General features: G+C 40.2%; 1 protein-coding gene across 1 annotated transcript; it reads right to left on the bottom strand.

Moving 5' to 3' along the window:
* Positions 1-25,210: 25,210 nt before the first annotated feature.
* On the bottom strand, positions 25,211-143,583 carry LOC136859394 (autophagy-related protein 16-1). The gene is made up of 5 exons (XM_067138695.2): positions 143,382-143,583; positions 83,607-83,786; positions 73,112-73,196; positions 70,926-71,072; positions 25,211-25,345 (listed from the first exon to the last, which is right to left on the bottom strand). The coding sequence occupies exons 1-5, from the start codon at positions 143,581-143,583 to the stop codon at positions 25,252-25,254; spliced, it is 708 nt and encodes a 235-aa protein (XP_066994796.2). The 3' UTR covers positions 25,211-25,251.
* Between the last annotated feature and the right edge of the window lie 596 nt (positions 143,584-144,179).

Genomic DNA, 144,179 nt, shown 5'->3' with positions numbered 1-144,179 from the left:
CTTTCCGTGTTCCAACGCCGTTTCCAACGTGGGATTTACGTGGTTTCTTCAGTTATGGTACCCATCGAGGGACGTCGACGAGGGAGATTAACGTGGTATCTTCCCTGAACGCGTCGCCGTTGCTGAGTTCGAGCCTTGGTTGCACGCTGCGGAATGTTCCAAGCACCGAGCCGCAGTACAGCATAACACCAACACCTGTAAGCAGATTCCAGCTGATCTTCTCATATTCTGAGTGAGTAATCCTACTGACTGACTTTTAACAAAGCATTCAGTTAATTACAGTGCTCCAGCAAGTGCTCCGTGTGAATTTCAGCTTGTAATTTTGAATAATTCAAGAAAGGTTCATATCTTGCTTTTAAACTGTAAATTCCTTTTCAAAATCATTCATAAATTGAATTAATTTCACATAGATGAACTTTAGGATTTGCAAATGCACTACTTTAGCATATTTTTCAACTTCAATGAACTGTAGAGACTTACAGCAAGTGATCAAATATTTTCATTTAAACTATCACCTTATTCATGACAGTGTGTGTTCATTTTATGTTCAAAATATTAGAAAGACTGTAGGTCAGCACCATAAGTGATGGACGTGATGAAATTCAAGGTGCAAAGTGATATTTTTTTGTATTTGATTTCATATTAGATGAACTGTAGGGTGTATATGATATTTATAAAAGAGTGATATTTATTTTGGACATTCCGAAACAAATAGACGTCTTAGAAGATAATAGCATTGATCTTTCTTTTTGCACTTTTTGGAAAATATTGGCTGGAAATTTTAGTTTGAAATTCCAATTGCAGGGTGATTTTTCTGTTAATATTTTTAATAATACTATCAAAAAGATTTACCATCTATTATTCGCCCTGCGATACTATCCATCTCTGTGCCTGCTCCAATAAGAAACCGAACACTACCTGAGATCCTTCCCACGTTCTGACTCCACAATAATTTCCTGCTACAGTATGTATGTATGAATGTATGTATGTATGTATGTATGTATGTATGTATGTATATATATATGTATGTATGCACAGTAACGTCGATAAGTATTGTAAAATGCCGCATATCACACTAGTTACTCTTGCTCGTTCACCCGGGAAGTTTCGTTACGATTGCCGTCGGTAGGTCCCAATGCTTCCCTTGTCAGACATGTTTTTGGTGACGATTGGATAAGAATGAGGCAGGACTGGGAAGGTCTTTTTCCTGGTGTGGTGTGAAGATGGGGAAACCAATTTCAGGGCTGGCGAAGCGGGGTTCGAACCCACCAAAATCCCGAATGCAAGCTAACTGCTACATTATCCGAATTGCGCAGCCAGCTCGCTCGGTTTAACGAACAAAGCCTTCTCTACAGACCTGTGGAAATTACAGCCTTCTAAATCATTTGCTGAAGGAAATGCGGATGGCTTCAATAGACCCATGCGAAAAGTGGTAAATGTCAGAAATGTGAGAACGGGTTTCTTAACTAATGTTATACTAACTTAAATTAACTAACTAAATTAAATGTTAAATTATTTTGTTAAAATAAAATTTCAAAATAATATTTCTGACCCTCCTTAACACTAATCAAAAGAAATATTTTCAGCCCGCAGAAGAATTACTGTATCGGCAAAAGAAAGGGAAGTGCCACAGAGAGCACGAACACGAAATTCTTTCTGAAGTCAAATATCGTCGGGGTCGGAAGAGAACAGGAGTTGACAAAAGGATGTCTGATGAGTAAGATGAATTTGAGAAGCGAGGAAGAAGTGAGTGAAGACAATGCCGGAGTTAACCAGTTGTCCGGTTGTTGTCAGCTCATGCTCCCAATATGAGAACTCTTGCAGAATGACCACTTTGATTTGCCTCTTATGACAGGCAGTAGATACACTGGATGTGTTCCATGCTCCAATCAACATGGAATTATATACAAGCTATGGAGCACTTTTATGCACGAACGTTAAACTGAATACATTCTCTTTCCTCTTATTACATGAATTATGATAATTCATGAACGTTCAAGTACCCTCTATCACAGATATTTTTTACATTTCGTGATGTAGTAGAATGCTGGGTATATGTGGGTTATAAAATCAATAGGTAGGTCTCTCTGCCTGTGATTGTTGGAAAAGTACTCAATATTTAATTTTACTAAAATGCTCACCCACTTGATCAAACATTCCCGATGATTGAAAATAACAGTGCCGTCGATAATCAATGTCCTCTCATATTTGTCATGACAGCTGTACTATATTGCTACATACATTTTTCATTTGACTACTATTGACCTTTACACACACACACACACACACACACACACACACACACACACACACATATATATATATATATATATATATATATATATATATATATATATATATATATGACTCACCTCGTCGATCATCGGTCAGCTGCCATAGCAGCTCCTGTAGTAATATTCAACTGTTGGAATCTTAAAGTCGTAAAGGGACTTTTCTTGACTCTTCACCGACCGATCGACAGGGTTCAGAGGAAGGCATAACTTCTTCAAATGAAAAGCAAACTGTGCATACATTTTGAATTTTTTTTAAACTTCACTTCAAGTTAACTTTCTGTATAAAATCTGACTTTGAAAACAAAATGTACTAATCACATTTGATTAAATGGTGCTTAAAATAACTGAAAAAACAAGCACATTAAATCGTTCCAATATTCCTTAAGTTTGACAGATATAGGCCTACTGGAAAAGGCAAAACCATAAAGAAAACATAAAAACCCTGAAAATCGGGAACTAAAATTCCAAATCAAAAAATGTGGGTTAATGTAAATGATCCGTGGAAAATCTGGATTCACAGCTGGACTGCAAAATTTACATTAAAGGTTATAAATACCAGCGCAGGATGTCATAGAGTCATCGAATGGACCCTTGTCGAACAAAACTAATCTCCTGTTACTTTGGACCGGTTATAAAGTATGGTGCTTTTAAGAGTTAAGTTGGAACAATTTAGGAAATAAAAGAAAATGGCACCACCAGCTGTAGTTCAACCAATGCTCAAATACGCATTATCAAGAAATATGTTCAGAAATATCCACCTGTTGTAAGGTACGTGTTTTCTGTTACTGTGATAATTTTACGGGTTCATTCTGAGTAGCCGTAGTGGATTAATAGTGGCACTCACGATTCCTGCTGTCCTCTAGCCCGTAACCGTGCATCTCGTTATATCACCCCGGTATAGGGAGAGGGACTGTGTATTTTAGAATTGTAGTTCTCACGACGGGTTGCATACAACTAGATCCCAAGGGGCGGGATGGCCATCTGGTATATCTACTGAATGAAGTTAGTAACGTTATCCCTCCACAGTTTCTTGGATATGATATCTCACCTCGTTCTTTATACATAGGGCAAATGACTCCCTTCTCCCATGATTTTGCTACTTTCACTTCTTCGAATAGTTTACTGGATATTTCCACTATGCTTTCAAGGATAAATTTGTTCTTACCTACTTCCATGCAAAATTCATTATTGATACTTGAAATTGTTCCTGTTTTCCCTTTTTAGTCCTTTGTCTACTAAATCGTTTTCCTCACCAATTGAAATTACCTCGTCTCAAGTAGGGAGGATGACGCCAATCCGCTCGTAATCCCAGTCCTTTGTATATTAGGTTTCCAACTATCTTCCTCATTTAACAGCTGTCTAAATTGTACGATCCATTCTCCATGACTATTATTGTGTTGAGCTTTTTCTTTCTCTACAGACTTGGTTTACCATATTCCACAATTTCTTACTGCCCTTAATTTTAGAATCTCTGTTTAGTTTGTCATCTCATTTCTTCTGCCGTAAGTTCTTTGTGTTCACCAAAAATATCTATACTCTTTTCGTCTACTTCAGAATTCAACTCTTAAAGACAACCTCCATTCCAGTATGACTGTAATGCTGTGCCGCCTTGGTACCAAAAATATAGCGGACACAAGTAACAGACACCCTCAGAACAACAAAATCAAAACATAAGATGAAAATGTAAAAGGAGAGGCAACTTACCTTAAGCGGGCCAGGGTGTCCAGAATAAAAAAAATGTGGATCAAATAATCACTTCCTAGTACGGATAAATTATTAAAGGTTTAAAATAATTACTCCCTCTCAAAATTAATAAAATGTATTTAAATTAAAGAGGAAAATGAAACAAATATTTATAAGGTCGTGTCCTCTTAAGATATGAAGAAAAAATAAATAATGTAACAGTAAAAAAACTTAAATAAAAAGATCAACAACGTAGGTAATTAAAAGCTCATTTGAACGCGGTCGGATGACGCAAAAAAAGAAAATGGCAGTAAAACAATAAAACTATTACAATAAAACGGATGTAGAACAACTAGCTTAAAATTGGATATTAGTACATCATGATTTCTTCTTCTTACAGAAGGTTCACACCAAGGAGATAATTACAATTTTTTTTTAAACTTGCATGGTTCAAGGACGCTCCACCGAGCTTCCTCAAGCATCATTTCATCATCACCCACAATATTAAATGTGCCATCAGGTACATCAATATACTAAAAAAACTAGGAAGACATTAGTACGAAGGAGTGAAGGAATAATACTCAAACATATCCCAGAAGAAAATGTATCAACATAGGGTGCTCCAAAAATACGGAAGTGTCATACAGAAAAATCAGCCATGGCAGCTTGTTACATCAACAATAATCATCACCATCACTATGGCAACCCAAAAAAACCACATGAACCACGAATCCCGAAACAATACCCGATAATGAGAAAAATTACATATGTTAAGTCAATAGATAATCTACCATATCCCTTTACACGAAAAAATCACAAGGTTCATTAAAATAAGATGAAAAAGTGTATCAGAAAAAGTACATAATTAAATAGGAGAGAAATATTTAAAAGAACTGCTTGCGAAAACCCCAGTGGTAGTCAAACCGCCTCTAACATAATTTTTCAGCAAGTTATTCATTACGTAACAGTTCAACACTACATCATGATGATGATGATAATAATAATAATAATAATAATAATAATAATAATAATAATAATAATAACGTCATTAACTAAACCCCATAGACAGGGAAACGGTTTAACGAAAAGTATAGTAACAATAAGAATAACACATAATTGGTAAGAATAACTTAAACCCAATTAGAGAGATAGGAAGCCCAAAGATTTTCAATTTAAGAAAGAAAAATTACAATCGTAGAATACCGTAATGCACGTGGAAGATATTTTCAGAAGTCTTACATGAATAGTGACACTCCGGATTTTTAGTATCAGGAGACAAACCACGTGGGAGTAAAACACCCCAGGAACCCTTAGTGGGAAGGGGGGGGGGGCTGAGATATACAAATCATCGAAAGTAGTGTCGAATCCATACTTTTCGGGATCGCTGAGATGAATAGTGACACTCCGGAATTTTTTAATGTCCAAGTTCAGCCCCTTCGTGGTGGGTGCGAGGGGAGAGTGATATATAAAAATAATCGAAAATAGTGTCGAATCCATAGTTGTCGGGGTCACTGAGATGAATAGTCAGACTCCGGATATTTTATAAGTCCCTTTCTGGTGGTGGGCGAGGGGGGACTGAGATATAAGAGAATCTGAAATAGTGTCGAATCCATAGTTTTCGGGGTCGATGAGATGAATAGTAACATTCCCGATTTTTTAAAACTCAATGTTTAGCCCCCTTTAGGGTGGAGGAGGAGGAGTGCGATATAATAATAATCGAATATACTGCCGAATCCATTCCGGATTTTTAAAGTCCAAGTTCAGCCCCCTTTCGCATAGGGGGTGACAAAAGGGTGAAAAACTAAACAGTCAAAAGTGACCGAGATAATGGACGTGTGTATGTTCCAGTATGACTTACTACCTGGAAAACATACTGTGGGAGTAAGACGCCCCTAGAACCACTAGGGAAGCGGATGAAATATAATCCATATTTAATGGAAGTCAGTTTGGCGCGATCTACATATACTGTACTATATATACATATAAATTTGGGTATAAAAATGAAAACAGGCATGAATTAATGATACCATTCTAGGCATCTCAGAAACTTAAAACTTGGTACCAGACAAGCTGATGACTTCAGGATCCCAAGAAAAATCTAAAATTCTCAACATTCTCTGAAGGGGACACGCTGGGAGTTTCAAGCTTCACAGTTTTAGTTTTAGCCCTGAACTAGTCGAATTCTTTAACTCCTACTTCAGGAATAGATTTCAATTTGTTAGTTTCAAAGGGGTAGCTTCATCTATGTACAGGGTAACTTCAGGCATAAACCAAGGTTCAAAATTAGGTCCACTGTTGTTCATTCTGTTTGTTAACGATATTGGCTCTGTGTTAAAGAATTTTAAATTTCAGTTATATGCCGATGACATGAAAATTTACAGGCAGATTAGTTCAAACAAAGATAGCGAAAAATTACAACAAGACCTCACAGCACTGGTTGAATGGGGAAAACACAGTTCCTTTCAATTCAGTGTTAATAAATGTGAATCAATGATCTTTACTAGAAAACGACAACCAAAAATCCATTCTTATGAAATGAACGGTATCATCCTAAAACAATTTGAAGAAAAGACGGATTTAGGAGTGATATTTGATAGTAAACTTCAGTTCAATATACACTTAAATAACGCCGTAAATAAGACCTATAGGAACCTAGGATTTCTAATGAGAAACACAAACAAATTCAAAAATATCAAAGCGATAATACAGGTATACAATTCACTAGTTAGAACAGTAATAGAATATGCCTCTATAGTCTGGAATCCATCATGTATCAAACGTATAAAAGAAATAGAAAATGTTCAAGCTAAATTTCTAAGATATCTGTATTTCTATATCTCTAAAACTAGTGCAAAATATGTGGCACATAGTGACTTAATAACAAATTTTTGGATAGATAGGTTGCTTACGAGGAGAACATTTAACCTGTGTAAAATACCTACCTACAAAGGTAAAGCAGATAACCGAGAGTTAATCCACCAAATAAATTTACATGCACCGTTCGGAAACAATACAAATCATTTAACTTTCTTTGTTAAAAGGTCAAACACAAATCGCTATATGAATTCACCATTAAATAGAATATGCCAGTTAATTAATAAAATGCCAAACGTAGACATATTTCACGACGAGAGTATCTTGTTAAGGTCAGTCAGAAGGGAACTCGCACAGAGAGAAGACATAAAGTAAATAGAGTAGCATTATTGTGTACCATGAATAATTTAGGCCTTAGATTAATTTAGATTAATAATGTATATTTTAGGAGGAATTAAAATAATAAGTTGAAACACACACTTACCACTGTCCATAGTTCATAAGTATAATATTAGGTTCATATTTTTATTGTAAATTATTTATAAAATTAGAAATAAGAAATGGGAATGTTCTGTAAGTGGGCAGAAATGCCTGTTGAAAAATAAATCAAATAAAATTTAAAAAAAATAAGAACACAGTCGGTGATATTTATCCAGAACGATAACCTTCAGGTTTCATGGGCTTAAAAGTTTCCTGAAAGGCCTGATTTTTAACCCCCTCCCCCATATCAAGATGGCAGCACAATCTCCCAGACGAGTTAGAAAATTGAAATTAGAAAAAATTAGCCTGTAACCGATGGAAATTTTACGAGATGTTAATAATTTTATTTTTTACCCACGACAAATATCGAAATATGGAGGCAATTTTAACGACGGTGCAGTCCTTCCTTTCAACTTTGGTTCTATGACCTTTCGTCGTATCTCCATCTCTTATACGTCAAATTTGGCTCTATTTCTGGATTTACCTAAATTTTGCACTTTGTACACGTATAATTTAGGTTTGGTTCACTTATAGGAAAGATCGGATCATCAAATTCTACACGAATATTGGCCCACCCAGTAGCCATATGCGAGCCAAATTCTATGTTTGAACCTGTCTCATAAGTATCTGAAAAGTAATTCACTGTGTGAAAACCTTACACAAATTTCACCCTATTCAACGTTTCTACAACAACCTTACCTTTAAGTAGATAAGATACGAGGAAATAACATCGGGCCAGCCATTTAGATCGCTAAATGAGGCCAGAGGCGTCTTTTCGTACAATCCGTTTTTGGATATGATGCACTGTTTAGCAGCAGTTATTCTGTAAATGAAGGTGAACATGCATATACTTCCGTATGTCGATCTACGTTTATTCATTTGAGTCGATTTGTAGCGATCTAGAATGGGTGTGTCTGACATTGTAATTAAAACTTTACAAATCAATAGTGAATGTCAGCAGGAGGGCGTCTGCTGTTGTGATCAGTACTCTGCACATCGACTTTATCTGGCAGTAGGAATGGGGTCTTCCTCCAACGCCTGTGTACCATTGTAATTAATAATTATTCCCTTCTCGATTTGACCAGCAAAAGGCATGGGAGCATGCATTTTTTTCAAACCTCTTTTACCTGATTCTCTTTATCATTAGGTATAGTTGCCCCCTTGCAAGGGTGCCCCCGATTATAAACAAATTTACCCCTCAAAATGTGACTGACATTGCGTATAGTGAATTGCGGTAGACAAGTGGACCTGTCGTTATCATAACAACTCCGCAACTCGCACTTTACATTGGAAACAACGTCTGCGGACCTTCCTGTGCTTTTTCTCGGATAACGCCAAGAAACATACAATTTAAAAATTATTATTCATATCATGTACAGTAATTTACTTCGATATCCGTATACAATCTAGAATACCGTAGCGAAGCACGGGTACATTTGCAAGTTCATAATAAAATGTGACAGAAAGTCACAGAGAAGGTAATTAAAGAAGAATAACGGGAAATTAATGCCCAGGCGACACGAGTTTCCAAGACGGAATGCCATATCGAAAATGTTAATGGAAGGAGGAAAGAATAAATTCTATCACAATGCTTTCATTACTTCTGTAATTTTCTTCTTTATTGTATCGTCCACTATTCCTTGGCAGCTCTAACCCCTGTATACTCCCATCTCCTGCCCTGATATCAATATGGTATTTTATATAATCCCTATTGTCGAATCTATGTATCTATATTCAAATTTTCGAAACTTTTCACTTTAAATAGTCCTTGAAGTCTTTGCTGAGTTCTTCCCTCCATCTAATCTATTTTAAATATTTCCTTCGTAACAAGTAACACTCTGTTCTTCCATACTTATCAGATTAATAATTAGTGGTACGTGGTGAGATTCTGCCCTGCCTTTAGCTGTTATCCTTTGGTGAGTGATAATGCCCTGCTTGAACATGGTATAAGATCTACAACACTTCCTCCCGTCTCTTTTATATGTCAAGCTACCCCTTTCATCCCATGGCTACTATAGTCACTCAAAATATACAATTCTTTAATACCACACATTTCTAGTAATTTTTCACCGTACCTACTATGCCCTTCATCTTGTCCTGTTGTATTTTCAAGTACACTTACCTTCAAGATTGCTACGGCAGTTCCTAAATAGTGCAAAATTACGTGCTCCTTCTTGTTCCTTCAAGTACTGTATGTCACACTAGATACATGTCTTTATTTTCTTAATGAACTATAGATTGCCGACTTTCATGTCTACCGGTGTACAGGGTATGTCTTTGATGCGAACATAGCAGATCATTCATTTTACAGGTCCTATTCATCCATTGCACGACCCGGAAACATTTGAACTAGGCAGTCTGTACTACATATTACACTATGAGCTGAAAACATGTAATGCCGGCACCACATGCTCCTTCTCGTTGGCAGCGGAATGTTCTCTAACATAGGATGAAATTAATGTGTCAGGATAGTAATATGTTTGTTGTGTCTATGACAAAAGGTTCTAGAAGAAGATGCCCGCTATTTCACATCAAACACTTCTAACGTTCAGATTACATCGGTGTTGACATTACACTAAAGGTAATATGGGTTGATTCTGACCAATAGTGCATATTTCTAAGGTTTACTTGGCCATGATTTGAAAATGTTGCTTCCTCGTAAACACGATAGGGACAAATTTGATGTATTCTGCCAAAGGACCGCTAATCAGAATTTGTTGCGAGAAAATGTTTCATTGTTTCGTTTGGGACATGAGGATGTGCTGTTAATGTACGCACATTACCCTTGATAATATGCCTAATAACAGGTAAAAACAATCAATGTAACGACTGATATTTTGAAAATCAGACTTGTCTTAATTACTTAAGATCTAAAATTACCTCATTATTTTTAGCTTGTTTTGTCTTCCTTTGACACAATTATGTTGTAAGTTTTTATTAATTTCAGAGCTAAGTTTGGAAGCCTCCGTGAATGAACTAAGCATCTTTGTTCACAGCCATAACAGTAGTCTCTCCTTCTTCTACACTTCTTACCTTCGAATCGAGCCTACTTAGCAGAGTTACCGTGATGAAATATCACTCGCATATGCACGTCGCCCTGTCATGCTACCTGGGTGAGCATTTTAAAAAGACCATTACCATTTAGACTCGTTACCAGTCTACTTCTCTATACTAATAGTATACTAATATTTAAATATTTGGATCAAACCGTAAAATAAATCAAATATTATAATCTGGTAACAACGCGGTAAAATCGATCTCCTGTATGACTTTTAGTTATAAATACACAGTTTAAAGCAACTATTGAAAACCGAACGGGAAATCAGCATCAACCAATATCATATGGTACCTTCATTATTCTTGTTTTCAAGCGTTATTGGTGTCATTTGTTCATACATAACGCATGTATGTCCCTAACAAAGAATATCAAATCGTGCATATGAGAAGGTGAAGTACGTAGCCTCTAAAATCACCAACTAGACTGAGTGTAACTGTCATAGTCATTTATCGTAATATCAGTATATTTAACCTCTACTAAAATGGCACTTATTGGCAGAAAAATAACTGAATACAATATGAAGCAAGTGGCACGTCCATGGATTTCAATACCACACGTTAAATACATGACAATTCAGTTACAAGATTTACCTGACATGAAGCAGAATCATTCCCCAAATACTGCGAATCGAACCATCAACAAAACATTTGACTTTAATGATCAACCATGAATTAAAACAACACTCAATAACGTAGAGTATTCAGCTCTAAGTTCCAATTACCAATCCGACACCAGAGTATTAGGACCCTCAACCAATCAATAGCTATCGTCACAACTTTATGTCATCACTTTCAATTCATCCCACCTACATGTACTTGCTTTTCTATGAATTAATCAGAATAGCACACTGAAAGTTTTGTTCGGTATAAGTTACGATTACCGATACACTTAAATTGTTTTATATATCTGTGCACTTTCATTACCACTATTTCACGTTTAGCTATTCTCCAAATAGTCGAAATAAATACAATTCGCTTTATGTCGCAGCGACACAGATAGGTTTTAAGATGACGATGGGATAGGAATGGGCTAGAAGTGGGAAGGAAGTGTTTGCTGCCTTAATTTAGGTACAGTCCAGCATTTGCCTGGTGTAAACATGTGCGGAGAAAACTATATTCAAGTGTGCAACACTGGGGTTCGAGCCCACTGTCTGTCGAATGCAAGCTCACACAGCTGCGCCCCTAACCGCATGGCCAACTCGCTCGGTCGAAATAAATACTACTGAAGTTCCAAGCTCTCTCTCTATATATATAAATCCAGGAGCTGTCGTTTTATTACTGTAGATAATCCTGACAACACGGACCTAGTTACCAAGGCAACGAGCCTCTCACACTGCACATCCACTTGTTTTAGCGATCTTAGCGCATAAATACCAGAAGCCTTCTGTAATGGTTCTGCCTGTAGGTCTTCTCCTGATTCTCTTCCCCCTTATCTTTAGATTACATTTAGGGTTGGAAGTACCCCAAGCACATGGAGTAAAAAGGTAGATATCTCCATATCACATATTGGTCAGTTATGCTACCAATTTTATAAATAACTAAGTTAGCTTCTTCGATTTCTTGTAGAAAATGTTGAATCATTTTAGATTACCTCTTGTAAGAAAATAATCAAGTACATCTGCCATACCCCATTTAAAACTGTTTAAAAGTATATCACAAAAAAAGTACATAGATACATTTTGTTTTAGCATTCCATTTTATTCCTCTTCCTCAATACCACATATATTTTTCACAATCAATACCAGCATAGTTCAGCATGCAGAACCTTTAACAAATCTATTCAACCTATCAGAAATATATTTTGGTCCATTCTATTCTTAGAAATACAATGAAATAAACATAGAAAACAACGTCCCATACATGAAAATTTGTATTCCAAAAACAGTGAAGAACTATATATTTGTATAGCAAATTGGTTTACTAGGTGCTGTTCCACTGTTTTGAATATAAATATTCATGTGGAAGAGACAATTCTTATACACAGCACAGCATACCAACGAAAAAAATAACTAAAATAAAAATCATCATGTTACAACTCACTTGTGACATATAATTAGGAGGTATAAAAATATATATGCACATGCGCACTGAAGTACTTAAAATAACTTATCAACTTCTAATATCAGGCATAGTTTCCATGGCTAAATACAAAAAATCCTGCTTCGGTAAATGGCTGATGAATCGTCCACAGTGGCAATAACAGAACATCATATTATTATAAAAAAGTAACAGCTGTATCTCGGAAGGTAACAGCTGAATCTCAGAAGGTTCAAGGACAGGCCATGAAACGCTTTCTCTACGGAATAAAAACTCATTCCCATTATTATACAGGACTGAATAATACTAAAATATCCAAGTTCAAAATGTTCTTGTAGATTCAGTTGATTATACAACATAAGACTGCTTAAGACCAGAATTGCATTTTTATGGAAAACTTGATGGCGATGTGCAGTGTATTGTATCTCCTGTGATAGCTCTATGGATTAAAGTGTGAAATATGGCTGTACAATGAAGACAGAAAGGATTAGTTCAATCCAAATTCATGGACATTTTAGGCAGTAATCTTGAAAATAGTTTTCACACTTTTATTTCACAATTACATCATTAAAATAACATGAAACTCATTTCAAGTCTAGTCGCACCACAACTGAAAATAAGTGCATTCGTGTCTCACATTACTATAGTCACACAATAACACAGCTCAACGGACGAATTTTACTAATATAAAGCATACGACTGATGTCCAACATGTCCTTAATAATAACACTTAGAATTAACAACTTTAACAAAAGCAAAGATCGTGCTGGATTTGTTATTCCCTTGCGACCGCCGTAAGTCACTAGAGGATTATGCTGCAAACTACGGCGCGGCGTGTGAAGCTACTTATACATATGCAGACTGTCCACAAGTAACTTTCATTCTCCATAAGTTTAAAAGGTTAGCATATCTATATAGGGCTCGATAACATCGATGTTCTTACGGCTGTTGCGATGTACTGATGATTTGTTTACAAGGTGAGGAACCAAGAAAGAACTACAAACTGCACTGAGTAAACTCTACATGCCGAGGGAAGCAAAGTAAATGATTAAAGAAAGTAGGCCTAGGGTAATGAACAGAATTTCAGGAGAGAGTTCATAAATTGTGTGAAGAAATTGCGAAACTGGAACTCCACGACCTCAGAAAGTGAAGGATATATATTTTTAAGAAGGAATAGGGCTTGGTTTAGAAGCGAACAGTAGTGAAGGAAAAGAGAACTGAAAGAAATATGCAGCTATCACGAGTAAGTGAAAGGAATGTCACTGGTCACCCACCCACATGTTAGAAGAATTTGAACTATTGAGTAATTCAGTAATATTATCATATTAGCTAGACAACTCATCCTCCGGTAAAAGTACCACATTATAATACAGTTTCAAATTATTCTTTTCCGAGATCAACTTAATTAATCTAAAATCAATCGTTAGGCAGAAATTACACAAAATTTCACGACGGCGATAATTTCAATAACTGACAAGAGATTAGAATTGAATATAAAAAAATGGGAAAGGAAAAATAAAAGACACAAAATTATAAGCGCCTAGAATAGCATGAGGTATATTATAAAATAGGCACTGCATTTATGCGTTAACGTGATATGGGAACCCCGTAATTTGACTACTTGAATGTGGAAGTTTATCAAGGGTTACGGATTAAACGGCCAAAGTTATTAAACCTAAGTAGGCAATACTTAGAATTGTGAATTCGAAACAAACCTTTTAAAACTCGCAAGGAAGGTGAGCTGTTTTTCCCCCCACGACGAAATTTCTTTCTATCTGTGACATTTATAGTAGTAACTTCAACTGTTAGAATTTTCAAAGAAACGAGAGAGGGGTCTTTCAGCATATTTAATTCATTCGATATGAGTATGGTTGCGACTCAGCTTCAAAGCGCTCAGATTCTTAGCTCAGTTGAAGGAGACAATGTTGTAGCGCTGTAAGACAGAGTGAATGAGATTTGAGGTTGTTACTACCCAGATAAGTAATGTTCTCACAAACTAGGTGGACTGATTTTCAGCGCACAGCTGCGAGGACTTCTTATGTTACCTCGTTTCCTGAAGTTTTGAACACACCAAGTATAAGTTATAAATCACCAGCAGGAAATAATAACTTATAGTTACCTTTCAGCTGTAGATTCGCCGATAATGGCCACATCTGAGGACAGGCATAAGTATTAACACGTTATTTAATCATCATTAGTAGAAACATCACGATTATAACATAAGAGATTACTAACCTGACCGAGTGAGGTCAAAGAAGCGATGACGTATGATAAATGACAAAAGGAACATCATAGAAGGAAAATAACACTTCATCAGAGAAATTAAAATCCTTTTAAGACACAAAATCATTTTTCTTCATGTGTAGACAACGGTATGCTATAATTTTATCAGTATTGCAAATATTAATAATGTGACCGTAAGTATCTCCACCCACTGCTGTTTATAGAGTTTTATCAATTAACGCGAGAGATGGTAGGATGAAACATTGCAGTTAAATGCGATATAATTCTGAAAAAAAAAACAGTTAACTTCTCCGTTATATACCACTTCAAGTGGAGAAAACTCCATTCCTTTCAGAATTCTGTACACAAACCTTATTCAATATGACATCAGTAAAATCATATACCCATGAATCCAATATTGCACATCTCCTATATTAGACGCCTTGCAACATTTTGCAACGTACATCGTACCTCAGTAATCTAGAGCTGCCCGTATACTGGTGTAGTTTTATCTTCTAATGGAAACACATTTTCGGTTGCCTCTTGTTTCTTCATAGACCCAAACAAAACAAAACAAAAGTCTATAACTCAATCTCTCGATCTGCAGTGCTATGACCAGGAGCTCAAACTCAAACTTTTAGAAAATAAACATTTCGGCCAACGAAAGGCAATCGATATAACAAGGGCATCCGTTACTAATAAGTCAAAATTTATAATGATTGCATCGTCTTAAGTATCACCGACGAAAATGCAAGCTCTTTACTTGGCAGGATGACTGCAGTACACTCCTGAAGACATGGGATTCGGGAAAAAGAAAAAGCAAATCTTGCTTGATTAACGATCTAATATTTAAGGTAATTTAGAATGGCTTAAGGAAGTGCAGCCGTGAGCGGCTTTGACGATTAAGGACGGTACGGAATAAGTCCGGCTGTGAAGCTGGAAGTATAGTAGATAGGTTGAAGTATGCTCCAAGAACAGCAAAGATGTAATAAGCTGTGTTCAGAATATAGAAATAAAATTTTCCAATTCTACCCTGTGTTGAAATAATATCCATAATACATCACAATAGGTTAAACATTAAATCCGAAAAAAAGAAGATTATTACCCTAAATCCTGCAGTAAGACTAATTTCTGTCTCAGTGCTGACAAATACATAATAAACTTCAGTAAAACAGTAAAACAAATTAAGTCTATCCCATTGCATAGCCCATTACGTACTGACTTTGTATGGACTTTTAACGTTTGGATGGAGAACATCCTTGTTTATTATAAGAGATGAATTTATAATGCTAAATAAAGCAATACAATTATATATATAACTATTTCTGAATAGATTTTAAACATTGACAAACTATAAATATTCATCAACTACAAATTTTATATCAATGCTGAAATAATCATACTCTGCAAACGTAAGAATTACACCAAATCTTAAAGTATTATCCTAAATCCTGCAGTAAGACTAATTTCTGTCTCAGTGCTGGCACAACATAATAGACATCAATAAAACAGTAAAACAAATCAAGTCTACCATTACTGAAATAATGCCCAGGAGTAAATTTACGCTCCACAGGCAAGTACACTCAGTAATATCAAACATACATACAGGTCTTAAATGCTACCTAAGTACTCTAAGTAATTTCAGACATACGGGACCATACATGTCTTAAACGCTAGGAATTCTTGTTTTGATTTTATGCTCATTAACATTAAAGGCAATGGCAATAGATAACAAGTACTATACCATAGTACAGTACAAACAAAGAAAACCAACCATACATCAAGGATATATCTAACACAGAAATAATAACATTATTATTGAGCAAAGTGTGCAATGTACATGTCAGTGAATAAAACTGTGAAACTGAATTATCCATAAGGATTTTAACAGGAATATATTTGAACACAAACAGTGATTTGATTATAATATAAATAAGAGATGAAATAAATCTTAATTTGCCTATTATATGGAACTCAGCCATATAAACATTCACACAAAGCGAATACCTCACAAATCAATATCAACCAATACCACACTGTAGTAAAATATAAAATATTAGAAATAGAGAACCTATACAATGACCGATAATCACATATTATCATCATCAGCTATGACCTGACTCATGAAAATACTGCATAATATCTATTAGTTGTATTATGTGAGGCAGAATTCATTATAAACAATCTTTAGCAATCAATCTTCCTAGATGTTTATGAACAACTAGAAATCAATGGAAGGTAAAAGACGGAGGTATTGTTCATAGCATACAAAACAGATGAAGCAGATAAATCATAATTTAGCAGACTGCAGATTGCTAATTATATGTTAAGGAGGCATTAATATCAAGGAATATACTGACAAGTCTAAGCCTGATGAGTTTCAGTAGAAATCTAAACAGTCCTCAGGATATGAGCAATAAAAGTCATGCACTATCGAAAGTAAAAAAAAATGGACAGTAGTGAAGGCAACGATTGGGCTCGAAATTTAATATTATTATTAATCAATCAATCAATCAATCAATCAATCAATCAATCAATCATACTACTATGACGTTTATAATGCTAGATCACAGTTACGTTGTATGTACTTGCACATACGGTAGTATTGAAACTATACGACACAAATGTTGGAGGTTTTTGTTTCTCAACAAAGCAAGGCAAGAAGCTGGTGCCTACACCACATTTCATACAAACACACTTATTCCCGTAAGAGAAAATATCTTGAACATACACTATATATATCACATTATTTACAATCATAGTTACAAGGTTCGAGTAATATTTCAACAATTTTAGAATTGTGTTTTCAATTCTCAGTTTTCCATTACTGCACTCTACCTGGCAATATAAAATTTCTATGACAATAAAACAATTGATTCCCACTAAACAATAATATTCATATTAAACTGGCTTTCTATTAATGGCCATTCACCCCCCTCCATATGTCTTAATATCTAGCTTAATATTCCAAGCGTAATTCTAACCGAAATGAGTGAAACACGTAAAGTAAGGGAATGAAAGTAGAGGAAAGAAGTTTCTTGACTTGTTTTTAAACATTAACGTACAGGATACTGGATAAAGCATACTGTATTCTTAAAACAGGTTTTTAATTATCCACGCTGTTTTGTTTTTGTTTTTGTTTTTGGGACATTTATTTTGAAATTAAAATGAATAAGCGGTAGAAGGTGTCGAACTTCCTTAGTTATGAGTTTCAAACATGGTTCAAAAGATAGGAGTCTTCTATTCCTGATAAGATTCTTCAAACAAACTAGACGTTCATGGATGTCTAATTGGGACTGTGCTATCTCATGGCAAGTTTCAAACTTCAAGAATACTGACACCCAATATCTGGGGTAGTTTACCTTACCTGATGACTCTGGTTTACTAGTGCATGAATTTTTTACAAGCCTTCAAAGACTAATTTCAGTATCATATTTCACTAGGTCTGTGTGCACTGACTGTTTAAAGAAAGAACGTATGTGATAACAGTAAAATTTTAACACATTCAGAAAATATGTAGCGTAAAAACTAACGGTCTTCGATTTGAGTCAAGTGTAAAATATCTTCTTTTGAAGATGATTCCCTCTTTGTGTTTACGTTGAATTTATCACAGGTGTCTTTTCTGGCCTCATGCGCAATGACAGTCACTCAGGGTAGGCATGAACTGTATCTTCAGTGTTACTGTTTGTTTTATTAAAACCAGCTTCTAGATAAATACTCTTTCTCAGATTATGGGCATACAGATAGTAGCATTGATTGATACCGAATACAAAAGAAAGAGCCTGCCAACACGGGAGCAGCTAGCCCATTAACCGTCAGCATACGGGACTGGACAGACGGCCAGTCTGAGGCCCCTTTCTCTCTGAATCATGCAAGGAAACTTAGTATGAACACCACACTTACAGTATGCTATAGCACATAGACAATTTTTGTGATTGAAATTCACAAGGTATTTGATGGGATATTACTCATCGCAGTAGGAACCCCGAGTTTTCTTTCGTTTAATTTGAAATGGTAACTTATTATTAACGTTTCTTGTTCTTCATGATATTGATTTCCGTACATGTCACTACCGAAGAGTTGGGGTTCTAACGCACAGTAGTATTTCTCATCTAGTACTGATAACATGTGTATCTGAGATATTAATTACACTGACATCCTCGCTCGAACAATCTACGTGTGCCACTGTCATGAGTTCAGTACTAGGTTTGGCTTGCTGAAATATATTTACGACTTACGATCTCAGTAGCTCTTTTATATGAATTTACACTGTGTCTCGATGCCGCGTCCATTGTCGTGAATTCATCTTATGTAAGGGTCTTATGTTGCGCCCGTCATCACAAATTCATTGCCCATGAGGAAGGTTGTAATCACGAGGAAAAATAATTGTCTACCAACAAAACAAAAACGTGTATCAGTATGCTTGAAGAGTCATAAGACATTATTCTTCTTATTGCAACTGTACACTTATATTTCTTTCGAAATACCATATTATGTTTTACAACGAAAGTATTAAGGAATTAATAGGACTGAATAACGTTTTTCTGACATGCTATAAATGTACTATGAACTATTTTGAGTACTGCTTGTATTACCACTCATAATGCCAAGAATATGTCCTCTTCGTAAGGGTCACTATAATAAATGGCTTCCAAAGGCCTCTTTTAAAGCTCACTGCAGCACTGAACTCGATACTTCTGTAGGTCGTACAAATAGCTTACCACAACATTTTATGATATCGCCTCAAATACTTTCTCGTCAAGAATCTCAGTACGATTGAAAATGTTTCATTCAAAGAGGTGTAAATTAATTCGCGTGTTACTACCATTTCAAAGTTCTGTCTCATTATCACCGTTGGCTAATTCATATTGTGTTGGTACAAGCCTGCTAAAAATTCTAATTTTTGCGCGACGCTTCTTTACTCTACAACTCGTAACAGTGACGATGTGAAGAGCAGTCGAGCCTCGGGAAATCGTTATGAAATGCGCTGTTTCATTTACCTTCACTGACGAGTGACATGAACGTTCAATGTAGTTTTAATGTCACGCCTTCGGCGTTCAGAAGTTTTTTCGATTGTTTTATCATTCAAAATGAAAAGGAATGAATTTGTATACCTTTAAAAACCAGTATGTTGTCCCTCAGGCCATAGTATACAGAGTGAGAGTACTGATGCTGTTTTTCAAAATTCAGCAAAACTTTTCGAATTATAAACATGACTTTCGAATATCAAAGGGTTATATGTTCACCTGTATTAATTTTCATGGCGTGCAATACTGGATAGGGAATTTTACGTTTGTGAAATAAAACAAACTGCCGTATTTCTCAAAGTTTGCAAAGATCTTCCATTTTCTTTCCTTAGAGATAGAATGAAAGCTTACAATTAATGTGACTACAGCTCATGATGATAAGCCACAGAGACTTCACCTTTTACTTGGCTTAGAAACATCGCAAGCATTAGTGGTTCTTTGACTGGTTCCCACTAGGGTACTAGCCAGCAAAAATTCTATACTCCTTGCAAATAAATCGAAATATTTGAATTGTATTTCATCGGAATTTTGCTCTTGCTCCTCGTTAGATGTAAGGAAGAGAAGAGGCTCGCATTAGAGAACAGGAAGGAATAACAGAAATCCTGAAAAATTATTATTTAAAAGCCTCAAACTTTATAAATATGAAATGTGTGACAGAACAATCCAGTATTCCAAAGAACGAAGGAGTTACTCTTCAGAATACAATGAAGTAATGTAAATACTTATTAAATCTAACTCAATATAACTCTACATAAATCACTCTATCTTATTTTATGAATATTCTATTATCGATACTTACGAATAATTAGTCATAGGGTTAGAATATATTAGAATAATTAAAACATTTAGGTTATTTCTTTGTCCATTTGCCCAGCTACCTAGTTAGTTGTTAGAAACCGTAACTTGCACTTATACCACATAGTCTTGCTTTTGTGAGTGCCAATATGTTTGTTTCTTGATGTACTGAGTTTATATTACAGTAATAATTTGAAACAGGGAAATAATGCAAGATTCAAGGAATGAACCAAGTCGGAGATAAGTGTAAATCTAACTTAAAGTCAAGAATATTAACAAGGTATTTTACTTCCCGCATAGCTCATTAGAATATGAACTCACCATAAGGAACAAAAATAAGTATTAGGTTAGTTGAAATGTATGGTGCGCAAACGAAAGTATAACCAAAACAGAGGAGCATCAGCTACAGAATTTTGTAAATGAATGGATCATATTACGACCGTCAGTCACAAAATTGGAACAAGCAAGCAAAATAATGACTTCAATGAGCTGGTCACTTGCAGAGGGTGCAGAATGATAGATGTTAATATGGATCTAAAAGAACCCCCATGGAAGAAAACAACTTATGGAAGACCTCAAAACTTCTCGAAGAGTGAGCTATGTGGAAGGCTGTGTAAGTACATTTGGCCAAAATAATCCGAAGTTCAATGTAGTGATGTACATGTCTCTTGGAAACTTGCGAGTGATGTAGGATAAATGACTATAGTGTGTAATCGTTTCCTGAAAGGATTTTCATCACCTTATTTTTTCAACAACGTACATTATCCTGGGCTATTGACTTTTAACAAGAATGTGCAAGACTTAAGTTTTCGACAGCCGATTATAAACCTCTGTAGAATACTAGTGACATTTAGCATCGGTCAGGGAGTGTTGTAATTTTACTGACTCTCTCATAGGTTAGACTGTAGCGACATTCAGTTTTCTATAAAGCCCTTTAGTACAGACACTAGAGTCTGATATTCTTCATCGAGGTAATTAAAATAATCGGCAGATGGAAGTCTTTTGCATGCTAGGGGATTATAATCTAATTAATCAGCCCCAACACTGAATAAGGGAGAGCTTCCACCGAAGAATAATAACAGATAATAAATAACGTAATTCCATGAAATGAACTGCTTTATAATGTCGTCGAGGTAGAAAGACAAGACCTGTACATCAATAGAAATCGGGGGGTAAATACGAGATAGACAATTATGTTACAAGCTGAAGTGTACATTCATTAACAATGCAGTACAAGATGTATATGTAGGTAGTGGAGAGGATTCTGTGTGTTTTCGAGTGACGTAAAGGCGAAATTTTAAATTAGGTTCACCTATATCCTTACAAGTAAAACAAATACATCCCTGGAGACGACTCAATTACTTTTACATGTCAGGGGCGATTATCAGGATGTCAGTACTTAATATGTAGTTACTCAGCCACCCCTACCAGTAAGTATATACCATATGTATTTATGCATTCGTCCTTTTCATTTATTAAGTTATTCTTATGGAAACATGGCATTTGTGTATTTCTGTAAGTTTAATTTGTTACCCGATTTAAAAAGTATTATAAGCAATAGTTCATCAACTAAAACTGTATCTGTAACTCCATATAAATATTATCTTGAACATGCATAGAATTCTATTTTTCTCCAAAAAACACCGCTCCTTGCACGTCCAGCGTCATTGCTACATTGTGCTGAACTGTCCTCTATATACGCAATGATTAAGTAGTATATATGTAAGAATAGAAAAATGCTTAAACGAACTGAGGTTTTCGAGTAAATATACCATACCTAGTTTTCTTGTGTATGAGGAAAATAGAACACACTCAAACTTCTATTCTAAAATTAACAGTTAATTATAGAGCAAATCATTTCATTAACATAATTTTGATAAATTGCTAGAGACGAAGATATGTGATGATTTATTAAGTAATCAGAATATAGAATTTAAGAATTAGAATCAATATAGTTGGAATACAAGTCAATTACGATTCGCATCAAATGTATGTTGTGACTGTCATTCATGTTGTCACATCTCATAACCTATTACGTCGTTGCGCCTGCGAAACTGGCCGTGTGATTGATGTAATCAGAGAGATACCGATCCACAGCACATATATCATTAAGAACGAAAATTCTTTGGTATCTCGCAAAATACTGAAGCTGAGATAATGATACTTTACTGGCCAAAGTTCTAAGCTAAAAATATTTCACACAGCCGTTGCGCAGTCGCAACGACGAATACCAGAATGAATGGTAACTAACTTACATTTCATCTCTTGTTAGTAATTTTGGGTGCAGTTGGGTGTATTGCATTTGGCCACACTCGCAGATGAAATAACAAAGGCTATGGAGCATGTACTAGGTTTAAAATAGTTTAAATTAGAAAAGATCACTGAAAACCATAAACGAAAGTCCACAGCATATTTCAAGAAATGTATTCTGTTTATACAACAACCCATACCGACATACTCTGACCCCAAATATCACACTCACAATGCAAATTTGAAACACAGAGTGCGCTTTAAAAGGATTATATAGTATTAGCGTCAGACATGGAACAATGAAATTTAGCATAAGGTTAATACAGTAAATCCTATTAACAGAGTTCATCTTCAAATTAATCGTCAAGTTTCATATTGAACTTATTATTAGACTGTAACTAACTGTATTCATTCATCATTAATGAAACTGGCTGGTATCACTGGAGTATCATTTCATATCGTGGTTATATAATTTTTACCGAAGTGTTTTTACAATTTTGACACTAAATTGATTATTAATTTCACTTGCCCTTATATTTGTTCACGTATACATCCTTCTGACTCGTTTTCGAACCACAAACAAGTAGCCAAGTAGGCACCACGAAGTGTATTGGTGCATTATGTTTACACAATCAGAAATTCGACGCAGCTCAGGATATTTAATTTATATTAAAGTCTCACTAGAATATACTTTTAAAGAATTCTTACAGTAATACTATACATTAATTGGGCAAATTGAAGATTGTTGATACGAACAACATAGTGAGTGATGTCAACAATATAGCAGATATCATGACAGAAATCCATGACTCGTCATTAAAACAGGTATTAAAGAGTGCGGAATCGCGTACATGTACGATTTTCAACAAGAAAGATGATAGGGCACATTCATTACGATGGTGTAACTGCTTGCATGCAATGAGGGGCATTGTAACTGCAGTAACCAGATAACCGTGTCGTAACTATGCGATTCGTTGACTATTCATATTTTTGACACATGTTGCTTTTTGAAAGACGAGTTAAGAATAAATTGCCTCTATAACCTCATCTCTAAATATACCGGTAACCATAATTAGAGTTTCATACGTGCAGTAATTTAGCATATTTGCAATGTTTTACTGAAAGTACGAATCTGCTTGCTTGACTTGTATATTATGCTCATTTATGTATTATTGTTGCAGTATGTGTAGAAAAATACAACAAAGTTAACAGATTTTGCGAGTTCTTCAATGAGGACCGCAACTAATGTAATTAAATTGACAACACACTAATTACAAATGAAAATGACTTGCCTAAAAGAAGATATTAATATTAGCTATACATCGTAGTTTATGAGAACTTTAAATAATGTGCAGCAGAAAACTGACTATGCCTATATATGGTTTAGATATTGATCAAATCTCCTGAAAAAAAACTGATGAATTACAAGAGCTGAAAGGTACAAAGTGAAACAACCAGAAATACATAAATAATCTACAAAAGTTAGTTTCATGTGATGCAATATAAGATAGCCTAAAGAAAATGATTTGTATGGGAACAACAACTATATCTTCCCCACGTATTCAGTAAATTACTGGGTCATATCCTGCTGGTGGACTTCCATATTCTAATCTAACAACTATTATGAGGCGAATCAAATACAGTAGTTTCGGACGGGCATCACAAATCACAGTTAATCATAAAGTATACGGTGTCGCGGTTGTATGACTGGTATACTGTTCGACATTTGGCTTTAGAGACGTGGTTCTGATTTTCTGCCACAGAGAACTGTCTCGACTTAATTGGGATACCAACGGATTTGAAAACCGAAAAATAGTTGACACCGTAATAATTTGACACAAAATATCCATCATCATCTTCTTTATCATTATCATCAATATCATAATTATCAAAAATAGAAAGAATATCACCGTGTCCAGTGATTAAGTCGTGTATGTTTACTACAGGAGCACGTGATACTCATTCCTAGAGCACGGTCAACAATAATTTATGCCAGGATGAGTGGCTCAACTAGTTATGTAACAACGTAGAAATATACATCATAATTTAAAATATTAAAGTGATATCTCTTCCTTCTTGAATCTAAAAAGAATACCTCCTTCTGGGCTGACATAATAATATATCAAAGAAATTCCACTTTATCCAAGTGTGCATAAAACTATAAATACTTTGGCCATTTTAACCATTCTAAAAATAATAGAAATATTTTAAAAACTCCCTACCACAAGAAAACCTCAGTTCGTCCTGCTAGTGATAAATAATTAAAATAAGCACACCATTACATAGAAATATGAATTAAACAATTATACAAACATCTCACTTTTTCGAACAGCTGACAAAATAAATCGCATGCACACATACAGTACATTCTAAACTTATTCACACAGTACAAACAGGTGTGTTCACGGACATAATTTACTGTCAAATGAAGGCATTTATTTGTTGTAAAGTCCTGTGACTCGTAAGTCACAGCTACTGATACTAATTAGAGTATAAAACGAGTCCCTGAGCTCCTCAAGTCCAGGCGATCCCTGATTCACCTCCATGAGCACCAACAAGGATTGAACAACGTACGCGATGAACAAAGTCAGTCAGACATCCGACCAAAGTACAGCTTTCTTGCTTTTGTCTACACTCATCATGAAGGATCCATGAGGGTAGAATGCCACTGCAGTTACAGCGCACCTATAAAATAAACGTGGCTACATTAGTACTGTTGTTTCTATCCTGGGCAAGACATTCAGTCATACAACACTGAAGGTGGTACATTAAGAGGGAAGGAGACAGAAATGAAAGAAACAAATAAAATAGAAACAGTGAAAACCAAAATTACTTACTTATACGATAGAGTTTTTTTTATCTACAGTGCGTCACTAACACAGAGTAATAGCGAGATAAAAACCTGATGTTATCATCGGACTTCCTAAACACTGTAAGGGTAAATGACCGAATACTATACTGTGTGGGTTTTGCTGTTCTGTTTTCTATAGGGACTGAGAAGATCATCAAACGCTTATCCTTGAGTATGAAACCAGTCTTATATCCCATGTTATGAGTATAGCGAAATCTGTAATAATACGTGACAACGTAAAAAAAAACTACAATGGATGTTTTCGATAGCTAATTTGAATTCGATGTAATGGAAAAATCTATTCTTTTTCTGGAAGAATGTATTAAGTATTAGGAAAAACAAATTTAAAATAGAAGCCGAAAGTGAATAGGCTCCGAATCAAACCACTCGATCTTATTTACTTGCGTTTGTTTGAGGATCTTGAAGAGTGTGTACCAGTAGTACGGCAATGTACGTTCTAAAACAAACAACCGTCAGCATTGTTTGTGCTGAGTCAGCACTTGAGGTCATTGACCCCTGGCAAGGTCACTGACCCCATGACGTCATGGCCACGTCCTATTGTTTACAAACCAAAAACCAAACCCCATAGCACTTGGCCAACCAAGCAGCCACTGCACAGCCCCCGAAGGCCTGCAGATTACGAGGTGACGTGTGGCCAGTACGACGAAACCTCTCGCCCAATAGCACTTGGCCTACCAAGCGGCCACTGCACAGCCCCCGAAGGCCTGCAGATTACGAGGTGACGTGTGGCCAGTACGACGAAACCTCTCGCCCAATAGCACTTGGCCAACCAAGCAGCCGCTGCACAGCCCCCGAAGGCCTGCAGATTACGAGGTGACGTGTGGCCAGTACGACGAAACCTCTCGCCCAATAGCACTTGGCCTACCAAGCGGCCACTGCACAGCCCCCGAAGGCCTGATGATTACGAGGTGTCGTGTGGCCAGTACGACGAAACCTCTCGCCCAATAGCACTTGGCCTACCAAGCAGCCGCTGCACAGCCCCCGAAGGCCTGCAGATTACGAGGTGACGTGTGGCCAGTACGACGAAACCTCTCGCCCAATAGCACTTGGCCAACCAAGCAGCCGCTGCACAGCCCCCGAAGGCCTGCAGATTACGAGGTGACGTGTGGCCAGTACGACGAAACCTCTCGCCCAATAGCACTTGGCCTACCAAGCGGCCACTGCACAGCCCCCGAAGGCCTGATGATTACGAGGTGTCGTGTGGCCAGTACGACGAAACCTCTCGCCCAATAGCACTTGGCCTACCAAGCAGCCGCTGCACAGCCCCCGAAGGCCTGCAGATTACGAGGTGACGTGTGGCCAGTACGACGAAACCTCTCGCCCAATAGCACTTGGCCTACCAAGCGGCCACTGCACAGCCCCCGAAGGCCTGCAGATTACGAGGTGACGTGTGGCCAGTACGACGAAACCTCTCGCCCAATAGCACTTGGCCAACCAAGCAGCCGCTGCACAGCCCCCGAAGGCCTGCAGATTACGAGGTGACGTGTGGCCAGTACGACGAAACCTCTCGCCCAATAGCACTTGGCCTACCAAGCGGCCACTGCACAGCCCCCGAAGGCCTGATGATTACGAGGTGTCGTGTGGCCAGTACGACGAAACCTCTCGCCCAATAGCACTTGGCCTACCAAGCAGCCGCTGCACAGCCCCCGAAGGCCTGCAGATTACGAGCTGACGTGTGGCCAGTACGACGAAACCTCTCGCCCAATAGCACTTGGCCAACCAAGCAGCCGCTGCACAGCCCCCGAAGGCCTGCAGATTACGAGGTGACGTGTGGCCAGTACGACGAAACCTCTCGCCCAATAGCACTTGGCCTACCAAGCGGCCACTGCACAGCCCCCGAAGGCCTGCAGATTACGAGGTGACGTGTGGCCAGTACGACGAAACCTCTCGCCCAATAGCACTTGGCCTACCAAGCGGCCACTGCACAGCCCCCGAAGGCCTGATGATTACGAGGTGTCGTGTGGCCAGTACGACGAAACCTCTCGCCCAATAGCACTTGGGCTACCAAGCAGCCGCTGCACAGCCCCCGAAGGCCTGCAGATTACGAGGTGACGTGTGGCCAGTACGACGAAACCTCTCGCCCAATAGCACTTGGCCAACCAAGCAGCCGCTGCACAGCCCCCGAAGGCCTGCAGATTACGAGGTGACGTGTGGCCAGTACGACGAAACCTCTCGCCCAATAGCACTTGACCAACCAAGCAGCCGCTGCACAGCCCCCGAAGGCCTGCAGATTACGAGGTGACGTGTGGCCAGTACGACGAAACCTCTCGCCCAATAGCACTTGGCCTACCAAGCGGCCACTGCACAGCCCCCGAAGGCCTGATGATTACGAGGTGTCGTGTAGTCAGTACGACAGGGTGCGAAGTTTTACGGTTAGATAACCAGCCTATCGATTTACCCTTATTACGACATGCAGAACGCCAACGGGCGTCAATTCAAAAGACCTGGGCCTAACTACAATCAATTACCATTTCGTGCAGTGTTTTACGGTTAGATGTTCCTTCTAGCACTATTTTTGGAAGGTACCTACTAGGTTATTTTTATTACGGCATCCAATTGCTTCTTAATTAATTATCATGATATGACTCTAGTGAAAATAGGAAAGCACGGAGAACTATCTTCAGAGCTGGCAACAGTAGAGGTCAAACCCCGGATGCAATCTTACAGCCACACGCTACCAAGCCCACTCACAGTTATAGGGGACGTAACTACATACACAATCACCATCTTGGGGGTGCGCAGCAGTTAGATAACTAGCCTACCGAGTTATCCCTAATACGACTCGCAGAACGCCGTCAATTCAAAAGATCTGGGCCTTGGGGCACAGTTTTACGGTTAGGTAACCAGCCTACCGAGTTATTCTTATTACAACACGCAGGATGCTTACGGGGTGTTAAATCAAAGGACCTGAACCTAATTACACGCGATTAACATCTTCGGCACAGTTTTACGGTTAGATGTCCCTCCTACTATTTTTGGAAGGTATCTACTGAATCATTCATATTACGACGTGTGGAACGTCTACGGTGGCAGGGGTCCTAACTACATAATTACTATCTTTGGCTTAAGGGCCTGCATGCACGAAAGAAATAACTATACAAATTATTATTATTATTATTATTATTATTATTATTATTATTATTATTATTATTATTATTATTATTATTATTATTACTTCAGGCCGCCTGCCTTTGTTGCGTTAGTCCGTGCAGTTTGTACAACCATGAGAAGACGTCCGGCCGTATCAAGTTATTTTGCAGCGTCTGCATACTGCGAGCCTTGTGCAGGCATGAAGCTGCTGTCTGCCTGCTCTCTGAACGAACTTAAGTACGCGAGTATGTTAAAACGCAAATCTGTAAATTTATAATATAAAATACATTCCCTGCTGTACCAACTAAGTGGCTGCGCTGTTTCACGATATTTTCCGGTAAAGTAGCAGTGATCTCTAGGGGAATGTAAACGCGGTGTTCTGTTTACGATCTGTGTTCCATAATACTTAACATTCAGTTGCAGACTGAAAATGCCGGCCTTCCGCGGTGTAGGGGGTAGCATGCATACCTCTGCCCCTCCAGGTTCGATTCCCGGCTAGGTCAGGGATTTTTACCTCGATCTCTAGGCTGGTCCAAGGTCTACTCAGCCTACGCAATTTCAAATGAGGAACTATTTGACGGTAAGATACCGCCCGCCAGTCTCGAGAGCCAAGAATAACGGTCGAGAGAATTCGGCGTGCTGACCACACGACACCTCGTAATGTGCAGGCCTGCAGGGGATGTGCAGCGGCCGCTTGGTAGGCAAAGTGCTACGGGGCGAGAGGATTCGTCGTGATGACCACACGACACCCCATAATCTGCAGGCCTTCGGGGGCTGTGTAGTGGCCGTTTGGTAGGCCAAGTGCTATGGAGTTTGGTTTTTTGGTTCGAACCCGGTCACAAGTATCCGCTCGTAAGTTGGGAGCCTCCTAGCACCGTTATAAAATAGCATATTCTGCCTACAGTGAAGAATTAGAGAGTTAACAATTATTCCAGTCTTTTTTATCACGATAAGATAACTTTCTAAATAATAATAATAATAATAATAATAATAATAATAATAATAATAATGGCATGCGGCCTCGGAGAGGACTAGAGCGTCTGCCTTACTAGAGAGACTGTACATGACAGTGACTACTCAGCTATAGATTCAACCTCCGATAATAATATAACGACCACGGTCAGGTCCCGAGATTCCCTGGGCAGGTCAGGAAAACTGTAAAGATATCCGATAGAGAGGTGATGGAAATTGAACAGTGTCAGAATTAATTAACAATACAACAGATAGTCATATTGTTAATTTTTTATGGTACTGTATACACATTTTTTCAATAACACAACCCGCACACCGCGACGCAAATGTGATAGTTATTTTATTATAATTCTCAGAACTGTATGGAATCGGTATTGTAAGTAAGAGTAAAGTGTTGTACTACCATGCGTATGCTGAGTCAACATCCGGTCTTGCTCCCAGCGACGTGCAGGCAGACACGGTGTTCGCAGTATTTCGTTCATTTCTTTTCATGGCTTCGCACTAATCACACTCCCATGTACAAAAATCTTACAATATGATTTAATATTCCCCTTATTTTTTCCATTTGTAAGTATATATTGGTAATCTGAGGTAAACATAATTAAATACTAAAAAATGTGAAAGAAGAATTAAACTCGTGTGTTTGCTATATATGAGTCTTTTTTACTGCGCGCATGTGAATGAAGTGTGCAGAGAATTACACTCGTGTGTTTGCTATATCAAAGTTATTTTTTACTGCGCGCAGTGTTGGAATATATACGTGTGTACAGTCAGATCACAGTTCGAATTCATGTCTGTAATAGAGACTTTTTCTGACTATAGAATACCGATTCCATACAGTTCTGAGAATTATAATAAAATAACTATCACATTTGCGTCGCGGTGTGCGGGTTGTGTTATTGAAAAAATATGTATACAGTACCATAAAAAATTAACAATATAGAGACTATGTGTTGCATGGCATTAAACAGAGAGATCAGGGTTCTTTTTTTTTTTTTTGCTAGTTGTTTTACATCGCACCGACACAGACCGGTCTTATGGAGACGATGGGACAGGGAAGGGCTAGGACTGGGAAGGAAGCGGCCGTGGCCTTAATTAAGGTACAGCCCCAGCATTTCCCTGGTGTGAAAATGAGAAACCACGGAAAAGATCAGGGTTCGAATCCATATCTGTAATAGAGATTTTTTCTGACAAGGTGACTATGTGTTGCATGTGATAGACATTTTTTATTCTGGCATTGAACAGAAAGATCAGGATTCATATCCATGACTGTAATAGAGATTTGCTTTATTCTGTTACGGTGACTTTGTGTGTGTGTCATAAAGATGATATATAGTCCAATGCATGTGTGTATCCTATCAGTTTTATGGAGTGGTCAATGCAGGGGTTAGGGGATGGAGTTATAAGATCAGTGTATACGTAAACACCCCACATTAGCCAGTAAGTTAGGTACTCTCCTTTGTCGGAAACGGCCTGCCAGAAAAGTTCGCTATCGCTGCTTCCTGGTTTCTGGTGAAGAATTTGCAAGTGTCCGATCTTTACACATTATTTAAGAAAATGATTAAAACTGTAAAGGATAATCGATTCTTTGTGATAAGAATTGTGACGGACAGTCACAAAACAAAACAAATATCTTCATTAGAGACATTAAGGACAATCTCAAATATCCAAATGATTATGTCCCAATCAATCGAGAAACTGTAACTCAAGTCCTACTTTGCAGGTACTTGGTTCGTGTTGTTCAATAGAGGATGCGGTGTGACATTCGCGTCAACACCACCTCACTGCTTAGAGCTTCGACAAAACTTTTGGAACTGATTATGCATCAGGTCAGAAGACGGACTTCGATACCCAAAACCTTGTTTTGTGGTTCTTATTAAGCATCTGCAGAAGTTCGTTGAAGCTGCTGTGCCCAACTGTCTGAAGTCCTCCGAACTTAGGAGAACTTGCTACTTCTTCCCTTTCAGAGAGTGTTCTGTTGCAGTGTAACGTCAGACAAAAACTATTAGTGATATCGTAAATGATATTGCATTGGTGAGAATGCAGAAACTTCATTCAGGAAAATCTTTAAAGTTAGAGATAAAGAAGCCAATACCGCTTCATACAGGTAATATTACGGTTAGTTAACATTACTAATGTACGAAGGGCATACTATATTTTTACACTTTATTTTTTACCCAAATGAAGTACATTACACATCAATTGTTACGTTCACCTTCTCAACATAATCTCCTTGTAACTGTATGCACTTTTGCCATCGATGTGTCATTGCCTTCGATTACCTTGACGTCTGTGTCCAGTTCTGCAAAATCCGCAAAACGGCGACCACGCAGAGGTTTCCTTGTGTTCCCGAACAGGTGATAATCACTTGGTGCCAAGTCGGGAGAGTATGGTGGCTGTGGCAGTATCGTGAATCCTATTTGGTCAACGGCAGCGGTGGTCTCTCGGCTAGTGTGGGGCCGGGAACTGTCATATTGCAGAAGCACACCTTTAGTCCATCTCCCTGGTCGCTTAGTTTGAATAGCGCGACGTAAGTGCTTAAGGGTTGCCACACATGCTGAACTGTTAATCTTGAACCCAAATTCCAGACAGTCAATGAAGATGATGCCGTTTATGTCCCAGAACACTGTCGCCATTCGCTTGCCATCTGATGGCACTGTTCGACATTCCTTTGGCGGTGGCCTGTCCCTACGCTTCGTTTGTGGCTCATGGTAATGGAGCCATATCACATCACCAGTCACAAGCCTAGCCATGAAGTCGGCTGGCTTGATCAGGGCGTTGCAAAAGTTTCCCTCACACGTCCAGACGTCTCTGCTTTTCGTCTACAGGCAAGAGTCTAGGCACCCACGTGGATGACACCTTCCCCAAATGTAAGTGGCCGTGCACGATCCGCTGCAGGGTGTTCCGGCCAATTCACTTGGCTGCCTCCATTTCCGTAAATGCGATACATTTGTTTCCATGGATGGCCTGTTCGACCTGCTGTCTTGTGTCTGCAGTGCGTCCGATAACTGTTGACGGGCACATGACAGATGACATAGGCCGCGAACACGACGTGGTCCCACAGATGTTCAATTGGACTGAGATCGGGGCTGTTCGGGGACCAGTGAAGAACACTAAAGTATTGATCGTGCTCTTCTAGCCACGCGCAGACACTTCTACCGTGTGGCAAGGCGCATTATTGTATTGGAAGATACCATCCTCACGAGTATAGACAATCGCCATGTACAGTGGACGTGATCGCCGAGAATGCATTCATAAACAAATCGATCAAGAGTGCCTGTCATGCGGACGATCGGACAACGGGAACAGTTTTCAGACAATAATACCGCCCCCACCATAGTCTAATCTCCCAGCAATGGTTGGTTCTCCAAGGTTTCTCGCCGGACACACTGAAATCCATCCGTTCTACGCAGCTGATGACGTAACGTGACGGAGGAGGACACCCGTCGCCAATCAGGAGCGGTCAAGTCGTAATACTGTCGAGCAAATTCCAGTCTTTTTCGTCGATGCACTTGTGTTAACATGGGTGCAGTCACATTCCGTCCACTCCGGAACGTCATTCGCAGAAGGTTTCTCTGAGCTGGTATCCTTTCTGTGGCTGGAATTAATGCCCAGAAACAGCTTACGTGCCGATACCTCCTTGGCTGACTGTACGCTGTCTGATGCGGCACGCAAAAGCCCAAATACATTCTTATTGATATTTCAAAAAGTAACTGTCCAATTTTGAAAATACTTAGATATTTGAACTTGTACGCAGCTGAACTTTTAGGCGAGCTGTATTCATTCCTGCCATTCCAATTAAGAATATGGAGTTAGTATCAATATATAGGTTATTAATCACCCCATGAGAATAAGTAGCACGTTATTTTATAAGATCCTTGATACCATTTACGAATATGAAAACAGAATGCCGATATCTTAAATGGTTTAGAAGTTATTTCCGTGTAACATCTTAGGCGACTACCCCTGTATATCCGCTTCACCAGCCTACGTCACGGGATAAACGTAATGGGCTACGCGCAGATGGCACTTCCAGTATATGGCCATAATAATACAAGTCGACTAGATATAGCCCTCAATGAATCATCTTTCCTCATTGAAAATTGTATATACTTAACTGCTCTATGCCTTGGCGTCGGTAGGAGGGAAATCGCCCGGTGATAATGAAGTAACTACTTCTCTATTTGTTTTTACCGCAGATTATATTTCACTGAACGTGCCACTTGAATCGCATTCACACATTTTAATAGAAGATAACCTCCAACCTCCATGGCAGGAGGCATAGAATACACCAACGGTACTCCTTGCCTGTCGTAAAATGCGACTGATAGGAGGAACACCCCGAGGTTCTCAACTTGGAAGCAACCACCGAGCCCCTAAATGTCTGGAAAGACTCCGACTTAACTTCGTTTCCAGCCACGACGATATTAGGCTTGCGAAGACTCTGGAGTCAATCAATCACCAATGATATGCATTTAGGGCTGTCACCCACGTGGCAGGTTTCCTATCACGTGTTTGCTTAGTCTTTTCTGAAACGTTTTCACAGGACCTGGAGACTTATCGAGCATTTCCCTTGGTAAGTTATTCCAATCCCTTAAACGTCCTATAAATGAATATGTTCCTCAATTTGTCCTCTTGAATTCCAACTTCATCTTCATGTTATGATCTTTCCTACTTTTAAAAGCTCCGCTCAAGCTTATTCGTCTACTAATGTCACTCCACGCCATCTCTCCCCTGACAACTTGGAACATACCGCTTACTCGAACAGCTCGTCTCCTTATTCCCAAGTCTTCCCAGTCCAAAGTTTGTAACAATTTCGTAACACTGGTCTTTTTTCGGAAACCACGCAGAATAAATCGTGCTGTTTTCCTTTACATCTTTTCCAGTTCTCGTATCAAGTAATTCTGGTTTATTTGATCGTGTCAGAAACATATAACGTCAAAGATATTAAAAGATAACATAAAATACATCCAAAAACTGGTACTACAAGCATATTAACATTTACAGTAACAAGATAATAACACATCACATGGGCCAACCCTAAACAAATAAAATGTAGTGTGGCCAATATGTAGCCAGTTCGCAGGCTAGTAATCCTGGTACGGATCCCACACACTAAACCATACTCTAATTGGGGCCTTACCAGTGACTTACACACCCTTTCCCTTACAAACGTACTAAAACCAAACGAAACCAAACCAAACCCCATTGCTCAACAGCCCCAAATGACCCTGGCCTAACGAGCGACCGCCGCTCAACCCGAAATCCCGGAGATTACGAGGTGTCGTGTGGTCGATACGACGAATCCTCTCGACCGTAATTCTTGGCTTTCTAGACCAGGGCCGCTAACACACCGTCAGAAAGTTCTTCAATTACAATCACGTAGGCTGAGTGGACTTCGAACCAGCCCTCATATCCAGGTAATAAACCCTGATCTGGCTGCGAATCGAACCTCGGGGCTCTGGGTAATAAAAAGTAATAATACTCGTATGGCCTCAGCTACCGTGTGCAGACATTTCGATTTGACGCCATCTGGCTGTCTGCTCGTCAATTTCGACATTCTGTTTTACTCTAGGCCCACTAGATGCCAGACAGACTAAACCGAAACTTTCTTGGGCGCCCATGGCTGAGATTTAGTTTGTCGGGTAAACAACAAATGTGTCACCAGAGATCTTTTACATGCCGACACAGTACGACATGGAGTGTCGAATGGACTTTTTTCTGCCCTTCAAAAATCCGACTACCTCTGCCGGGTTTGAACCCGTTATCTTGGGATCCGGAGGCTGACACTGTACCACTGATCCACAGAGGGTAACAGGTAGACAGGCTACCCTACTTTGTGGGACCGACTTTACATCCTTACTACAACCCGCTAAATACTCGCATAACCATGTGAAGAGACATGTAACCTTTCTTAACAACATTGTAAATATAATTACCCCATTGAAGAGCATGCCTTCTCTTAACATCTATGTACTTACAGTGATTGTATCACCCCATTAATTTCGTGGGGCTATTTCTAGCTGAGTACAGGCCTTGTAAGGCAGACCCTCCGATGAGGGTGGGCGGCATCTGCCATGTGTAGGTAACTGCGTATTATTGTGGTGGAGAATAGTGTTATGTATGGTGTGTGAGTTGCATGGGTGTTGGAGACAGCACGAACACCCAGCCCCCGAGCCAACGGAATTAACCAATGAAGGTTAAAATCCCCGACCCGGCCGGGAATCAAACCCGGAACCCTCTGAGCCGAAAGCCAGTACACTGACCATTCAGCCAACGAGTCGGACGTATTACCCCATCAACACAGTAATTAAAATTGAGAGACTCTTGATCAAACAACTTGATTTTTCACCCCGCTTGCCATCATACCATTGTCCGCTGTCCATTTCACAACATTGCGTAGGTCCCCCTGCAGTCGCTCACAATCCTGCAACTCATCTACTTTCACTTTCACGTCCTTCGTAGCCCTTCCCTTTCTTTTATGGATTCCCTCATTGTTCTGTTCTAAGAGTCAGATCGTTCCCATTTTTTATGTTAAAAGGGAATGATTGTCTAGTAGTGCTTCCCTTTAAAACAATGATAACCATCAAACCACCTAGGATGTCCACCGTTCCTTTCATGTATAAAGTTTTACATACCGGTAAAACGGACACAAGTGTGACCCTGTCCAAGGCATCTAGAAGAAGCCAATGTGAAAATGACACATCGCTTTTGTTAATTGTGCGGGGCCGTGTAACTTTTCTTATAACCTGTGTGGCGATTCTGTCTGTACTAATATGTGAGTGCAGATGTGCAATCAATTTTCACAAGGCATTTTATAAAGCAGTGTATATATATATTTCGTACCATCCGGGAATTCGCTTGAAACGAAAGTTCAATAATAATAATAATAATCATGATAATAATAACAATAATAGTAATAATAATAATAATAATAACAACATGATAACATGAAGAGGGCCTCTTCCTACAGTTAGGCAATACTTTAAGCATCTGCCTGTAGGGACATCTTGTTTAGATACGCTGAACTCTATCCTAATATACAGTTCTGAAGCCTACCGATAGATATCACGTTCCTGTTTGAGGTTGTCACCTAGGAACCTCGGTTCGAACTTACATTTAACGAGAAATGTTACGGTTAGAGGTTGACACCACCTCTTAAGTCACTTCTAAGGGTTGCTCCTACTGATCTTTGCTTCAGCCAATCATAGTCTAGTCTGCCATTACGAAAGGCACTGCCAGCTGCCTGCTAAAGATTGTATTGACTGTTGGATCATCGGCTGAGATTCACACCTCACTTAAAGCAGCAGGCGTGCTGCGGCAACAAGTAAGATAGGCTCCTCCATCCTAAACAATGTGACTCTAGAAACATCCAGTGGCATCGGGAAAATAATTACGTTCTCTTATAATGTAAAGTTTAGGGTTGTGCCGTACGTGTTTCGGTGTTACTATAGGAATTTTCTTAATTTTTTGTGTAGTGCAGATTTGCTATTTCTTCAAGCCGTGAATGTAACCGCCCTGATGGGTGTACTGCCCTAAAAGGAAGCACGAGTGTGAACCCTCGTTTCCCTTTTCTCTATATTGTTTCCTGTAACTACAATTTCCAAAATGTAGCCGTATCTTTCTCTTTTCGGATGTTAATTTTATTTTCTTCTAGGCACAAGATAGTATGGGGTTATCTTGTTTCTCTGGACTTCGAACCTCATTAGGTTTTATTCTTAAGAAACGTCATAGGATCGCTTGGGTAGTTTCAACATTCCCTTTTCTTTGTAATGGCCTATTTTCTCGGATACCACTGGTGTCTGGTTGGCGATTTTTGTTCTGTACTTAACATCTCTTCAACACGTAATGCATGTTCGGAACACAACCTAATAGATTGTGAGTTAATTTCGATCATTATACCATCGTAAAAATTAAATATTCAATAATAAGAAGAATTATTTTACGTACCACTAATTGTATTTACGGCTTTTTGGCTCTTCAACGTGTCAGCATATCTACCGTCACTAGGCTGGTGTATATGAGAACTTTCAAATACCACCTGATTAAGTCAGGATCAAAACCGCCAACGTGGGCTCAGAATGCTAAAGGTCTACATTTGAGTCACTTAGCCAAGCAAGGTTGTCAAGAAGGGGATTCTAATCACCTATTTATTTTGTAAAAAAAACGGAAGGAATGAACAGCGATATGGAAAAACAAGCACTTACAAAAGCAAAAACAGCCCAGTTACAAATGAAATGTAACTCAAAGATGGAACTAATTTGCTGTCCGTCATATTACCCACTTGATAGGAAAATGAGTGATGTAAGAGGTTCCAGAAATTCTAATTCCTTTATTTCTTGAAAATGAATAATACGTGAGTAGGTGACGTTTAATATTAAATGCATCCTTCACAACCCCTCTTCCCCTGTCAACAATAATATATGAGGACTCATACCGCAAGTACAACTCACCGAGCAGCTGATTACATACTCGCCGCTAAGTCTGTTCTCCCCTCAAAATTGATGTAGCCGACAGAGAAATCAACTAAGCTTGTTCATTTGCGTGTGCACGAAAGTCTTGGAAGTGTAGTGTCTCGTGAGAAATCAAGCATTGCTAAGCTAATACTGGAGGACACGACGGCAAATTAGACGCCAGCTGGCAGGCTGAGTTATTAGCAAACCGTCCGTTCGCCCCGCAGTCGGGATAAAAGCAGCTTAGTTAACTACTCCTCTATCAGACGAACAAGGCAACAAGCACACCCTTCTTAATAATATACGCCAGAGATCAAAGAGCGTTGCAAATTCAAATCGTCCCCGCAAACTTGGAGCTGGAATGTCCCTGGGGCATCCTGTATTTGGAACAACGTAATATTGCCAAAGAAGGAATCTTTGAAAAAACTCTTAAACGTATTAGAGGGATTAATATGCCTCCTGAGCCATGCTGAATGGAGTGTATCATCGGTTTCTTGCGCAAAATAGAACTAGCATTAATGGTTCATGTTGGTGACTTATCGGGACACAGAGAAGAGGATTTTTTTTTCTTCAGATGCCCATTTGAACATTATACATGTAGCTAAATATTGGACTTCAGACAGTACTTTCAAAATAGTACCAACAATTACAGCAATTGTAGTCTATACTCTGCAAATTTTCCCATGTCTTCACACTGTGCAGAAAGGAAGATAAATTAACCTACGATTAGATGTTTCGAGTACTACAGGTGGAGACCACTACCAAGTTTGAAGTTCATTGAATTCCACGTTTTCATCAACAGATAATGAGATTGCAGTAGTAACGTGTGTCCGGCAGTCTTTCCGCGGAATACAAGTTGCATGGTGTTTCTATCATCTTGCTCTGAGTTCGTGGCGAAGAATCCAAGCTGAAGGCTTAACTGACTTACAGAAATCACAACAATAAGAAGAATTTAGAATGTGATTCCAGTCTCAGTTATCACTAGCATTTGTTCTTGTACCTGATGTTTCAGAAGTATTCGCATCGTTGCAAGAAAATTTATTGGACAGTGCACGCGGTACGAGTTTTTTCGGGTACGAAGAGTCCTATATAGATGATTACATTCATAACAATTATATACTTCGTAGAAGCAGAGATCGCGGAAGAAGTGTGCCGACCCACACATCCCCCCTACAAACATAGAATTGCTACAAAATTGAGTTCTTGGAAACTTGCCATGGACTACCACGTTTGCAAAGCATGGCATAATAGGGTTAATAAGCCAGCTGGAAAATATCATCCGTCTTTGCTTTGTCTGATTGAGCACTTACAACCGAAGATCACCGAATTTTAGTGAGATGTGTAAAAGTTACAAGAACATTAGGAAGTATGACGATACTGATAAGGTGTATTGAATGTATTGTGCCTCGCTATCGGGAATATCGTGATTAGGTTAAATCCCCCAGTAGTCAAAGGCTCTTGGCTGCGACATTGCAGGAACTTTTGTAAGTTAATTCCGTTAATCTTTGATTCTAAAACATCAAAATTATTGTAAAGAACTACGGTATTGAAATAAACGAACCTATAGTTTTAATCTAGTACAGCGTGTCATTGAACTATTTCTTATCACAAAATGTCCACTGCAAAGTATTCAGCATATAACTAAAAGTCCATTGGATGTAATGACAAAAAATGTCCAGCGGTACGTACTGAGAATATGACCAAAAGTCCGTTGTTACGAACTATTAACATGACGGAATATCGGTGAGGAAATGTCCGTGGTACTAGCTTATTTCATTGTCCACGGCCGAATCTAGAGCTTACGTCTATCCACTAATCTTAAACGTGCAATCAGAGGATCACAGATTAAGAAAAGAACCTACAAAACTTCACAATTTCGAACCATTTGAAGACAACGTTATATTAGTAGATGGATATACAGAGTTCAAAAGAATTAGAGGAACATGCTTTTGAACGTATGCCACGCTCCACAAAACAATACCTCATACCCAGGTACATTACCAACTAAACTGTTGAAGTATACAAAAGAACATCGATGGATTCGCGTTCACTTTCAGAGCACAAACGGAAATGTCCAAATAGGGGTGAAAACAAAGTGATAACAGTCTTCCAGGGTGGATTTTTATCACAAATGGAGAGTTTCGGTATGGTGTATGTCCTCCACGAGCATTTATCACAGCTTGGCACCAACCTGGCATGCTCCGTATAATTCGACGGAGGTCACATTGCGGTATCAGGTCCTATTCTTCAATGAGAGCCTGTTTGAGGTCTTGGAGAGTCTGTGGTGGAACAGGACGCCCGCGAACACTTCTGTCAAGCATATCCTACACATGCACGATGGGATTAAGGTCGGGACTCACTGCTGGCCATTCCATCTCTTGAATGTCCAGTTCTCGCAAGACAGCTCTGGTGATGCGCACTAATGAGCCCAGTCATTGTCGTGCATGAGTATGAATTCAGGGCCAACACCGTATGCAGTAACCAACACATGCTGTAGCAGTATCTGCTCGATGTACCCCGCAGAGGTACCACGGACGACGATAAGAACCATACGGCCAACAATACTGATGCCACCCCACACCATCACAGAACCTTGTCCGAATCGGTCAGCTTCCTGGACAACATTTGGCATGTACTGCTCACCACGGCATCTCAAGATACGTTGACGTCCATCATACTGTGTCAAGGGAAATCTGGACACGTCTGTGAACAACACAGGTTTCCATTGAGGAAGTTGCCATTTAACGTGGGTACGGGCAAACAGAAGGCGAGCTGCGCGATGTTACTGCGTTAAACGGGGCACTCGAACAGGACGTCTGGGTCGTAAGGACACTTTTTTTAACCTGTTCCTTACTGTCTGGTCAGACACCGTGACTCCAGTGATCCTCCTGAGGTCTTGTTGCAGTTCTCTGCAGATATAGTGATTCCGGGAGAGATGGCGCAGGGTAGGCCAGTGTGGCAATCGCCCGCTAGATCGCTCGACCACTGCTTCTCGTGTGTACAGTGTGTACGTGAGAACAAAAGGTATCTATTGGATGTCACATAGTGCAAGTGATTTCGCCTGAAAATTTGGATATATCTGGTGAGTACGTCTTCTCTACCTTCAAAGTTTTGCTACGGCATGATATAAAAGACCAGTGACTGGGTTGTTCAAGCTAAATTAACATTTCATTGCCACAGGCGGGTGACTAGGTTAGTCAACGACTATGCTGGCGTGATATACGCCATGTTGGGCCAACCATCTCTCCCCAAATGTATAGAGTAACAGATAAGTTACAAGATTGTGAGCAACTGCAACATGACCTCGATAATGTTGTGAGATGGACAGCGGTCAATAGCATGATGATAAATGGGGTTAAAAGTCAGATTGTGAGTTTCACAAATAGGAAAGGTGCTCTCAGTTTTAATTACTGCGTTGATGGGGTGAAAGTTCCTTTTGAGGATCATTGTAAGTATCTAGGTGTTAATATAAGGAAAGATCTTCATTGGGGTAATCACATAAATATGATTGTAAATAAAGGATACAGATCTCTGCACATGGTTATGGGGGTGTTTAGGGGTTGTATAGTAAGGGTGTAAAGGAGAGGGCATATAAGTCTCTGGTAAGACCCCAACTTGAGTATGGTTCCAGTGTATGGGACGCTCACCAAATGTACTTGATTCAAGAACTGGAAAAAATCACAAGGAAAAGCAGCTCGATTTGTTCTTGGTGATTTCCGACAAAAGAGTAGCGTTACAAAAATGTTGCAAAGTTTGGGCTGCGAAGAAGGAGAAAGAAGACGAGCTGCTCGACTAAGTGGTATGTTCCGAGCTGTCAGAGGAGAGATGGCGTGGAATGATATTAGTAGACGAATAAGTTTGGGTAACGTCTTTAAAAGTAGGATAGATCACAATATGAAGGTAAAGTTGGAATTCAAGAGGACAAATTGGGGCAAATATTCATTTATAAGAAGGGAAGTTAGGGATTGGAATAACTTACCAAGGGAGATGTTCAATAAATTTCCAATCTCATTGAAATCATTTAATAAACGGCTAGGAAAACAACAGGTAGGGTATCTGCCACCTGGTCGACTGCCCTAAATGCAGATTAATATTGATTGATTGATTGATTGATTGATTGATTGATTGATTGATTGATTGATTGATTGATTGATTGATTGATTGATTGATTGATTGATTGATTGATTGATTGATTGATTGATTGATTGATTGATTGATTGATTGATTGATTGATTGTTGCTGAAGGACGCCGCAATGCACAGATGGTCAGATATCGGTCATCCTGTGGGGTTGTCATGCGTCCGCGACCTTGTCCAACCCCCCTTGTGAACTGGCCTGTCTCACTGTAGCGATTCCATAAGCGGTGAATAACTGACGGAGAGACATTGAGATCCACAGCACTACGACGAAAAGTCCATCCTTCCTGGGTCAAAGTGACGGCCCTTGCAACTTGAACCTCGTTAAGATATCTCATGGGATGTGCTGGTTGACTTACAACGTGCTTAAATGACTGGAGTAGTCTGTGTACCTCACAACGACACACAGACGCACCGCTATTCACTTTGTTTTGAGCGGTCACCTGACAGTTTATTGCATGGCTACGCCTACAGATGGAGCTTAACTTCGATTTGACATACCCTGAGTAGCTAAGGTCTCAATGTATGTTGTACGACCATTGGGACCCCATCTACCAAATTAACGATCACATACCAGACGTTACGGAACATGTTCCCCAATTCTTTCGAATTGTGTATTATTAAAAACTTTGAAATGAATTTAATATATAACCTAACCAACACTAATAAATCAGGATATTATCAAAATAACCGGTTAAGATCACCAAAACTGATCAGTATATGCAATTTATAACCCAGCAATGTACATAAGGACACACACACGGACGTAGCTGCTAAACTTACAATATTACACTAAAAACCTTAAAAATCACATGAGTAACCGCCAATAACTCGGAAAGTAATGTAAAAATATTAATACAAACGCAGTTATCTCATAAAGCAGCTTAACTTACAAACAAAGAAATAACATTGCTAAATGCCAGCCCTGTGGTAGCCCTTTTGGGTACTTCCTGGAAGAGAGTAGTGAGTCACCTCACCGGCGAGCTCCCAGCCGCCTGGAGGGCATGGCCGACCGTTCCGTGCATTGTTCTCTTCGTCTGCTTCTCCCGTACGATTCTGCGATGTTCCGTGTTGGAGTCGAAATTGGACTCGGTGTGTTGTGGTTCGGTGGCTGGGCCGAAGGCGACAGCAGTGTTGGCTGTCGCTAGTGACCCACCGGAGTGGCAAGTGAGTAGCTGGGCTGAAAACGGCTGTTGGATGGAACGGAAGACGGTAGACTCTGAGAGAGAGAGAGGTGTGTGTGTGTGTGTACGCGCGCGCGCCTCCGTGGACTGGCGACCGTCGTAGAGTCAACGATTCGAGCAGTTTTCGTGAGTGTAATTGGAACACTGCTAATGGTCGTTATTGTGAGGAGTATTATTCTGTTGATTAAGCCTGTTGGGCTATTGCTGTTTAGTTGTTCACTGTGTTTTACTGTGTGAATTACACTGACTGACAGAGCAAATGCAACACCAAGAAGGAGTGGTTCGAAAGGGATGAAAGTTGGGGAAAAAACAGAGACGGCACGGACGAATAATTGATGTTTATTTCAAACCGATATGCAGGTTACACAATGCGCACGGCATCGACTCAGTAGGATGTAGGACCACCGCGAGCGGCGATGCACGCAGAAACACGTCGAGGTACAGAGTCAATAAGAGTGCGGATGGTGTCCTGAGGGATGGTTCTCCATTCTCTGTCAACCATTTGCCACAGTTGGTCGTCCGTACGAGCCTGGGGCAGAGTTTGCAAACGGCGTCCAATGAGATCCCACACGTGTTCGATTGGTGAGAGATCCGGAGAGTACGCTGGCCACGGAAGCATCTGTACACCTCGTAGAGCCTGTTGGGAGATGCGAGCAGTGTGTGGGCGGGCATCATCCTGCTGAAACAGAGCATTGGGCAGCCCCTGAAGGTACGGGAGTGCCACCGGCCGCAGCACATGCTGCACGTAGCGGTGGGCATTTAACGTGCCTTGAATACGCAGTAGAGGTGACATGGAATCATACGCAATAGCGCCCCAAACCATGATGCCGCGTTGTCTAGCGGTAGGGCGCTCCACAATTACTGCCGGATTTGACCTTTCTCCACGCCGACGCCACACTCGTCTGCGGTGACTATCACTGACAGAACACAAGCGTGACTCATCGGAGAACACGACGTTCCGCCATTCCCTCATCCAAGTCGCTCTAGCCCGGCACCATGCCAGGCGTGCACGTCTATGCTGTGGAGTCAATGGTAGTCTTCTGAGCGGACGACGGGAGTGCAGGCCTCCTTCAACCAATCGACGGGAAATTGTTCTGGTCGATATTGGAACAGCCAGGGTGTCTTGCACATGCTGAAGAATGGCGGTTGACGTGGCGTGCGGGGCTGCCACCGCTTGGCGGCGGATGCGCCGATCCTCGCGTGCTGACGTCACTCGGGCTGCGCCTGAACCCCTCGCACGTGCCACATGTCGCTGCGCCAACCATCTTCGCCACAGGCGCTGCACCGTGGACACATCCCTATGGGTATCGGCTGCGATTTGACGAAGCGACCAACCTGCCCTTCTCAGCCCGATCACCATACCCCTCGTAAAGTCGTCTGTCTGCTGGAAATGCCTCCGTTGACGGCGGCCTGGCATTCTTAGCTATACACGCGTCCTGTGGCACACGACAACACGTTCTACAATGACTGTCGGCTGAGAAATCACGGTACGAAGTGGGCCATTCGCCAACGCCGTGTCCCATTTATCGTTCGCTACGTGCGCAGCACAGCGGCGCATTTCACATCATGAGCATACCTCAGTGACGTCAGTCTACCCTGCAATTGGCATAAAGTTCTGACCATTCCTTCTTGGTGTTGCATTTGCTCTGTCAGTCAGTGTACGTGACTGTCCCTGGATTCGAACCAAGGAACATTCATCGTGTGTTGTATGACCAGTAGCCCTATATTCAAACCCAGCTGTCTGCGCACAGTTGCTGTGTGGGGTGACTGGACTTCGTGAAGTGAAAGTAAGAAGAGCTTGTGAATAAGATCATAGCCCTTTCAGGTAACATCAACGGGCCGGATCGCCAGCTGTGTGAAAACGACATACTTGTTTTTAATTTTTTTTTTTTTTTACAATTTGATTTACGTCACACCGACACAGATAGGTCTTAGGGCGACGATGGGATAGGAAAGGTCTAGGAGTGGCCTTAATTAAAGTACAGCCCCAGCATTTTCCTGGTGTGAAATGGGAAATGTCGGAAAACCATCTTCAGGACTACCGACAGTGGGGTTCGAACCCACTATCTCCCGGATGCAAGCTCAGAGATGCGCACCCCTAACCGCACGGCCAACTCGCCCGGTAAAAATCCATTAGAGCTATAAAACAAACGGTGTTTTATTCGTAACAATCACAAAATGGTTGTTATTTTGATTCAATGCTTTTGGTCTGGTACTATTCCAAAACTCCAACAATAGCAGAAACTAAAACTAGACATCCAATATGCAACGTAACAAGGAAACGGTAAATAGGAAAGATCTAAAAGCGTCGGGCGTATTGTTTCCCCATCCCCCAACTGATTCCATCACAGTACTATGCAATCAATTATAAACTGTACCAAGAGTAAATTATTCATTGAGGTAATTACGTGCCCTATTGAGGTGGAGAAATATAAGCAAGCCGTACCCTTCTTCCACTTCAGCCGACACAACCAGAGCTTCTTCCAGAGCACATAAGTAAGCTCAGTGTGCCACGGCGGAGGAGAGAACAACCGATCGGAGTGATACGGGTAAAGAAAGAAAGAAAGAAAGAAAGAAAGAAAGAAAGAAAGAAAGAAAGAAAGGAAGAAAGACCAAGGAAGACAGAGAATGGAAAAACAACAGGACCAACAAGAAGGGTGATATCTAATGTACTGTGTACTGGAAAAGCTAATCAAAATGTATACTCGCACTCTGTAGTGTCGGAACTTCTGTCGAACTAGTCCGTCCAACTATAAGGCAACGAGTAGAACACACGATCACAGAGCAGAGAACAATTACATGTATAAAAAATGAACAACAAATCTGGAAGTTCATTGTTTGAAAGTAGTAGTAGTAGTAGTAGTAGTAGTAGTAGTAGTAGTAGTAGTAGTAGTAGTAGTCCAATATGCGAAAATTATTATTTCCGGATATTCACACAATTCCAGCCTCATGGTGTGGTGGTAGAGTGCCTGCCCGGGCAGTCCAGGAAATTTAATTCTCGAATGAGTGATGGAAATGGGTGCACCCGAGAGACGAACTATGTCCAAAACAAAATGTCCAGTGCATAATAATGACCACAACAAAATTTATATTGGAATTTGAACAATGCAAAATTTCCACTACCAGGAAGTTAGCACGCTTCAAATGTCCAAAGCGTAAAAACATCCATATATTATTTTTGTTTATTCTTATTGCTGATGGTACTACTGCGGGAAACAAAAATGATATTTCAACATTTGTACTGAATTATGGCTAGAGCAATTAAGTCACAGTAAATATAAATAATTTAGTAAAGGATGGGTATACACTGACTGAGCAAATGTCATGGGATAGCGGAGCACTGATGCGCAGGTGTGTTGTCTCCGCACCACACGCCCCCTGTGCCAGCGGCAGTTGTATAGGAGACCTTGTGAGCAGTGGCTGTGCATGTGACAGGTGTAACATGGAACGTCGTCGTGAGCTGACACCGTTCGAACGGGGTATGGTGGTCGGTGCCCGACGGATGGGAAGTGCGATTTCGGAAGTGGTGCGGGAATTCGACTTCACACGATCAACCGTGTCCAGGGTGTATCGTGAATGGTTGAATGCGGGTGTCACCGTCCACAACAGACGAACGACCGGCCGTCCAGTCACCCTCGATCACCGTGACCGGCGACATCTGAGCCGGATTGTCAATAGTGACAGATGGGCAACCGTGCAACAAATTACGGCTCAATTCAACGCAGGCCGTGGAACACACGTCTCCCAGTGGAAATCCGTGGGAACATGGGTTCTACGGGGTATGGGAGCCGGCGCCGCATACGGGTGCCACTGTTAACCCAACGTCATCGGGCACAACGACGCGCATTTGTCGCCAGTCACCAGGGATGGACACTCGAACAATGGCGTAGCGTGATATGGTCAGACAAATCACGAGTTCAACTGCACCATGCCGATGGGAGGCACCGTATATGGCGCAGACCACATGAAGCGATGGATCCCGTCTGCCTCGAAGGTGTGGTCCAGGGCGCTGGTGTCTCTGTTATGGTCTGGGGTGCATTTTCCTGGTATGGAATGGGCCCTCTAGTTGTTCTGGAAGAGACTTTGAATGGTACGCGGTATGTTGAGCTACTCGGAGACCATCTCCACCCATTTTTGGCCTTGCAGGGCCCAGACGGTTCTGCGGTGTTTCAAGATGATAACGCGCCGCCACATCGCTCCCACGTCGCCCGGGAATGGTTCCAGGAACATGAAGCGGAGGTCCAACGACTGTCATGGCCACCCAGGAGCCCCAATATGAACCCTATCGAGCATATCTGGGATGTCCTGGAACGCAGGCTCCGTGCCATGGATCTGCACCCACGAACAGACCAGCATTGGCGGCCGCTCTGCAAACGATTTGGTGTCAGCTGCGTCCAGAGGACTACCAGAGACTTGTCGACTCACTTCCACGGCGTCTCACTGCAGTTCGCAGGACCAGAGGAGGCCCCACACACTATTAGGTGACTATCCCAAGACATTTGCTAAGTCAGTGTATGTACCATTATCACTCACAGAGCAGAGATACTTATACTGGAGATTTATTGATAGAGTAATATATAATGTATGGATGAGTACTAACAGTGATATCGACAACATAATTGTAATGAGAATGGAAGCAGAAGTCACAGAAATGAAGTAGATGATGCAGATGTAACAGTAAAGGAAACTCTACACGCTGTGAAACAAAGAGAAAGGGAACATTCAGAAATGATGCCCCGCAAAGAGTTCTACGTGATGTGTCAGCAAACGTGCGGAATGAAGAAGTCGTTGCAACATATCCTGACAAGAACCATTTAATCCGAACAGTTAACAGAGCAAAATATAAATCGAACACAGTACATACAAAATCTAAGAGATCTGACATATTTCCCCCTTATTATTATTATTCTCGTGTCAGATACATCAAAAAAAGAAAACAGTTACAATAATTTCAAGTAACATTTAAATAATCTTTGACCAATACAACGCTACTTCGAGTCCTCTCTTCGTAGCTCGATGTAGGTCATCTTGTGTGCACAAAGATGGACACAGCGAACACTGAAGCATATGCTGGATGGTTTGATCTTCTCCGCAGTCACACTTGGTGTTGTCGCCATTGATGAAGCCCCATCTTGCCAAATTAACTTTGGACCTTCCCACTCCTGATCTCAACCTATTGAGAGATTTCCAGGTTGTCCAGCTCTCATTGCAACCGGGTGGCAAACGTTCCTCAATCGCCATCTGCTCAGAGCCTTATAACGTTACGTGGAAAACATTTTTTAATCTATGACACAGAATATGAAGGACAATTGATGAATTTGGAGTCCACAAATATTAATGCAGTGCACAAAAATGGTCCAAACGGCATAGTGAAGGGTTGCAATTTTCATTATATCCAGTCTATATACTGGAAAATAATCCAATTAGGATTAAGAGAATTTAGAGCAACCTGTTATGAGACAGCAAATGTAAGGAATACTTGCTCTGCCATTTGCTCCACTAGATGATGTCGAATGGTTTTTGGAGATCTTACGATGAAATCCATTAATATCGTCTCCACTTTGCAAATTATCTACGTCAAGCATATGTTACTGAAGGAATTGAACAGAGACAACGAAAAGCAATCCTGCCAAAAATTTCTTCCTCCGTTTTGGAATGCGTACAAACCTACATTACATGGACATCAATCCAAATATTGCGAATAGTGAATAAAATAACATAAAATTCAATACTTGCATTACAAGCATGTATGTTAGAAATTGTGCATTTCGCACATTTTTGAACACCGGACATATGTTTATACATGCGTTAGACATAGCTTAACTGTACATATGTACTACAAAGCATTGTAATAGCTTGGACATGTTTGCATATTGGACATTTTGTAAAGGACATTCATTGGACCATGTGACTTCCTATCAGTATGCCGATAATCTATCTGTAACTAATTAGCTACAGGTGACTAGAACATTTTTAATTCATCAGACTTACTTATTAGAAATGAATTGTTAAAGTGGTCTATTTTTATAGAGGAAGGATTACTTATGAAATTGACTACTTTACACGTTCCTTTACAGTAGAAAAGGAAGAGGAGTTTTCATTAATCTTGGCACATTTAATCTGCAATTAACGAGCGCTTTAGCTCGAAAATTAGTACTAGAGAATGCGACGCAATCACTCATTTGTTTTTACATTACCATTGCAATTCCGGGACTGGGAGATATATTAAAGCACGAGGTCTGAAACATATTTCCAACGCCTTAAAGGGAAGAGAGTCTTAATTTTTGTCCATATGAAAGTTTGTTTCCGGACATGTGACCGCTCGCATAGTTTTTCTGGTATGGAACATACTTTCCGATCGTAAGTATTGAACACTGAATCGGTAAGTGTAATTTTAACAACAACTGGGTGTCGTAGGATTATGCGAAGTAGTCCCTCGTAAAGAACACCTGTAAAATTACACCGGACACAGAGCAAAACTAAATTCGTATGAATAATCAGTGAACCATATTCCAGTTGTTACTGAAACGAGGCTTCACAAAATTCATTACAGGCTATTATTATTATTATTATTATTATTATTATTATTATTATTATTATTAAAGCTGAGTTGGGAGAAGATCAATTTGGCTTCAGAAGAAATGTAGGCACACGTGAAGCAATACTGACTTTACGTCTGATCTTAGAGGATCGAATCAAGAAGGACAAGCCCACGTACATGGCATTCGTAGATCTAGAAAAGGCATTCGATAATGTTGATTGGACCGAGCTATTTATGATTCTGAAGATGATAGGGATCAGATACCGAGAATGAAGAATTATCTACAATCTGTATAAAAATCAGTCTGCAGTGATAAGAATCGAGGGATTTGAAAAAGAAGCAGCAATCCAGAAAGGAGTGAGGCAAGGCTGCAGTTTGTCCCCTCTCCTTTTCAATGTTTACATAGAACAGGCAGTAAAGGAAATCAAAGAGAAATTTGGAAATGGGATCACAGTCCAAGGAGAGGAAATCAAAACCTTGAGATTTGCCGATGATATTGTTATTTTATCTGAGACTGCAGAAGATCTCGAGAAGTTGCTGAATGGTATGGATGAAGTCTTGGGTAAGGAGTACAAGATGAAAATAAATAAGTCCAAAACAAAAGTAATGGAGTGCAGTCGAACGAAGGCAGGTGATGTAGGAAATATTAGATTAGGAAATGAAGTCTTAAAGGAAGTAGATGAATATTGTTACTTGGGTAGTAAAATAACTAACGATGGCAGAAGTAAGGAGGACATAAAATGCAGACTAGCACAAGCAAGGAAGAGTTTTCTTAAGAAAAGAAATTTGCTCACTTCAAACATTGATATCGGAATTAGAAAGATGTTTTTGAAGACTTTCGTGTGGAGCGTGGCATTATATGGAAGTGAAACATGGACGATAACTAGCTCAGAAAGAAAGAGAATAAAAGCTTTTGAAATGTGGTGTTACAGAAGAATCCTGAAGGTGAGATGGATAGATCGAATCACGAATGAAGAGATATTGAATCGAATTGGTGAGAGGAGATCGATTTGGCTAAATTTGACGAGAAGAAGAGAGAGAATAATAGGACACATCTTAAGACACCCAGGACTTGTTCAGTTGGTTTTTGAAGGAAGTGTAGGTGGTAAGAACGGTAGGGGTAGACCAAGGTATGAATATGACAAGCAGATTAGAGCAGATGTAGGATGCAATAGTTACGTAGAAATGAAAAGGTTAGCACAGGATAGGGTGGCATGGATAGCTGCATCAAACCAGTCTATGGACTGATGACTCAAGCAACAACAACAATATTATTATTATTATTATTATTATTATTATTATTATTATTATTATAACAACCTAAAGATAGTTTTCCGTGTTTTCCTTTTTCAGATAAAGCAAATGCTAGGGCTGTAAATTCAGACGAAGGCAACAAACCTTCCCAGTCCTTGCTCTACCCTACGCCATCGTCACCGGTAAATGTGTGTGGGTTAGAGTGATAAAAAATAGAAAAAGGGAAATAACAATGTTGATGGTGAGATGGGTGAGTCGATCACAAATGGTGTTGAATTCTTTAAATCATAATAGAAATATCCTCAATTATTCAGTTTAAGACCTGCGCATATTGAAATCATAAGGTACGACGTATATAATAGATGGCTTCCTACTAACATGTAATCTAATAAGATACGTTTCTTAACTAACATTGGCACGTCCCAACCATATTTGTGTACCAAATGTCTATTCAATTATATTGATACAACAGTTAGAGAAGACGCAGTCTGCGTGCGAGGAATTCCATTTATCTGAAAGGGAGCGCACAAATTTCGTTTCTAAAATAAAATGAAAGTTTGTAACTTGTCTAGTGAAGAGGACGAAGAGGAGGGAGTGAACAGTAACTGGCGTGACGTGACAGGGAGTGTGAAGCGAATACGACTTTCAGGCCACAATTGGAGACAAAATAAAAGGCAGCATGCAAAAGACAGACTGACACTCCCAGGGGATATCTTTCTTGACAAAAACGCTCTTCCTCTGGCAGAGATCCGAGCTATGTTCATCGTCAGAAGTTACTTCATACGTGCATCATTTCATTCCTAAAAATCAGCGTTTAGTGCCCTCTTCAAATTTGTTAGGTAAAAGTCACATTAGATATACAAGTGTTAGAAGAGGGGTCCTACATTCTTAGCATCATCTGATTTCCGTGATACGTTTACTAATCGGCCTACTCAGCTATCCTATCGACTTGTGATCGTTTTCTTAATAAGAATTGAAATTAGACCTTAAAACAGTCGGAACTTATTTATACACGACTTATACACTACAAAACTTGTAACATCGTAAATCAAAGCAGTAGATACATGAGATTAATATTATTAAATAGCGGAGGGTATATGGAAGTGACAATTAGATTGTAGCGTTGGTGATGACTGTTATTTTCCAGGGGACACAACTAAAAAATAAGTCGCAGAGGAGCAACGGTTCGCCGATCATGCATGTACGAGCAGAATGAAATATAATTTGGTATTCTAAGAGTTTTGGATATACAGTGAGATTTCTACGGGAAGCCATGTAGGATGCTATTACCATGACGTATATTGATTCTAAAATGTGAAGGAAAGTTTCTCAGTTCATCCAATAATTACCCCTGAAAATGTCCGTTGACTTTGAAAGTTCCCTGCATATTTATTTGCAATATTCCTTTCCATGGCATCTTAAATACACTTCATATGAGAAAAATCGACGATTTTATGGTTTAACATACTATGCCGACATTCCTAAGTCGTTTAGGTGACAAGAACTATTTAGGGATATGTATTATTTTATTTGCATAAACACGAAGAGTTCTTGACTCTGCTTTGAATTTAGACAAAAGAAGCGGATGTCTTCTTATTTATAAAAATTGTCCAATCTCTAATTAAATTTACTAAACCCTAAAGAGTGGCGCATGGGGAAAGCATTCACCTTTCGCATTGTGATACATATTTTCGGGTTACACACGTATCCTTCCAATGCAATTCCAATGTAACCTCCGATGAAATTTCCTATAGAAGGAATGAGAGTTCAAGAACGTCGAGTCTACAATACTGCAGAGTGTATGGCTTCACTTCCTGAAAAGATATACGCTTTGAAAAGAAATCCACTTGTACAAGCAGAAAGAAGACAGGATGATTGAAATTTGAAATAAAGTATATCTCTGATACTATATTCAAATTGGGAAATAACCCTATATATTTTTAGAGCTATACGATATTATATGGCCAGTTAAAGGTTCGATCTCCTTTCAGTTCAAAATTGCGCGTATTGGCATCATAAGGTACGATATATAGGTGTCTTCCTACTAGCATGAAATCTAATAATAAGCTCACCGGACAAAAGAATTGGTCACCCTAGTGCGCACGCACAGATGGATCGTTAAGCCTGTATAGATGACGTAGCGAACGAGTCCTGTACTCAACCGCACGAGCACTGCCTCAACAAGGCAGTAGCGATCAGTGAGACACTGACTGTTTCAAGCGGAAAGTGTACGTCAACGAGGATAGATGTAAACATGTGACGCAGTGGCAAAAATGGGCAATCATGTTTGCCCGTGCCCATGGCCATACGGAGTGTGAAGTTGCTGGATTTGTTGGTGTTCCGTAGCGGACGGACTGTTCAACGTGTCTAAAAGCAGTGGTGTACTACATGTGGCCAAGAAACACGACGCCACACTTGTGGTCGGGAAAAGATCCTAACTGACGCGTTTCACGACCTGTGAATCAAAACCACTTCCAAACCCGACAGGAATTGCTGCGGTCAGTGAATGAAGGTCCACCCCAACCTGTTTGCGAGAGAACAATGCGACGGGAACAGCATGCAATGAATATTTGGAGTCTGTCACCTTGCAAGAGGCCATTTGCTCACACAGGCAGATAAAGCTGTCCATCTTCAATGACCGAGCGTGGACAGTAGCTGATTGGCGGAACGTAATGTGGCCTGATGAATCACGTTTTTGCCTGTATTCCAATGACGCGCGTCGTCGAGTGCACCGAAGGCCAAATGAAGCATTTCATTCCAGATGTGTGCAAGGTCGGGTTCAAGCTGGCGGTGGGTCTGTTATGAGGTGACCACTAACATGAACCAGCATGTTCATTTAAACATTCTGAATGATTTGGTGTTGTCTTTCAGTCATTGCATGATGAGTATGCTATTGATACCCCGATTTTTCAAGATGACAACAGCTAAGTTCATCCGGCTGGACACATACGTGACTAGTTTTTATGAACATTTCCCCTCCCTATTACATATTGATTGGCCTACAAAATCACCTGACTTGAATCCCATTGAAAATCTGTGGGACATGTTGGAACAGCGGATAAAGCACCGACAAAAGCATCCTCGCAATATGGTGCAATTGCGCTTTCAAATTCTCAGCGAGTGGCTTAACCTGGATTCGACGTACCTGCATAACCTTGTGGACTCACTTCCTAACCGAATAAGGCGGTTATCAAGTCCAGAGGCGGAGTTACACGGTATTAAATGATGCTTGTAATGATTTCTCCAGGGATGGCTAATTGTCCGGTGAGTTTATACCTTTCTTAACTAACATTGGTACGTCTCAACCATATGTGTGTACCCAATGTCTATTAATTTATTGATTCAACAGGTACAGAAGACACAGCTGGATCGAAAGAAAAATTTAATATCAAAGCACTGTTTGAAAAATTTCGTGATAATAAAAAAATGTAATAACCATGAGGACCACTGAAGTAACTATTGTAATATGATAACTCTAACGTAATGTCTCCAAAGAGCTCTCGTGGAGTGACAACCACAGTAACCCTAGCTGTCAGATTGTTTCCACTTGCCTGTGCCAACATATTCACTTTCATCTTTCCTGTGAGACTTTCCTTGGTCCACTCTCAAGGTATGACGTTTTTGAGGTATAAAGGCATATTTACGCCATTCGTGGCTCATCCCTTGCGTTTGTTGATAGCCTTACTCTAACAAACGTCAAAGCACTTCCAATGTATTCATTGATTAGTGCTAAAAGGGGCCATAAAATCCACGCAATACAGCTGAGGTTATTGATATACAGACCATATGGCACTCAGATATCTGCAGCACGTTGGCCAGCAGTCGTCTTGTCATGCCAATGCCCTTAATGGGCTGTATGTGCCACGACTTTGTTTCTGTTCTTTTGTTTAGTGTTAAGATGGGATGATTATCGCATTGCATCTTCCCTCGAAATTAGTATGAAACATAGCGGTGACTGTAAACATATTAAAATTGGTTTTAAAATAATACCAAAAACTGTTAATTTTGCACAATTCAGTCATATGAATTCTTTATTTTTGAGTAGCGAATGTTCGTCCTAAACAGAGTTATTTCCCTGGCATTACGTCTACTGACGGCCCGACCCCTTGGCTGAATGATCAGCGTAGTGGCCCTTGGGTCAGAGGGACGGGCCGGACCAAGGATTTCAACTGCGACTGGTTAATTCTTCTATCTCAGAGGCTTGGTGTCTGTGATAGTCCTAATGCACATATTCACATCTACAAGCCACCAAAGAAACACGAAGAGTGAATATATCCCTCCACATACGATTGGTAAAACTAGGCTTCGTTCACATTAATTCCGACCCTCGATAATCGGGATAAAGTTAAGGAAAAAGCAGAAAAAGATTTAGTGTTCTGATACAAGTCTTCTACTTTTAGAAAGTTAACTGCATGCAACCTTTCAAATCAGAACGCGACCACCTAACCAACTGTGTTACTCAAGTGTCCATTATACAATATCAGTACAGAAACGTAAGAGTTGAGATGACATGATGATGGACGATTCATGACCCAGAACCTCTGTGTCCGACAGGTGAAAATAACTTTAGGCTCAATGTATATACTAGCAATAATATGACCGTCAGTTGAACTAGCACTGAACCAGAACTCATAATTATGCATTTCTTGTATCACCAAAGATACGCTAAAAATGCCGAAATGGCGCTGTATCATTAATCTATTCTTTTCCACAGGTCGACAGAAAGTCATCTTACAGACCAACATATTATGTGGAGATTGCTGAAGGTAAGGTAGCTCTAAATGTTTGCTACTGCATCTTAGTGACTTTCACCTGCTGTAGTTGGTCTCGTAGGACCAGTACCTAATAGTTATAGCGAATGACCTGTAGGAACACACTCTTACTTTTGTCATCTTGGAATAATAATAATAATAATAATAATAATAATAATAATAATAATAATAATAATAATAATAATAATACAGTGATCCCCATTAGCAGCCAAACAACGTCGATACCGCTGAACTGCTGACCGAACTACGGCTGTCAGTGTTGCCGGTGTGACAGCCGCGCAGGATGCCTCGATGGTTCCTCATAGCTCGTTCAGTGTAGTTGGCTTCTGTCGGTAAACTTCATTGTTCAAGGTCCCCCATAGGTAGAAGTCAAGAAGTGTAAGGTCAGGAGAACGTGGTGGGTAGAGGAAGGATGAAGTGCCATTGTGCTCGGGAACATGTTTCTGGCATTTTCACCTTTTCCCATCCTTGGTACTCAAGTTTTACTTCGAACAGGGAGACAAACTCAATATCCCGCATTAATTACGGTGTGCGCTTAACTGAACAGTACTCAACAGCTCAACGCAGATTTTCATCCAAGTAGGCTCTGACATCTCTATGGTAGTGAGGCGGAGCGCCATCTTGTAGTAGGTAAAACCTTTCATTTCCAAGCACCACTCGAATGGCAGGTAAAATTATTTAAAAAAGAATTAGAAATTATTATTTAACAGTACATGCGTTTTCACTATACGTGTAAACACACTGAAAATGTTAGAACAGAATATCACATTCATACCACACAACAGCTGACTTCAGAATGAATGACTGACTGACTGACTGTGACTGATAAGGCGGAAATATATACTCGTATTTAGAACAGATGCAATTACAAACAAAAATGCCAACTTAATGTTTTATTCTTTTCTTCTTCTTTTTCTACCGCTTTTCCCACACCTGTGGGGTCACGGGTGCAAACTGCGTCGCATATGTGGATTTGGCCCTGTTTTACGACCGCATGTCCTTCCTGGCGCCAACCCTATATGGAAGGATGTAATCATGATTGCGTGTTTCTATGGTGATTGGTATTGTTGTGTGTTGTCTGAATGTGGAGAGGTAAGTCTTGGGACAAACACTCAGTCCCCGGGAAGAAGAATGAATCAGAGGAGATTAAAAAATCCTCGACCAGGCCGGGAATCGAACCCGGGACCCTCTGAATCGAAGGCCTCAATGCTTACCATTCAGCTAATGAGTCGGACAATGCTTATATTTATTACACTTCTTTAAATGTATGGCAGTCATCCTTGCCACTGAGCACTATGCCGCGATTCGAATCTCACATTTCCAAATGAGTCACCCTCCAAACCTGAAGAGAAGTGCATATGACTGCTTGGTTATGAAGAGGATGTTAGTAGTTTATAAGCCCTGCTTGTGATGACTCTCTGCAACAACGGTTCCTAAATTTTTTCTCTCTCTCTTTCTCTCTTTCTTCAGCTTATCCCAGTTATTTCTGGGTTCGCTGGAGCCACCCTGGCTCACTTTGGCCGGGGTTTTAAGGCCAAATACCTTTCCTTACGCCACGTGAGTAATAGATGGAAATCTCGACCGGGATTTGAACCTCGCCCTTACGGATGGGAAGCCAGAAGCTAAGCCACTGAGCTAATCACGTCCCCCAATTCCTAAACTTACTGGAGATCTGAAAATAAATAAAAAAAACTGGAAGACTGACTCAACTGTTTACTAACGTTTACATGATAATACCACCTAAATTTTATCTCTTAAAACACGAAACCAAATATTTTGTCATGCTTATGTAACTAAGTTTCTCACCAACAAATGCAAACAAAGGAAACGAAACGTCACGTTGTAAAAGAAGCCTCAGCAGAGCCCACCACCTCATACAAGATGCAAGCAGGCGAGCACAAGACTTTAACAAGCCAAAGAAATGGCGTAGCAAACAATAGGAGCATTGCTTAAGTAAGCAACTCGCAACAAGCTTTCGGAATCACTTTTGCGTGTAGACAAAGCGGCAACATTACCAAGGCAAAGACGAGAAGAGAAGGCTGCTTAAGTTGTATGTATCTTGCTGCCTGGTGCTTCACAATTATTCGCTGAGGATGTAAAGAGCACTTCCCCTTCTTCGTGAGAGAACAAGTCTTTCTTCCCCTCCAGAACGGAAAGGGAGACCGTGTTGCATTACATGGCAAAAGGAGAATAAAACAAAGGACCTTAACACTCAAGAACTTCCCATCAGGTCAGGTGGTACGCAAACATCGCGCTACTTCATCTCACCTCTCAGTTGTCAGCACGCCCAGAATTGCATTCATGACTGACATAATTTTATGTGTGGAAACGTTATAAAGGCGAGAAATGTTTCAGCATTATTTTTCAGACTCTCCTTAAAAACGAGATATATCAAATACGTGATCAAAGGTAGTGCAGGAATGCACTTACAATTGTTTCAGGCTCAAGCAATTTATTATCAGATTTTTTTTTTTTTTTTTTTTTTTTTTGCTAGTTGTTTTACGTCGCGCCGACACAGATAGGTCTTATGGCAACGATGGGACAGGGAAGGGCAGGGAGTGGTAAGGAAGCAGCCGTGGCCTTAATTAAGTTACAGCCCCAGCATTTGCCTGGTGTGAAAATGCGAAACCACGGAAAACCATTTTCAGGGCTGCCGACAGTGGGGTTCGAACCTACTATCTCCCAAATACTATCAGAAATTTAACTGAAAGGTTCCTTTTATACACCTGATTTACAAACTAGCGTTAAATTAAGGGCAAACCGAGACAGCTGGCTACGTTGCATTCGGCATCACTGAAAATGATTTCTATGATTTCTAACGTTCATACTGGGTTGGGGCTGTAGCTTATTTAAAGCTGCGGCAGCTATCTTACCAGTCCTAATCCCTTCGAATCCCATCGTCGCCAAAACCGTGTACGCGTTGACGATGTTAAACAGTTAGAAAAATTAAAAAGTAATCCTTTCTCATATTATTTTAAACAAGTTGAAAATCTATCGAACAATTCCTCTGGTAAATTATTCCAAATTCATCTTCCTATCACCGAGTAGTTGCCCCAGTAAACCCTCTTGAATTCCTACTTTATCTTAATATCTCATCTTAATAGCTTTCCTACTTTCCAAAACTCCATTTAAGAGTATTCGCCTACTAATGTCGTTTCACGCCACCTCTCCACTAACAGCCCCAAACAAATCACTTAGACAAGCAGCTCGTCTCCTCATTCCCAAATCTTCCCAGCGCAATGTTTGCAACATTTTCGTAAGGCTACTCTTTCGTCGGAAATCACCCAGAACACATCGTGCTGCTTTACTTGAAATCTTGTCTAGTTTATCGAATCAAGTAATCCTGATAAGAGTATCGTACACTGGAAACATACGCAAACTATGGTCTTACCACTGACTCATATGCTTTCTCCTTCACATCCTTACTACAACCCCTAAATACTCCTATAACCATATGTATGTAGTCGGTGTATTTCCATCAAAGTTGAGATAAATGTTAGTTTCTTTGTAGAATATAAATGTGCGAATGTATTTAATGAGGCAATTGGACGCTTAGGATCTGTAATTATACGCAGTCAGGTGAGAATATGTGTGTTTTGATCGTGTTGTGAACCAGTTTTAAGTCTAACTATGACAATGCCTCTCATGCAACTAAAGTTTTTTACGAAATAAGACAATAAGAGAGAAATGGATTAGGAATATGCATAGTCATTATTTTGAATTCGATGACAAAACTGTAGTGTGCATACATCATTTTGAGAGTAAGTCTGAGGTCAGGGAAGACTTTTCCCTCATTCCAGATGGTGCTCTAATTCCAAACGGTGAACCTATTCGAGTTCCTCGAAAAATATTAATTTAGGTATAATATAACTGATATTGTAATATTCCGTAAGTGTCTATGTGCTTCAAAATGTCGAGTGACTTAGATACAAGTGTATTTTACAATAATATGTGCTTGCCTGCTGAAATGTTTGGCTGGATCTTGGAGTATAACAAAACTTGTCATTTCAGGTGTACTTGGGCTGAATGGATCAGACGGTTAAGGCGCTGGCCTTCTGACCCCAAGTTGGCAAGTTTCGATCCTGGCTCAGTCCGGTGGTATTTGAAGGTGCTCAAATATATCACCCTCGTGTCGGTATATTTAATAGCACGTAAAAGAACTACTGCAGGACTAAATTCCGGCACTTTGGCGTCCCGGGAAACAGTAAAAAAGTATTCAGTCGGACGTAAAGCAGAAAACATTATTAGGTCGGGTGTACTTCCCCTTCAGTGGGTGCTCAATGTAAGAAAAAGTCCACCACTTTAAAACTAAGGCAACAAATTGTTTCATAGTTCTCTTGAGAGCGAATAAATTGAGGAATTTCGTACCTTAAATTATTCTGAAATATTCAAAATTATGTTATATCATTTTAACAGTTTTATAATGTATTTTCATCTATCCAGCGAAGTGAAAACTAAGAGAAAATGTTATTTGAATAATTGAAATTTCTAAATAATCAGCTTGTTGTTCTCTTTTCTAGTAGAATAAATGTGATTCTAGTTGATTATATGTGGTGTGTACTTGCTGGCAAAGCGTTTTCATACTGAAAAAGTGATTTTCCCTATGATGATATATTTATCATATATAAATTATCGCCGTTTGAATAATATGTACGTGGTATTTTCGTGTTAGTCAATACCAGCTGTCCGGCTACTTCGGCCGCCATGTTTTTTTTTTTTTATTATTTTTTTTTTTTTTTATTGGAGTCGGTCTTGGTTCCAGAGGCAGCAGTCTCTACTCTTCGCGACTCCGTTCGCAACCCATCCCTACAAAATGTTGCCCTGACACACCTGTGTGGTTTGAACAGCCGAACGGAGAAAGGGGGGGGTGAAGAGGGGAGGGGAGGGGAAGGGAAGGGATGGTGATATTAACTATGTCTCATTATGAGGTAACGCAGCTACAGGTTCAGTGTTCCTTTATCTTTATTCTTATTCTTACTTATAATTTTTCCCCTTTTTTATCTCCAATGTCTCTGTCTGTTAGGTCATCAGTCCAGAGGCTGGTTCGATCCTCAAATAGCACCACCAAAGGTTATGCGCTTATAAGAAAACCCCAAAAACCAATGGCAGCACCAAAATGAGGCGTACTAGACAAGATGAGGAGTGAGGTAGTTTGCCATTGCTTTCCTCACTGGGTCAGAAAGTACTATTGCAGCACGGCTGACTCTATGAGCAGCACCTCTCATAACACTCAGATGCACAAGTCATGCTCTGAATGTCATTACTCAGCACTACCCATACCCCCAGCAACTTCCATATTGTCACAGCCATGGATGTTGACTGGGATTTCGGTGGAAGCTACACTTTACTCTGGCCTGTGCCAAGAGATGGATATCGAGCTAATTTACACAATGGAATCACTTCTGAACCGTTTTCATTAAGTTCACTATTGTTCCTTTGTGCCAAGCAAATTTCAATACCTTTATGAACACCTATAAATATACCTTCCAGTTTCATATCGTGTTCTATGTCTGTGAATTAATGACCGTTGTCTTTCATATGTTCCCTCATTCCTGGATACCTTGTGTGTTTAACCGAGTTGATGTGTTCTTTATACCGAACCGCCAAACTCGACCCTGACTGCCCGAACTGTATTGTTGTTCACATGTTTTGCATGTCAATTTATATAATCCTGATTTACTGTATTGACCACTAGTCTCTATGCTGTTAGAATTAGAGATTATTTTCTTAGTGTTGTTACTGGTCCTGCAGGCAATACCAATACGATTTTTAAATAAATTCGATAATTGATATGATGACATTTCTAAATGTCAAAACTAACTTTTTTCTCTACTTTTCGATCTACAGATAAAGTTATTCTGGTTTATTAATTTTATTCTTGATTTTTATTAAAGAAATTATTGTCGTATCCATTATTACGTGCAATTTGATATATGCATTTCCTTATTAAGGAGACAGTCTGCAGATAAAAAACGATAGTTTGGTTATTTTGACAAAAAAGTTGTTATGGCTGAAACTGAAAAGAATGAGTTCCTTCTTTCTCGTCACGAAATTATTCGTTAAATTCAAGCAATTTATCACTTCAATAATTCTTTGTTTGCCAGTCTGCACACAGCAGACATGGGCGTGGCGACTGCCGAACTGCATTTTCCTGCTCATCATAATTTTACATGCTATTCCCATTTCTCCCATAACATTCTGCCAAATGTAACCAAATGTGTATGGTGTATGTATCACAGCTAAATATTAGGAAACATGTGTATGGATTTCTTTATTTCAGAATTTTTTCAATTAGTCGGGTTCTTTAAAACCAAAATTTTAGAACATAAAAAGTATACACACTTTAGTAAAATACATCTCCTTATGTACATAAAAATCAATACACATCAATACAAAATTTTCACTAACATCTCAAAATTCATGAAGAAGGAATTAAAAATTTCAAAAAATATGTCTTGGAAAAACTATTAATTGCATAGGCCTATGTATTAAATTTTCGTGATATCCCTATTTTTATTTAAGTGACATTCCCACAAAGTTTCTTGAAAATCCACGCATTAGATAAAATATCTGTTTATCTCCAGACCGTCCCCTTAAAATTATATTTAAATAGAATAATCTTCATGACCCCATTAATCATACTGTAAAACGCTACTTTTTTCTGTTGTCCTGGATTATTTGAATTATTACTAATTATTGTATCTGTTTGAGTGGGTTTCCTGTATATTTGATACTGAAAATGAAAATGATTATTATGTCTAATGAAAGTTGAATTTAAAGTTGTATTATCTTCTGACTCTGTCGTGAAATTATGCTTATTTTTAATTTTTTGCTAGTGGCTTTAAGTCGCACCGACTCAGATAGGTCTTACAGCGACGATGGGATAGGAACGGCCTAGGAGTTGGAAGGACGCGGCCGTGACCTTAATGAACCTACATCCCCAGCATTTGCCTGGTGTGAAAATGGGAAACCACGAGAACCCATCGTCAGGGCTACCCACAGTGGGATTCGAACCCGCTATCTCCCGGATGCAAGCTCACAGCCGTGCGCCTCTAATCGCACGGCCAACTCGCCCGGTAATATGCTTATTAAAAGCTTTCAACTGTTTTAAAAGGTCATTAGATTTTACCTCTTGTTCATTGATGATCACAAATATGTCATCTATACATCTAAACCATTTGTCTAGTCCCTGTATTTTATTTACTATTTGGTTATGTTTTAAATCGTCCATACAGATATTCGCTAAAATTCCAGATGCCAATGTGCCCATAGCTAATATTTTAGGCTGTTTATAGATATTGTTACTAAACATAAAATCAATGTTTTCCAATACGAAAGTTATTATACTAATAAATTATCAATTTACACCTTATTTAATCAACTGTATTTTTCTTAAATTCCTCCTTACGATGTTTATAGTTTCTTTACAACTTGCTTTACGTCGCACCGATGCAGATAGGTCTAATGGTGACGATGGGACAGGGAAAAGCTAGGAGTGGGAAGGAAGCGACCGTGGTCTTAATTAAGGTACAGCCCCAGCATCTGACTGGTGTGAAAATGGGAAACCATGGAAAACCACCTTCAGGGCTGCCGACAGTGGGCTTCTAACCCACTATCTTCCAAATACAAGTTGATAGCTATGTGACCCAAGTCACGCGGCCGCTTACTCGGTATTTATAGTTTCAATGATTGGCTAGTTCGTATACATATCCTAGACATCAAAACTACGTATTGTATTCATGTCCAATATTTTTTTGTTGTATTACAAAAATCTATGGCAGTATCCAAACCTGATGAACTATTAAATTTGAAATGTTATTTTTTAATTATTTGTATAAATTTAGCCGTTTTCTTAGATTGGGCTGTTTCTAACATATACTATGGGTCTGATGGGGATATCATGATTATGGATCTTACGTAGTGCCCAATTTGGGAACATGCATCATTTTCAAAAATATTTTTTTTGAAAAGTACACCAATGAAATAGTACGTAAACGTATTACATTGTGGTATGTTGCCTTGTTTTCTACCATTAAAAAATATTTAATAATGCCTTTCCGCAAGGCGAGTGAAACGGCCTCTGACGTAAGCGGCGCGCTGTGACGTCACGATCCAGTACCGCATGCAGCTCTACCAGCCGTTGTGCATCAGCCGTTGCTAAAAGCCGATTGTTTATTATTCATGATAGCGAATAACTTCAAAATGACAGAAGAAAGGTTCAAAACAGCACAATCAGACAATCTATCATGTGTAAATGTCATCATTCTTGAAAAATAGTGACTTTTGTGGCCGCAGAAATTCGCGGATAACAAGCAAGTTTGTAAGTGGCGTCTTTTATATACGTGCAATGTACTGTAACCCATAGTATTAGGATAACAACGAACCTGGATAGATATCACATCACTTTCAACATTTCCTTCTAGACTGATTCCCCTATTAAAGAATAACATTATATTTTCGGGCATTCAGCATTAGTAAAGTAATAAATCGGATTTCAGCACTAACATAAACATATAGGTAGCATTATAGTATTAGTCCGCTTCTGTGGTGTAGTGGTTAATGTGTGCCACTCCCGGAGGCCCGGTTTCGATTCCCGGCTCTGCCATGAAAGTTGAAAACAAATAGTACGAGGGCTGGAACGGGGTCTACTCAGCCTCGGGAGGTCAACTGAGTAGAAGGGTTTCGAATCTCACCTCAGCCATCCTCGAAGTGGTTTTTCGTATTTTCCTACTTCTCCTCCAGGCACCTAAGGCCACGGCCGTTTCCTTCCCTCTTCCTTGTCTATCCCTTCCGATCCTCCCATCCTCCAACAAGGCCCCTGTTGAGCATAACAGGTGAGGCCGCCTGGGCGAGGTAATGGCCCTCCTCACCAGTTCATCACCATACTCAAAGTCTCACGTTCCAGGACACTGTCCTTGAAGTGGTAGAGGTGAAATCCCTCGCTGAGTCCGAGAGAAAACCAACCCTGAAGGAGAAACTGATTAAGAAAGAAAAAAAGAAGGAAAGAAAGATCATAGTACTATAGGGCTATAATCTATCATTCCCAAAAAAAAAAAATATTTATGGTTGGGACAACTGGCCTACCCACTTCCGGGGCCCATGAAAGAGAATTAAATATATTTGTGGAGGGAAAAAGTTAAACATGATAAAGATAAATATGACTTCATCTAGTTTTCACAAGTCAGGCTGAGTGGTTCAGACTGTTGAGGTGCTGGCCTTTTGACCCCAACTTGGCAGGTTCGATCCTGGTTCAGTCCGGTGGTAGTTGAAGGTGCTCAAATACGTCAGCCTCGTGTCGGTAGATTTACTGGCACGTAAAATAACTCCTGCAGGACTAAATTCCTGCACATCGGCGTCTCCGAAAATCGTAGAAGTAGTTAGCGGGGCGTGAAGCCAGTAACATTAATTACATTTGGCTTTTAACAAGCTGAGCATATCAGGAAAGAAAAGTGTCCTGGTGACATTTTAGTCGCTCAATACAGGAATGTCTTTGGGTGCTGTGAATTTTACATTTTTTTTTTTTTTTTTTTTTTTGCTGTTTGCTTTACGTCACACCGTCACATATAGGTCTTATGGCGACGATGGGGCAGGAAAGGCCTAGGAATGGGAACAAAGCGGCCGTGGCCTTAGGTACAGCATATCAGGTGTGAAAATGGGAAACCACGGAAAACCATCTTCAGGGCTGCCGGCAGTGGGGTTCAAAACCCACTATCTCCCGGATGCGAGCTCACAGCTGCGCGCTCCTAACCGCACGGCCAACTCGCGCGGTATTTTTACCCTTCGGTTTATTGACTTGGCTTGTATAACCTAAAACTTAGGCTAAGTTGGATAATATTTTAAACACCTACATCACTATTTTCACCTGTGTGCAATTATGTTATTTATTTCATTAATATTATGATAATTATTATAATTGAGCATTGTTAACTTATAAGACCCCAACAGACAAGCATTGGTTTTGTGTAGAGTTATACATTTGTTAAATTCACGTTGTTTCCTTTCATGATGTACACACCTATTCTTTGTTACATTATAGAGTATTTAGATATAGCCTAAATTTCTTTACCAATTAAGCTCTTCAATAAAGACATACATAACTGTCCCATGCCAAGATATATTGGTAGAATTAGAGCTGTCAAAATGGTTCATAACCTCTTTGATTTATTATCTTGACATGGATCACCCAAAACATAGGTTAGGTTTGGAGAATACTTTAATAATCAGCATTATTTAATGCACTGTTTATTACTTTCATATTCCAAGATGTAATTGAAGCATTTAAATAAAGCATCATACATTAAAATTTAAAGTTTTACCACTAGAACAGCTGACATGGAAAAGTGATTTGAAAATTCAAAAAAATTCATCTTACGTTAAAATCTTCAAAAAAATAAACTGTAGACTTTTCCGATATATCACCAGCATTTCTCCAGCTCGCCAAAATCCATTTCTCCCTAGTTTTAGCGTCTTTGGAACGTTTATAAACAATTTGTTTCGTATGTTATGCGATGTGCTATTGCACATCGGAACTCTACACCATTTATAAGTTTTCTGCCTCACTGTCTGCGCAGGATTCATTTTAAGTCTAAAATATACCACTCAGATTATTATCCAATGTATAGACCTCGAATTTAACCATACTAGACACTAACGTAAAGTGAAATACGCGAAGTGTATCCTGCTTCTCACAGCACACTATGTGTTATTTCGTCTGCTAATTCAGTCAACCTGTACGATGACGTCATGCCAATGAGATCGCGTACTTGCGTGACGTGACATTTTCGTAGATTTTTATCATGTTTGGAGTTATTATTTGTACATTCTGATCACATTCTTGAATTCTGCATACAATTTTGAATCAGATTAGCATATTTTTAATTAAAACCCCGGATCATGCATGTTCCCTATTTAGGTAATCCTGGGTTCATACTAATAGATTATTTTTGTCTTTAGAATCTAATCAAAAAAAGTTCGTACTGTTAAGTTCTTTTCAGCCTCACGCATGTCCCAAGCCCGATTTTTCTAGGTGTTTCTACAATAGTTGAAATAGACGAATACATCACTTGTACTTACACAGCTACTGAACAATCATCGAAAGACAATATTGTAAATGGTTTTCCCTTGGCTCTTTTACCACAACATAACAATGACGTACTAAGTTTCTACAGATTTATTCACTACAACTTATTTTAACTTATTCCTCTTCCTCTTCTTCCACTTTCATGATCGCATAGGATCAATTTAGTCAGTCCATTATCCAAGTCTCTTCGGTGTCTTCTGGTGTACGGCCGATTTCCTTCAGATACTTGATTTCCAACTCATTTGTACTCTCATCACCACTCTCTAGCCCATCCCTTTTCCCCCAGTGTACTTCGCTATAAACCTTCTGGTCAAACCTCACGAACTTATATGTACCGAGGCGATTCTATCGATGGCCATCTCAGCACAGAATCATATCTCCTACGTACCCATTAGGATCTACAGATCTCTCACACAATTTCCGACATACCCACTCCATAGCCTCAGTTAAATGCCCGATCACCCTCCATCAGCATCCCATTGATAACAATGAAATCTCCGTTCCCTTAAATTTCTCCCGCACTACGGCAGTCAGATCGCTCGTATCCCCACCTATGTTGATATATATTCCGCTTTACGTTACCTTGGTACGAACGTAAAAAACTACTGCATTTTCCTTACCCTCCACCTTTCTTTCTACTTTCTTCAAAATCTGCCTTAACCTAATTCCTGGATTACACTCTACAGTGGTTCCCTTTCCTTCACACCTTTTGCCCACGTGCCTAATTATAAGAGTCACCCCAATAACCAGAGCCTCCACCCCATCCACCTCATTAGATCCCCTGCCATCCTGGTCTCCTTTACCTTCCCTGGCTTGCCCCTTCTCTCCCTCTCATGACTCTGTTCCACCTTTTCCTATCCTCTACTCTACATTTCCTTTCCTAATTTCCCCTTTCCTCTAACCTCCCCCTCCTCTGGAACAATTCCTTGTTCCCCATTTTCCCTCAATCGTTCTATCAACAATGACCCACACCGATTTTTCACCGCTATTTCTCCTGAACTCTCTTCTATGGTTCGTATATCATGATTACCGTATATGGGTGTCGAACCATAGCAGGAGGTTCTGCGTCCATAATAATGTCCGCCATCCATGCCCATATCTTCCACCTAACCTGCCTTCTATGATCATCTGTATCAAGCTATACCAAGCTGTAACTCTCATTTCGGATGATGTAACTGAAATAGGCTGCTTTCCCACATTTTGCAAACGTCAAGACTTCGCATCATTTCCCGGAATAACGGAGCACCTCAACGCTGGTGACGTGGTCGATCCATGGCAGTATCAATAGCCTGTGATACACCCACGTTTAAAAGGCCTGCAGTCGGTTCATCGCTGAAGCCATTGGTGCCCATCCTTCGATAACGCAAGGCAGCACCGACAGCACATAATACTTCACGACACGACAGGCCAACGCGTTTCGAATCAAAGGTAACGGTTGTACGTAAAATGGAATGGCGTATGAATTTTATTGCCGGGAGTGTCCGAGGACAAGTTCGGTTCACCAGGTGCAGGTCTTTTGATTTGTTTTAGGAGCTGGCTTGATGTTATGTGACTGTTTTCTTTTTCTTTCTTGTTCATCCCTGCGCGTCGTGAAGAGGATGAAATGATGACGAAGACGACACATACACCCAACCCCCGTGCCAACAAAATTAACCAATGATGGTTAAAATTCCCGAGCCAGCCGGGAATCGAACCCGGGACCCCTGTGACCAAAGGCGAGCAATGGATCCGTACTGTACATAAGATGTTTTGATTTTATTTTATTTTTCTTTGCTATTTGCTTTACGTCGCACCGACACAGATATGTCTTATGGCGACGATGGGATAGGAAAGGCCTAGGAATTGGAAGGAAGCGGCCGTGGCCTTAATTAAGGTACAGCCCCGGCATTTGCCTGGTGTGAAAATGGGAAACCACGGAAAACCATCGTCAGGGCTGCCGACAGTGGGGCTCGAACCCACTATCTCCCGATTACTTGATACTGGCCGCACTTAAGCGACTGCAGCTATCGAGCTCGGTGTTTTGATATTAGAAACATACTTCTTGCAGGGCTCTCTACATTTGGATCCTAGTCTTGTGTTGGCCAGCAACTTTGGTACTGGAAATGAGACACCTTTTCAATGTGTTTCCAGCGACAGCACTGAAATGGGAAAGTGCTACGATTGAAAATATAGCGACCGCGGCCCTAATTCGGGTAAGTGCAGAAATGCAAAATCTCACAAACCATCGACTGTTTAGTGATAGTAAAAAGATTCACTAACAAATGCACATGGCTTTGTAGAAACTGTTCATAAACTTCCGACAACAGTACATATGCGAAATGTAAATCACTCATAATGCAGAGAGTTTAATGAAAATAGTTATTTACATTACAACAGCATAAAGAGAGGTTTCGCGTATGAATTAAGATATGGTAAGCTCGGAGTTCGAATAGAATATGTGAAACACTGTTGCCCTCTTTACGTATATATTATATTTCGTACTCTTTTATTTGTATCTAAATAATACGAAGATTAACACATTACGCAAAGTCCATTTAAAGATTCGACGTCATCCATGAAAGAAGCAATATTATTCAAGGATCAGTCGACAGATGTATTAACTCGCCCAAATGACGCAGTGTAGCCATCTGGCAAGTGCCTATGTAACTTTTTAAGAGCACTGACAAAATATCTATGTGGAAGCAACCGAGTTCCGTAAATAACAAGAGTACCGTAAAATTCCATTTTCCACGTGTAAACACACGAAATTCGACATAGTATGAAATAAATAAAACATTCATCTTAAGGGAGTTCACTCTATAACACATGTTTTTTTCTAAAAGCAGTTTGGTTTTATTGAGGATTCAAATACACCATGTTATTCCCCAATCCTTTCGGTACAATACCTTATTTTTCAACATAATCTCCGTTCAATGCTACTGCCTTACGTCACCGTAATGTGAGGGCCTGTATGGCTGCATGGAACCACTCGACTGGTCGATGTCGGAGCCAACGTCGTACTGCATCGATAACTTCCTCATCATCCACGTAATATTTCCCGCGGAGTGCATCCTTCATTGGTCTAAACAGATGGAAGTCAGGAGGCGCGAGATCTAGGCTGCAAGGTGGATGAGGAAGAACAGTCCACTGAAGTTTTGTGAGCTCCTGTCGGGTGCGCATAATTGTTTGAGGTCTTAGGTTATCGTGGAGAAAGATAATTTCGTTTGCATTTTTGTGGCCACGAATACGCTGAAGTCGTTTCTTCAATTTCCTTAGAGTAGCACAATACACTTCAGAACTGATCGTTTCACCACGAGGGACGACATCGGACAGGATAACCATTTAAGAGTCCGTACCAGCTGAGGGTACGGTTTAGAACTTTTCGTCGGAGCGTTAGTTTGGCGCCAGTCCATGGATTGCCATTTTGTTTTCGTTTCGAAGTGATGAGCCCATGTTTCATCGCTAGTGACAAAGTTTGACACGAAATTGTCACCTTCAGCCTCCTAACGAGCAAGCAATTCCGCACAGATGTTTCTTCTTTGTTCTTTATCGTCTTCCGTTAGGTGTCGAGGAACCCAGCGGGAACAAAATTTTGAATACTCCAACTGGTGGATAAGTGTGTCAGCACTACCAATAGCGACGTCAAGTTCAGCAGCGATGTGTTTGGCATTGATCCGTGCGCCCTGGTTTTCCACCAAAGAAACTCAATAACTACTCTCCGTTTGGTACACACCTCCATAACAGACGCTATTTTTAAGGCTAGTTTTAGCGCTGCCACCTATCGGAAATTAATAAAACTCTACGAGACGAAGCGGGAATATTCAAAGATGTTTCAAACAAAATTCCAATGTTTTTAAACCGAAAAAGGCCGAGAAATAAAATGTGTTGCATTAAATATGGAACGCCCCTAGTATTAAGGAAGGTTGACTTACGTGTGTTCTTTGAGTACGGTTTCCACTTTGGCGGTGCCAACGTTCCACACGAAAACGGAACCGTCAGCTGAGCCTGCTGCAATGTACTGGCCATCTGGACTGAAAGCAGCACGTGACCAGTCACACCCAACTTTGAAATCTTCCGCCCTGAAACAAAACCGAAATGTTAATCAATATTACATATTTTTTCATGCTGCTTTCATATATTATAATATAGCATTCAGAAATAAGTAATTCCGTCTGATCTAAGACAAAATCATTAACATGTTATAATTTTTTCACAAAATCGAAGAACGAAGAAGTAACCCATGCGGGATAAAATAAATATTAGCAAATCATGCCTTCATACCGCATATCCCAATGCTGACCTTCCCTTTACAAATCACACCTCTTTACAAAAAAAATAAAGCACCTAATAGTATACATCTCCTTATCACAAGGAGTGTCAGAAACATAACTAGACTTGCAGCGAATAAATCTACTAATGTTACATTCACCTCGACGGTAAGAGGTCTAGCAATTGTAAATTGTACGTGAAATAAATATTCTCAATATTTCTCCATAAAGCATTAGCTGACCCTTTGGTAGACAAAATAGACTTTGATGATGAAACGCTATTTTGTCAAGAAGCACTTGGTACCTGTAAAACACATCCAAAAAGATGCGTCAGGATCTAGGAATTAAATCATTCCATAAGTAGAGTTATCAGAAACTGCAGCAAATAGGTGTTACAAAGTTTCAAGTGTTCCCGAAGTCCAAAAGAATTGATTCATTGACAAATGGACTTTCAAACTCATTATCAACTGCGACAATAAAATTTACTTACTATCAGCTATTCCAATTTTCGTGGGAATACCTGGTGTGAGCAGTGAGTCGACCCTCTGCAGCAGATGCAGAGACAGAAAACACTTCCAATGTAATTAGCAGCAGTTCTCACAGCAGATTAATTATACTAACTGTGACCACCATAGAGTCAAACACAATTCTTCTGAATGGGATAACTTCAATTTATTTCTGAACAAGGTTGTTCCATTATTATTATTATTATTATTATTATTATTATTATTATTATTATTATTATTATTATTATTATTGCATCGGAGAAAACTGATCCAGCAGCTTGTAACTATGCTAGACTACTCGGAATACATGGTGGAGACGCTGAAAACTTAAACGTTAATTTAATAAACAACGATGACACATCAGTGACACAGTCAGTTAAGCAGAAGAAAGGAGTCCTTCAAGAGTACCCATGAGCTCTTAAACTCAACAACAGCATACACATTGCACACTGCTGACACTATAAATGTGAAATTTGTAATGTATGCAGTCGACATGGCACTGTTATCCAGGGATAGCCCTGACCTGCAGATAGCACTCAACAATCTGAGAGACTGCATAACTATCAACGGCACCACGACAAATATCAAGTAATTGAGAAGGACAAGGAGGCTTTCTATGAAAGACAAATTTACATGTGGTGACACACAACTACAATTCCTTCCCTCCTATCTAGGAATGACGCTTCAGACTACTGGCTCCACCTTCACACAACATGTAAAAGAAATATCGATATCAGCAATTAACTCAATCTACAAAATGCCAAAACCACAACGCCTCAATAGATAGAACTATGACACTCTTCAGGATTAAACTAACACCAGTTGCAACCTAATGACATACCACAAATCTGGCACTATCCAAGGCAAACCTACGGAGAATAGAGAAAATCTGAAAAGTACCTGAAGAGAATCTCCGAAGTCAGGTTAATATAGCTAATGGCTAATGAAACTTTATTCCTAGAAAACATGATACCCTGGCATCCCGTAGAGTAATAGAGAGTGTAAGAGATACTATCCAAACACCTAGGAACATGTATATGGCACCGAAGCCATGATAAGAGATTTGTGGAAACGCCTCGCACTTACGCAAGGTTTTCAACTCATGGGGTCCACAGTTAAGACCTGCACAACACTCGCTATCACATACCAAGTGATATCAGCAAATGTCAACTATGTGGACAATCTTGCCCTTGTTTCCAACTCAAAGACCACGTGAACACGCCACTAACACTTCGTAGTTATACTGTGCAACATGATCGAACATAGAGTTTATTAATCAAATACGTATATTTAAATTTTCTTCACATTCAATATAAAGCAAGTATATATTAATATAATACTCACCCAAAATCGCCAACGACTTGTTTCATTCGCAGATCCAACATCTTAAGACTGTTATCACGAACACATGCCAGCAGGTAGTAAGCGTCTGGAAACACAACAAATAAAAATATTGCAGCACTTTTTGCTCTGTATCTGGAGATAATCAAGTAAGGACCAGTAATCAGAACACATAATTAAATCATCTACTGAGCTGAAGAAGATATATCGGATGACTCAGCCGCACCTGACGTTTCTGCTTCTAGGCATCCCAACGAACGTCAGTGGGATGATAGTAGATTTTCTTTTGCCGTATACCAAGCTACAGTCCCCTATAAAGCACTTATCACTGCACGACTTTCGAAAAACCATGTATGCGACAGGTATTTATACAATACATCAAACTGCCATACGGTTAAGTAAAATGTACGTGCCATTTATAAGGTTTCGATTGGTTATTAAATTATCGCTAAAGGCGACAGCATACTGATAGAAAACGTGTGTGAGTTTGTGAAGCGCGACGTAGCTTTACACCAAGTAAGATTTCTGATAATCTGGAGGCAACAGTCACCGTGGTGTAGTGGATTAACCACGGGTATGTTGGCGGATATTGAGTTGGTAGGTGGGTCCGAATCCCACGAGCGATAAATATTTTTATTCACATTTTAAACTTTGAGGATCAAATAAGAGGCCATTCGTGCCACACTCGACCAGTAGCATGCATGTTGAATGTGTAGTGGCCTGACACTTGATGTAGCCTAACAGTCCTGGTCATTTCCTCGCTATGTATTCAGCAGATGAGTATGTTGACATGCTCCTCATCTATGGCGAAGCAAGACAGAACGCACAGGAAGCACAGCGCTTGTACCAGGAAAGACTTCCACACAGACAACAAACAAATACGTTATGAGAGTGAAGCGACGTTTGCGTATAACTTCGTCACAAGTCCTGTTAGAGAGGCACCACTTACGTCCGGTGAAACTGCTGAGATGGGTTTGGACACTTTCCGGGAGAATCCTAACACAAGTACCCGGGGCAGTAGCACAACAGGCCAACATCAGCCAGTCGTCGGTTGTAAGGATATTGCATTCCAGTTTGGTTTTTTCGTCCGTATCACCTGCAACTACATCAAGATTTCGAAACTCGTGTTGATTTCTGTGCGTGGACACTAACGCAAGGAGCAAATTATCCAGCGTTTGTATCTCATATTTCATTTTCGGACAAGGCACGATTTCATAATAAAGGCTTTGTGAATCGTCATAATATGCGCTACTGGAGTGTTGAAAATCCCCACTGGGTAAGGCAATCAGAATTTCAGGCACGATGGGGAGTAAATGTCTGGTGTGGTATACTGGGTGACCACCTAATTGGACCATATTTCTTTGAGGATCATTTGTCAGGAGCCCGGCACCTACAGTTACTTCAAGATCAACTACCATCGCTGCTAGAGGATGTGCCCCTGGATGAGCGTGTAACCATGTGGTATCAACACGACGGAGCTCCCCCTCACAGGTCAGCAGATGTTCGCAACTACCTGAATGTTACACATCCCGGTCGATGGACAGGAAGGGGAGGACCTGTCACCCGGCCTGCTAGATAGCCCTATTTGACGACAGTGGACTTCTTCCTATGGGGCTATTTGTAGGATGTAGTGTACGCTCAGCAACCGGAAAGTCCTGAAAGCCTTCGAAACCTTATTACGGAAGAATGTGAATCCGTAACACCTACAATGCTACAGGGAGCCCGAATGGCAGTTCAAAGGCGTGCTGAAACGTGCATTACTGTAGAAGGCCATCTATTCGAACACTTACTGCGCTAAAAGGCTGTTGTTCGGTCAAGTGGATTTAAACCCCCAACTATTCTATCCTCGTCCAACCCTGCTTATAAAAACATCCCCATAAGCAGCCCCAATGGCCTAGAATAGTGCCAAAATTAATTAATTAATTAATTAATTAACCCACAACGTGCGGGTATTCGGACACCTTGGCTTTGTGGATGATTCCCGGAGTACAAAATGCGAGTAAAATCTTCAGGGTCAAGTGGGATTCGAACCCACCTACCATACGCAGCTGTATTAACAGCAACGCACTTAACCTATGACACCACGGCGACTCCAGCGAGTAGGTTTCCAGAAAGCCTACTAGATGGACTACTACATCCGCTTCACAAATTCACACACGATTTCTATCAGTATGCCATCGCTCTTAGCGTTCATTTCATACCCTACTGAAAGCTCACAATTGGCACGTACTTTTTTACATAACCGTATGACAGTTTGATACATTGTGTAAATGCCTGTCGCATACGGTACATGTTTTTGCAAAGGTAATGGTGCCGTGAGTGATTAAAGGCAGGGGCGGTGCGTGATGTCGTTGCAGTGTTGCACAACTCCTAATAATTTTACACTTCATTTCTCGTCTTTTCTTCTAATGTTTTGGTTTAACCCTTTAATTGGCAGTTACCTGAAGTTTCTAGGAAACATGTTCAAAGGATATTTCCTACACGAATTGAACTCTCTCAATGCTCTGATGTGTTCACCAATATTTATTTACATTATGTACAGAAGTTAGGGAATGTTGCTTGAGAGCAACACTACCGATAAGTAACAATCAATAATGTCGATAAAATTCTCGTTGTTTCAGAGCAACAATAACTATTAAAGGGTTAATGAACCTAATATTCTAAAACATATTAAAATCAACCATCTTTGGTCGTTCGCTCTACTAATGCTTCTTAGCGGACCAATAAACGCTGCCGGCTTCGAATCAAACTCAGGGGGTTTGCTCTCCTACGGCAACTCCCTAGCGGACAGCGCGGCGCAATGTACCTCGGCAGGGACGAGCCTAAGCCTGTATAGCATCAGGTAGCACGCTCGCCAGTATCGGTCTCAGGGAGTTGGACGAGACTAGCAAGTGGGACTTGCTAGTGGCTCAGACGGTTGAGGCGCTGGCATTCAGATTGTATTTGAAGTTGCTCAAATACATCAGCCTCGTTTCAGTAGATTTACTGGCATGTAAGAGAACTCCTGCGACACTAAATTCCGGCACCTCTGCGTCTCCGAAAACCATAAAATAAGTTGTTAGCGGGACGTAAAGCCAATAACATTATTAAGAGTAACTGTTTTATAGTGTATAATTAGCTTCTTATTTTCTGTATTGTTATTGCCAGACATATTTCAGTTTTATTAGGAATTTATACTAGTTCATTACTTAACGATAATACAGTTTGTTGTTATGTCTGTAAGCTCCTTATATAAAAATGTCACACTGAAAACTTTGGTACAACACCCACCTTCAGATACCACCAGCCGCCACTGATCAAAGGCGATTGTTGCTTGGTCTACGGCAAAGGAGAATAGACCTTAACGACACCAGTGACGTTCGGTGGGATACCTAACGGCATAAAACGTCGGGCGCGGCTGACTCGCCCAGTTGATAGATAAATGAGTATATTTTTATGTTTAACGAACAGGTAGCAAAATACAACTGTCGTTGAATTCAAGTATACGTGCTCATATCTGAAATATATGTAGAAAATTTCATCTCTATTGGAATGAAATAGAATACACTCTGTCCGTCGTTAAGATCACTCTTTCGTGAGTTTGAAACGTATACAATCAAGAGAATTTGTGTCCATTTAAAATTCCCTGGAACATCATCACCGGTTCATCTTCGTGAGAATCAAAGAATGTAAGAAAGACAATACAAATTCCGAGGGTACAGGGTACTGGAAGTCAAGTAGAGATGACATAAAAATGTTCGTGTTGAACTGTGAAAGTATTGTAAAAAATGGAGTAGCATTGAGTAATTTAATATATATATATATACTTACCAGATATTGTAATAGGAGTTGAGTCATGGCTGAGAAATGACATAATGGATGCAGAAATATTCTCACGGAACTGGAGGGTGTATAGTATAGACAGGATAAGAGGGGGATTATTCATCTTAGCGAGAGAAGAATTTGTAAGCTACTATAAAGTTAAAGATGACAGAGATGAAATTCTAGGTGCAAGGTTCATCTATGAAAATAATTCGCAACTTGATGTCTTTGGGGCGTACAGACCGGCAAAGTGTAGCGCTGACACTGATTCAGAATGATTTTATAAGATAATCAGCTATGTGGGAAAAGATATGAAAAGGAACGTGATTGTAGCGGGTGATCTCAATTTACCAAAATGTCAATTGGGAAGGTAATGCGAACGACAGGAAGCATGACCTACAAATGGCAAATAACTTGATATGGGAAGGGCAGATGATACAGAAAATGATGGAACCAACTAGAGGGAAGAATATTCTGGAAGTGGTGCTGGTAAAACCAGATGAGTTTTATAGAGAAATCAAAGTAATAAATGGTATTAGTGACGCCATATGGGAATGAAAATCCACAGCGTTTCCAGTCATTTGACCGGGTCAGGAATGGAATGAATGAAGCCGCCATCTAGCGGTGACGATACGAATTGTGTCGGCTGACGAAGCCTGTCGCACTCTTCTGGGGCATTGATTAATGACTGACAAATGAAATGATATTGGAAGAGTGTTGCTGGAATGAAACATGACAGGAAAAACCGGAGTACCAGGAGAAAAATCTGTCCCGCCTCCGCTTTGTCCAGCACAAATCTCACATGGAGTGACCGGGATTTGAACTTCGGAACCCAGCGGTAAGAGGCCGGCGCGCTTCCACCTGAGTCACGGAGGCTATTAGTCATATGTCAGAATAAAAATTTGTAATGTGCTTACCTAGTTTAAATATTGTGTAGGCTACATTACTTTCAAAATGGATAAGGATTCTTCCTGGAAAAAGGACAACAACTTCATTGCCTTCTACAATGTAGTTGCATTCAAATAAGTTTCATTTGGACACAACTTTCTTATTGGTTAAGTTTTCCCGTTTCTCCGCCCTTTTACGTTCAATTTATAACTGCTAGTCACATTTGCCGTGTGATTATCACTGATCTTAGAATAGCCGTACCCGAATCCACAAAATTACCCTTACGCTGAGACTCACTGTTTGTATATAAAACGTGAGGTTTGTGGGAATAAAATGTCTCTGAGAAAAGAACTGAATGAGGCAGAAAGTAGTGAAGCAATATTCTGCAGACTTAGAGACGGGCACAAAGGCTCAAAGGATAGCAACTCGAGTATACTAACAAGACAGACGTGTTCTGATCGAATGTTCGAATGGTAGTATGACGTTGATTTGATCAAAAGCCATGATGTCATGGTCGTGACCATTGTGTAATTATTCCAGCAAACAAATTTTCTGATAACGGGCACTGCTCCTGGAGTCATATATAGTTTCCTGCCGTATATTCAATCACATTAAATATGTCTGTATTGTTCCCGAAGGCTGGTTGGATCCTCAACAGATCTACCATTAGCCTATATAGATGGCCTAGGCGTCAATGAAGAGGCATACTATGGAACTGAGGAGTGGAGTAGTTTCCCGTTGTTTTCCTCACCCAGCCAGCAGCTGCTATTAAAAATTAGTCTACCAAGCCTGCTAAAATGCATGCAGCAACCAACCCTATAAGCGAAATCTTCACATCATTCACAACAAAGACTGGAATGGCATTACTAGCTTCGCTTATACCTCAGTAACTTTCACATTGTCATAGCAAGCAAAGCCAAGGATCATAATAAGACAGGTCCATAAAAGTCACAAATTTGTTCTAGTCCATGCCAGTGCACTATAAACACTGCGTCTTGCCAGAAAAGATTTCACTGAATATATTATCCCAAAATACTTAAACAATTTGGAATGAGTATAAAATAACTTGGTAACAAACATATCTGCAAAGTCGAGGTTCCTCAAAAAACCATGCGATTTTTCAATTCCTCTTATTAAGAACACAACTAGTGACAAATTTAAACGAAAATGATGTTACAACTAAGGCAATGCAGATACGTCTAAAAGAAAATTTGACTAAATATACTGCTATAACTTTCTACACCGCCTGCCAGCAGTTTATTGGGAGCAGAGAATGATGGTACACACCTAAGAAATCAAAATATACGTAATTCTACTGTACAAGTAGTAATATAAAGAGATAGTCAGCTGGAAAGTGTATCTCCCTGTAAATCTATCAAATACATTCTTCGTATGGGGGTACCTTAGTAGCATTTTAGGTGCATGCTTGGACCCTCCTCATAAAAACCGTCCACAAGCTGGTCAAAGCGTTGCTGCTCTAACGTGTCCTAATCACCTACAGCGGTGCTCCTCAGCAATTCTATAGTGCGGAGTGGGTTTCTCCTTCGCCCCACTACAAGTTTCAGATGAACCTAAGCATGCTCGGTTGGTTCATGTATGGAGACATCGCACGTAATTCCATTCTGTAACTATCAGAAGGTGTTCAGGAGATCTGGAGAAGGTATATATATACTCAAACTGTTTTAAGTCGCACCGACACAGATAAGTCTGATGGCGACGATGGAACAGGAAAGAGCTAGAAGAGAGAAGAAATCGACCGTGGCCTGGTATGAAAAAGGTACGCCATGCGAAAACCATCTTCAGGGCTGCCGAAAGTGGGTTTCGAATCCACCATCTCCCGAATGCAAGCTGATAGCTATGTGACCCAAACAGCACAGCTACTTGTTCGATATCTATAGAAGGCATGTGACAGATTACCATGGGAAAAGTTGTTCACCGTACTGGAGGACTAAGAGATTGAAAATGAAATAGCGTATGGCTTTTAGTGCCGGGAGATCCCAGGACGGGTTCGGCTCGCCAGGTGCAGGTCTTTTGATTTGACTCCCGTAGGCGAACTGCGCATCGTGATGAGGATGAAATGATGATTAAGACAACACATACACCTAGCCCCCGTGCTAGGGAAATTAACCAACGATGGTTAAAATTCCCGATCCTGCCGGGAATCACACCCGGGACCCCTGTGACCAAAGGCCAGCACACTAACCATTTAGCCATGGAGCTGGACAGAATAGTTGGTAAACTTAAGACACTGAACGCAAGTTGAACTTAAAGCTTGAAATTTTCGTCACCAAACGGAAATGAAAATTAATTCATGCAGAGGAAGGTTAAAGGCTCAGATGAATAACAACTTCTAGCGAAAGTTCTAAAAATTAGTTCCTCAGATATTAACCTACAAGGTAACTTACAGAACCAGGTTTTAATAAGGGTTTCACATCCATGAGCCCGTAAGATCTCGGCGGTGATTTGCCTCAGCTCCTCGCGCACAGTTCACGAGCGCAGTGCTGCTATCTGTGCAACTGTGCAGGCGTAATGCGTAAGGTATACAGCCCACACAACAGACCTGTTAAAATGATTGCATAATCAATGCATGCTAGGGCGTTTGTTCGTCAAAGATCAACAGACCATGTAGAAATTTCGAATCACAGAAAATTGTTACTTGAATAACTACAACGCATAGTGATTCCTACTTGAATCGTACGATTTTCAATAAGACACATGTACTCTACAATCAAAGATACTTCTTCCACGCCGTCAAGGTTCATGCGCACCAACCGCCGTTTATTTTCCGTGGGCCATCCACCTCACATTATTTCTGGCTCAACCTCAAGACTTTACGGACCTACGGTCGGGCAAGAATACTTGCGCCTTGATCGGTCGTTGAATGTTAAAATCTTAGCTAATATTAAACCACATCACATACGAGTATTAGGCCATTAGCTCCAGTTAAGATAGTTGGTAAACTTAAGACACTGAACGCAAGTTAAAGCTTGAAATATTCGTCACCAAGCGGAAATGAAAATGAATTCATGCAGAGGAGGGTTAAGGGCTCACATGAAAAACAACTTCTAGCGAAAGAAGACAAGGCAGAAAGATGACAGAAACACTTTGAGGAACTGCCTCAAGGTAACGATGTAGATAACAACACACTAGAAAGAGACCAACCACCGTTTCAGATTTAGGCCTCAGGTCTTAGAACGATGTGGATTCAGATTTGAATTTGCTAAAAGTGACTTATAAGGTGTGTTGTTTTCAGAAATGGTATCTTCTCAAAGGCCCAACAACGAGAAAATTAATAAATGTTCACTTCTTTACTCCCTTGAAGCTTTCTTCTACCTTGACAAGAAAGGTAATAAATTTCGCATTTTAATCGTTCTTTTAGACGCCTATTTAAATAGGGTTACTCCCCTACCACTCCCCCCTCAGCTGTCAACTAACACTGAACGTAAATTGAAATTTATAGCTTGAAAGTTTCGTCAGCAAACGAAAACGAAAATTAATTCATGCAGTGGAATGCTAAGGGCCCAGAAGAACAACTTATATTGAAAAAATAAAAAGATCGGGCTAGTTGGCCGTGCGGTTAGGGACGCGCGGCTGTGTGCTTGCATCCGGGAAATAGTGGGTTCGAATCCCACTATCGGCAGTCCTGAAGATGGTTTTCCGTGGTTTCCCATTTTCACTCCAGGAAAATGCTGAGGCTGTACCTTCATTAAGGCCATGGCCGCTTTCTTCCAACTCCTAGGCCTTTCCTATCCCATCGTCGCCACATGACCTATCTGTGTCGGTGCGACGTAAAGCCACTAGCAAGAAAAAAGGAAGAAGACAGATACACGTTGACGAACTGCCTCAAGGTAAAAATGAAGATAATAACGCACTGGATGAAGATGTTTACATGCGGTACCCAAAATTGATTTCAGAATTTGACAAGGGTTTTGAGAGGATTACTTAGAGTTGGTCAGACCTTTATAATTGCCTTTTTGGAGAGCGGTACGTCAATCTTTTCGATTCATTATAACATGTACGGTACGAGAAAAGTTCCATTAGATTTTGAATATAACGTTATCTGTACTCCTAAGAAAATTTGCGTTGAAAAGTGTAAAATCTATTGATACGGTTGAAAAAATTTCAGATATAAGGAATATTTTCTAGATCATTGAAGATAAATGTTAAAATTTTAAACTCTGTTACTTCCACTATTTCATTACTTCAGTGCGCATCTCCAATTGTTCGTGTATGAGTAACAACGAAATGTCATGAAAATCGATGGCTGCATCTATTTTCAGTACATTATAATCTAGCACATTTCCTTGATATAGTTCTCAGTTTGTTCCTGCCGTCTTCTTCCATCACTTCTTTCCTGAGGAATAGTTCTCCAACTGAACCCCTAATATCAAATAAAAATGTTTACTTTCCCAAGAGTTCTAAATTTAGGTGTGTCTCTTATCAATCTCTCTCCTTCCAGCCAAATATCTCCAAATCGTTCTCACCTCATCGACTTGATCCAATATCTCTTAATTTGTGATCCAGCCTTCATCTTCTAAGATCAGACGTGGAGTCAGTATTACTTAACGCATATATTTATTCGGCTACCAAACTTACCTCCTCTCATTGAGAATACGACACCAACTTCCAGTAGTATTAATTTCGGGATCTATCTACGGATTTTATATGGCCAAACCTATTAGACATTGTTGCCTTTTCTCCTCTCCCTGTTATACGGTATAATAGCATTATATAACAGTATAAAAAAGGTTGCGTAATCGATCCCACAGTCAAATCGGAGCATCATATCGGACAGCCTGGGGAAGTTAACATTGAAAAGAGAAACTTCTACACGCCTACAATCGAATTTCTCAGGGAAAAGTGCCATTTGGAAGAGCTGAAATTACTGAGATTAATGGTATGGGCACGTGGAATTATAAAAAGTTCTTCTTATGAATTTCTGGAGTAGATTAGGCTTACAAAAGTCCAGAATCAATCTTTTGATAATCACCACTTTATGAGGATCTTTGTCTATTTTAAAATCACATCTTTATTCCCAATAGTTTCTTTTATATTACCGTTATTGTCCTAATAACGAATGTATTGTTCTTTAATTTTTTATTTTTACAACGGTTTAATGCTGTAGACTATATGTTGTGTTATTAAACTTCAATTTGAGTTATTTATATTATATTAATGTTAAAATTTAAATTTGTTATTTTTCATTAACTTCATCCTTGTGGCAATCCAGAATGTCTGGAATGTCATTGAGTTTCTCGATAAATATACAAGTGCAAATAGGAAAATGTTAGGACATCAATGAAAAATGGGGAAAATTGTGTTTACTGATTTTAAGCAGCAATAAACTTTCTGGAGAAAAGCCGAATGCCAAATATGATGAAAAGAAAAATCTGAATAACGTCTCATTAAACATTTAAAAATCTAGATTTGATAAAGTTTGGTTTCAGAACTTTACAATAAATTAATAAGCACCCAATTAGTCTCGCTGTGTTGAATGAAAACAAGGCAATTATGGAGTAATTGTAACATGTTTAAGTTCATCTAACATTCAACCTCTCATATTAGCCTCATATCCCTGGAGGGCTTGTTATTCACATAATTTAATTCAATGAATATCTCAGAAATGTCCAACTAATAAAACATTTTCATAATCAATGAAGAATGTTTTGAAAGGACTTCTACTAAACATGTTTTGTTCCTTAACTGCATATTTCTAATTGAGCGGTAACAAATATCACGTAAAACACTGACATATTTGAGCTGATGTTTTAAAGAAATGTACCGAATGTCGCACTCATGTCCTACTTACCTTTGGAGAGATCCAAAGAAGTGACCTTTCCCTGAAGCGCTATTTCATCTGCAGTGCGGTCAGCCCGAGTATCCCAAAAGCGCACACGCTTGTCAAGGTGACCGCTGATTATGGTAGATCCGGAACTATCCAGTGTCACTAAATCGTTACAGCTGGAGCCAGCAAACTTCGTTTGCGTGCCTGAAACATTCAATGTGCATTAATAACTGTATCTACTAGGAAAATTTTAAAATAAATCATGTTTTGCATCTGATTTCACAAGGTAGAGAGAGGGGAGCCCCTGTTTATTTTCTTTCACACTTACAAAGTATCAAATAACAATATCAGTCACTAAGTTAATTTATGGTCTCGTTGATTACCCAACGCTCTTACAAACTACTCCAATGTTCAACATTTATGTGGTATAAATCCAATATAGATCCCCATAGCGTTCAAGAGCGACGCAAATTTATCACGAAATTATAGTACCCAAGGTAATGATGAACCGAAAATTTCGTCGCATGGTTTTCTCCGATCTACTCCAATCGACTTGTTTTCATATTGGCAGGAATGAATATGCCCATTAGCGGATAATACGAAATATCGTCCCCAGGAGCAATAAAGGATCCTGTGGGCACGTAACATCACGTTATTTTTTTTTTACATAACGTGTAAAATGCCTGCCAATAATCACTGGCCACAATGAAGGGGATCAGGACGATTTAAATTAGTATAGGAACCAATCCACAAACTCTCAATTTAATTACATCATTCCCTTTAATCCTTTTCCACGTTTATACATGGTCGATAGAGCCCCCACACTCAGTTCAGGACTTGGCCAGGGATTTCATGCTAGTCGCCCTTTCTATTACAAAGCGCTGATCGTACTTGAAATCTCACTCGACGTCGCCAGGATTCGAATCCGGGGCACTCGGTTTTGGAGTCGAATGTCTGTTATCTCCACCTCCCCTCCCCTATTTGCGCCACTCATTCTTCCTGGCCTTATTTCGATTACTTAGGGTTCGTCACTAGGCTTTAACTTGGCCAGTTTTACGGATGAATGCGTCTCCTGATGCCAACTACATGCGGGGTGTTGTTTTCATTATTGCATGTTTGTGTAATCGTTGGTAGAGTGGTATGATGTATATAAATAAAGAAGACAAACATAAACACCCTGTTCGCAAGTGAGAGAACCAGATGCGGATAAAAATCCCCGGATGGGAATAGAGCCCAAGAACCTCTGAGCTGAAGGGTTTTTCAGTGACCAATCAGCTAAGGTGCAGGACATATCTGTGCTGTCATCTTGCATGGAAAAGATGAGAGACGGGAATAGTTCAAAGATTATACTCGTAGTGAAAATTTACGAAAGAGACAGGCCATAAAGTACATCGCTAACCTCAGGTAGATACTCGTAATACAGTTAAAGTAAGAAAGAAATAAGAATTGAACAAGAGAGGTCAGCTAGTCAAAAAACCAATGAAAGGGAGTCCGGCACAAGTAAGAGTAAGCAATGTGTTCCCTGCTCAGTTCTCACCAGATCTGAACCTCTGAGAGGCGGTATTACTATTCATCAAGTGCTGAGTCCCGTGTTCTTTGATGGAACATGGCTTAGCACGAACATCTTCATAAGTGGTTCTGTGACAAGGCCTCACACACTAAGCTGTGCTGTGCAACACTGACATGACCAGCCAAATACTATGAACTTTTGTAGATGGAACATCACATTAAATTTCCTTACACAAACCACAAGATAGGACCAATTAACAAAGAAAATACATCAAATACCAGGTAAGGCAATTATAAGATTATATTATTCCTCAATTTGGATCGTCAGCAGTGCTATCGAAATAAGCGAAGAGTTTTTAAAATGTTCGCCCCCTTCAAAAGACTATATTTTCTAATACAGCCGTCACCAACACATATAATTAATTTGAATCAAAGCTATGATTAATGCAACAAGTTTCATATTAATTAAAATGTGACTTATAAGATAAAAAAGTACAGAATGAGATGAGTACATCGGACCAAAAGTAGCAAGTGTAAGATGGCCTGGTGATGCAAACAGGATGGAGATATAGCAACAACGAGAGGCGTATGCGAAATGAACTTTGAAGGAAGAGGGCCCCAGGGAAAGTCAAGGAACGGGTGGGAATATCTGATAAGAGAGAATTTCTAGCAGAGATGAAAGAAGAGAAGTAATACTGCACGAAAGCAAGTAGTAATGTGGGGAAGCGGGGTGAGGGAAAGGCAGAGTTAACGGGAAGGAACCGGGGATAAAATCGAAACAGAACGATAAGAATTATGGTAATACTATATAGCAAAGTGTTCCCTACTCTTCTGCTATCTGATCCCCCGACGATGTACGTACTCGTAGCTCTGCGAATGAACTATGCATGATGAATCCCTCAAAAATATCTTTATGCAAACATGAAATGGAACATTACAATTATTCACAGGTACAAATGTAATGTTTCTTATTTAATAACTGGGTAGATTTCATGTTTCTCAGAGATGAAGGAAATTCTAATTTTATATTACTAGTGTGATGCTTACGGTGTTGTTGTATATGCGAGGAGACATAAATCTGCGATAGTTCACCATCCGTCTCAAGTTAAGGAAGATCAGATTAATACGAACATCTTGCTGTCATTTAGATTACGATATAATTGAAAATGAAGGTTCGTATCTCGGATCTTCATTCCAGGTGGTTCTCTAACGCATGATGATAACCGTCACAGCAATGATTTGACAGCAAACTGGTTCATTAGTTGTTATTGCTTTTGCAATAACATTAAACTATTTTGATTTCCGTTATCAATATACAGTTATACAGTTATACAGTTATACAGTTATACAGTTATACAGTTATGTCGAACCGATCACCACTAGATATAAAACTTCAACTGTAGCCAGAAACACTAACGCTAGACCACGGTGATTGGCGAACATAATGGGATATTTATTACAACGGGATGTATCTTAATTATACCGAGAAAAAATCATGGATGCTCTTCATGTTACGTAACAAAAACAGTGGCACAGTCGGACTGGTGGAGAAAACATTTCTTTTCGAGAAAATGTCGTTACTTTGTAAATTCCGGGCGCGTGATTCAAATTGTCGAACTCGCCGTATTTGCTCTACCAGAGCGCAAATCGCTGCCCACTGCTGTGCTGCCGGGAAGGGAAGGGAAGGGAAGGGAAGGGAAGGGAAGGGAAGGGAAGGGAAGGGAACGGGTGGGGTGGGGAGGGAAGGGGAGGGGAGGGGAGGGGAGGGGAGGGGAAGTGGAGTGTATGACAGCCGGAGACAGAGATAATGCTCAGTGCGAATATACAAATTTCTCGTTCGTTTAGCGCAGTCACTTCCCAGTCCCAGTATACAGTCTTTTCTGTCCATATTAGCTATTACGTTTACGGTATAAATTTGTGAGAATAGCTCCGTGTCGCTACCCAACGAAGAAGTGATTGATGTTCACTTTTCTTACGACACAGTAATTGGTAACAGAAGAGAAGCTGCGCTGATTTATGGCATCCGACACCCTAGTAATTTTACCTTCGTGCCCATCGGCAGGTGTCTGCGTGATGGAGGGCGGAAGAAACCCCTCATGTGACAGTAGCGCGCATATTTTAGCATCAGTTTAGTGCCAATATTTGGGTCGGTATAGTTGGTGACTTTTTACTTGGGCCGTATGTCCTTTCTCCTCACTTGAACGGTGAGGAATGCTATGCTACCGTTTCTCAGTAGAATCACTGCCTGGATTATTGAAAGATATTCCTTTGGGTATTCGGCAGTGAATATGGCTATGCCACAATGGCGTTTCACCGCATTTTAGTCTCCGTGTCACGCAACACTTGAATTATCACTATCCAGGGATATGGGTAGACCGTAGTAAGCAAGTTTAATGGCCTCCGCATTCGGCCGATTTAACTCCCATGGACTTTTCTTGTTACGTGAAGATCGAAGTAGAAGGTGGGAGCATATTGAAGATTTACTGTAATCAAACCATTCGGCGTATCGTTTATTTAGTTCAGTATTTATACAGGAATGCACGATCGTGTGGCGGCAGCGATACACCTTCGCGCTTGTTAAAATAAAGAACGTTACTGAGAATAACAGACGAGCGGAGAAATGATCAGGTGCATTCCCTGACTGACAAGTGTGTCTTATTTACTGTGTGCTCTTGTTCTGTGTGTGAAACTGCGGCTGCTTAATAAACAAACTGTGAATATTGCCTGTAAAAGACAAGGATAATACTCTGCACTAGTCGAACGAAGAAAGTTGTGCATTAGCGCGAAGCATTATATCTGTCTCCGTCTATCATAAACCTCACTTCCTTCCCACTTCCCAGAAGCACAGCAACAGGCAGCGATTTGCACTCTGGCACAGCAAGCAAGAGAAGTTCGTCAATTTGAATCGCGCGCCCGCAAGTGACCAAAGTAAACTAATTTCCCCGAAAAGAAAAACTGTCTTCACCTATCGGTTTGTGCCATCGTTCTGTATATAACACGGATAGCATCCCTGAATTTTTGTCGGTATAATTTAGATACACCCCGTATACTGGTACATAATTATTTATAATAATCCGGCTCCTTGGCTGAATGGTGAACGCAGTGGTTATCAGTACAGTGAGTTCCGGTCCCTAACCAGACTGAGGATTTTAGTCGAGTCTTGCTGATTCCCCAACCTTTGGGGCTGCGTGTTGGCATTTATCGAAACACATACATCTTCATTTACACACAACCCATCAAAGAAATGAAGTAACACGTGTGGTAGAACATATTCCTTGACGTCAGGATGGGAGACCTGGACGTAAAACTAAACCAAGTCCACATGTGCGACCCCATCCAATTCCGGTAAAAATGGTAGAAGAAGAAATTTATAACAATACCGTATTGAACCCATAATTCTAAGTTAAAGTGTTCAGTATGTCTGAAAAACTGCCTTATAATATACAGTTGAGACATGTATAAAGATCTGGTCTACTTCTACTTATTACTGTAATAACAGGGAGCACAGGCTTCCAGTTCGAATCCCGATATTTTTAAGAGGAGATCATTCAGAGCCATTTCATAAATTTCAACATAACAGGGATCAGAGTGTTCCAGATAGAGTTTCGATATCTATAAGACAATATCATGTGAGGCTATTTCCAAGTTTTAACCTAACAGGGAGTAGAGGGTTCCAATTTGAGTGCTTATATCTTTAAGAGCCTATTTCTTTTAAATGTTTAGATAGTTTCTGGCGAGGCTAAGAGAGAACATTCAGCGCATTGGTACTTCGTTTCATAGAAATCCAGCTCTTGCCCAGCAGATGTCTTCAAATACACCTAATTTAGCACCAAAGTTATAAAAGTGTCCATCACGAGTGCTGACTGCCCTAGTGGACTTGGTTAACACTTCCATCTAAAGCGAGAGGGGAACCCGATTCGAGTCCAGACGGTGATCACATTTTTAACTCATTTTAAGACAAACCAAACTCTTGAGCCACTCATACGAAATAATAACAAGTTTAGATTGATACTTTCATGGCTCAGAAAAATATACACGATATTCTTTTGGGTTTTGCCACGTGAAAGGAACTTCCTCAAAACTGAACCACGACTAGTATCGCAAATTGTGCTTTCACGATGAACATAGGGTATGCGGCAGAAAATGACACTGGAATAATTGCTCATCTGCTGTCCACGTTTCCCTAGCAATGAAGTATTTATTGTATATATAGTAGTTTGACATATTGTGATTTCAGCGGTGGGTTCATTTCTGCAGAGCTGGGTTGATTTGCATACCGTATTCCAGTTGCTCAGTCTAACAGAAAGGGATGAGCGAGCCCGATTACAATATTGCTGACGAGTGTTATCCCTGGTGTATGGGGATCCAGATTTCTTCCGCAACATATGGTTTTCAGATGAAAGTCATATTCATCTTCTGCATCAACCGACAAAACGGGTTTGAACGGCCTGATGTCGTTTTGCAGTTATCACTACACAGTGATCGTGGTTAAGATTTGGTGCGTCGTATCCGGTCATGACAGACTGGGGCTTTATTTTGTCGAGGATGCTGCACATAATCCAACGGTGAATCAGGCAGTTCAGAGAGACCTCATTATGATGCCATTCGTGCGGGATTTGCCCCGTTGTCGTCATGCCAGAAATTCCCTCCTCCAACGACAATGGAAGCAGACTTACCCTTCAGCAATTCGGAGATCGCCTAATTTCTCGTCAAACTCCGTACTCTTACTGCTCCCACGATGATGATGTCGAAAACGCCATAAAAAAACTTATATTTTTGTGTTCTTACAGCAACCTTTGCTCATCAACACGTTCAATAGTCATTAGAAACTGTATGAACAATGTGTGGCACGCGATGAGACACACTGTGAACACAGACTGTACCAACGGCATTCCTGCCCCGTTTGGTTTGCGGCATGTGGTGGCAGTAGTAGTACAGGGACATTATTTTATCGCTTCGGGAGATTCTCTCACTCGCGCGGTCGCCAGCGCTGCGAGCCCGTCTCCTGCCAAACACTTTGCTGTAATGTGGCCAGCGCGTGTTTTCGCACAAGATTGCCTGTACACTATGAAAGTATTGTGTATACACACGCTCGCGTAGTGAAAATGGCATTGGAACAACACACTGAGCACGAAACACGTGAAAAGTTGACTAAACGAAACCTTACGCTGATAAAGCTCTCAGCAGACTGAACAGAAGGGGAGCTTGTGGCGCCCAGGATCGCATTACGGCAAAGTGCTTGGCGGAAGGCAGACTCGTAGCGCAGGACACCGGGCGAGTGAGAATCCCCCGAACAGATAAAATAATGTCCCTTTAGTTTCCCAGGCTTGAAGGCCGTGGTCGAATTGAGTTTCTACTTCCCACTGTTTCACTGAAACTGCAAAGCCAAAACTATCTCCGCACAGACCAAGAAGGACGTTGGAGGAATGGACAATAACGGCTTCCACTATTAGTAACCTCAGCACTAAGTGAGGTAGAGTGTGTAGATCTATGCACGACCACCTCTGCCCCCAGAATTATCTAGGTACTCCATTTTGGTGTAGGTTGATTGAACCTCAGTATCATGTACCTCTCCAGAAGATGAAATCCCTTTCCTCCTGGATGAACTGAGCGGACCTGGGCTAGACAGCTCCAGTCTGACTACTGACCTACGGAGATAGCTGACCGTTGAAATGCTAGACGTAGTTTCCGGTGAAACGTTGATAGTTAGAAACCATATTCGACTACGACCTGAAAGCCCGAAAAATTACTTCTATATTCACTATGAACCACGCTGTTCAAAATGTATTACAACAATCGTGGTCAGTCGTGATTCACTTCATTAGAAGTGGAGCGAAATCTTCGTTAAACGTGAAATTTCCAAGCAGTCGGCCCTTTTGACATGGGTTACACTCAAAATAACATTATTTCTATTAATGTTAAAACAGAGTTCTTGAGAGAAGAGTACTTTAATATATCCTAGGGATTCAGTAAATAACGAACACTGTTTAAATGGTGAGATGCATCCTACAGACCCATCATGAAAGAAAATTGTATGAGACAATAGGAATGGTGGGGGCAACGTAACGCATGTATATAGTCGTCATGTCATAAGCCTTTGCACAGCAGGATAAATTCTCACAGTGGTTCCTACTGTGACAAGATTTGATTATCTTAATGAATGAGTCAAGGTGATAAATATGGTCGAAGAGAACTATGTCATTAGTATGTGTCATCTAATAATCAACTCTCGAGCCAAATATCGAGAAAGATCGTTGGAGACTGTATAGAAAAATATAGTGAGATAGGATATAATTTTTAATTATATATTAACTATCGGTCCGTAATTAGCTCAGGAGGACTTACAAGATTTCCTTCTATACAACATTAGTCGGTTTTCCTCCACGAAAAATATTGTTTTGATGTAAAACGCGAAAGGGACACGTAAAGCTGTCCACGAAAAGAAAAAGGAAAAAAAAAAGCATTCTCCACCTGAGATCAACTTCAGCCACGCTAAGTGTCTGCTTTGTCTATTGTTATGCCGGAGCAGACTCTTATTGGACTCCTTTGAAATCAAAAGGCAACTCTGAAGGAATTATCGGGACTGTCGGTATTAAAACCGCTTCTCTTGTACCACAGCCAGTTAATTTAGTAGCTTCAATCAAACAATTTTACAAAATTTTTACTACCAATCGTGTCTCATTGCATAACTTTGGCGGGTTTAGATTACGTTACAATATAATAGGCATCCTCTACTTTCAAAATCTGCTTGTGTGGTGGCAAGCCGAAAAGATGTGAAGATTTTAGAATTTCTGTACGGTAATAAACAGCTTCTTTACTATTGATTGCTGTGTATACTAAGTAAAATACTTGAACATGGGCAGTGAATATGAAGAAAAATGACTACCTTTGTCTTTCTGAAGTCATTCCTTCTCTGTCCTGTGACATTCGATAATCCCTTTGTTGGTCAGTTTAATTATTACATGATAAACGTACTTTTTTCGTAGGCAATGTACTACAACCTATATTCGATTTCGGGCTCATCAGGATGAATTATCATAGATTTTATGTAGATAACCAAAAATCACTGGAAATGATTGTATCGTATCGCATAATGTTCACCGAATGCTGGACGAAATCGCTGATAGCTCGCGCGCTGGGTCGTAATTTACTCGGTCGCTCTGAAGAAGGCCTTTTACACTCCCATATTTCAGAACGGAGATTGCGCGAAAAACTGAAAGCGACGATATCTCTGAAAGTGATGATGAAGATAATGATCATGTTGCTTGTTGTTTAAAGGAGCGTAATCTCGGAAAGTACAGGTGAATATAAAATTACGAAAATTACGTTTTATTCTACATAGTAACTTGAGAGAAATATACAATTTTTTGATAAGGATGAACTAATATAAAAAGATGTTTAAATTGTTTACTGCAAACTTCAACGTAAGAACACTTACAGTAAGCTGTCCCAGACTTTTTTGTTGAAATTATGCTGAAAAAATCTTACCCTCATAGTATAGATGTGTACGGTATTTAATGGTTTAGCCAGCGTAAGCCAAAAAGGCGCTCGGATGACCGTTGTTTCTTCGACCTGCTCCATTTAAATCGTTACTGTAACATAAAAACACTTATAGTGGGCTGTGTGTTAAAGACAGACATATGCTGTCGCGGACATTTTGTAGAATAATTCTTACCCTATTTCATGTTGAAAAATTCTTACCTCATATTATATTTGTTTAACGTTTTAGCCATCGTAAGCTAAAAAGGCACACGAACGCATGTTTTTACCTCGACTTGCTTTACCGAAATCGTTAGTGCTCAGTTTCCTTTGGTCATCGATTAATGTTTCTACACATAAGTCTTTCTCGAAAAATACTTAATAGAATGGTGAAAGCCGCATCAAAATCCATCCAGTCGTTTTTGAGATTAGTCCTCACAGACATACAGAAAGATAAGACAGACAGACAAGATCGAGGACTTTATTTGATACTAAGTAGAGATTACATTAGATATTGTTTTTATTATTTTTATTTTTTTTTTTGCTAGGGGCTTTACGTCGCACCGACACAGATAGGTCTTATGGCGACGATGGGATAGGAAAGACCTAGGAGTTGGAAGGAAGCGGCCGTGGCCTTAATTAAGGTACAGCCCCAGCATTTGCCTGGTGTGAAAATGGGAAACCACGGAAAACCATCTTCAGGGCTGCCGATAGTGGGATTCGAACCTACTATCTCCCGGATGCAAGCTCACAGCCGCGCGCCTCTACGCGCACGGCCAACTCGCCCGGTATTGTTTTTTATTTTTTTTATTAATCCTGACGAAGTTAGAATGTACTCCTCTATTACACTTAACCAGTCTTAATACAATACCTATCACTAATAACAATTACATTTAAATAATGCGAATAATAACAAGGTGAAGAGGAAGAGGAAGAAGAAGAAGAAGAAAAATGCGATCACATTAATAAAAGCATAAAATATTAACAAAATAATCTAATCAAATTATAATAAAACAGAATCTATCATGTATAACATACACACGGATCATACATAATAATATTAAATTGGTCACTATATACAGTACATGGCAGTAATGTTAAAATAATTTAATCAAACAAGGGAAGTGTGGTATAAGAACCTTCACGCCGAAACCCACCTTGAAACTCCAGTGGCAAAAGCGAAAAACTGTAAGAAGGCCAGTGACAGATTTATCGAGTTAGTGTTTGTTGAAGGTAAGAGATCAAAACTACTTCGAAAGTATTTTTTAAAACAGTGTAAAGAAGACCAGAAGAAATTTAATTCTCAATACTTCCCTCACAAAGCTTGTTAAGCAGGGATGAGTGTACGCTTACATTCCTCTGAAAGAATGTATATAAATAGAATAAAACACAATAGACATCACGAACTTATAAGTAATATTATTCCTCTCTTCATTTCCAGTATATTACAGAATTTTCAGAAGTATTTAGTATGTTTCACCTGTTGAGCATTTGCAATGCTACTAACCAACTGTTAAGTTGCAAATTACATTTCTAATCATTTAGGATTGAGAGTTAATCCAGCAAATAATGGATACCACTGAATAAACCCCGCTGCAATATCAAATGCTGATAGCCCTGTATAATCTATGTAATGGACATGGAATGCAAACAAAATAAGTACCATAAGAATAATAGATAAATGAATTGATGCAAAACTTAATAATCCACCAATAGTAAACATTTTTAAAAAAGATAGATGAACCCCAAAATTCAGAGGTTTGTTGGGCTTTAAATGAGACTTGTAAGGATGCGGATCGTCTAATATTCAATACTGCTAAGTAAAACTGATACAAAATATACTAGTGTATTAATTTCTATTCCTACAGTAAAAACGGTATATAAATATATGATGACCGGGCGAGTTGGCTGTGCAGTTAGAGCGCGCGGCTTTAAACCAGCATTCGGGAAATAGTGGATTCGAACCTTACTGTCGGCAGCCCCGAAGATGCTTTTTCTATGGTTTTGCATGGTTTCCCATTTTCACACCAGACTAATGTTGGGGCTGTACCTTAATTAAGGCCACGATCGTTTCCTTCCCACTCCTAGCCCTTTCTTATCCCATCGTCGCCATAAGACCTATCTGTGCTGGTGTGACATAAAGCAACTTGTAAATATATATGATGAGCTTATACTATCAAACCTTATAACCCATACATACAGTGTTCACTCTGCAAGTTTCTGTGAATCAACTAAGCGCCCCCACTATTGTCTGTTTCTAACAAGCTATATGGCTTCGTTTATTTCCACGCCCCTTACCTTTAAATCATCACAAAAGGAGTCTGTCTACCGTCGCCGTGGTCTCCCAATCTTAATTTAACTCCTTTAATCCACCATTCTCCAAGGTAACCTATACTCCTCCATTCGCCTCACATGACCCCGCTACCAAAGGTTGCTGATAAGCTCACCCAGTTTTCACTCCTGTGCAGTCGATCTAAAAATCGACCGATACAAACATATCATTTTGTCTGAGAGGACATTCGTTTTACAGAAAATCGTTGATCTCAACTACAATCGCTTTGCTACACCTTGAAACGATTTCACTTACTACACACTCATCCTGGAAGAATAAAAATCCCAAGTATCTGAAACAACCCAGATGTTTCAGGTTTGTATTCCATGTCTGATATTCAGTCCTCTTAGATTTCTTCCGTACTGGCAAGACTTTCGTCTCGGAAATGAATATTTTCATATCATACTTACTGCGCTTTCTTTTTATTAACCTCCAAGATAGTACATTACAAGCTATCAGCATAGTTCGTCATTAAGAACACCTCGCCGGCATAAGCCAATCTGCTAACTATAATTCTACACAACTGAATTCCTCCCCACCAATTCATAACTTTCAATAAATGATAACTGTACACTGAATAATAAGAAACCAACACAGTTGGGGATGTATGAGGTCAGGCTATGGCAGCACGGGAGAAATTTTGATGATTATGATGATGCTTGTTGTTTACAGGGACCTAACATCGAGGTCATTGGCCCCCAATGGTACGAAATGAAATAACAAAAAATTCAAATTCATCCACTGACCAAAAGAAAATAAAAAATGTCATCAAGAATGAATGGATGGATATGAACCCTACAAAAAAACAAAAACAAACAAACAAAAACAGTGGATCAGACTCAAAAAGAAGGTAGTTAATTAGAGTATTACTGACCAAGGGGCCATTTATAAAGCACAATGATGCTTGATGTCTGAAGGGTTGCTAAATTCACGTCTAAGGCCCCACAGAATGGTACATGTCGCGAGTAAAGTAGAACCATGGTATTTGTCATTTTGGGGTACTGATCAAAAGTAGCGAAGACTCACGGTGGTCCACACAAGATGGTACTACTCACAAGTATTGCAATTCGTACAGGGAACGCAGACCAATGGTGTTTCTCACACAATGCGCCACTCATAGCCAACGCAAACCGGTAAGGTTCCTCACCTAGGTGTACTAGTCACGGGCGCCGGTATTCTCGTGGTATTCCTCACATAGTGGGTACCAATCACAGGCAACGCTGACCCACGGTGCCGCTCATATAGCGGTACAACTCACAGGCTACGCCCAGACCCGCGGTGTTGCTCATATGGGTACAACGCACGGGTACTGGAATCCACCAGGCCAGGCTTCTTACTGCAACTAATCACAAACATATTTCGTACCAATTTAGTAATACTACTCGCAAGTACATGCAACCCATGGTGTTCCCCGCGTGATGGTACGAATCAAGAGTAGATTCGTGGTTCTAATTCAATCATCCCTTGGTCGCCCCTTGTAGTCGCCTCTTACGACAGGCAGGGGATACCGCGGGTGTATTCTACATGTGTAGGGGTTAGTGTGTTTGGTCCGCGAGAGGTATTTTATTTCCCTCAAGTCCGCCGGCAAGCCGGTTAGGACCCCCCTATCCGCCACCTGGGACGCGCCACGTGGGAGTACCACCTCTCCCCCTGCTACGCCAGCGTAGTAGGTTCGTGAGGGAGTAATTTTAGGGAGTGGAGATCGTTATCATGGGATACTACGCAGGATAGATATTAAGTTGACCAGAGATTTCAATGATAAACTGGGAGTGAGATCAGCGTATCCTAATCGCTGGGTACGAGACAGGGATATGCGCTCAGACGACATTCACCTGGACGGGATGGGAACATAAGTCAACTTAGGGGATAGTTTAGGAAGGTTATAGGGTGTACATTCATGGATAAGGGGTGGACTAGGGAACAGTGATGAGAGTACAGGGAGTTGGAAGACAAATGTATGTTGGGTATTCAGCCCGAAGGCTGGTCTGATCCTCCACAGCTCCACCAAAGGCTCCAAATAAGGATGACATAATGTTGCTAGTGTTAATCCGTAGAAGTATTGTACGGAAAATAATTAATGTAGTAGATTTTACAAGATATTGTAAGATGAACTGAATCATGGCTAAGAAGTGAAATAATGGATGCAGATGCTTTTTTTTCTGGAAACTAGAGTGTTTACTGTAGAGACCGGGTGATTCGATAGGAGGGGGAGTATTCACAATCGTGAAATAAGATTTTGTTATCTATGAAAAATGTAAAGATGCATCTCTAACGACAACAGGCAACGTTTTGAGGTGTACCGACATTGAAGGTGATGCTGACGATGAAACGAATGACTTTATATAAAAAATGATATGGGGAACGACATAGAAAGGAATGTGATGGTAGCAGCTGATCTCAACCTACCAGGTGTTAAATGGAAAGATAATACTAATGACAGAAAGCATGACCAACAAATGGTAAGTTAATCTGGGAAATGCAGCTTTAAATGACTAAAGTGATGGAACCAACTACATGGAGTAATATTCTACAAGTGGTGGTGATAAAACCAGACGAGCTCTACAGAAAAACTGAAATGATAGATGACATATGTGATCATGAATCTGTTTTAGTCGTAGTTGAAAACACATGTGAAAGATAGGAAGGTTGTAAGAGTAGGAATATTAGTCACTGCCATAAGAATGGTAAGAGAAGCACAAGAGAGTTTTCAAGAAGTAAAATACGATCTATGGAAAATGATAAATAAAAATGTTCACAGCCTGTGGGATTGATTTAAAGTAACTGCCGAGAAGTGTGGAAGCAGGTATGTACCCTTACATGTGGTAAAGAGCGATAAAGACCCAGCATATTATAAAAGAAAAATAAAGAGTTTAAGAAGGAGGTGCAAGATAGGAGGCTGAATGTAGAAAAAAAGTCAGCTGAGGGATAACACAATGGCAAGCACTATTGTCAGACATATGATTTATTGTAAAAAATGGAGGGCATGTACTTTAAAGCAAAAACTGGTTCCAGAAAATACATTCCAGGAATCATTAATGACTAAGGGGACTGTATATGTTAGGATTTACAGAAGTATTTCGTCAGCTGTATGCAAACATAGTTGGACATAATGATGATGTTCAAGTAGAGGAGGTGACTAATACTATCCTAGGGGAGACATTCACCTATGATGAAACGAAAACCTACAACCTGTTTTCCAGTCTTTGAAGGGGTCAGGGATGGAATGAATGAACCTATGATAATAAAGATAAAAAATGATACAAAAGTTAGAAAAGCAGCTCGAATTCAAGGCGATGGATTGGCGTTTAGTATCACCTCCGAAGTAATTATCTGATTGTTCTTTCCATGAAGGAGCAATACCAAATGAATCGAGAGTTGCTACAGTACAACAGTGTACAAAGGAATGATAAACATAAAGCGAATAATTACAAACCAGTCCGCTTGATATGTGTTGCACGTAACCTCTGGAAAAGCATTCTTTCTGATTATATTATACATGTTTGTGAAATTACTAACTGGTTTGACAGAAGGTAGTTGAGATTTAGGAAATGTTATTTCAGTTGGGCTCAACTTGCTGGATTCCATGAAAGTTAAGTACTGTACAGTATACTGTATATATGTTAGATTGAGGGTGACATATGGGCTGTATCGCTATTGATCTATCCAAGGCTTCTGATAGGGTAGATCATAAAGTTGGAATTCAATAGCCGAATTCGTTTATAGGAAGAAAAAGTAGGGACTGAAATAATTTACCAAGGGAGATGTCGATAAATTTCCAACTTCTTTGAAATTATTTAAGAAACAGTAGTAAACGCAGATCCGTGGTGATTGATTGATTGATTGATTGATTGATTGATTGATTGATTGATTGATTGATTGATTGATTGATTGATTGATTGATTGATTGATTGATTGATTGATTGATTGATTGCTTGCTTGATTGATTGATTGATTGATTGATTGATTGATTGATTGATTGATTGATTGATTGATTGATTGATTGATTGATTGATTGATTGATTGATTGATTGATTGATTGATTGATTGATTGATTGATTGATTGATTGATTGATTGATTGATTGATTGATTGATTGATTGATTGATTGATTGATTGATTGATTGATTGATTGATTGATTGATTGATTGATTGATTGATTGATTGATTGATTGATTGATTGATTGATTGATTGATTGATTGATTGATTGATTGATTGATTGACTGCAGCCTTGGTTAACTTCTGTAACTACTTTGAAGCAAGAAGTCGTTCTCCCATCAATTCAGACTGCGCTTTTATAGCAGTTATTATTCCAAGAGTTCAAAAAGCTTCCTTTTATTCATTAATGTCTAATCATTTACGATATTATTCTCAATCCTGGTAAAATTAAAAGTATAAACTTCTCCAATAAATCGAAAAGGTGTCACCATCTCCTGTCGGATTGTGAAGTACGTATTTCAATTTCGAGGGTAAACAATAGCTTCTGCTATTACATGTAATGAAAAAGGTAGAAAAGCTGCAATTAGGCCTACTACTGCTCTCACAAATAATGGTGTTAGATCTCAGGATTTATCAGGAGCTCGTATATTAACAGTTGTAATAATGCAGTTTCCAGTTCCTAAAAGTGGAGTGAAAAAACCGCTAAATGTACAGAAAGTCCAGGATGAGCGATTTCTGAAATTAGGAGTGTAAACTGTTCTACTTGAACCAGCATCGTTTCCCATCAGCGTCTTCTAAGTAACTGGGGTGGCAACAGCCGAAAATACAGTACTTAGGCCTATTCGCTGAGTCACTATATTTGAAGCCCATAACTTTAAAGGGACTAATCAATTTCGAAATAATCGAGTTATAATAGGTGTTACTGTAAAAAGATAATTTCAAAAGCATGCGCACTTACAACGCAGTACACACCAGGCGAGTTGGCCGTGCGGTTAGGGGCGCGCGGATGTGAGCTTGCATCCGGGAGATAGTGAGTTCGAATCCCACTGTCGGCAGGCCTGGAGATGGTTTTCCGTAGTTTTCCATTTTCACTCCAGGCAAATTCTGGGGGTGTACCTTAATTAAGGCCACGGCCGCTTCCTTCCAACTCCTAGGCCTTTCCTATCCTATCGTCGCCATAAGACCTATCTGTGTCGGTGCGACGTAAAGCCACTAGCAAAAAAAAAAAAGCAACACATTACAAATTTCATCGTCTCCAATTTAACTTCCTAGTTGTCCAAGTTGAGTACGGTACTAAAAATTATTCACCAGGGAACGGATTTCTATGTAAATACAGCTATTTAGGAAACCAAAATTAATTACCGTACATTTTGTATTATCTTTACGAATCATGACTTTTCGAGTTGAAAAATAGTCTTCATTTTCCATATTTTGGAATTAAGGACTTATTTCCCATATTCTTAGTCATTCAAATCAATATAGGCCTAGTCCATGTCTTGGGTAAAATGTTTTAAAATAACAGACTGCGTCTATTCCATAATCTCGTAACTCGGGAAATCCCATTCTTCAACAGCGTGCCAGTGGTTTCCCGATTTTTTCGTAATTCTGGCATTCCCTTTCATTGCTTCATGCCTTCATCTAGTTCACTTAGTAGGCCTAGTCATTCACATTTTATACCTATTAGCAGTGGGACGGATCGTAGTGTTGTTGTATGTACTACTCTGTCTACGAGTACAGTTCATTGAAGACGTACAATATGCCTACCCTAGCACAGTCAACCAGTTTAAAATTAAAATGTTAGGTATCACAATTTTAAAATGATGGTTTGTCAACTGACAATAAGACATTATTTTGTGATTTGTACAGTGACATCTACTCAAAGGTTCCTGGTGCAACAACACCATGTCAACTAGCAATTAGACTAACAAACAACGAATTTCAAGCAGGGACAAATGTGTCTGACTCAACCAACAACTTCGAGTGTAACATCCGAGTTCAGCAACGATCTCTCACCTCTGCTGACATCCCTCTCTTCAAACTTAATAATAGGTGGTTCAGGGAATTGTCCGCCTCTGTGGTGTAGTGGTTAGCGTGATTAGCTGCCACCCCCGGAGGCCCGGGTTCGATTCCCGGCTCTGCCACGAAATTTGAAAAGTGGTACGAGGGCTGGAACGGGGTCCACTCAGCCTCGGGAGGTCAAATGAGTAGAGGTGGGTTCGATTCCCACCTCAGCCATCCTGGAAGTGGTTTTCCGTGGTTTCCCACTTCTCCTCCAGACGAATGCCGGGATGGTACGTAACTTACGGCCACGGCCGCTTCCTTCCCTCTTCCTTGCCTATCCCATCCAATCTTCCCATCCGTCCACAAGGCCCCTGTTCAGCACAGCAGGTGAGGCCGCCTGGTCGAGGTACTGGTCATACTCCCCAGTTGTACCCCTGACCAAGAGTCTGAAGCTCCAGGACACTGCCCTTGAGGCGGTAGAGGTGGGATCCCTCGCTAAGTCCGAGGGAAAAACCGAACCTGGAGGGTAAACAGATGATGATGATGATGATGGTTCAGGGAATTCCTCAAGAAATATAATGAACGAGCTCTCCTGGATGAGTCTACGTTCAGGAAAATCTATTGTTCGGTGATATACAATGAAACTGTTCAGAAGCTAAGACAAGAAATTAAAGACGGTCCAAACTGGGTTTCATTGACGAGACCACAGGTAAAGAAGGCAGGCTACATGGCAACATAATCATTGGTATGTTAAGTGGAGATTACTGTAAACGGATTCTTTTAAACTGTGATATTTTAGGAAAGTGTAATAACAAAACTATAGCAAAAGTGTTCAATGAAGCTATGGGTTTCCTATGCCCACAGGACGTTAGGACGTTACTTTTCATTAGCGATGCTGGTAAAAGCTAGAGAAGGATTATCTGTTGTATGTCCTATCATGATCCATTTAATTGCGTGTAGCACATGCCTTTCGTCATGTGCTATGAGGCAATTACCACCAAAGTAGATTTGTTGATTTCCTCAGTGAGAAACGTTTTTCACAAAGTCCACAGGAGAATATTTCTCCTTTGAAGGAAATGTACCCAGAAACCCCATTGACGCATAAGCAAATTCTAACTAGGCGGGGTACGTGGCTGCAAGCGGCTGAATATTATGGTCTATTAAGAATGTTCTGCATGTTGTGGACTCAAAGCTTCAGCCTCAATTGAAGCTGCGAAAACAGTTGTCTGCGACACAAGTATGAGGAATGACGTAAAATACATTGAGCATAATTTTTCATGCATCACAAAAGCACTCAAAAGGCGCCTAAACTCTCATCTGTAACTTTCTGAGGCGCTGGCTTTCTGACCCCAACTTGGCAGGTTCTTGCTTGTTGCTTGCTTGTTGTTTTAAGGGGCCTAACATCGAAGGGCATCGGCCCTGGTTCAGACCGGTGGTGTTTGAAGATGCTCGTGTCGGTAGATTTACTGGCACGAAAAAGAACTCCTGCAGGACAAAATTCCAGCACGTCGGTGTCTCCAAAAACAGTAAAAGTAGTTAGTGGTACGTAAAATCAGTAACATTAAAAATAGATTATGGGAACGGGAATGGAGAAGACATGCCGTTACCAGTCATTTTCCCCTTCATCCTTCTCGTTAAACTGCATGCCAGAACTCTTTCTTCTTTTTTTTTCATAATTTCTTTGAAGTTTGCATTCATTTTCCTGAAGGGGTAAGGTGGGCCACTAAGAGGCCGACGCCTCTCCCCAGGAGATGTATGGTGGTGATTTGAGGTGAGGTGAAGGTGAGAAGGGATCGGCTGTGGCCTATGACTAGGAACGTTCCCGGCATTTGCGTCGAAGTGAGAATGGTAACCACATAAAACCATTCTCAGGACAGCCGACGACGATGTTCAAACCACTCACCTCCCGAATGCACAGAGTTTGGCTCCAGAGTCACACTGCTCTGTCCCAGAACTCTCGGCGTGACTGAACATCAGATCTGTGACACTGAACAACGGAAACAAGAGACAAATTACAGTCGTTTATTTGTAGGTCGAGTATCGTGCAGTCAATGAGATACACGGGCGGCTTCACGGGAGACTTCCATAACATTTAAGAAGGCAGGGCACTTGCGGTCATTTTCTTGCTGATTCGCTGCAGAACGTGGAGTGGGAGTAGCTTTACTAGACAAAAGATAGGAGTGGGGGGCACCTCACAGCGAGCCAACGATCGAGCCACCGACCACCAAGCAATGGAGTTCCTCCAGTTTCTTATGGTGGCGCCCCAGTCGCTACAAGTGCAGACTTCTTTCGGAAGATGGCAGGCTTCTTATATCCACTGAATCCAGAGCCGGATCAGGCTCCAAGACCAAAGCGCTACACCAACCGCTCTTATAAACAGGAAAATACTTTCTACTTAAAACACAGTCGAAGAAGAGTAATGGGATAAGGCCTCCGACTACTATTAATTAAATACGTCAGCAAAATTATTCCTCCAAATGCTAAAGCGTTAAATCTAGTTCTCGTTGCCAATTGTCCAGAGATACTAAAAGAAAAAACAACGTATCTTTTCGGAAACGTCATGTGTAATTTTTACTCACAGCTACTGAACTCAAGCGTCTCTCTCTCTCTCTCTCTCTCTGTTGTTATTATTAACATTAATATGTTATTAATATTATGATTATTGTTATTTTCTTAGTTGTGGGGTAGGGACTCCATGATCATTAACCTCAGGAAGTTATAGAGTGCACGAAATCCATCTTATAATATGTACCAAAAAGGTAACCTCACTACTCTGTAACTTGTAAGGATTTTTCAAGAATCGCGTTTTAAAAAGTCACATCAAGATGCTGAGAACTCTCTCCACCTTAATTCTGTTTTTGTTCCTTCTAGCATACTTCTTCTATCTTCACCTCAGTGATATTGACTCAAGGGCATTGATTTTATACTCTCCTACAATAGATTCTCATCAAATTTGCGATGTTCTATGCCTATAAGTAAATTGATATTACGTTAAAAATATAACCTCCAAATATTGAATATGTTAAAGTTCCTCCCACATATGTAAATATAATACCGTAATTCACTCCCAGCGCCCAAGATTACAGGTTCGATGTTCAGAATAGACAGTCAACAGTCATTGAGCTGCTAAATACATGACATCGTTTACTATGTTACATTCTCGAATGTCCGCCTTCGTAGCGTAACGGTTAGTGTTATCAGCTGCCGTTCTTGGGGGGCCCGGGTTCGATTTCCGGTACTGCTAGGAATTTAAAACTGGCAGGAGAGCTGGCATGTGGTTGAAATGGTACATGCAGCTCACCTCCAATGGGGGTGTGCCTGAAAAGAGCTGCACCTCCTCAGGATGCGGACACGAGTTAGTCCGGCTCCATGGCTAAATGGTTAGCGTGCTGGCCTTTGGTCACAGGGGTCCCGGGTTCGATTCCCGACAGGGTCGGGAATTTTAACCATCATTGGTTAATTTCCCTGGCACGGCGGCTGGTTGTATGTGTTGTCTTCATCATCATTTCATCCTCATCACGACGCGCAGGTCGCCTACGGAAGTCAAATCAAAAGACCTGCGCTTGGTGAGCCAAACCCGTCCTGGGATCTCCCGGCACTAAAAGCCATACGCCATTTCATTCCCGAATAAAATGTTAATTCTCTATTAACTAGACTAATAGGATCACCAAAAAGTACAGAACCCGTGATTAAATTAATAACTGGTTTGATAAAAGGCAGTTCTAGTTTCGTTCCAGTGAGACTCAACTTATAGGATTCCAGCAAGCTTTAGCGGAGGGGAGTTAGTTTCTGGATACAGGAGGTCGAATGGACTCTTCACGGCTTTTGATAGGGTAGATCGTGGGAGACTGCTGACGAAAATGAGGGCTATAGGAGTAGACAAAAGAGTCGTTGAAATGGTAGCTACATTTCTAGAAAACAAAACTCAGAGAATTACAGTAGGTAAAGCATTAACTCATCCTGTAACGATTAAAATGGAAGGTCCCACAAGTGGTCTGCAGTGGACAGTTGTTTTTGTATGTGGTTGGCCACTTTCAACCACCCTATCTACTTCACCACGACGCTACCGACACGCAATCACCATAGTGCAAGACGGGAAACTCGAGGCTACTACAATATCAATCAATTCAATCAATACTGATCTGCATTTAGGGCAGTCGCCCAGGTGGCAGATTCCCTATCTGTTGCTTTCCTAGCCTTTTCCGAAATGATTTCAAAGAAATTGGAAATTTATTGAACATCTCCCTTGGTAAATTATTCCAATCCCTAACTCCCCTTCCTATAAATGAATATTTGCCCCAGTTTGTCCTCTTGAATTCCAACTTTATCTTCATATTGTGATCTTTCCTACTTTTATAAACGCCATTCAAACCTATTCGTCTACTAATGTCATTCCACGCCATCTCTCCGCTGACAGCCCGGAACATACCACTTAGTCGAGCAGCTCTTCTTCTTTCTCTCAATTTTTCCCAACCCAAACATTGCAACATTTTTTAACGCTACTATTTTGTCGGAAATCACCCAGAACAAATCGAGCTGCTTTTCTTTGGATTTTTTCCAGTTCTTGAATCAGGTAATCCTGGTGAGGGTCCCATACACTGGAACCATACTCTAGTTGGGGTCTTACCAGAGACTTATATGCACTCTCCTTTACATCCTTACTACAACCCCTAAACACCCTCATAACCATGTGCAGAGATCGGTACCCTTTATTTACAATCCCATTTATGTGATTACCCCAGTGAAGATCTTTCCTTATATTAACACCTAGATACTTACAATGATCCCCAAAAGGAACTTTCATCCCATCAACGCAGTAATTAAAACTGAGAGGACTTTTCCTATTTGTGAAACTCACAACCTGACTTTTAGCCCCGTTTATCAACATACCATTGCCTGCTGTCCATCTCACAACATTTTCGAGGTCACGTTGCAGTTGCTCACAATCTTGTAACTTATTTATTTATTTATTTATTTATTTATTTATTTACCACACACAAACACCAGTCCTCTGCGGTAGGTAGTTTTGGCTGAAAGGTGAAATATACGGACACACGCGTCTATTTTTATATATAGACATATATTGTTTGCTTCATAGGCCATGACCTCAAGGGACAGTCGAGTGAGGTGTTCAGAAACGTGAAATGAAATTTAGGGGATACGTATTTGGAGAAGGCCTATCACGATTTTCTGTTCAGTCGTAATATCAAACATTCGTAATGAAATCTCTTTAAGCAATGAGAACCGAAGACAGTTCATTTAATGAAACAATATGATGATTTACACAAATGAATTACAATATATCAAATTAAAACAAAGAGGTATAGGCCTATTCCTGCACACTGTGTGCGTGTGCAGAGCATTATCAGCCCCTTACATTTCTTGACACACTCCCGTGATTATTATGAAATGGTTATCACAGTGGGATGCTTACGATAGAGCAAGCTATCTGGCCCATCATAGGATAATGGACTCCCATCGAGCATTTTGTTCATGCAGTAACATTTTTGCCTTTATGTGCAATAACAATGCACTGTTTAGTGGCATGGCATAATTACATCATAGTTTAATACCAATTATGTATTTACGTGGAAAATTATGCAAGCGGAGGATGTACCTATATAATTTGGTGATTAATCACTCCATTAAATACATAATGAACACGTAATTTGACCGTTAAAATCGACAAGTACTCTTACAATGCGAAATGTATGTGATTTTAGACATTTCACAGCGACCTAGGTAACGGTCAAAAGCAATGGGAGAGTAAAAATAAGAAACAGTCCTCATAAATTATAATGAATAAAACTTAAATCCACAATCACAGCAAAAATACAAAGAAAATCTCACAACCTTGAATACCACGCCTAATCGAAAAATAAACACAGGGAAGGACAATTTTATTCTGTATTATTATTATTATTATTATTATTATTATTATTATTATTATTATTATTATTATTATTATTATTATTATTAAATCCCGGAAGTTCGAAGTTCGGGCATTTATTTTAGCTAAAATAGGCAGGCAAATAATCACTTAAATTTAGGAATTAGACAGTAAAATAATTAGAATAGGCATTTATAATGATTAAAATGGACACTAAAATAATAAAGATGCTTTAATGTAAGCCACATAGTACACACCTGCATCACATTTTAGTACTTAATCTTACGTCCCCCAGTGGATGGGGGTAATAGAATAACGTCAACAGATTCCCTTTACTGTTGTAAAAAGCGACTAAAAGGGGGACCAGGACCTCTCAACTTGAGAATGTGGGTTGGCGACCACGGTTCCCCTGGCTGAGTCTCGCGTTGCTTCCTCTTATTTGTGTCAGGTTTCTCGCTCTTATCTTTCCTGTCTGACCTTCCTAGGTCAACTCCTATTCTTTTCCGACCGTGACGGCATTACGTTTTCGCGGCCTACGGAGTCTTTCATTTTCACGTTCTTCGTGGCCCTTCCTTTTATTTTGCCAATATCTTCATTTTTTGAAGTATCCGACTTCAAATATTCTCTGATTAGTACTAATAGAGGATGATTACCAAGTTGTTTATCTCTATTAAGTTAAAATGAAATTTATCATTATTAATACAATACAATCGAATTATATTTTCTTTCAACTGATTAATATTAGTACATAAATAACAGCAGAAAATAAGCACAACTCAAAAATGGCATTAAACCATCAAGTAGGCAACGGAAGTTAAAACAGGCAAAAATAATAACTGGTCCTATCGTTCCCAAATGCACGGAAACGTGTTTATCTCTATTTGACACCTCAATATATCCACCCAGATAAAAAAGGCATTTTGTCTTACTTCCGGGCTCTAATTATAATAATATTTATTATTATTATTATTATTATTATTATTATTATTATTATTATTATTATTATTACAGTCATTTCTATCGCGTGATCGAGTGTTTAGTGTACTGAAGAAGAAAATTCGAAAAGTGGTCGGAATACACAAGGTTATTCAGCTAAATAGTTCATCTCAAACATCTTCCAATCCGTTAAAGATATAGACATTTTGTTTCTCAATCCGGCTCCATGGCTAAATGGTTAGCGTGCTGGACTTTGGTCACAGGGGTCCCAGGTTCGATTCCCGGCAGGGTCTGGAATTTTAACCTTAATTGGTTAATTTCGCTGGCACGGGGGCTGGGTGTATGTGTCGTCTTCATCAGCGTTTCATCCTCATCACGACGCGCAGGTCGCCTACGGGAGTCAAATCGAAAGACCTGCATCTGGCGAGCCGAACTTGTCCTCGGACACTCCCGGCACTAACAGCCATATGCCATTTCATTTCTTTCTCTTTTCTGTTTTCAAATTCCTGAATAGGGACTCATAGAACAGTGTCCAGTTTGTCTCCATCACGTATGTAATTACAAAGAAACCGGTAGCAACTTTGTTTTTAAAATCGGGCTATACTAATTTCACCCATTAGAACAACTAAAAATCGAGCGACAAGTTTAGTGATGTGCTTATTTTTCAAATTCGACAAGTACTTTTAGAGATATTAAAGGATTTCATGCGTGTACGCATTGCACAGAAAGCGATACGCCACTCGCTGTGATGTTGAGCGCATATTTCTCCTTCGAGACTCACACTTTGTTGATAAACACACACATCTCGAGTGGGCCCGCAGGAACAACAGTTAATACTTCAACAGTTTTATTGTCCTTATCATGCGTACACAGTACACGAAATGCAAACAGCTTCAAAATCCAAGGAATGACATCGTCTTTGGAAAAAGAAAATAGAATGGTCCTCCTTAAAACCAACATGTAAAACAAGCGATGGTCGAGTTGGGAATATATTAGCACTGGTATGCTATTAGAGCATACACCGCTGTTTAGACCAAATGGTTCAGATATATTTTTATATCCAGGAGCATTGTTTCATTATTCCTCTTTCAAACCACTTCCATAGCGCAGGAAAATGTACAGTCGCTCAAAATGACAATGTCTTTTCTCCTAATCCCACAAAGTTTCGTGTAATAAGACAATGAGTTCCGGCTTGGTGAAGGTGTGGTGACAGACATAAGAGACTACTGCCACAATCTGGTTTAAAGACGTCTCTCTTATTTTTCTGCAAATACTGACTATAGAGAAAGACATTGCATCTCTTTCAGCTTCTCTCTCCCACGAATTGAAGCTTGCGTTTATTGGCGTTCACTTCGTCCTGAACAAGAAAGGGGCTAGAATTATGTACTAGTACGTAGTTTTACCAATTCACCTCGTTGTGTAGCACCGGACAACATTTTAAGTAACGCCCCGTGGTACGCGTACCATCGATTGAAAAACGTCGCTCGACGCCTCTCAGAAAGCACAAGCGTCTCACGTCAACACGACGCAATATGACGGTGCCAAGCATCTTGGGTAATAATAATAATAATAATAATAATAATAATAATAATAATAATAATAATAATAATAATAATAATAACGTAATGTGTCAATTGCTTGCCTAATGCAACCCTTGTAAGGCACATGCTCCGATAAGGGTGAGCGGTGTCTGCCGCGTGACTGCGTGTCTTTGTGGTTGAGGATAGAGTGAAATGTGGTGTGTGAGTTAGAGGGATGTTGGGGTGGCAAAAATGCCCAATCCCCTAGCCAGGAAATCGAATTCGGGGCCCTGTGAACTGAAAGCTACTACGCTGACATTCAGCCAAGGAGCAAGACCTCTTAGTGGTTGGTAATGAAATGGCGTATGGCTTTTAGAGCCAAGAGTGTCCGAGGACAAGTTCGGCTCGCCAGATACAGGTCTTCTGATTTAACTCCCGTAGGCGACCTCCGTGTCGTGATGAGGATGAAATGACGATGAAGACGACACATACACCCATCCCCAGTGTCAGCGGAATTAACCAATTATGGTTAAAATTCCCGACCCTTCCGGGAATCGAACCCAGGATCCCTGTGACAAAAGGCCAGCACGATAACCATTTAGCCATGGAGCAGGAATTGTCAGTCCTATATTGTTTAGGAACGCACAGCATTTAGGAAAAAACTTGGTTTCGAATGCAAGTTTCGATTCTTAAATGTTCTTGGATGCATAGTAATCGATTCTGGAAGGTATTCGATTCTGTCCATCACTAGTTGCGATACGCTAGGCCTGATTAGAAATAACTAAAAGCGCTTGACGGACTCCGCTCTTCTCTTGCGTTCTATTATGTTTATAGACAAGATCATTGCCAACCTCAATTACTGTTCATAAAATCTCGACTTTGCAAAGTCTACTTCAGCTAAAGTCAACTTTGGAGGAAGTAGCACCTATGAAACAGACTTACAGAAAACTTACACTTTCCTATCACGATGACGTGCATTACGGTATCTGCTTAAAATCTTCTTGAACACGACCTTAAAGTACATCCCTTGACCAAGTGTTAGTGGCATGTCTTCCAAAAGAGTCTGATATTTCAGAAATTACTAATGTTTGGATCCACGTTAGTTTAATCTTTCTATTTGCACTACATATGAGGAATCCACCCCTCATTTTTGAAACACCCTAATAAGGACGGTTCTTCCCTTAGGCACACTGTCACGTGCGCAACCATCAACGAAACATTTAGGAGGACACGTATAGATGTTCCTGCTGCGTTTATGCGGTACGCTCCTTTTTCGTATATTGGAGGAAACTTGACAAGATAGCAAAGGTTGCATTCTAGTTCTCTGTCACTTGCCAGCACAATACCCTATGTTAGAGCTGCGAGAGAAGGAAGACTTCCGTCTAGCAACTGACGCTCAGGAGCCGCCATCGGCTATATTCGCTATCACTCGGCTCATAGTGCCAAACTCATCGTGTCGTCGAAAGTCCCGCTCACCTGTGATTTTTTGAGAATCTTGGAGTGAAATGATTAATTAAGCTACATAACTTCGTGTGTCCAGTGTGATCTACCGGTACATCCTTTAATAATAGACAAGAATTTCTCGAAGATTCCGCGCGAAAAGATGCTTTCTCTCGATCGAGAATTTTTGAGTGAAATTAATCAAGCTAGTGTATTATTTACTAAGAATAACTTGGTGTGCTCAGTACATTCCACATTCTTTAATTATAGAAAATTGAATCAACATTTTAAGATGAAACATTGAAGAATTGATATTTACATGTGACTTCTGCATCTACAATATTTTATGGGCCTCCATCACAACGATATGATAATATGAATATTTGTAAGTAGACGTAGTGTATGTCTTTCATAATAATACTAGACATTTATTTTTTCTTTAAGATGTTAGAAATAATGAATGTTTACGAAGTAGTATTAGAACGGATTATAAACTGGGCACGCAATAGCACTGTGAGCGTTCTATTATATCACTGAGCCTGTAGTTCTGTTCACAATACACTGAGCTCGAGAAAAGCGAAAATCCTTAGTTTTGAAAAGCTCAAGCACAGGGAGGGTGTAACCAAATATCCTGCCCGAACTTAGTCGATGACGGCTCCCGAGTGTCAGGTGCTAGAACTAAGATGGTGGGAGGGGGTTGCGGTGAAATCCACTAAGATCGCAAAGATGTTGAGACCGGATCCGGATAGATCCTCCGCATAGTTAATATTCTGTATAGCAGATGGTGACATACAGCTTTGTTAACTTTCTTTAGAGCAGTCTGGTAGGTCGAAGGAAATTTCCTTTTTTACCCTAGAAAAATCAATCTCATTTCTTCAATGATGGAAAGGTTTCTCATGATAGAAAATGTATGATATTTGAAATACAAATAATATGAGGAAAAATATAAACTGAAAAGGGAAATGCCCATGCAGTATTAGCTTTCACTGTTTTAGAGTAGTAGTGTTAATGTGTCAATTTGTTGTTTTTTTTTCTTTTTTTTTTTTTTGCTATTTGCTTTACGTCGCACCGACACAGATATGTCTTACGGCGACGATGGGATAGGAAAGGCCTAGGAATTGGAAGGAAGCGGCCGTGGCCTTAATTAAGGTACAGCCCCGGCATTTGCCTGGGGTGAAAATGGGAAACCACCGAAAACCATCTTCAGGGCTGCCGATAGTGGGGCTGGAACCCACTATCAATTTTTGCTGGAGATGTGCTTAGTAGGGTGAATTTTAAAAAATGTATGCTTATATGGGGATTTAGTCGTTATTTCAACTTTTAAACGGCACAGAAATATTTTTCATTTACGATATAAGAATTTAACAGATTTTCGTTTCGTGCTTGTCGGTTTTCCATGCAACAGTGTTGGTCAGGCTGAACCAAACACAATTGATAACCGGGATTTTTTTTTTTTGCTAGTTGTTTTACGTCGCACCGACACAGATATGTCTTACGACGGCGATGGGATAGGAATTGGAAGGAAGCGGCCGTGGCCTTAATTAAGGTACAGCCCCGGCATTTGCCTGGTGTGAAAATGGGAAACCACGGAAAACCATCTTCAGGGCTGTCGACAGTGGGGTTCGAACCTACTATCTCCCGAATACTGGATACTGGCCGCACTTAAGCGACTGCAGCTATCGAGCTCGGTAACCGGGAAATAAACACACAGTTACTGTTTATTCTAATGTACGGTTACGTTGCATGTCAGTATTCGAGGCATTTTAGAAAAGGTTTCTGTGAATATTCACGTGTTATTTGTTTGTGATTTGTCAGTTACAGTAAGTGAAATGAATCAGGTGAGATATTTACAGACTAAAACTCTCAACTACGAGGACCTGTTACCTGCAAAGGAATTAGGTCCACCATGACCCGAACGTGATATAACTAGCTGTGAAGGCCCTTCAGGAACTCTGAAAAGTGGTGGCAAAAGGGGCTCTGGTTAAGACGCAGCAGGTCGTTATGCTACTGAGGTTTAAAAAAAAAAAGTGAATAAATGCAATGTAAATTTTAATCTTATACCAGTTGTATTGTATCATTTAAAGTAATTCCACAAACTGTATATGAGTTGACTATGTTTGCAAGTATAGGAGATATTATATGTAGAATTTTTTTTAATAATATAAATTTATTAAGGATGAGCTGTGTGTATAATAGAAAAAAATTGTATAATATTGTATTATAGGAAAATTTTCTTCTCTTGTTAGTCTAATATTTAGTGCTTGACAATAATGTATCTTAGTGTACCATTTACCACCGAGGTAGACACCTCATTTGCAAATAAAGAGATTTTGATTTGATTTTTAAAATAGAACATATAGTAGGAACTTTAAAAAGTACGAAATTGGGATGATTGGCAGTTAACTAATTCACTATTTTGCTAAAAGACCTAAAACGTTGTGCCCCAACCTTTTTGAACTCACGAACCGGCACTGAGACACACAATTTAAACAGCTTCTAATATATTTATTCAATAATTTAATCATCATAAATTCATATCCCACATTATACAAAACGGAGGAGATTAAAAATCAAAGGTATCAGTCATTATAAATGTACTGAATAGCGTCAAGAGGAAACAGTAGGCCTACTTCTGTTAAAATGGTACACCCTGTAAAGATATTTCTCGTTTAGGGATTAGAAAGCATAAAGCCAGTTTATTGGGAAGGTAAGGAATTGAACTACCTCCAACGACATGGCGCTTTCTTTGAAAATATCCTCATAACAGCCAGAATTCATTAATGAAATATGTATTTGTTCTCATAACATTCTACCACCATAAATCAGCAGAAGGTAACTGAACTTTTCTACGTGGAATGCAGCCATAAAAGTCAATCAGGGAAATAAATCTCCAATATTCATTGCACAACCTAAAACCTGTTCGTAGATAGTAGTTGGCAAGGAACAGGCTGAACTCTGCAAGTGAGGGAAAACCGTTCACAAAACATTCAAACATCTGTCAATCGTTTATACTGGTAACATGCGACGAGTAGATCATCTACTCTTAGGAAGGAGAAGAATGATAATACAGAAAGAAAGAAATTTCATTCAATGCCCTTCAACGAGATTTCCATAGTTGTTACTCAAATATATCTTCAAACAATGTTCCTATTCAAACAGCATGAACAACTCAAGAAACGTGCAAGGTGTGCACTCCATGAAGTTTAACCTGGTGGAGGATACAAGAACAAACTTACAGTGCCACTCTTACTTCTTGTTATTTATCTTTCCATCACTTCATGGACGTAAACATTTATCAGCATTACTCCGCTCTTTAGAGAGACGAGGGTATCAGATTAGGACACGCTAGCATAGAATTGTCGAAACCTATCGCCTTGGAGAATTTCATCACCTTATATTCCGTGTTCATAACTCGAGTGACCTATCCCCATACCGCCTCTCTGGATAAATAGAGGTTGCGACAATTATGTTCTGTAATGTTAATTAAGTAGTAATCAACACATCTAGTTAATAATATCATATCAAGAAATGTGGAAGAGTACTCAACACACAACAGTAAATTGACAGATATCTAACCAGGGATACAACGTCAAGTCTAGGCCATATAGGCATCAGTCAAGGGAGGAAGTAATATTTTGCATATTGATTGAATTGTTAAGAGTTCTTAAAGTGAACCTTCATTTCATATATCTGCTCAGAGGTATGGTAGAAGTGATTATCATTCTTATGAAAGTCCTAAACTACTTATTCGCAGAAATTGCTATCAGCATTTATTTTGTTCAGAAATATTTTTTCGTCAGATAATGATCTGAGTAATTTATATATACACACTGACATGCCATAAGTCATAGGATAGTAGTCTGCGGCGCCAGCGTACCGTGACGTCTCGGAAGTACCTGTACTAGGCGTGATCTGACATCTTGAGAGTGAGTATAAACACCGCCTGCGCAGGTCGTGGCAAGGCGAAGTGAATTATTGTCTTTTCTACGGGCCAATATAGTGGGGGCCAGATGGATGGAGTATTCCACTGTCGAAGTTGTGTGGATATTCATCGATCGACGGTGTCATATGTGTATCGAAAATACCTCATGGGCGGAATTACCGCCCACAGTGAAGAACGCAGTGGCCAACCACGGATGCTTAATGGTCGCGATTAACAGCTTCTGGCTAGAATATTTTCCATGGTAACAGACAAGTCACACTGGCTTAAATCGCATTCAATTAGGAGGTACCTCATGCATAAGCAGCAGGTCAGTACAGCGTTCTTTAACGTACGTGGGATATGTGGGCAGAAGACCTATCAGAGTGTCCTTCTTATTACGACACCGGGAACAGCGTCTCACCTAGGTGCGTGAGGTTGCTATTAGACCCTGGAGGAATAGAGACATGTAGCTTGGTCTGCAGGCCCCGTGAAGTCACGGACCCGAGTTGTCAACAAGGCACCATACAGTGTTCAGAATTCGACGACCAATAACGGACCATTTATATTGGTTTTATTCGACGAATTATTCCCATACCACCTCCCTGGCTAAGCAGAGGTTGCGACAGTTAGGTTCTGTAATAGTAATCAACACATCTAGGCAATAATGTCACATCAAGGATGGTGGTAGCTCCATAATGGTGTGGGGTGTTTCACGTGGCATGGGCTGATCGTCGTGAACAGGTCGTTGTTGTTGACCAGTGACTGCTACGTTGAACTATTTGGTGACCACTTGCATCCCTCCATGGACTTCACGTACCGCTACAACGACGAGATAGCCCAGCAGGATACCGCACCGCGGCATCGGGGTCAAGTTGTCCACATTTGGTTCGAGGAGCGTTCTGGAAAGTCTGAACGACTGCTGTAGCCACGTCGTTCACCTGATATGAATTCTCTCGAGCATTTATAGATGTGGTGGTGAAGTTCATTCATCCCAAAGACCCTGCACCTACAAATAGCAGGAAGACTTACACGTGAACTCCAGTTGTTTGAAGTGAGTGTGTTGAAGGGAGTGAGTTTATGATCGACCAAAGATAGAACTGAGTGCTCTAAAGCATTGCAACGATGATCTGTCTTCGAACGCGCGTTACCGTCTCAAAGTTTTAGTGACTTATTCTGTGCCTACCGCAAGTTACGAAAGTTTATTTTCCATAGGACGTCGGCTTAAATATCTGAGTAATTCAACAGAACAAGATTGAGTGGTTTGGCGCAGTTTGCTGCTCACAGGAATATAAACGTACTGTTCATGAAGTGTTTCATCACTTCGGGACATCAACAAGAAGAATGAACATTATTTCGTACAACTGGTACGGAACCAATCAGCGGTAGAGAACTCTGAAGTTCATATTTTTACTCGCACGATTCTTTCATATAATGGTGTAATTTTATTTTAGAAGCTTGTAAGAGATGTTGAAACTCATTTAAATATTATAAAATCTCATTTAAGGTAATAAAGTAATGCTCCGGTGTAGTGCGAATTTAATTACTAGTGTGGACACAACGGGGAAATCAGAAAGCGAACAGTGAAAGCGATTTGAGTAAGTTGATGAAAGTAATCTGTACATATAATCGAGAAACATTTGCAGCAGTGATTAACAATTACCATCCCTCGCACATCGAAACCAAGGCGACTACCATTCATGACCCATAGGAGAAACGACTTCGACATCACGAAGGTATGCCTGGATAAAATAACTTCATAACTAGAGACTGAGTTTTATAACAATCCAACTGACTATCCACGTTACATATTAATTTTCTGCAGAATACATCCGCTTTCGGTTAATTAGAAATCTAAATGCTTGTTTGAATATAGCCAAAATGAATTCGAAAGTGAGTTTCCCGTGAGTGTTAATGTGTGCGATATGATAGTAACCATTGATGTTTAGTAAAACGAAGAACATGTTATTCTAATACTAGGTCTATTCTATATATACTTGGTTATTTACATTGATTTATCCGAATTTCACCTTTAACAGCACCAAGAGATGTAAGCAAATAATTTATATAAGCAGAGGCTGAAGGTATTAAAAGACAGTAGAAGTACAAGAGGGAGCGAGGGGTTATGATCCACCTTTCCCCCTTAAGAATAGCAACCTCGATGGGCTGGGGAGGTATCCGAGCAAGCAGAATTCCTTCAAGACCAATAACTTAAAATTTGTAACATCCATTCAATTTACCTGTTTTATTCCACTATTCCGATCTTTCTGCCTCGTCCTGAATTGATACTGAATTGGCACTAACTGGGGTATTCAGAACACTGTATTTTACTAACAATTCGGTAAGGTTAGTACTACATGGTAGTAATCTGATAATAATCTCAGTAGCTACCCGCACCTCCCACGAACATATTTTGTAGCTAGGGGCTTAACTAATATTCAGCTTTCTCATGGGGTAGATACAATTATTAAATTTACTATCACATTTTGCTTAACTAAAAATACATATTCGCATTTTTTACATGGCCACAAACATACCATGAGAAAACACGATATGAAAACTATAACTGGTGGTGGTGGTGGTGGTTATTTTTTTAAGAGGTAGTGTAACTAGGTAACCATCGTCTATTAACATTAATCACAGGGAAAAATATGGAAGGTATCCGACACTTCGATAAATCAATGCATCGGCCAAAATTTAAAAGTATAGGGATACTCTGTTCAAGTCTGAAATATATGGGTGTCCTCAACTTTTTGGCAACACTGTGTATATAAATCAGTAGTACGTTCGACATTCTTAGTCAAATCTAATCTCATCAAAGATTATTGCCAACGTAAATAAAAGCTTCAAACAGATTTATGCAGTATCTCACCACTGTTAGGTTCGACAAAGACCTCCAGGAACTCACTCCTGCTCGCGTGGAAACGGTGTTCATCGGTGGCCCTAGAGGAAACATGTCTAAATTAGACAAACCCATGACCCAAATAGAAACACCTCGTCTCCCTCAACTGTGAATATTACTTAACTGTGAGTGTGGCTGGTACACTTTCACTGTACCAGAGTTGTGATTTGAATACGATTTCAGCATGCCCGAGTGTAGGTGAAATCGGGGGTTATCTCACAATTTATGTGATATAGTGGTTACTCATCCAGGGGCTACCATACTGAATATTGCGTAACTGCTGATATAGGTTCGTTTGAGTCAATTTTCTCTCATTAGATTTAGAATTTTGGAATATGCTGTGCCCGCCTCAGTCTTTGCTTAATTCCAACCCGCGCATTGAAAGCTGTTACGAGTTTTAGAGCCAATGCCATCGTGTTTGTTTGGTGTGGGTTTTGATGGTTGTATGGTGTGGTGATCAAGAAAACAGAGTATGTGATGTGCGTGGCTTTTGTACTTGCATAGCTTGATTCTTTTATTTCCTGACTGCCACTTTGGTGAACGGATGACCAGGAAACAAGGTACACCGGGTTCGGTAAAATCCCCTCATTGGGAGAAACACATTATGGGTGGTGGTGGAGGTAGTAGTGGTGGTCTTAGGAGGAAGTAAAACTGAGCAACTCGTCGCCATAAGACCTATCTGTGTCGGTATGGCGTAAAGCAGATTGTACAAAAAACAAAATATAAAAACTGGGCACCCTTTCTCTAATCAGAAGGAAAATGGAAGAATGTTATTGGCAAAATGGGATGGCCACGAAGGGATTGAAAATGAAATACTCCTATGCCTCGTAAACCTAATACCGTCAGGGTCGAACAAGAACAAGAGTTAACCAAGAAAGATCGGACATGGAAGATGAAAGCAACGAGCCTGGCGCAAGTACTGTAAGTGGAAGCAACGCCAGATTCAGCTAGAAGACCCGTCGTCACCCACCCACGTTTCAAAGATGAAAGTCGCTGGATCCTGCTTTTGCCGGATATATTCTATCGTCTCCACTCGGGTGGGTAGATGCAGAGTGGGCCTCGGCCCATAAGTGGCCACGCCTGGTCCGTGGTCCTATAGCTCTGCACTCTGATCGGCCAAACAAGCGGCGGAGGGGTTGCCACGGCTCTGCCGTGGCTCTACGCCTCTGAATTCGGGAGACGGGACAGGGCTGGACCTCACGGCTGGCCCCAACCGTCGGCTGTCCTGAGAATGGTTTTCCGTGGCTTTCCATTCTCCTGCATTAAGGCGAATGTTGGGACAGTTCCTCGTATAGGACACGGCCGCCTACTCCTCATCTTTTCTGAGCATCTCCTTCACCGTAACAAATCTCCCGGCCTAAGAGACGGCGTCACCGTCTAAGAGGCCCGCCTCATCCTTCAGGGGAGGAATGAAAACTTTTTAGTAGTAGCAGTCTCCATTCACAGGGGAACTGGAAGAGAGAGACTGCAGCAGCACTGTACCTCTGAAATAATTACAGCGTGTGTTTCAGTTCAAAAAGAAATCTAAGTGTCTATCAAGTAAAAGAAATATTGTGTTTGGTCATGTTTATTATAAATAATTAGTTTGTGCCCGCGGTTTCACATGCGTGGAAATGAATTAATGGCCGCTCATAGAAATGACTAACACTGGCAATCGTATCAAAATCCGTTCACTATCTTTTAGTGATATTATATCATGTTGATTTGTCTTGATTAGTAGACAGTATTTAAATATTTCCATAAAGAATTGAGAAAGAGTGTAGAGAAACCATCAACCCATAAAAAATCGCTAAAGGCGGGCATATAACACCACAATCTGCAAGAAAGGCTAGTATTGACGCCTCCAGTGGTACACCACTAAAAGTGAGGTGTCAAAACATGTCACGTTTACAGTGTGATTCGACAATAAGGTACTTCGAATGGGTTTGGACTCCAAGCAGAGAGTGGGGAGGCAAGAAAGTACCAAACACAACCTAAATTGACATAAATAAACCAACAGTGGACCTCGGCATGGTCTACGGGGTAGCTTAAGTGGTAGTGGTGGTGATGCAGTTTTAAGAAGTACAATTACGCAACCATTCTCTATTAACGCGGACTGAGAGAAAATATGGAAGGGGTACGACATTTAGAAAAATGAAGGTATTGGCTATAGAAAGACAAGGGCCACGAAGGGCGTGAAAATGACTCCCTAGTCTCCGCTACCTAATACCGTTGGGGTCGGAAAAGAACAAGAGTTGACCAAGTGAGGTCGGATAGGATAGATGAAAGTGAGGAGCCTGGCACAAGTAAGGGGAAGTAATTACAGGACTAAGCTACGGGCCCCGTGGTCGCCAACCCACGCTCCCAAGTTAAGAACCCCTAGGGCCCCTCTTAGTCACCTACGACAGGCAGGGAATACCATGCGTATCATTGATTCATTTGTTCGCTTTTCTCTGACTAAGAGGTGGTATTATCGAGTTTTAAAATGTTATTTCTCAATTCCTACAATGGACTGACAAAACCAATTGCAGCGAAATTCTGGATTATCTCTAACATGGGCGTTTCATGAAAAATGGGTTAGCATTTTTTGTTCTTCAACCCAAACCGAATAACAGATAGACAAAACTTACAAAAATGATGGATATCGTCTTCATATTCGGTATACTGTCAATCCTTTCACAATTGTGACAGATAGACAGACGGGTACTATATTCTACATAGTAAAAAAGTAAACTCGCGTACTCGTCCAGAGGTGGTGCAGCGCTTTTCAGGAACATAAGCTGCATGTACCATTTTAACCACATACCTGCCTTCCTGACATTCCTAAATGTCTGGCAGTACTGGGAATGGAACCCAGGTCTCCAAGGACGACAACTAATAGTGCTAACAGTTACGCTACGGAAGTGGACATTCTTAATACGATATAGGAAGAAACGATAACATTTGGAAATAAGACAGAAGAACTATGTTATTAATATGATTCTTTGTCCTTCGTTCATCTGCTACAGTATATTTCAATATTTCACACTGCATTCTGATGCGATATCTTCTGGTAAGCATCATATATCAAGAGCAACTTGTCTACCATATGCTAAGAAATACTACATCATTAATTAAACAACTTTTAGCAAGCACGTACGACTCCAAGGTAACTGCTAATAAACAGTTCTAACGGATCAGGTACCAAAGCACCCTGCCGTGCACTTGTCACTTGAGACAAATCGCTCGTATACCAATTAACCTAAAAAAAACAGCACCCCACTTTACAAGAAGAAAAGGCTGTCGTCTTCATTATTGGCGACTGGAATGCCAAAGTAGGTAATGAAATCGTAGATGGCGAGACAGGAAAATTTGGCCCCAGAATAACAAATTAATAAGGGCAGAGTCTCCTAAAATTCTGTCAAGACAAATCATCGATCATTACCAACATACGGTTACATCTACCCAAAGGAAGCCTATACATCTGGACATGGTAAGATGGTCAATACCGGAATCAGATTGTCTGTGTACTTTGTAGCTGGAGGTGGAGGAGTGCTATACAGTCAACCAAAACAAGACCTGGAGCTGACTGCGTATCAGTTCTTATTGGACAAATTCTGGCTTAAATTGTGAAGAGTAAACAAACGCATACCATCATGCAGACATGGGCTGTAGAATATACAGTAGAAACATATGCCCTAGTTAGTGGACTAGGTTTAAGAGAAAGAGGCCCAGAAGTGCTGTGGTCAGACGTGTATGTGTTGTGAAGCAGACAGAGACAACAGAAAAGCATATTGCCAAGAAAAAAGAACAACAAGAAGGCCAGATAATAATCAGATGAGGCACTGCAAATAGCAGAAGAAAGAAAGAAAGAAAGAAAGAAAGAAAGAAAGAAAGAAAGAAAGAAAGAAAGAAAGAAAGAAAGAAAAAACGAACATCAAAGGGGAGAGCTGAAAGGTGTCGAAATTAAATGCAGTTTCATAAACTGATAAGAATTAAGAATGCTTTCTTGGATGAACAGTGCATGGCAGCTGAGAAAAATAACAGAGTAAAAAAGATAAGGGGTTTCTACATGACAACTGGAAACATCAGAGGAAGATTCCAGGCAAAGTTTGGATGATAAGAGATAAAATGAGAAAAAACTGAGGAGATTAAGGGAAGGTAGATGAAATATGTACAAGGTTTGTAAATAACGAACTTCCGAACATGAAGGTAATGTGATCTCAGATCCAGGGCTAGATGTTTTAAAAAGTGAAGTCAAATCAGCCCTAGAAAGTATTTCAAACAAACAAGCGATCGTGTATGGTGGAATCCAAGCAGAAGTTTCCACAATCCCACGAGAGTTGTAAAAGTGTTGCATTCAATATATCAGCAAACATGAATGTGTTCATCCCGTTTCCAAAGAAGGACAACGCTAATGAAAGTTCGAACTACCCATCAGCTGCACTAACTTCGCACGCCTGCATTCTGCCAAACTGGCTTCGGCAGTATATAGACTGAGAACTACCCAAAGAGCATGCCTGTTTCCCCAAATGCAGAGGAACCAGAGATCAAATTGCTAAAATTCACTGGATTATGGAGAAAGCAAGAATTCTTTAAAAAACGTACCTCTGCTTTATTGACTACGCTAAAACCTCTGACTGTGCCGACCACAATGGCAAGTACTCAAATACTCATTTAAAATAAATAGAATTTGCTTTACGTCGCACCAACACAGATAGGTCTTATGGCGACGGTAGACTAGTAAAGGGCTAGGAGTCGGAAGGTAGCGACCGTGGCCTTAATCAAGGCACAGCCCCAGCATTTGCCTGGTGTACAAATGGGAAACCACGGAAAACCAACTTCGGGACTCCCGACAGTGGGGTTCGAACCCACTATCTCCCGACTGCAAGCTTACCGTTGTGCCACCCTAACCGGACGGGCAACTTGCTCTGTAAGCATGGCAATACCAGAACATCTTATTTGCCCCTTGAGGAATCCCAATTCTGACCAGGAAGCTACGGTGAGAACTCCATATGGAACAACTAAATGAGCTCAAGATTCAGAGAGGCATATGACAAGGCTGTATACCGTCACCCCATTTATTAATCTTATAATTTGTAGAGTATATTATATAGAATTCAAGGTTAGATGAAACAGAAACTGAAACTAAAATTGCTAGGTGTACAAATAACGCGTATAACACCACCCTGATGGCAGAAAATCAAGAACTACGGAACTTCTCATTAAATGTAAAAGAAGAAAGTACAAAGGCTGGACTAATATTCATTATCATTAAAACGAAAATGCAACTAAACCAATCACTTCCCGGCATACAGAGAGAGACACAGCGGAGGTAGTTTCCAGTTTCATCTACCTGGGCTACAATATATCTGCTGACAGTGACTGCAGAGCCATGAAATTAAAAGACGTTTATTCCGTGGAAGAAAGGCAATGGCCAATCTCGACAGTGTTTTATAGAGTAGGATCCACTTAGTAAAAGCTGTGGTCTTCCCAGTTGCGATGTACGGAAGTCTATATTTTACGAAATCAACCAAAGAAGCTCCTTGGAAGGACAAATACTGAAGAATAACTTTACTACTTTGATCATATAATGAGGAAACATGACTCACTTGAAAATTCTTTAATGCTGGGGAAGACTGATGGTAAAATGTGAAGATGGCGGCAACGGATGTGATGGACTGATGACATCACGAAAGTCATGGTTCTCAAATTGGAAAATATTCGGGAAATGGTACAGGACAGAGTATAATGGCGTGCTTTGGTCCATGGGGCTCACGGAGAGTCGGAGTCGACTAAACGACTAACACATACTTACATCATCTAAACACGCGATCGAGGGGATTCATCGTGCTGACCACACACCAATTCGTAATCTGCAGGCCTGTGAAATGGGCAGCGGTCGCTTGTTAGGCCAAGGCCCATCAGGGCTGTGGCGCCTAGAGGATTCTTCCTCTATTGCCCTCAATTGTTGACTCCACCAGTCATCCAGCACATCATTTCTCACCGACAAAATCGAGTCAAATTTACAAAGAACTTGGCAGTATGAGCCCACTCATCAGTATCACGCTGCACTCTCTCTCGCCTGGATGCATGCATTTATTCGGTTGGGAAGGGTGTCAAAAAGCAGTTGTACCCTCTCCTGAGGCAAGCTGGCCCACAATGAGTGTAACTAGTCCTTGATATCCTGGATACTTGCACTGGGACAGAGTTCACGTCCGAGCTGGTCCCACACATATTCTATCAGGGACACACCTGGGAATTTTGCTGGCCACGGGAGTACCTGAACATCAGGCAGACAGTTCATAGAGATACGTACCGCGTGTGGACGAGCACTGTCCTGTTCAAAAATGTCACCACAGTACTGTAATATGAGAGGTAACACATGAGGACGCAGGATGTCCCACTATCGGCAGCCCTGAAGATGGTTTTCCGTGGTTTCCCATTTTCACACCAGGCAAATGCTGGGGCTGTACCTTAATTAAGGCCACGGCCGCTTCCTTCCAACTCCTAGGCCTTTCCCATCCCATCGTCGCCATAAGACCTATCTGTGTCGGTGCGACGTAAAGCCCCTAGCAAAAAAAAAAAAAAAGGATGTCCGTGACGTACCGTTGTGCCGTCAGAGTTCCCTCAATCACTACCAGCCGTGACTTGAAGTCATGCCCGATGGCTCCCCACATCATGAAGCCAGGAGTAACACCGCTGTGTCTTTTCAAATCATTGGAGAAGTGAGACCTCTCCCCATACTCTACCATACTCGCAGACATTGGTCATACGGGATAGTGCAGGAACACGATTCATCGCTGGACACTATGCGATGACATTGATCAGCAGTCCACGCTTCCCAGTCACGGCACTACTAAAAACGCAGCCGTTTGTGTTGTGATGTTGACGGCAGCCTACGCATGGGACGGCAATTCCCTAGTCAGACTGCTGCTAGTCTCCGACCAATGGTGCGGTATGTCACATAATGTTGATGGGAGTCCATTACTTGTTCTTAGATGACAACGGCAGATGTGAAGGGGTTGCGATGTGCTTGGTGCACAACACAGTGATCCTCCCTTGTGGTGGTCAGTCGTGGTCGACCGGAACCTTAGCGACGGGTATGCCTGCCCTCACGTTCCCGCTCAGTCCAACATCGGGCCACTGTCACATCCGAATGCCACTCAAATCTGGATATTGCATGATTCGACCAGCCGGCCAAATAGAGATCCCCAATGAGGCCCATTTCAAACTCTGCCAGGTGCTGATAACGCTGTCTCACAGGAGTACGCGGCATCTGCGTTTTCTTCACAGCGATCACTCAACATCTGACACTGTTCACGCGCCTTGTATACCCTACCAGTCCTGGTAACAACACTAAACACGAGCAATACTTACGCACTCTGGTGGCCGTTCTAGCTGACACAGATAATTGCAACTCTAATCATCTACATGCCCATCAATGGCGTGTACGTGTACGAAGTTACATTGACATCTGACCATTTCTTATGGGTGCTCATTTCTTTTTGTCAGGTAGTGTATTTATTTTTATTAAAATGGATCATTATTGGCCGGCCCCACGGTATAGATGTAGTGTCCCTGCCTCTTACTCAGAGATCCCGGGACCACTCCAAGCCACGTCAGGAACTTTTTACCTGGATATGAGGGCTGGCTCGATAATCATTCAGCCTACATTATTATAATTGAGGAACTATCTGACGGAGAGATAGCGGCTCCGGTATAGAAAGCCAAGAATAACAGCCGAGAAGATTCATCGTGCCGAACACACGACACCTGAAAATTTGCAAGACTTCGGTCTGAGCAGCGGTCGCTTGCTAGGCCATGGTCCTTCGAGGCTGTTGCGCCATGGGGTTTGGTTTTAGTTTCTGGGTATTTATTGACCTCCCTTGGTAGTTTCTGTTGTACCAAACTTTCGTCACATGTTTTTACATAGTAGTAGTACTACTTGTTGCTGCTGCTGTTGTTATTGTTATGCCATTCTAGCATTCCAAATGGGTTACCTATTGTTGTTGGAAATTTACCATAAAATTTAGTTCAGTAAATGATTGGATTAATTCTGTGTTCTGTGATGTAAACAATATAATAAAAATACACATGTCCCTACAATAAAACAAATGAAATAATTAACGGAAATGCCCGGAATTTGGGTGCCAGAATTCACTTAATGGATCCCTCGAATTTTGATAGAGCATGATAATTCCCTCTCCCAGAGAATGTTTATAAAGCCGCGTACTGGTACATCTGCTTCGGGTCTTACTTAACCCTCTGAAAACCTAGGTTTTCCAATAACTTCACCAATTTAAAATAACTATATTCTGGCCTAACCATATTCCGCATATCAGCACTTCATCAACACACAATAAATATAAAATAGCTACGTACTTAATACATATTTACAACTGTCGGAAGACTCCCTATGTACACTGACTGACAGAGCAAATGCAACGCCAAGAAGGAGTGGTTCGAAAGGGATGAAAGTTGGGGAAAAAACAGAGACGGCACGGACGAATAATTGATGTTTATTTCAAACCGATGTGCAGGTTACACAATGCGCACGGCATCGACTCAGTAGGATGTAGGACCACCGCGAGCGGCGATGCACGCAGAAACACGTCGAGGTACAGAGTCAATAAGAGTGCGGATGGTGTCCTGAGGGATGGTTCTCCATTCTCTGTCAACCATTTGCCACAGTTGGTCGTCCGTACGAGGCTGGGGCAGTGTTTGCGAACGGCGTCCAATGAGATCCCACACGTGTTCGATTGATGAGAGATCTGGAGAGTACGCTGGCCACGGAAGCATCTGTACACCTCGTAGAGCCTGTTGGGAGATGCGAGCAGTGTGTGGGCGGGCATTATCCTGCTGAAACAGAGCATTGGGCAGCCCCTGAAGGTACGGGAGTGCCACCGGCAGCAGCACATGCTGCACGTAGCGGTGGGCATTTAACGTGCCTTGAATACGCACTAGAGGTGACGTGGAATCATACGCAATAGCGCCCCAAACCATGATGCCGCGTTGTCTAGCGGTAGGGCGCTCCACAGTTACTGCCAGATTTGACCTTTCTCCACGCCGACGCCACACTCGTCTGCGGTGACTATCACTGACAGAACAGAAGCGTGACTCATCGGAGAACACGACGTTCCGCCATTCCCTCATCCAAGTCGCTCTAGCTCGGCACCATGCCAGGCGTGCACGTCTATGCTGTGGAGTCAATGGTAGTCTTCTGAGCGGACGCCTGGAGTGCAGGCCTCCTTCAACCAATCGACGGGAAATTGTTCTGGTCGAAATTGGAACAGCCAGGGTGTCTTGCACATGCTGAAGAATGGCGGTTGACGTGGCGTGCGGGGCTGCCACCGCTTGGCGGCGGATGCGCCGATCCTCGCGTGCTGACGTCACTCGGCCTGCGCCTGGACCCCTCGCACGTGCCACATGTCCCTGCGCCAACCATCTTCGCCACAGGCGCTGCACCGTGGACACATCCCTATGGGTATCGGCTGCGATTTGACGAAGCGACCAACCTGCCCTTCTCAGCCCGATCACCATACCCCTCGTAAAGTCGTCTGTCTGCTGGAAATGCCTCCGTTGACGGCGGCCTGGCATTCTTAGCTATACACGTGTCCTGTGGCACACGACAACACGTTCTACAATGACTGTCGGCTGAGAAATCACGGTACGAAGTGGGCCATTCGCCAACGCCGTGTCCCATTTATCGTTCGCTACGTGCGCAGCACAGCGGCGCATTTCACATCATGAGCATACCTCAGTGACGTCAGTCTACTCTGCAATTGGCATAAAGTTCTGACCACTCCTTCTTGGTGTTGCATTTGCTCTGTCAGTCAGTGTACATTCAATAATCCTAGAAAAGAAAGTAGTGAGAAACGACAGCGAGGACTGCACTACCCCATTGAACAACAGCTACAATGCATATATGTTCACTGTTTTTGTGTGTCAACACAAATGCCGGCATGCAACAGCAACACATGGTATACCACTTTGATACTGTACCTCTTTAAGCACTAACACCAACACTTGGTTTCAGAGACACATTCGCTTACAAAAACACACGCTGTTGGTCTACGCATTGAGACTAGGCCATATATTATTGAAAGTTGCCATGAGATATAGAAGACCAAGTACATGTACTAGATCAGTACACTAGCACAAAACTTGTAAACGTATTAGCAAATAAACTACCAAAATCAAGAGTACACTCGATGATGTCCATAGTAATAGCCATCGTAGATAATTTTAAAGTACTCAGGATCACGTCTTTCCGAAGTAAATGTAGACTTCCTTATCTCCACTCCGTCTCGATATGCCCAAGCTCGTTCAGGCATGTCCGTCCAATCACGAGTGAGAGATTTCCCGCACTATGGTAACACGCGGCTATATCCCGACCACGTCCGAACGCATGACTTCAGGATATCCTTGTCACATGACTTCGACTCTCCGTATGACTCACCAAACTTTCCCTGGATGTTTTTCCTAACCTGGAAATAGTTGTGTATTTCCCCAACTGCCTGTACAATATAGATTACTGATATATAACATGAAGACCTTCCAGCTTCAAATATACTTACACTAGCTGATGTACCCGTGCTTCGCTACGGAATTCTACATTGTATACAGAATTTTAAGTTAGGTAGAGTACAGTACACGTTGTGTGAAAGACTGTATTAAATAGTACAGCTCTTAACGTTACCCCAGAAACGCGACGGAGAAGTCACCAAACGTCTTTTCTCATATGAAGACTGCGTTAGGGAATTTTCATTGTAATGGTAGGCCCGCTTGCCTACCATCAGTCACAATCAGATTGGGGAATTGCATTATAATGGCAGACACTCACTCTCCACCTGCCTTATTACATCTTCAGAAAGACTGTCTTAGTGGTTTTCCCAACTGAAATGAACATAGGTCATTACAATGACGTCAGTAGGAATGGCGCGAGTAAAAGCAATGAATTCACATGAAATACTCGATCAAATGAAAAACCGCACATTTTCTCACTTTTAACGAAGAGTACTACGCTGCCGATTTAACAGTCCAAAGTTCCAGAGCTGAAATGACCAGGCCACAGACAGCCGTGATCCGTGAACACTCTTAGTTTTTTCGTGGGGGGGGGGGGCGGGAGTCGAATAGTGGAGAGTCCCAGGGCAAAAGCTATGTCCTTTTACTGATCTGTTTCCTAGGAGTACCCGATGAGTCGGAAAATCTCAATTCACTACACTGGCGGCGGAAAAATCTATCTGACTTGGAGGCAAGTTTTTCCTCCAAGCCAGAGGATAAACCCCCTCTTCACTGCTAATTTTAAATAAAATGAATGTAGAATTTAATAAAAAGTGAAGAGGAAGAAGCTCTTTCTACGAAACGGCTCTTTTCAAGGTTGAACTTCGAGTTATTTAGTGAATTGTGGTCCTTTAATTTGGAATATGCCTAAATCGTAATTATAGACCAGTTAATACTACTACTACTAATAAGTGAGCCTCTGCCTTAAGAGCGCACACTGCTCATTCAAAACAGCACGTCAGAGTAGGGATCGAATAGCTGGAATACTATGATGATCCAGTGAGTTACGTACCAGCAGTACGGTATCAGGAAATGTATGAACCAGAGGAATGACATGCTAAAGAAGAAAGTTTCCTAACTCCCCAGCGATTTCGTACCAATTTTCAGTCAGGCTGTTATACTCGGTACGGAGCAGTAATCCTATCTATCGGAGTTGAGCGGCAGCATAAGAGACAAAGAACATCACAACAAACAATGGTCAATGTAATGTTATTGTTGATCAATATTGTAGGCCTTCACATTTAGTTTCCTCTGAAATACCATTCTTATCATAGTCGGTACGGTAAAATTGAAAAATTGAATAAAACATAAATGGTTGGAAATTGTATTCTCTATAACTTCTGTTATGTAGTACTTTTCAATAGGACCATTAACATAAGTATTTAAAAATTAAATTTTAGGTACCTTCCCCTAAGCTCCAATTTCAAAAAGGGCGAATGAAATTGTTTATAACTTATACTGTAGTTTCTTATTCCGCGACTCTATATTCCGACTTTCATTAAATTCTGTTAACCCATTTTCTCGTGGCTCGGCGTTGATATGGACTCGGCAACAAAAATATAAATTCATGAATGTCTGTGTTATCAAAGCCGGTACGGTAACAATGTATGACAGAAATGATCGGAAATTTCATTCTTTATAACTTTATTTATGTAGTATTTATCGATAGGATCACTAATAATATAAATATTTGAGAATTAAATCTTAGGCCTTCCCCTAAACTACCATTTCACTCAGTGTGAGTAAAATTATTTATAGCCTAGATTGTAGTGGCCTATCCTCCGACTTTACATACCTATTTTCATTAAATTCTCTTTAGCCGTTTTCTCGTGATGCGTGCACATACAGACAGACAGACAGAAATTACGGAAATGTGAAAAGTGCATTTGCTTGTTACTATGGGCATGACCGATACAGAAATACCATTCTTTTCAAATTCTGAGCAATGTACAGACAAAACTCTTATATATATATATAGATAGATAGATAGATAGATAGATAGATAGATAGATAGATAGATAGATAGATTCATACACCAATATTATAATAATAATAATAATAATAATAATAATAATAATAATAATAATAATAATAATAATAATAATAATAATAACAATAATAATAATAATAGTACGTTGTAATAAATACAGTGCGGAGATGTGATATGCTCGTATCATCACAGTTCTATATGAGTACGGTTTCTCCTATAGTTATACGGTCAAAAATACATATTTGACTCGCATAATGAGAAACCAAAGGATAACGACCGAGGGGATTCAACGGGCTGACGACGTGTCACTTCGTAATCTGCAGGCCTTCGAGTTGAATAGCGGTCGCCTGGTAGGCCAAGACCCATTAGAACAGTAGTGCCATGAGGTTTGGATTTTGGTTAATAAGTAGCGTATTGCGCAAGTGATTCATATGACACAAAGTGAGAGTCAAGGTGAAGATGAAAATTATGAGAGTACTGATATGCTGATATATTGGTTTAATATACCCCCCAAAAGCTCGCACCGAACTGTTCGTGATATTGTTGGGGTATTGCGTATTTCATAGCATTCAGACTCAATAAAAGATTGCAGTGAATTCAAATACATGTTTTGAAGCTTCGAACCTGGAAAAAAAAGTATTTACATTGTTACTGAACTCATTAATGAAATCACACTGTATTTATACTTTTCTTGAAATGTTTTGTTACGTATTGGATTAACTGTTATTTATACAATAATGCTGCTTGAGGTCTGGAGTGACCCAACTTTATAGCTGGTGTTGTATTAGAACTTAAGGTTACTGAATACAACGTCCAAACGATCTCCCCATAACCAAAGAAACATTAACATCATTGGGGATCGCGGCGGTTTCGCGAGGCTAAGCGTTAGACTTTTCAGCTCCTTCCAACTTTCCAACTCATATCCGATTATAAGTGAAATATCGATTATCGGTGACCCATTGTTCTGCGAGCTAGGTTCTTGTACACAAGATCATTTGGTCATTTCACACGCTAAGTTCAGTGAATTCTTCGAGGAGAGTAATTTATAGCTCAGCATGCCGTGAAAATCGATGTGTTAAATCATCACATGAATAATTGGTAGAATTCTTCCAGCGTTCTATTCGAATACTATTCGTTTCGCTGCTAGAAGTGTTGAACGTAATTTTACAAAGATAAAGTCTCTGTGAATAAAACTGGAAGATATTATTATTATTATTATTATTATTATTATTATTATTATTAATATTATTATTATTATTATTATTATTATTATTATTATTATTATTATTATTATTATTATTATTATTATTATTATTATTATAGCAACTAAAACATGTAAAACCATGGATCATAGATAATAAAATTACAGTATAAATATTCGTTCATGAATGAAAAATGTACCAAAGACTTACCTATTTTGAATGATACTTTCAGGGATTAAGAAAAACTCACACCACAGGACAAAATTACAATGCTAATGTAAATATACAAAACTTATTAATGTTGTATACAGTAAGGATTGCAACAATGTATACAAATGTGAAACAGCTACACCGGCAGATAAGCACATCAAGTGCTTTGCAGGTGTAAATAATTGCAAAGATAATGCATAATATCCTACTGCATATTTGCAAATGTATTTTAGATAAGTTATAAATGAATATATAAATAAATAAATTTATTATTATTATTATTATTATTATTATTATTATTATTATTATTATTATTATTATTATTCCAACAATACCAACCTAGTTCAATGAAATATAAATAGACTCATAGGGAGCAACCAATATTTTTCCTGTATGTAACAAAGTGATTTTGAAAAAGAGAAACAAAAGTGAGTCCGTTATAATATTGATACAGAATCCTTGAGATGAACAGCGAAACAGGAGGGGATTCCAAACATTGTGATAATTACTATTATTTTTGTTTTAAAGGGCAAAGCAAATACACAACCTGGCTCTCAGAATTTCGAAACTGTAACACCCTAAAATTACAATTTTATTGTATAGTGCAACTATCAACTGAGGAAGATGTGAGGTTTGTGGTAACTAACACACAGAGAACATTAGTGGGCAACCCTAGCATAAACTAGCTCGCATGATAAATAAATCCCGATTACTCTGTCCAATGACGACTGATGAGACAATGTAGAGCCAACCATCAAGCGATTAATTTCAATTAAGAGTTAGATTGGTTGATAAACCATGGTCAATTATTCAGTAGACTGGTATTACATTAGCACACTTGAAAAGAAACGTCCTCCATCACAGGAAAACATTTAGCCCTGTAAATCTATCACAATCAATTCACGTTAGGTCATAAACGTTACGTACTAAAATACGACCTATGTGATTGATGATTATAGCGTTCTAGCTAGATACCTTGATTACAGCAATTTAAGAAATTTCACATTTCCTTTTAAAAACAGAGGCATTTTTCAGTATAAATCTTCTCTAAAACATAGCTTACGACAAGACATCTGAAGTCGCTTAGACGCATTTGTTCATATTTCGATCGTTATAAATGAAATATAAAGTTCTTATTTCGGTTGGTTTACCATTTTAAAGGATAACTGGTTTTCTATTTAATCCTTGAAGCTTGGGTAACATAGTCTAATAATAACCGACACGAGGATTACGTACGGAAGAACCTTCAAGTACCACCATACTGAGCCGAAATCGAGTCTGCCAGCTTTGGATCAGAGGGCCAGCGCTTTACCGCCTGAGTCATTCAGCACCCCGACAAAAAATGTATAGAATCAGTTACGGTTGTATGTTCCAGTAACTACTTTAACGGTTTACGGAGACGCCGAAGTGGCTCAATTTTGTCCTGCAGAAGTTCTTTAGCGTGCCGGTAAATCTACTGACGCGAGGCTGGCATTTTTTTTTTAGCTAGTGGCTTTATGTCGCACCAATACAGATAGGTCTTAGGGCGACGATGGGATAGGAAAGGGCTAGGAGTTGGAAGGAAGCGGCCGTGGCCTTAATTAAGGCACAGCCCCATCATTTACCTGGTGTGAAAATGGGAAACCACGGAAAACCATCTTAAGGGCTGCCAACAGAGGGATTCAAATCCACTATCTCCCGGATGCCAGCTAACAGCTGCGCGCCCCTAACCGCACGGCCAACTCGCCCGGTAGCTGGCGTATTAGAGCACCTCAAAAACCACCGGATTGAGCAGGGATCGAACCAGCCAACTAGGAATCACAAGGCCAGTGCGCTACCATAAAGGGCACTGAGCCCAACAACTAGGAAAATACATACTCGTTTTACTCTCATATTCAAAATAACAAACCCCACCTATAATCTGCATGGACAAGATGGCCGACGAGACATATGGAATATATACCAATGTACGAATTGCCTGCACTAGAACTTGTATTTCAGTGCAGAATTAATTAATTAATTCACTTCATGCAAATATTTGCAAATACTTGTAAGAGTTTCCAGATGAACAATAACCTACTGTATATCACTACGCAAATCTAGTTCACAATTTATTATTTTTCTCTGCTTCATGACAAAGCGTACTAAGCAGGTAGGGTCCGAATGAGCTCCAGAACGTTATCAGATCTCAAGACACTAGAAGAAAGATGGATACAACTTTCGTGAAGACCTCTACAGATTGTCAATGACACGAAATGAAATATATATACTGCATATTTATAGTCTATATATAAGAAGGCATTGGAAATATTAAAGTTACTTGTGAATGATGGTGTATTTGCAATATTACGCTAATAGTAATTCATTGTGAGACTCAGTCCACAACCATAGTGTTAAAGCATTGGAAATATTATCCGGTTCGGGTCCCGTTGGTGAAAAAAAATTACCATTAGAATGTTGGCCAGCACGGCAGGAGAAGTTATGGTATACAATTTCTTATCATTAGTCCGGCTCCATGGCTAAATGGTTAGCGTGCTGGCCTTTGGTCACAAGGGTCCCGGGTTCGATTCTCGGCAGGGTCCAGAATTTTAACCACAATAGGTTAATTTCGCTGGCACGGGGCTGGGTGTATGTGTCGTCTTCATCATTTCATCCTCATCAAGACCCGCCTACGGGTCACCCTGCATATGGCGAGTCGAACTTCTCCTCGGACACTCCCGGCACTAAATGCCACACGCTGAATAAATCTATCTAAATACATTTGTAGGGGATACGCTGTCTGTAATTTCGTTTATATTTTCAATTTTTCAGACATTTGTCCCTTTTAGGTTAACTCAAGATCGTATAAGTGGTTTTTAACTTTCGTGTCTGTTTGTCTGTTTCTCTGTCCGGCTGTTCCACCATCATGGCGAAGCGGCTGGACAGATCTCGACCAAACTTCACATTTAGAGTATGCTCATCCAGGAGCAGGTTTAAACATGCATATAATTTAAAAATCACTGAATAGACTGAATGTTTATACGACAACCAGAACAGGATATTTCGATTTTCTCTTATACTATTTATTTTCTGTAAAACCAGAAGACCGTGTGTGAAACTTCTCTTCATTTCAAACAATTTTTGTTACGTACATAATTTCGCTTACTCCTACAATGACGGAGGAAATTACTATTTTCTGCGGATTTCATGCACTGCTTTGAGCGACCGACAACGAACCTGTCGTTTACCATGCCAACGTCTCTGGCTGCTTGCCAGCAGGGAAGTAACGTAACGCCATTTTCGTTATTATTCCTGTAAACTGGTGGTTGTTCGTTGGATAGAAGGCGAGAGAAACGCCTAGCTGCTATTCTGCGGGATATTTGCGGTACACTGTTGGGGGTTACAATCGTCTTCGAACAGTACAAAGGGAGGATGTTCATATTTCAACAGTACTGAGGACTGTAGGCTATTATTTCGCACCTTAAGGCGTTTCACGGCATTTGCTATCAATTTTACTGCATTTCTCCTCTGCTTCAGTTCTACTCTTTTACAAAATTAAAAAAAATAGGAAAACATGTTTTTAACGTATGTCATGCTCCACAAATCAATACCTCACATCCAGGTATATTACCAACTAAACCTTTATTCTTTACCGTTGAAGTATACAAAAGAACATCGATGGATTCGCATTCATTTTCAGAACACAAACGGATATGTCCAAATAAGGGTGAAAACAAAGTGATAACAGACCTCAGAGTGGATTTTTATCACAGTTGGAGAGCTTCAGTATGGTGTATGTCCTCCACGAGCATTTATCACAGCTTGGCACCTACGTGGCATGCTCCGTATATGTCGACGGGGGCACGTTGCGGTATCAGGTTCCATTCTTCAATGAGAGACTGTTCGAGGTCTTGGTGAGTCTGTAGTGGAACAGGACGCCCGCGAACACTTCTGTCAAGCCTATCCCACACATGCTCGGTGGGCTTAAGGTCGGGACTCACTACAGGTTTGTCATCTCCGTTTATACGTGCCCGGTATTTTGGATCTCTTGTCAGGGATTTCATCGGTGTCTTATACTTGGCCCGTCTTAAGGTCTCTAAGTCTGCTTTGTAAATGCCTACGTGGCATTTACCATCAAAGCTGTTTTCTTGAGACGTTGTGGTGGTTATGTACGTCATGATTTTGTACATATCTATTCTCGTAATTTGGGCCATTCTACGGTATTACCTCAGTATTTTTATATTGAGTGACTTTGCATTTAGGTGCATTTCTACATAGCTCTTTGAATCTGTAAAATGCCCTACTTTGTATGTTTGTGGTGCGGTTGAGTGGAATATATCGTAATTTGGTACGCAATGAAGGAGACAAATGTATTTCACCTTTAGTTTTTGTTTTACTCTGGTTTAATGTTTTATTTTACTGACCCGTGCTTACATCCCGTTTATGGCTTGCCATTGTGCGACCTAGCGGTAACCTTATCCTTTTACTTTGGGGCTCTTTTGGAGATAGCCATTTTATTTTTCTGCTCGAATCCTGAACTTTTCTCCTTTCATTTCACACCCGTCCACATCTGACGCAGTTTTGCCCTGCTTTATCTTCTTCTTTGCCTTAAGTCATTATTGAGGAGTTTCTTTTATTGTGCGGGGTCTGTACCTTCCCTGTGGTGCGTTATATATTATTTTGGAATAATATCGAAGGATATCATCTCCGAGGTAAACGGTATGTTATGCCAATAGCGTTTTCTCGATGAAAGGAAGAATGGGGACCCTAGCCCATCTCTGGTACTAAAGTACGCAAATTGTATTATCTCATGAAGGTCGCTAGGAAGGCGATATGTTGACAACCTTCACACGCAATCATTTGTGAATACTCTCCAAAAGAATTTATGATCTGTGTTTTATTCTCCTTGTTATGAATTTATTTATATTTCATTAGAACCTTTGATTTTTAATAAACTTATATTTAAGTCTTAATCTATTTCTTTCCTTTGCCGGTAGTAAGGTTGGTTTAGTTGGGTGTATATATTACACAGAACAGAAGGAGTCCAACTTCGAACAGTTTCTTGTTTGCAACTATCGACGATTTATCAGACCTGTATTCTTTTCCACCACATTGCCCCTCTGCGTACTAGACTCTGGTATCTTATAATTTATCGCCTTGTATTATCGCGATCTCTTCATTTGCGTTTTTCTCCGTGTTATCTCTGCTGTTTGTTAACGTTGTGTTTGCAGTAACCAGCGGGGGGGAGGGGGGGGTGACAGCGTGTACAGCAATTTAGGTGGAAATCCATATACAATGTGGAATGCCGTAGAGAAGCACGGGTACATTTGCTAGTAAATATATAAATGTATTCTACCCCATAGCCACGTTTCCTGATACGGGGTCGGCGACGAGATGAGATGGAATTATATGGCATGTTTTACGGCGGGATGCCCTTACTGATGGCAATCTTAGTTGAGGCGCGCTAATGAAGATGAAATTAATGGTTGTGAATGGAAATTGGGTAAGGAGGTGAAAGGAATCGGCTTTCGTCTAAGAAAAGGAACTGTCCCGACATTTGCTTGCAAGTGAAAATGGGATACCACTGATAGCCGACGGTGAAGTTCGAACCCACTCGAGTCCCGAATACAGATCTCGGCCCCATAACCGTAGCGCGTTAACATGTGCGGCCACTCCACTGGGTAAATAAATAAATAAATAAATAAATAAATAAATAAATAAATAAATAAATAAATAAATAAATAAATAAATAAATAGGAAATATTTAAAATTAAGCTTCATGTAAATCTGTAATTGATAGTGTTGTATTTACAATGTTAAGTTAACAGTATGCTCCTGTACCACTCAATCTACTGTAGATCGTAGTGTTAAGGCATTAGAAAGTTTTCAGTCACCTGTGTATTAGTACGTGATGGTGGTTTTATAATGTTAGACTTCTAGTAAATCATCGTACCGCTCAATCTACTGCAAGTGTGAAAGTGGTGGAAATATTTAAGTTATCTGTGAATTTCTATGTGATTACCTGATGACAACTGGCGTAGCTAGGATCACGGATGCCCCGTTGCAGAAGATCCACATCGGGCCCGTAACTGTGTTTGCCAAACGCTCTTTCTTCCAGTTGATCATCATTCGAAGAAGCCAAGAAGAAGGGTTGAATTACCCTACATGCGTCTACTACTGACTTTATGCTCTTGATCCGGTTGCCAATTTGGAGTACCGAGCGAGAGGATACGCGGTCAGCTTGCATTCGGGAGAGAGTGACTTTGAACCCCACTGTCGGCAGCCCTGAAGATGGTTTTACGTGGTTTCCCATTTTCACACCAGACAAATGCTGGGTCTATATCTTAAATAAGGACACGGCCACTTTCTTCCCACTCCTAGCCCTTTCCTATCCCATCGTCAGTGCGACGTAAAGCAAATTGAAAAAAGAAAATCTAGTAGGCCTATATAGTATCAATCATGGGATAATATACCGTTACCTTAAAACATGATTTGGTGCTAGTGAGTCTTTAATCTTTACAAACCTCATCAAAATGATTTTTCACAAACAGGCGACGCGGTGGAAACACTGCGAATCCCCCACGCCCATCACTGTTCCGCCAGTTTATCTTCACATGCAATTGCAGCAATAATAAGGAATAACCTTAATTAAATATTCGATTGACGTGCAATTTGTCACAGATTTTTTTTTTTTTTTACCGCGGGATACCTCAAAAATATTTTTGACCACTACTACTAAAAATGTTTTCATTCCTTACCCTGAAGCGGTATGGCGGACCTCCTAGAGGATTACGGCCTCCCTTAGAGCAAGGAGATTTGAAGCGTTGACTTGTGGTGCGGAGCAAGCGACGGGGTGGCGGGCGTGACCAATGAAGGGATCTCTCCCGGCATTTCCGTCAGTGGAGAATAAAAATTAATGTTACAATGAGCAGGGCTACGTTCTTCTACAAACGAACTAGGATTGACCCCCAACCACTGGTCTTTTTTGACGAAGTGATCCGATAGTCCAATGTCACGAAATACCTGGGTGTTTCCTTCGACAAAGGGTTGACTTTTAAAACTCATGTATCCAGCATTTTGGCCTAGGCCCTTAGACACCTTTCTAATCGTTCCTCTAATGAAAGCCGACACTAGGCTTAACTTAGATAATGATGATGATGTTGTTTATAGGGGCCTAACATCTAGGTCATCAGCCCCGGCTTAACTTAGAAAACAGGATCCTGCAGTATGAAACCTCGGTTCGCCCAATCCTCGAATATGCCAGTCAAACCTGGGGGATCGTCGCCAAAACGCACCTGGATCGAGTCCATCCAGTTCAGAATCGTGCACTGCGCATGATATCCGGTGCACAATGGTTCGAACGGAATCGAGACATCCACAATGACCTCCACATCCATGACATGTAAACAAGAATCCAGAAGAATACCCGGAAATTCTATTGGTATAAACTCCAACCCAAACCAACACACCTCACCATTGGGCAAATATGATACTGAAGGTCTTCAATATAAGAGGTCCAAGTAGCTACTAAAGCAATCACCCCTAAGGGTGCAGGTCATATTCTGGCAAGCTCCATTCCGTTCCACAAGTGCCACCACTTACCACATCTATGCAGTCTAGATAACTAACCCTGTCGGAAAATGTACTCAAGGCCCCCCAAGGCCGAAGGGCTATAACTGCACAATGGATTTGGGCTCTGACCAAATCCGAGGAGACGCATGGTCTGTCTGTCTGTCTGTCTGTCTGTCTGTCTGTCTGTCTGTCTGTCTGTCTGTCTGTCTGTCTGTCTGTCTGTCTGTCTGTCTGTCTGTCTGTCTGTCTGTCTGTCTGTCTGTCTGTCTGTCTGTCTGTCTGTCTGTCTGTCTGTCTTAGTGCAGGAGGATGGAAAACCGCGGAAAACCGATCTCAACCGACTGTAGGACCATCCCCTCCGCCTCCCGAATGCAGAGCTGCAAGGCTAGTAAAACTAGCCGCTGTTGAGCCAAAGCTCACTCTGCTCGGTCATATTTTTGAACAGGAACCTCACCCTTATTGGGGTCCTCATTCGGGACCCCTGACTTTGTGGATCCCAGTGAGAGCATTAGTTACACCAGCCTGGCTACGCACCTGCTTGTAATGGAATATGTTGAAAATTTTGGGTGAATTTCTGGGTGTTCGCATTGTCATTATGTATCGCTACATGCGAGTTAACACTAACTTATTTTCCTCAAATTTCGTGTTAATCTCTAGGCCTATGCTATTGATTTTAATTATGTTACACTGCTCGTATGTGTCATTTTAGTCATTTTTAATTATTTGTTAATGTCTTGCTTTAATGTTGTGATTATAATCACTTTAATCACATTTAATATGCATAAAATAAAATACTCGACCGTCGGACTATGAAATCTCTCCTTGTACTTGCCTGATTACTTACACGTACAATTGTTGATGGGCGCCAGCTGCAAATAAATGTAACAATACTAGGATGAGAATCTTGAATATCTCTAGGTTGTGAGATAATAAGCTTACTTTGACAGCATAACCTATCGGTTCTGGGAAAAGGACATTGATGTTTCGTTTCCCAACTAAAATTTAAGGTCATCTGATGTACCACTGAAATAAAACAATTAATTGTATTTGATACTAAACAAAATATATACTTTAAATTTTGAATTTAAATGGTGAGACTTGCTGCAATAATTTGAATGAGAATATGAAACTCTGAAATTACAACGGAAAGAAGCTCTAGGCATTAAATTTGAAATCCTCTTGACCGGATATTAAAAGTCTGTACAACAAATGTATCCCTCATTGTTTCACTTAGTACCTTGAACACTTTGAGTGTTATTACGCCGTATTCCTTAGAATTGGTATCAGGTGTAGATATCTCAAAACTAATTTGATGACGTATCCTTTTAGTTTTACAAACGAGATATAGCATGACTTGGAAATATAATCACACTGCTCAGTCAACTTCACACTTAATTCACTGAACTGTTAGTCTGCATTACAAAGACTCAATATTCAGCTGTCACCGAACTGACACAAGAACTCGACCGAACAGATAGACGGAAACACACCCGAACATATAATCCATCTGGTCACTGACGACTACGTATCCATGTCAGGGCTTCTTCTCCATGTAACTCTCTGTGGTAAGGCTCTACCTCCAACTGACTAACCGAACAACTGTGGCCTCACTCTCTATATGACTGACTACTATGGTAGACCTATCCTTTTATAGACACTAAATGATATATGGTATTACACTCGCGTCATGGTTAAAACAGTCCATGATATCACTCAAATCCCGCTCCAAAGTGTTACAGATTGTGTTGCAATCGCCTTAGGCAGACTAGGAGCTCCCTCCTGTTTCCCAATGCAGGCGATGACGCGCGGGGTATAAACCATGACTCGACAGAAAATACGACATCAACGCACAACTTAATGCAATATCTTCAAGTTGTTTCACAAAATAAATACATATCCTCTATCAAGCAGCAAATCTTGCCACATATACGCATACAATCTATATATATAAAACAAAAGTTTTGTCTGTACATTGCTGAGAATGTAAAAAGGATGGCATTTCTGTATCAGTCGTGTCCACAGTAACAAGGAAGTGCATTTTTTAAAATTACGTCACTTCTGTCTGTCTGTCTGTCTGTCTGTCTGTCTGTCTGTCTGTCTGTCTGTCTGTCTGTCTGTCTGTCTGTCTGTCTGTCTGTCTGTCTGTCTGTCTGTCTGTCTGTCTGTCTGTACACGCATCATGAGAAAACGGCTGAATATAACTTAATGAAAATCGGTATAAAAAGCCAGGGAGTAAGTCGCTACAATCTAGGCCATAAATAATTTTATTCACGCTGATTGAAATGGTAGTTTAGGGGAAGGCCTAAAAGTTAATTCTGAAATATTTATGTTATTAATGGCCCTATCTTGACGAAAATCAGTATGCAAAGTTGAAGAATAAGTCGCTATAATCTAGGCCATAAATAATTTTATTCGCGCTAAGTGAAATGGTAGTTTAGGAGAAGGCCTAACATTTAATTCTCAAATATTTCTTATTAGAGGTCGTATCTTAATGAAAATCGATATGCAAAGTCGGGGAGTAAGTCGCTATAATCTAAGCCATAAATATTTTATTCACGCTGAGTGAAATAGTAGTTTACGGGAAGGCCAAAAATTTAATTCTCAAAATGTATGTTATTAGTGGTTGTATCGATAAATAACTAAAGTTATATAGTATTAAACTTCCTATCATTTACGTCTTATACATTGTTATTGTACCGGTTATGATCACAGAGAGATTCATGAATTTGGATTTTTGTTACTAAGTCTATATCAGCGCCGGGTCACAAAAAGATTGGTAAACAGAGTTTAATGAAAATCGGTATGTAAAGCCGGAGGATAATGAAATACAGTCTACGCTATAAATATTTTTAAGACGTCCTAATATCACAGAGTTGAAAGAAAATTAAACGTGAAGGCCTACAATATAGAAAGCTCATAATGTTATCAACAATAACATCACATTGACCGTTGTTTGTTGTGATGTGCTTTGTGTCTTCTGTTACCACTCATCTCCGATAGATAGGATTACTGCTGCGTACCGTATATTTTTAAAATTTGCTTTATGTCGCACCGAAACAGATAGGTCTTATGGTGACGATGGGATAGGAAAGGGCTGGGAGTGTGAAGGAAGCGGCCTTGGCCTTAATTAAGGTACAGCCCCAGCATTTGCTTGGTGTGAAAAAGGGAAACAACGGAATGCCATCTTCTGGGCTGCCGACAGTGGGGTTCGAATCCACTATCTCTCGGATGCAAACTCACAGCTGAGCGTCCGTTAAGCACACGCCAACTCGCCCGGTCGTACCAAGTATAATAGCCTGCCTGAATATTGCCGGGAAGTAGGTGGGGAGTTAGATAACTTTCATCTTTAGCATGCCATTCCTCTGGTTCATAAATTTTCTGATACTACTGGTACGTAACACACTGGTTAATCATAGCATTCGAGCTATTCAATTCCTATCCTGAGGCACTGATTGGAATGAGCAGTGTAAATATTTAAGGGAACAATGGCAGGGGAGTGTTCACGGCTGTCTGCGGCCTGGTCATTCCAGCACAGGAACTTTGGACTCTTAGATCGGCACTGTAGTACTGTTCGTTAAAAGTAAGAAAATGTGCGGTATTTCATTTGATCGAGTGTTTTATATGATAATATTGCTTTTAATCGCTACATTCCTACTGGCGTTTTTGTAATGACCTATGTTGACTTCAGTTAGGAAAACCACAAAGTCAGTCTTTCTGAGAATCCCGTAGCGAAGCACGGGTACATCAGCTAGTACATAATAAATGCAATAGAATGAAACAAGTGTTAATTAATCAATAAATAGCGACATCAGATGATAGAATTGAATAAAACAATAATAATAGTTGCAACAATAGTAATTATAATAATACAGAGGAATGTGTGTAACGAGATTTGAACCTTTACAATGTATAGTACATAATTTATTTATTTTATCTTCTTCTGCTATTATGGCATTTTTGTTTGATGAAATTCCTTGTTCCGATACATGTTGTAATATGTGTTTTTCGTGTAATTGTCTGTTGTATTTCTGTTATTGTTTCAGATGTTGCTATGCAATAAATATTAAAAATTTACTTAATTGTCATACTAACGTACGTAAGTAAGCACTGGCACCGGAATAGCTCCCAACTGCAACACATTTATTATTATTTTTATTATTAAAATATAAATCAGCTATCATTAACAGAAGGGCAAGTTATGTATGTTCCAGCCTTTAATTATTATCATCCGTCACTTGATGCAATATATCTACTCAGTATAACAGTCGATTCTTCTTGTAGAATTTCATAGTTACTGTACTTTGTGAATACTCGCCACAGTCACGTCTTGTTCAGTATACAACTATCCCACATTATGATATGTCCCATAGATCATTTCTTTCCACCGTTCTCCCATGAGATATATAAAGTTGCATTATTTTCTCTACGAAAAAAAGGAGTCACAACTAACAGTTATTCAAACATATACCATATACTTACAACTTTTGCTTCTCAAGTCCCAGACTTTGAGTGTGCGGTCGTAGCTCCCAGTAACAACCTTGCTGGGCTCTCCTAGGAACTTAGCAGTCATCACCTTCCCCGAGTGACCCGTTAGCGTATGCTGCAACAACAGAGAACAGGAATCATGAGTGACATATCGCATAATGTTTATAGGTTTACGATTGTAGTTGGAAGGAGACATTTTTGTATCTTCCAAGAAGCTAGTTCTTTCATGTCACACACACATATATAATACAACTCTGACGGTCAGAAGGCTTCAAAATAAACACATGTGATCATGACAATTTTTAATAACTAATAACAAAAGTTGAGACAGACAATAAAATAAATCAGATAATAAGAAGAAGATGACTTAATATCGCTCCCGGTCGATTAATAAGAGGGAGAGCCTCCGACTTGTGATACCAGGATAGCAAATTGGATCCTGACCGATGTAGTAGATTCCGAAGAACAGGTAAAAGCTTTGGCATTGCGTGCTTTAATTGTCGGAATGTTAAAAACTTATGAAGATGTATTCATTATCCACTCAACAAAATCAACTACTCAGCGTAGAAATCGTCTACTGTAACTCTCCTTTCGATGCTAGGTGGCTCTGCTATCGGAACATCTGAAATGGGTCATAAAAACCGCGGATTTATTTATTTATTTATTTATTTATTTATTTATTTATTTATTTATTTATTTATTTATTTATTTATTTATTTATTTATTTATTTATTTATTTATTTATTTTTATTTTGTGGTTTAAAGTCGCACTAACACATGGAAGGTTTCCAG

The sequence above is a fragment of the Anabrus simplex genome, chromosome 1 (assembly GCF_040414725.1).
Source record: "Anabrus simplex isolate iqAnaSimp1 chromosome 1, ASM4041472v1, whole genome shotgun sequence".
Taxonomy (NCBI): domain Eukaryota; kingdom Metazoa; phylum Arthropoda; class Insecta; order Orthoptera; family Tettigoniidae; genus Anabrus; species Anabrus simplex.
This window is presented reverse-complemented; position numbering and strand designations above follow the sequence as displayed.

Excerpts from the sequence above, each read along its gene's own strand:
- LOC136859394 (XM_067138695.2), bottom strand. The coding sequence starts at position 143,583 with ATGTCTCCTTCCAACTACAATCGTAAACCTATAAACATTATGCGATAT. Across the intron at positions 71,073-73,111 it reads CAAGTCGTTGGCGATTTTGG|GGCGGAAGATTTCAAAGTTG; the intron begins GTGAGTATTATA and ends GTTTTGTTTCAG. Across the intron at positions 25,346-70,925 it reads ACCGTACTCAAAGAACACAC|GTGCGCTGTAACTGCAGTGG; the intron begins GTAAGTCAACCT and ends TTTATTTTATAG.